Source organism: Setaria viridis, chromosome 2 (genome assembly GCF_005286985.2).
Source record: "Setaria viridis chromosome 2, Setaria_viridis_v4.0, whole genome shotgun sequence".
NCBI classification, from domain to species: Eukaryota; Viridiplantae; Streptophyta; class Magnoliopsida; order Poales; family Poaceae; genus Setaria; species Setaria viridis.
Genome location: NC_048264.2, coordinates 38,709,666 through 38,843,216, shown reverse-complemented (window position 1 = coordinate 38,843,216; position 133,551 = coordinate 38,709,666). Strand labels below are relative to the sequence as shown.

Here is a 133,551-nt window from a genome sequence, read left to right as displayed (position 1 = left end):
ATTTGTCTTCATGGAGCCAAATATGATTCGGTTATACTTTTTCTCAAATAACTTTGTAGTCATGTAGAACTCTTCTATCTCTTCTGTTGCTCCACATTCCTCAGCCAATCTACTCTTTGCAGGAATACATACAAAAATAAGAATGTAATTCACTTGCAAAACAGTACCGTGTTTTCCACCAACCTTCATCTGCAATTATTACTCCATTTGGGGCTCTGCCTAATCCTGATTCACCCAAGGACCATTTGTGAAAAGTATATAGTGTCTTGCATTGTATCTATCTATTTCTGAATTATTTGACTTGATAGTTGAGGTTAGTCCTTTCTTGAAATTTTTTGCTATTTTCTTGTAACCTCTACTAGTCATTGTCCCACCAGGGCAGTTCCCTAGCTGCATTTGTTCAACAACAAGTTCACAAAAAATATACATGTTCTTGTCACTCCAATTTGCCTTCTGAAACTTGTTCTAATACACAAAATGTTCAAGACATCTCAGTTGAAACATCTAACATATCAAGTTAAACATCTAATAGATCAACTCAAGAATCTAACTAGATAACTAAATCATAACACCAGGTCTTCTAATTCAAACATCTAACAGATTTGATAATCAGACATTTCAGATAACTAAACTAACCAAAACAACAGGAAGTTGAACCTGAGCATGCAAAGATACAAAGCAAAGGATTCTTACTGAAGGAAAGGCGTCCTCATCTCCATCATCCAGGTCTTCATCATCCCCTGGGTTCCTGACCGAAGGAAAGGCGTTCGTACCGGCAGAGGATGCTCCACGGAAAAACAACCTCCCACGACCTCCACCTCCCATCCCACTGCCAGAACCCAAAGGCGAGTCACCAACGTGGAGGGGAGGACTTCCAACATGGGGGCCAGAACCCAGGGGATGCAGTGTTAACAGTTTAGCTACGGTGACCACGCGTAGCCATGCTTCTTCCACGGCCGGATCCAGCACCACCACCGCTTGGTCGAGGTGGTTGGAACGCGCCAAACCTACCGCCATCACCACGACCTCTTCCATGCTGCAGGATACCTGAGTACTCTTGGAGGAAGGGGAACCGTCATCCTGGGAGTTGAGATCAAGGTGCTCCATGTGCACCCTCCCAAGCTTGGGGCCGCTAGTGCATACGACAATGCTTGCGATAGGAGTTCCAAGTCGTCGGGGTCGGGGACGACGGCGGAAGGAGGGAAGGCGGGAGCCGCCAAAGAAGATGCTCCCTGCGAGAAGTAGTCACGGTAGCCATTGCCGTGGCCATCCATGGTGGATCCGGCCTCGGCGTGGGGAGGAGCGGTGGCGGTGGCGGCTTAGGGAAACAGAGGGGCAATGGCGGCAGATCCGGGGGGAGGAGCGGGCTCGCGGTGGCGGAGGCGTGAGGAGGAGCGGTGGGGGCGGATCCGGGGGAGGAGCGGGCTCGTGGCGGCGGAGGTGTGAGGAGGAGCGGGGTAGGTGGCGGCGTACAAGAGCGGATCCGTGGGAGGCATGGGCCGGAGCGGGGGCGGTGCCGGCGTAGGGACGTGGTGGGAGCAGATCCGGGGAAGGAGCAGGGGCGTGGCGGTGGATGCATGGGGAAGAGCGGGGACGCCGGTGGGAGCAGTGGGTGCGGCGGCGGTGGGGAATGGAACGGGAAAGGCAGAAACGGATCGGGACGGGTGGGGTGCGGAGGGGTGCGCGGGGGAGGCGGTGAGGTGGTCATGGACAGGTCAAGCAAGGCAAAATCAAACAGGGCCTAGGGGAGAGTCCAGCGATTAACGTGCTGATTCGGCAACTTATGCGGCAGATAATTTGCTGATTTCCGTTTAAATTGCATATATTTCCTACTAAATTGCAATATTGCCAAGGAGTGATTGAGCGATAATCCTGCTTGCAATAATTACTAATAATAACGCATTTAAATGAGTGCCTAGTAACCTTCTCCATTGATGTCTTGATTTTTCCTCTTGATGAAAAGAAATACGATGCTTTTTTTAATAAAAAATAAAAGTTCTCTGTGCATTTGAAACGGTGCAAAGCTTTGAATAATTGTTCCTAGAGTATTTTCTACGTATATGGACCAGTTGATGGGAAGATTCGAATAATTGTTGGAGAAAAAAAGGTCTGCATTATTTCTTAAAAGAAATAGGTAGTATGGTGTAATTCTTTCTACAAACAATCTCTGGATTTAATTTGCTAGGAATTCAAAACATATATGCTGGAAATCTAGAAACAACAAGTGAGCACAGAAATGCGCCTTAACATATAAAGCTGGAAATCTAGAAACAATCAATCAGCGCATGCAGAAATGCGCATTAACATATCAAGCTCGAAAAGAATGTACACGTTTATCATTGTTTATATTTCTCGACAGATCAGAAGTGATCCAACGAATGTTGTAGATTCTACCACGGATCCATAAAAGATACCAGTCCGAATTTTTAAAATTGTATACCATTAACCAATACAACGGATACATGAATATGCATGCCACACGCAAGTGGATTGTTCATACAGTATATCAAGTCACTGCATCTCCTGTGCCCTTCGTTTTGGTGTCTTCCAGCTTAGCGTGAGTGGAAACCGTAGTAGGCTAGAGTGCACACTTCAAGGACTTTCTTTTGTGCAACGGAATGCTTCTTTTCAATTGCTCGTCCAAAAACTGATACGTTTACAAGTTCGAACAGTTAGATTTGCGCGAATTCGTCCAAACATATATGCCTTTCGTTTACGTGTGCGCCTAATTAAGGATGATCGAGCTGGCGATCTACATGTATGGGACAGACAACAGCGCATGGATGGTGCGGTTGCTCCTACGCAACATAGCGATGATGGGTTGGGCTTCAAAAGGACCAAAAAGAAACTGTAGCGATGATGGTTGGGCTCTAGTGATGGTTTATGCATCTGTGACTCATGCCCCGGTTGCTCCTACGCAAACACGTACAGCCGTTCCAACTCATTGAATCGTCAGGTTCTTCAGAAGTCAGAACCGTCGCGCGAAATATCTCCTACTTTTGAGTTCATCTCTGCTTTTTTTAAAAAAAAATTATCTCCTACTCTTTTTAGGGATCTAAACTCCTATTCTATGCTGCATTGCTACGTACCCTTGGTCCATGTTACTACTTTACTCTTTTTAAAGTATTCAGTTTCACGATAAAAATATTCCTGCTTAAACACAAAATATTCTAACTTAAATATAAATATTTCTAAAATATATGTATTTTCTTCATAAATTATAACCTTTTAAAATATATGTATTTTCCTAAAATATATGTTCCTACTTAAATAGAAAATACTCCACCTTGCAAACTAAGTTGATGGTGATTGGGCTCTTGTGACGGAACCTACCCATCAGGTTTGCATCCTCGTACTAACTACAAATTATTTCTATCAACGGGGAGACACATGCACCTCTCAAAGGTAAACACAGGGTCAGGGTGCATGTGCGCGTGTTTATAGGTGTGACTGAGGGGCCGCGTTAACGTGCTACCGATCGTGCAAAAGGCGATTGCGCAACCCACTATCCAGAGCAAATCGCGTGCGTCGAGCATGGAGGTGTGAGCGCCAGGCGCTTTGTCATCACGTGGAGCAATTCATGAGAGAGGAGAGCTGAGGAGCAGTGCAAGACTGGCAGCTGGATAATGTCACAGTGATGTCATCTTATCTACTTCGTTCCGTTTCCTGAGTGATCATGACTCCCTCACTAAGCATCCGTTTTCGAATCCATCTCCACAGTTATGTTTCTTATGATTTTATTTACGAAACAAGGCCTAACTTTTCTTAGGTTCGAAGTATTTTTATTTTCATTATCAAATTATGTATAACGGTATTAGCTATTTATGTAGATATTTTGTATATACAGTAATAACTTATATTCAAATGGCGTAGCACTTTTATGTTGTATTTTCAGAACTACAAGTTGTCTTTTGTTGTAACTTTAAAGCCATCAGGTCCATCTAGCATAACCATAATCTCCCACCACGAAAGTCATTCTACTGGCGAGTATTCATTGATCTCATAATACACATAAATTACACCTATATGTTTTTAAAAAATTATGATATATATATATATGTGCTCCCTTTTTATATAAATAGTCATATTATTGTGTTTAATGAAGCATTTTTCACACGCTTGTGTCAAGTCCCTCCAAGAAACTTAGACCTAAGTTATGAAAGAGCTCTTTGCGCCCATCAACAGGTATTAATATTGCGGGACGGAGCCACGGATGAAGTATTATTTCCGTTGGCCGAACCGGCGTTCTCTGCTCTGGTAGGAGCGCAACGCTCCGAGGTACTCGTCCTCCCCGAAATCAGGCCACATGACGTCCGGGAAGAAGAGCTCCGAGAACGCCGACTGCCACAGCAGGAAGTTGCTCAGCCTCCTCTCGCCGCTTGTCCTGATGACGAGGTCGGGGCAGGAGAGCTCGCCGCCCGCGGCGACGCTGGTGCCTAGCCTCTCGGCGATGAGAGCCTCGTCGATGTCCTCCGGCTGGAGCTGGTTGCGCTGCGCCTCCGCGGCGAGCTCCCGGCACGCCTGCACCATGTCCCTTCGCCCGCTGTAGCCGATCGCCAGCATCAGAACCATCTCCGAGTTGCTTCTCGTGGCCTCGTGGGCTTCACTTGCCGCGCTCAGCAGCGAGGCTGGCCGTCCCGGCGAGTCGCCGATGAGGTGCAGCCGGATCCCCTCCCTGTGCATGTAGAACACAAGTTACTTACAGCCGCCATGGATATGATTTTGGAGGGTAAAAAGTGCGTACCTGGAGAACTCGTCGACGTTGTCACGGATAAACCCTTCGTACAGCCGCATCAAGAAGTCGATCTCTGCCTGCAAATCCCAAGCAAGAATCGTAAGTCGTCAGGCTCTCGACCGATCGGAGGCGAGCTGGCGAAGGCGAGCTAGTCATTGCCGTGCCTTGGGGCGGGTCATGTTCTCGTGGGAGCAGACGAAGACGGTGAGCGCCCGGATGCCCCAGGCCCGGGAGAGCCGCACCGTGCGTTCCACGGCGCGCCGCCCGGCCGCGTGGCCCTCCGACACCGACAGGCCCCGGGCGCGCGCCCATCGCTCGTGCCCGTCGATCACCACCCCTACATGCCGCGGCAGCGACTCCGCCCGCAGCCCGCTCTCCCGGAGGAGGAGGAGCGCCTCAGCCGTGCCCGCGGCGGCGGCGGTGCGCGTTTCCGTGGCCGCCGCCGCGGCCGGCCGAGCGCGGGGTAATGGGATGCGCGCGCGGCGCGAGACGATGGCGGGTGATGGCGCCAGCCGATGCCAGGCGGCGGCGGCGGCGGCGGCGGGTGGAGAGTGTGTGCGCAGCATGGGAGCGTTCATCCTGGGACCCGTTTCTCTTGCTGTCTCTACTCTCGGCGGTCGAGAACGAAATTAAAATGCTCGACTCCTAGGGTGAAGAACGTCGTTGTGGCATGGCGATATATATAGAGAGAGGGCGTACGTGCCTCGTGTTCGTTGCCGACGCGAGCCCAACCATTTTTTGGGACGTGCCCAGATGCTTTTGGCTGTTTGGAACACTTGGGGCTGCCACGTAGAACCATTCTCAACGCAGACGTGAGATGGGGACGATGAAGACGCCTAACCTCCTTTTCTTCCGAGGACACCATCACAGAAGTGGACTCTCACATGCACGCACAGTCACTCTTATAATTGCATTTTTTTTGTCAACACTTAGTCTTCAAACTTTTAATCTTTGATCAACACTCAGTCTGAGATTTATATATCATATCATACAAATATGACATTATGAATTTCATATTTGAAAATTCTTTCAGACAATGTCAATTTAATAGGGAAGAACCTTATATATATAAAGATAGAAGGTACTAATTCTGCCAGTGTATGACATCATGATTTTTAAAACCGTGGTAAATAATTAGTACACGTCCGTGGCTCTGTCCCAAAATTTAGCTATTTTTGTGTTAATTTGTCCCAAATCAAATATTTTTAACTTTGATTATAAAGAGCAAAAAATTCACAAGATTGAAGACGAAACAATTCATGGTGAAACACTGAAACCACAGAGATAGTTACTTGTCAAGTTCAACATGGAATTGTGAGAGATGCTACGAAGATGGACGTGCTAGAAAGTTCCAAAATCTCAATGCTAGAAAGATACCGGAGCCTCGGATGAAAGATACCGGAGCATTAGGGGTGGTTTTCCCAGCAACAAAATGCTAGAAAGTTCCAAAATCTCAATCATGCATGGTATCTGTGGGTGATGGAGGCAAGCATACGAAAAAACGTACATGTCCCTCTAGCGTTCTCATTAGACATGCATGTGGTTTTCGTGCGCGCGGTCGTTAGTGTTCTCATTAGCCATGCATGTCCAAAAGTGCGGTCGTTACTGACGTCCTTATTGATAGTAGGAAGAGAAGGGGACATGCTACCAGAAACTAGGCATGGGCGAGCCTGTGCGTCAGCGTCCATCCTTGGAAGCATGCATGGACGTGAATATGATTCGACTTCAACGACCTCTTGAGAAACCGAACCAGGCTGAGCAACGGCAGCAAGGCGGATCCATCGATCTGACGAGGACATGAGCAGGGGTCTTCATAGAATAAAGAGGAAGTTGAAAGAAAGAGAGGTGAGATGAAGAAGCTGGGTAAACATTCCTTATCTGCCGTTAGAAGAAAAAAAATCTCACATCCTTTGATGCCACTGAAAATTTTGAGTTCATTCTATATGCCTTTTTTTTCCCTTTGCTTCCTTCTATGCAACTTTTGGCTGACTGCCATTGGCTAAGACTGCTCAAAATCCTTTATTCCAACTTCCAGAATTTCTCAGAGAAAAAACTCAGATGAAACCCAACAGATACGCAACCGTATGGATCGGAATGAAACCAAACCAGGACGCAGCCACGGGGGATCCAATACGTAGGTGACCTAGTTTTTGTTCACAAATTATGAGCCCACCAAATGAGATGCCAAGTGGTGGGTCTAATAGATAGTTCATCAATACGATGTAAAAATTATTTTGATCACAAGAAAAATATCACGTGGAAAATAATTTTGGTAAAATTAGAAATTATTCTAGGACTGACGGCGTGCGAATGCCGGAGCGAGGGTCCAAGGAGACCCCCTTTTGAGATTCAACCGGGGGCTGAACACGTTGACCTCCTTGAACGGGTGGTGAGAACAGAGAGATTTTTACCTAGGTTCGAACTTCCCGGAGGATAATAGCCCTACATCCCGCTTATCTATATGTTCTTGCTGCTGTATTGATGGGGAGATTTTAAGGAGGAAGAAGTATATGAGCTCCTTGCTTGGAGCCGAGCTTCCCTTCCTCCACTCAAGGACCCTCCTTATATAGAGAGAGCCCTCCTTTTGCCTAATAAGATAAAAGAGCTACTATTGCTAGTCTTTACTCCTATGTCATAGAGGTAAATTTGGTCTTGTCTTGTCCATGCCTGCATGTTGCATGCCATCATTATCCTAAAGCATCTTGGCCAACGTATGGGTGCATGCATGTTTGCTTTATCAATATTGGCCGGTGGTCTTCATCTCGGGACGGGTACGCCCAATGTCAGGATAAGGTAGATGTGACGACCGGTCCCTAATCTTCCTAGTCAATCGTATCCTAGCCCTTGATCATAGTCATCTGTCTTGTTTTGCCGCGCCTGAGTGCTCAGCCTTCCGCCCGATCATGACCCCTGAGACCCGACCCCTCCCCGCTTCGCTCCGATCCCGACCCCGCCAAACCCAGCTCACCGTCAGATCCTTCTAAGTCCGTCCCAAACGCCGTTCTGTCCGACCAGTGGACCCTTGAGATCTTTTTCCCCAGATCTTCCGCGACAGGCGCACTTGAGTTGCATGCCCGCTTCAGAGTCTCCCCGCCGCGTGGCTCATCTTCTCCGACGCCCGCCGCTCAGTTTTGTCTCTGGCTCGCGACCGAATGAATTCTCGCGCCCCCTTCCCCAATGGCGGCGGAAGCCCCTCTGCAACCTTTCTGCAGCACCTCGCCTCCCGCGCCCATCATCACACCGCCAGATCCCGGCCGCAGAGCCCGATGTCGCCCGTCTTTTCCGTCACTTCGATCTCAATCGCGCCGCCTGGTCTCCGCTACACGACGATTCCTCCATCGCCAACCCCGACCACGGCAGCGACAGCTCCTTTTCCCCGCCCTGCCAGAAGCCGTCCGACAATCTGTTGCTCCGCGCTCGCCCACGCGCCCGCGGCTGCATGTCTTTTCACCTGTGCGCCCTCGATTCTAGCGCCGTTAAGCCGGTCGCTTCTATCAAATCTTCCGCACGGCGACGCCCGCCTCCGCCAAATCTCAACCACCGGCATACCCGCTCCTGCGCCGCCCTGACGCCAGAACCCAATGACCGCTGGCGTCATCCCCGAGTCCTGCACCACCGCCCTCGTCGCTCAATCGCCACCCCGGCAGAGCACTCCATTGCTTCTCCCCGGCCTTCGCGCCGCTCCCCTTCTCTCTCCCGCGCCGCTTCCCTTCCCCGTTCCAGCAGCTATAAAAAGGAATGCACAAGCCCACCGGAGTTCCCTCCGCCATTGTTGCCTTCAACCATTCTCTTGCTCCCTGCTCAAGCTCCTAGCACCACACCCTAAAGTTCTTGAGGAACTCTCCTCTCAGTTCCCTCCGTTTTCTCCAAGCCACCCGGCCGCTTGCTCCTCCGTGCTGTGTAAAAGCTCACTTGTGATCCACAAGAAGCACCGCCGCCGGAGCACTGCCGGTCTTAGCCGTTGTTCAAAGCCTTAGTCCCTCCGCCCAAGTCTGCCTCTTCCCGACCCCAAGCCTTCCTTGTAGGAAGAAGGTAAGCTGTCGACCCCAGTCCGCTTCGCCCGACCCCTCTTATCCGCCCGACCCGGTTCCGTCTTGCCCGACCCTATCTGTTCCGCCGACCCTTATCCGCCTCGCCCGAGGGCTCGGCTGTGATCTTTTTCTTCAACCCGAGGGTGTATGTGTAAAACTTAGGAACCCTTCAGCGCTTGCGTCTGAGGATCCCTAGTATACCACATCCTCTAGTTCAAGGATCAGATCATAAGTTCCTTTCCGACCCTTGCCTCCTGATCTTCACCAGCTCTCTTGAACCTCACCACCCTCCTGCTCTTTGTCGCGAGTTTCTGGGCTCAGGCGAGCAAGTGTTGCTATTGAAATAACCGTCTATGCTAACTCTTGCATTGCATTCGTGTAGAGCTGCGCCTCGCCGACGGCTTCTACGAGCTACACCCGGCGCCAGAAGACGAAGCTGTAGCTGAGCTCCTGCCCGCTGAAGCCGAAGTCGCCCCCGAAGTCGAGCAGTTCTCTTCCTCCTTGCTCGAAGGCAAGCCCCGGTTGCATGAAAACCCTGCGTTGTTTTCCAAACTTGCGCATGCCTTCTGTAACATGCTTGTGCATTTACGTATAGGAGTTGTTTGAAACCCTAGATGCATGACTTAGTTATCCCCATGATCTGAGCACTAGCTGTTGGACCGAGTAGTTGCCTTGCTTAACTAGAGGACGGTAAAAGCCGAGTGATTCCCTGTCACTCGCGAGTTGTAGGAGTTGGATGTCTACCCTTCTGTTACAACTATAAGGACGATGGACGGGGCAGGGTTTTGGTAACTCTTTGGTGGACGGATGGTTGCCCCGTCTGTCTATGAAAACTTGCTAAGGCCCGACAGTGGTGGTGTTCGTGATCAAGTGTTTGAAAGTACTAACCTCATACTTAGTATGGGATGAGGAAGCCTAGTACCGGATTGAACCTGAACGTGAGCGGTCGCCCCATTGTTCTTGGAACGGAGTTTCCCCTGCTGGTTGTCGCACGTGGTGGCAAGCGTGGTCACAGGACGGCAGAGGCCGGGTCTGTGGAACCTTGCACCAAAGGAAATGGGCCCGACACGAGTTAGGGGATTGATGGGGACGGCCGACACAGGAAGCGACCTCCGGGTGCGCGGATGTCGTGAGGTTAGGTTCACCATGCATGGTTAAAGAACTCGAATCGATTCGTCTGCCTCTCACAGTTTGAGATTGCTTGATCGCTATGTCACCCTGAGTAAAAGAGGAATCTGATAATGACATGGTTTTGTTGATATACATACCTTGTTTGGCTCTATGATTACTTAGAATAGGTTGCAAAACCTAGACTGGTTAAAGAACTTAGAATCGGAACTAAAACTTGAAAATAGGGTTTTACCTAGTGCTTTTGGTAAGCAAACCCCTCAGCCAGAAAGCCCTGCATGTCTAGAAGTGTGGAGTAGTTTTACTCCTATCGGTTAAGTCTTGTTGAGCCTAGTAGCTCAGCCTTGTTGTGGCTCCTGTTTTTCAGGTGAAGTTGCTGCCCCTGACCCTTCTCTTGCTGGCGCTTGGCCGCCCCAGCTCCCGCCGGGCTGGACGGTCGAGTGGGATCCCTCCTCGGACGGCGAGGAGAGGGATCAGTGATGTCCCGGCTGGCCTCACCAGGACATCCGACCCCGACGATTGCTTCCGCTAGTGTTTTATCTTCTGTTGTTTTTCGAAAGCTTGTAAAACTCTGATGTTCTTTTCGCAACTAAATCCAGTAGTTAATCTGTTATCTTGGTGGACTTGTTGTACTCTCTGGAACCGCTCACCTTCGTGTGAGTCTGCTAAATCGGTCCTGTTCAAGTGGTTAAATCGGAGGAAAAATCCGACGGCACCTCGTGTTTACTTGGCTTAGGCATGAGCGTCGCATATTAGGCGGCTAAATCATGTCCAACCCAGTAGATCCGACGTGGATCCGCCACAGTAGAGGTGAGAGACTTGCTTTCCTTTCACACAGTCAGTGTGACAGCCAGGGGGTCATTCAATGTCACCCACCTCGTAAACTACCAGGCTCTTCCTTCGTAGCGAAGGCAGCCCACTCACCCCTAGGGTCCTTTCGTGCGACGTCTTCCGGGATCTCCAAGCTCCCGGGACCTAAGAGTTAGGTGGGCCGATTCCGTGGCCCACCCCTCCAAACGTCGTGGCAGTCGAGCATCTCGTCGAACCGTTTGCGCGGGGACCCCGTTCCCTTGGCACCGACAAGGACGGATAAAAATGTTCCGGCTAAGAAATAAAATAATTCCACCAAAAATACAAATTGTCCCGAGAAGAGAAAAGTGTTAGGAAGAAAAAATATTCTAGATAAAATTGAAATTACTATGAAATAAATAAAAATGTATTGATAAAATAAAAAATGTTCCAACGCCCTATTCCTGCACTAAACAAATTGAATTTTTGAAAAATTGAAAATATATTCATGTGTAATCTTGTTTTGTTGCGTTAATTGGGAATAACAATAAGGTGCACTTGTTCGCTTGCAAAATAAGGAAGACTTGGTAGGGCCGTGCAAAACTCTCACGATGCTACACCTTTTTTGCAAAGGAAATGACATTTTATTACATCTCAGAAACAAAGTTACATTTATAAGCAATAATTTGCTCAACATACACTAGACTACACAAATGCTCTTCGTGAGCGCCCTGTCTTCGTATATTCTACCAACCATCCTGTATATTGGGTTTCTTTGATGATGAACCGTAAACGCAATTTGTATCATCTTGCAACTAGAATCATGTTTCCTGATGTTTAGTCTAGATCTTGTGACCTTGTTTCCACAGATTGATAAACCTTGGGGGAATACTCTAAGGGAAAAAGCTACAACTGATCCGTGCACTTGCGGTTCAAACTAGCATGCTAACTGTCGTCTACAATCCTCATGCTATGTTTCTAATGTGCAACTTATAGCATACTCTTCGACTCACTTCCCTATAGTAGAAGTGCAGCACATAAGTATCTCTCCCATATTACCAACAATAATATACAAATATATTCCACATACAACTATATTAGCTTAATTAATTTATATCAATTATTAGAATGGAATTCAATTCCAAGGATTCAAACGGGCCTTACAGACATTATCTCCGGTAAGAATCTTATTCTGGGAGAGGAGCCATAGGGATCTTAAGGGAGCAAGCGGGTAGGGCATAGATGACCGTTTTTACACCTCTAACGTCAACTATCCTATATAGAGATTTGGAGTAATAGAGTATACTCCTGTAGAGTTGAAAGTCCAGATCATCTCATCCGCTTCCTCAGAGAATTCGATGGTGGACGCCAACTAAACTACCTTATCCCATTGCCTAACCAGTTCGGTGACACCCCTGTAGAGTTGAAAGTCCATGTCATCTCATACGCTTCCTCGGAGAATTCGATAGTGGACGCCAACTGAACTACCTTATCCCATTGCCTAACCAGTTCGGTGCCACAAGTCTTTTTACCTTATCCCATTGCCTAACCAGTTCGGTGCCACAAGTCCTTTTATCTTATCCCATTGCCTAACAGTTCGGTGCCACAAGTTCTTCTAAAAATACATTTAAAGTCAAGGCCATCCCAAACTTCTGCTATGGTTTTATTTTCTCATTGACTATCACATAGAGATTCCAAAACTGGATGGCCAAACTTGAAGAGCCTAGCCAATTATCTTCTCAAAAGTAAGCCTGTTCGGCTGGACTTATAAACCGGCTGAAAAGCTGAAACGGCTGATTTGTTGTGAGAGAAAAACACTGTTCGGTGGCTGATAAGTCGGCTGATAATCGGGTTTTCTACTCACTACAATGAACAGTCACCGTTTCATGTTAACGTCGAACTGTAGAGGAGAAGAAAAACAATCCATACCAACTGTAGAAGACAGATGCGGCAGCAGGAAAAGTCACGAGGAGTGGGGAAGTGTACATAGCCCATAGTAATTAAATTTTGAAAATATGATAAAATTGGAACAAATCAATTAATCCACACCCTCGATGAGTTGCCAGAAACAAAATAAGGCACCAATTCCTGCTTGGTTGATTTTTACAATCAGAGAGAGAGCTAGGATGGCTATTCTACCTCTTATACCGATAAATTTGGTTCAGGAAATTCAACGGAAAACGACTCTCACACTTATTCAATGCAGGATTTGGTTAAAAAAAATTCAGAAATGAAGTAGACCGGGGAATGGAGTCGTTGTCCTAAACAATGAAGGAAAATATGCAAAAACACTAAACACGCACGGTGCACGCCCCCGCCTGCCTATTAATGTAACTTGCACCGCGGGGGATATGAAGACTACGAGCCTGCAGTTCGGCATGGACGGTGTTAAGGTTGCAGGGTGTTTCAGGGATAGGACCATCCTCGTCACCGCCTCGACCGGCTTCCTAGGAAAATGTACTGTATATCATCACGTACCATGCATGCTGCAAAGTCGGGAAAACACACAAATATAGCCTGTGATATACATATGCTATAGTTTTTCTTTTTTATATGTATATGCTCCAAAACAATAATATATGATATATGTATACATTGCTATATATATGTTAAAAAAAGATAATTAACACATATGAACGGGATCGACGCACGTGTGCAGTGCTGGTGGAGAAGATACTGCGAGTTGAGCCGGGCGTGAAGAAGCTCTACTTGCTGGTGCGGGCGCCGGATGACGCGGCTGCACACCAGCGTGTGCTCCAACAGGTAAACAGCATATTTACTTCAAAAAAAAAGAGGTAAACAGCATACGATTCGCACGCATATCTTACTTTATTTCTAAATATTTGTCACTCTTAACTTTTAAATGCAACAATTGTGTTTTCTAAAGAATATGTAAATATATATTTTTTTCTGTGGCTTGTTTTATCGTTAAATGTACTTTATGCATGTAGCGCACTATATTTTGAAACTAAGATGGATGATCAAACGTTGAAGTCAAATGTCCATAGTAACAGACAGTTAGAAACTAAGGGAATAGATATGCATTTGCACATATGTGTGTCCCCATCTCTTCAAAATGCCCAGTACTACATCAATTTATTTCTCTCTTTTTTTGCATTGGGGGTGTAAATTAGGTCGTAGGGAAAGAACTTTTCGTCACACTGCAACAAATACACGGGGACGAATTCAGCTCTTTCATCCAAGAGAAAATATCACCTGTAGCCGGGGACATCATACATGAGGACCTTGGGCTCCACAGATCCAAGGTTAAGCAGCTGTCGGAGGAGATTGATATTATCGTCAATGGAGCCGCAATCACCAATTTCTACGAGAGGTGCGCACAGAGAGGAACAGCTTGCATCGGACATTTTTGTGAATTCTGTGCTTACTACATAGTAACACTATCTTGACTCCTTGTTGGATCTATCGGTGTTCAGGTACGACGTTGCTCTGGCATGCAATGCTTTGGGAACCAAGAACGTTTGCCAGTTTGCAAAGCAGTGTGCCCATCTCAGAATGCTCCTTCATGTTTCCACCGGTAAGTTATAAGCAGGCCATCCAAGTAGCTAGCTGCGCTTTTGTATGAAATGTGGTAAGATAAAAAAAACCCAAAAAATGCTACATGCAAAACAGTGCAAAATTATGACTGTGAAATGAAAATGTAGACTATCTTCTGCAGATATATGTATAATTAACTATGGTGAACTTAACTACTTCGGATGCTTAACGTGCTGATCTTAATTTTCTTGAGCAGCTTATGTATTAACCGGTGAACAAGAAGGCCTGCTACCAGAGAAACTGATCCGGATGGGGGAAACACCGAAGCCAGACTGCCATCTGGATATTGAAGCAGAGCTAGAGCTAGTTCATGAGGTCAAAGCAACACTCACGGCGCACTCTGTTACTGAAGATAGCTCACAACAGTTAGAAAAGAAGGCCATGATGGAACTTGGCTTGAAGAGGTACATGTAATATATATAAGACGCATGTATATTACATACATGGTGAAATATCTATTTTCTTATCCACTCATGAATGAATATATATTGGTGACCTGCTAATCAATAAGTTTCTCTCAAAGGGCCAAATATTTTGGTTGGCCCAACGTCTATGTGTTCACCAAGGCTATGGGGGAGATGTTTCTTGGCTCCATGACGGAAGACCTTCCAGTTGTCATAGTACGGCCAAGTATTGTAACCAGCACTTTCGAGGAACCGTTTCCTGGATGGATAGAAGGAACTAGGTATGTCAAAAGTATGAGATGCATTCAACTATAAGAGCTTCATTACAGTCATAGCCGCTAGAATCCATCCATATATGCATGCATGTTTATGGCAGATTATTAGCTAGTTATCAGCAAAAAAACATCACTTGATCTTCAGAAATAGAAGGTTCCATCATTATAAGAAAAAAACGTTATTTGATCTTCAGGGATAAAACTGACCATCACTAATTGTTGAAATCAAATCGATCACCATTACATCATATTTTGGTTGCAGGACATTTGATGTCCTTATTGTTGGCTACGACAGGCAAACTGTTCCATGTTTCATAGCTGATCGCAATGGCACAATTGATGCAGTGAGTACTGTGCGGCACGATACTGTAGAAGAAAACACAAGTATTTTTATGTTGTGCGATTACAAGGGAAAAATGTTGAAATTGATATTTTTTATAGATACCTGGAGACATGGTGGTCAATTCTACCATGGTAGCTATGGCGGCTCACTACGGAGACAAGACTCAAGTAATTTACCATGTGACTTCAGCCAACCAAAATCCACTGCCATGCTACATTCTAGAGGAATCAACATATGCCTACTGTTTCATCAACCCTCGTGTGGGGGATGAAACGAGGACCGTCCAGCATAAAAGGCTACTATTGTTCAATAGATATCCTTATTTCCATGCATATATGGTTCTAGGATACAAAATACCGCTGCAGGTATGCATTTGACATTTGTTTCGATCCCAAGCTATATTTTTGAACAAATACTACCCTCATAGAGATCATGATGTGATGATGTCAAAATATCTTATACGAACAGATGTTGTACCTGGTGAACTTATTACTCGGTGGGTTGTTCTCAGAGCTCCACAATAAGCTCAATCGAGACTACAATTTCTTCATGCTTCTAGCCAAGTTGTATGCCCCGTTTGCCTTCTTCAAGGCATGGTGAGATTTAGGACAAGCACTCTAAAATATTTTTTCTTCTAAATACACGTACAATATAATGTCACGATTCAGTCTTTAGTCATTCTAATATATAAGATGATAAAGTTTGAATGTATGCTTATATAGTCTAATCATATCATATTTCAATGTTAAAAAATGTGCACAATCATATACGTCATGGTTCAACAACGAAAAAGAATGACAATCAATAATACCAACAAATTTATGAGACATAAGTTAAACACTTCCTCTACTGTAGGGGGAAAAAAAGAAAATGTGTCACGTGCATCCTTATGTTACTTGCAATTGTACTGATTAAATTTTGTTCTCCTACATTAATTCTTTGTGAAGCTTTGATGACACAAACCTGAGGAAGTTGTGGAGGACGACAGGCGCAGGCCAGGGTGGTGATGGGTACACGTTTAACTTTGATCCTAACTGCATCAACTGGAGATTGTATTTGTTCAACACCCACATCCCGGCCGTTCTCAAGATTTCCCGCAGGAAGAAAGCTGGCAGAGCATGAAACATATTCATCTCCACCTAAAAAGATTGAATTAAATAAACGATTCACGCATACGTGATGCTGCACTATATGTTTGAAAATATTTATATCTTACTAATTTGCCATGTTTATGCTGTACGGTTGTACCACATGCGCTAGCTGTCTTGTAAGAACTAGTACAAGGAATTTGCCTTGCTTATGCATAGAGCAAAGGAAAGCTACTTCTCCTTAGCTTGAAGAATGACTAGAACACCTGTAATAGACTTCTGCTCTTTATTTTTCCCTTTCTTCCATTTCCTTCTTTTGTATGACTGAACTCTAGATTTGTATCCGCGGTTGTTAGTTTTTTAAATATATATAAACAGTAGGAGAAATACCCCTTCTGTTTCTTAAGAAAAAGAAAGGAAGCAGCGGTCGCTTGAAATGAATGAAGTAATGTTTTCAGCTAAACACTTCCTACAATCCTGGGCCTTTGTCTGCTCTTCATCCATCAGCCCGTCGCCAACAGTGTCTCCGTGTCTGGTCAGGACTGAGTTGCAACTAAACAAAAGTGAAGCAAAGCAGGTGATGATGATCCTAACCTTGGCGCAGTAAGTCCGAGACAGAACCTGATGCTTGCGCATTTCTGGAGGCACCTGTTGACTCAGACAGACATGCGGATCCTGGTCCACCACCTCATCCTTCTTTAACCAAAGAATCCCTTCACGTATTAATCGAAACCTTGTATGATTGTACCTGCCAAGCTGTGGACCAGATGAGATGGGCATTCTCTTGTTTTGTAAACTCTTTGGTTTCATCTTCTGTCCATCTCTTTTCATTGTCCGGCCTCGTCCCTTCATGACAATAATTTTGCAGGACAGTCGTCAATATGACAAATATGATAAAGATTAAGTTCAATTTAACTTAACCTTCGCAAAACACGCTCAAATATTCAACGGGGGTAAAATATCGAACAGCATGAGCAGTTATCCCCAGATTTCTCACAAGCTTTAAAACCATTGTAGATACAGTATCAGCACAAGTAATAACACGATCATACATCATAACTGTTCACTTCTAGGATAACGCCATGATGTGTAGTAGTCATGAAGGAACAGTGGTCAGAAATGTCCACTTATGTATACAGCAGTTCAAGGAGAACCACAGCAGTATTACAAAAATACTGGATCAGTTGTGTACAATATTTTTGTGATGGTGTTTCAGTAAGGAAAATGGAACTCTAGTTTGATGATAATTATATCATCTGGTTCAGTTCCACGATTTGCAATCCTTTTCCAACTTGATACAAGATGCAATTCTCAGTACAATCATAAGATGTAACATCCCGATAATTAAACTAACCACCATGTAAGGTGGATATGAAAACCACAACATCCTTCTCTTCCAACTCTGCATCAAGACCACCACACAGCTCCCAATCGCAGTCATTTATAAGGACAAGAACCCCAGGCCTCCTGCACACATTAAGCAAAGAAAAAACCATGAATACTAATTAGCTGGCTGCGCCTGATCTCAGAAACGAATAAATTTCTGAATCTCTATCTAGTTAGTTTTGAATTAGTTTAATGCTCTAACACTACTGCAGTGACAAAGCATAGACACCTCTATAAGGCCAATAGAAAGTAACCTATATATTTCTACCAAATCATTGGCAAGCCAAAAAAATAATCGAAAAGGCAAAAAATTTTAGGGGCTAAACGTCAAACTTGGTCACAAACAGTCTAGATGTCGCAGCTGCACACTTTCTGGATGTGCCTAGTGTCGCCTTTGGGTAAATCCCAACCACGCTGCTCCTCTAGTCCTCTGGTTTGTGCCTTTGTACGTGCTGTGTTGCCCTATACTACTATACTGGCTACTGCTACTAGGCACTACATTGTGTGCTCTGAGGTCTGAATCAGCAGATGCTTATTGCTTGTGCCTGTGCTTGTGCCTGTGCCTGTGATCTGAATTGAACAACTAGTTGTGCTTGGCAGCTATCTCTAATGCTCTATAGCTCTGTGGGTTGTGGCTTGTGCCAACTTTTGCTGCCATATTATGCAACTGCCAATTGTTTGATGAATTCTGCCTTTAGGAGGTACTCCCTCCATCCCAAATTGTAGGTCATTCATGTTTTTCTAGATATATAGCTTTTGTTATGTACTAGATATAGATCATGTCTAGATACATAGCAAAAACTATGTATCTAGAAAAACCAAAATGACCTACAATTTGAAACGGAGGGAAGTATGCCTCAAATCTCACTTGAAAAGTAAACTATGGAATTTGTTTGTGTGCACATTTAAGTTACAGTAAAAACATCTAGACGGTCTCTAGTCATCGTCTTGACTGACACTCGCCCAGGCTTTATACCTATGTTTGTCATCCTCAGACAGAAGAATGAATATGGTTGGCCAGTTCAAAGGACAGAGTGAAGGCTAGCATCTAGATGAACATCATATAAATGCTACTTTTCAAATTGACTCAATAAGCTTGATTGTGTTTCTTTCTTTTTGCTCAAATACACGGGAGGACTGAGTATTTTGTATTAAAGAAGAAACATATAGATAAGTTATGGAAATGTTGCACCTCTTAGGGCTACCACTCCCAAAATAAGCAACAGGAAAGAAACAACAACAGCTAGTAAAGCCTACATAGCTCAGGGGTGAAAGTGCTCCCAGCCTCCCAGGTACTTTGCAGTTTGCACCAGCTGCTATCCATGATAGAGCTCTTGTTTTACTTTGTAATGGGTAGTGCTTTCAAGATCTAATTCCTGAGCCTAATATCCAGCTGTAGTTGCAGCACTATTAATTGGTGCTGATTTTTTAGGTAGTCGAATTAAACCACGGGTTCAAAATAATTTGGATAAATCGCAGCATCAAAATTTGCAGTCAATTGCACTCCACAGGCTACAGCTTAGCTGGTACGAGCTAGAGTACCATGTGAGCAACATTATTTCCCAAGAATCCGCACTAGTTAGCCATCAGGAAATTGCCATTCATAAGAGAAACGGCAGCAACCCAAGCATACCCAAGAGCTTGGCGCAACACCTGCCTCAGTGCCCTCTGGATATCGTCATACTACACCTACACAAATCGATGAAGAGAGAAACAGGGGCAAAGCAAATACATACACGGAATCGCCCTTGACGAACATCTCCGGGCGCTCCTTGATCAGATTGGCCTTGACCCAAGAGAGCAGACCCTTCATCGCCACCTTGCCTTCGCCATCCATGATCGGGACATCCACCTTGTGCACCTTGGTGGAGTTCTCCAGGAGCAGCTCCAGCCCGCCCCTGCAGCCCCAAAACCAGCTTCACTCATCAGGAAAACCGCGCGCTCGCGCAGAGTAAAGCAGAAAGGCGAGAGGAATCGAGAGGAAAGCGAGAAGTGCTGGAGGAAGGGTTACCCGAATTCGAGAGTGAGATGCATCGCCAGAGCTCCCGAGGGGCTGCGAATTCGTTCCGGGGTTTAGGGTTTCTTAACGGTGGGGTGGCGGAATTGTGGGGAAGTTGCCTGAGGGCCGTCGACGCCGAGGACGAGGGGGGCGCGGCGCGAGCGGAGATTAGAGGAGGTCGCCGGACGCCGGCGCTGCGGGAGAAGACGCGGAGGCAGGCAGCGGTGGGAGGCCGCGGGCCGCAGGAGACGACGGGGGACGGCGCTGGTTCGGGCGGCGAGGCGTGAGGCCGGCGGCGCTGCGACTGCGAAGCCTGTCTGTGCTGTGGCCTGTGGGCTGTGGCCGCAACGCAGTGTGGATGCGGCGGGCTAAGGCTTTAGCGAATTTGGGCTACGTATGGTCAGGTTTGCGGGCCGTGTGTGTTTGTCGTGGGCTGGGCCTCCCATCAAAATCTCACCATTGCTCCGCCCGTTTACGTTTTTGCTGTAGGTTTGCCAAATTTGCACTTTCTTTATAGAAACAAACATCGCGATTTTCTTACAAAAATCAAGAGTTAATTTTTTTTTCAAAAAAAAACACTAAACGCATGAAGAAGCCCAAGAAAAAACGTTGCCGGTTGAATCACCATTGTAATGTGAGCGCACATAACACATTTTGAGCGTTGAGCGGGGTACCCAGTATTCTGCCACTCCGGATCGGTCGATCACGCAGCGCACCTGCACGTACGGCCACTGCAGACCCTGCAACGAAGCGTAACAAGTGCACGGGCACTGCAGAGAGCAGCAGCAGTGTGCTACCACCACACACCGGCTACTGTAAATGTGGCAGTGCCACCTCGTACAAAAGTTTCCGATGCGGATTGCGGGATGCGTGTCTACGTGCCCATATCAGATTCATGATGTATTTACTGCTGTACGAGTACTCGCATCTGTAAGGACTGGAGTTTTATTTTGGGTGCTGTACATAGGAGGTACGAGTAATAACTGGCTTGAAAAGGCAATACGCACTTTGATCTTGAGGGCTATGAGAACCTACTGCGCTGCTGTTTCAGTGACATTTATCTCGCAGGGTCAAATCCGGGCACTTCAACTTATGGGCTTAGAGTGAAGGCCACTGGTTATTCTTCGTCCTAGCATCTCACTTTTCTTGATATATATGGGGAAGAGTAAATCCTATTCAGTAAAGCACACCACTAACTGCGGTAACAAGATGCCAGGACAGTCTCTATCTACAAGCTGCACAACTGTACTGAACTTCCTGCAGTCAGCAGGTACAGGCATGCGGTTATTGGGATGTTCCCAGGCCTTAAAAATCATGATGCAACCCATCAAGAGAACGAATGTACCGATGAAACATAACTTTCTCACCGGCAGAACCACAGCATAGCTCTCAAGGACAACGGCAAATCATAGGCTCATAACTTCATTGTCGTCCATCACCAAGCTAAGAACTACATATTTCGATGATTACCCATCATTCCGAACTACATAAGCAACTCATTTTATTTTCTGATTGAAGGATCAATTCAGTCGTGATAGGATGTTATAATTGCACACTTACAAAAAAAAAACTCATATATCATGACATTCGGATAGTGTTCGGCTCAACGCTCAACATAACCCTAGTAGGACAAAAGAAACTCCATCTACTTCTTAACGAGCAGGGGGCCCACATTATCACCAGTTGCTTTGTTGTGCTTCACATGAGCTCCATCGCACAGTGGGAATGTTCCTGATCTCCAGCACCTTATCACAAAGAAAGCAATCAAGGTCAGAACAGTTTGAAACCGTGAGCAAATACCAATGTGAAATAATAATTATGAAGTTGGAAATCTAAGTGGTTCAAACCATGCAGGACTCTGCAGATGCATATATCTGTACTCTGTAGTATAAAAACTCGATCAATCTTTGTGTAAAAGTTAACATTGTGGCTAAAGTTCTTTGCAAGACATGTAGAATTTCCATTCGCAAAAAAAAGGCATGTAGAATTTCCTGTGTGCGAGCCCCACTGCAAACACAAGAATTTGTTTGGATTGCTTTTCACAAGCAAATATTCTCACTGGCTGACATTTAGAATTGTATATGGTGTCAGTGCAAGTTCCTCTGCTGTTAGGTCATAACTACATCTAGTAGTCAGTAGATTATTCATATGGGTACAGTGGTGCTTGTTTGCAGAGATATTTAACTCCTGCCAAATGATCCATTTTTCAATTTTTTTCAACTCTTTAGTATGCTACTATGAGTATGTGATAGCATTAATTGTGCTCTATCACTTTGTGACACAGCATCTCTGATATTACTATATTAGTACAACAAATTCCACAAAGTTCTGAGGACCATGAATCAGAGCATCAAAAAGCATTACTTGATCACAGGGAATCTACTGCCTTCAGCTTAGTTCTTTCTTGCATGGACACTTCACTATTTATTACTAACAGAGTCCAGTTTAGCAGTACAATTAGTGTCAGATTGAATTAAATATAACAAATTTAGAAGTACAATGGGAAGATGTTTCTTATGTAGTACTTGTTCTGAAAGTAGTTTTCTTTAAGCTCATCTCAAGACTACAGAGAAATGAGTAAGCTGCTATTAGGATCCCTAGCACATTTAGGGTATTCAGAAAGAGTCAAAGTGCAGCGACTTCAAGCACGTGGAACTGAAAATGGTGTCTGAGTTTGCATTAACAAGAAGACCTACTCTTGCTTATTGACTTCTTCTTAGAATTATCATGGAAATACAGTGTTTGAGGATGAGTTGAACAGGCTGCCACGATATGAAGGTTAAACTAGCAATTCTATCAAGTAAAAAGGTAGTGCATTTTAAAGAACAGGATGCAAAATCGCAATGGCGCAACCCCAACGTAAGCAGAAGAAATCCCACAGTGCCATCATAGTGCGGTTAGATCAATCATCCATCTAAAATCATCAGCAAACTAGTACACTACACACGATGCTCTGCTCGTCTCCATCTCGGCATCAAGCAAGCATCGGGCATGCAAGAAAAACGGGAACCCGGTGAGATGCTGTCCGTACCGGCAGTAGGCGGTGAGCGGCTTGGCGAGCTCGCCGGTGAGGACGGTGTCGACGACCTTTTCCTCCTCCTTCCTGATGGTCGGGTTTATCCCGCCGCCCGCGCCCGCCTCTGCCCGCACGGCCACCAGGCCGCGCCGGGGCCTAGGCGCCTGCGCGGAGGGCGGGGCGACGACGGAGAGGCGGCACGCGGCGGCGCAGAACGGGGCCGCCATGGCTATTGGTTCTTGCTGGGCTCGGATTGGTTTGGTGGGGGAGTTGCGGTGGATGGCTTGGGTTCTTGGAGTCGGGGTCTCGGGAAGGTGTGCGTGGCCGCCTGTGGAGGATTTGGGGTGGGTGGCGGGCACGGGCCGCGGTGGCCAGATGGATGGTGCTGCGCCGCCGCGCTGCCCTTTAATTTATCGCTTCTCACGTGTCCTGGTTTTTCTTTGTATTTTGATATTCCCCCCCACGAATTTCACAAGCAAGCGGTGTACTACTAGGCTAGCTTAGTTTGATGGGTAAGGTAACAGCCTAGTTGCTATTCGTGGTGACCATCATGGCCGCCTTCAACACTACCAACCCGATCGTCGAACGTTTCCATCATGCAATCTCTCTATTAAATTTAAATTCAAGAGTGCCCTCAACTGTAGACTTATGAGGATAAGTAATCTCTGTATCAAACTTTTACATGTGGAACGTTTAAAAGTTTGACATGCTTCAACTCTAAGGTTGTGTTTGTTTCAGGTTGTAATTCCTCTGGACATGCGCGGAGCGTCATTGTGGCCATAAAGGGTTTTGAACCCCATTATCTCGTAAAAAAAATTTATGAAGATTTGTGCTGCAGTGCCAGTGCAGTCCGTCTAAGTTCAAGTGACTAGCTAATTCAGCTCATAAGGCATGAAATGGCCAACTAGAAATGGCCAAATGAGTGGTCAATTGAGATATGTTGTTATTTGCTTAGAGAAAATCTGAGATGTTTCACTAGTTTATTGTCCTAATCTCCTAATTTATATATTTGTTCGGATTTGGCAAATTGCCCCCTACATTTTCCTTCACGCTCCGCCTGTGCCTCTAGATAATATAAGTTGAATCGTAGATCATGGATACTATGGTAAAATACCACTATATGATCATTATACAATCACAAATAATATGATGAAATAAACTACCAACAAAGTGGTTTCAAGATGGTCTTCTACCCTACTACCCATAAATTGTAATCCAACTTATATAATTTGGGAGGGAAACAAATTGTTGGTGTCTTTTATAACTATCCAAAATGATCAGCTTTCAATTTTTTCATCTTATATAAGGTTTCCGTGCTAGGTTTCCCCTCTATGTCAATGTTTATTTGACGTGTTTGTTAGGGTTGGAGAAGAAAACTTGTGGTAGGCATCATTGTTATTACAAGTAACTAATACCAGAGTCGTCACCTTTCATACGTTGCCTTCCGCTGCTGTCTCTTACCGTGACAAAGACGATGGGATCTTTTCTGGTTTTCAGGTCGTAAAGGAATGGACAAGACACAAGAGAGTGAGTAACCATGACACGGTGACAGTCAAAATTGAGAATGAAGAAGAGCGCAGCGCTAGGAAACGGGCCGAATGGTTCTGCTGTTGATCCTCGCGTACCGACGCGCGGGTACGGCCACGGCCATAAAAGGCAGCAGGGCCTGCTCTGCCCGGTCGGTGAGACGTGAATGGGCCAGCCACTCTGTTGCTTCATGCACGCAGCAGCCGGCCGGTCGGCCCAACGGCCTTGATGGGCGTGACGTCCACGTGGGCTGGCCGGTCGGCCGCACCCACCCATCACGTCCGTCGTCGTGAGGCAGAGGCGCCAACAACACGGACGCTGTGGTGGGGGACCAAGGGCGCAGGCATGCAGCAAAGGTGGGGAACGAAGAAAGCGTGACCAAAAGGAGGAGGGGGAAAGGGAAAGCGGGGAAGACGGTGGTGGGCCACTGGCGGCGAGTGGGTGGTCGTGGTCACAAGCGAGCGTTCTCCGTTCACTCCGCCGCCTGCGCCACCTGAGTCCTGACTCACTGACCCGTTGGGTGTGCCTGGCAACGAGACGGCCTAGCCAGCCAGCCTGTCTCCGCATCTCTCACCGGCCACCGCCCGCATGTCCCCACTCTCCAGTCACTGCCTCACTGCTGCATGCGCTGCACGCCTGCACCGCACAGCTTTGCCAAAGTATATATGCTTCAAGACCATTGTGGCTCTACGGGACATGGTGCAAGGTGTTCAGTTAAATAGTCAGGAGGATATCATACGGTGGAGATGGACATCTAATGGTGAATATAACTCCAAGTCAGCATATGAAGCACAATTTCAGGGGACTTTCTCAAATCTGCAAGATGGCCACGTCTGGAGGGCTCATGCTGAAGGAAAGCTAAAATTCTTCGCGTGACTGCTTATTCAAAGGAAGATACTCACAGCAGATAAATTGTTGGCGAGAAGTTAGCCTTGCTCGGAAATTTATGCACTATGTGATCAAGCACCTGAAACGGCATTACACATTTATGTACATTGCTACTATGCAAAGGAAATTTGGTATCTTGTCTCCAATTGGGTGGGTTTTTCAGCACTAATCAGTTCAGGCAATGATCCTGATATTCATGAATGTTGGAGAGCAATCTTAGCGACTCTGAATGGAAGGCAAAGAAGATCGGTGGTAGCTATTCTTATGTACACCACATGGCACATTTGGAAGGAAAGAAAGAGAAGGATCTTTGAAAACTCAGTGTTGATGCCTGATCAAGTCTTTGGGCTCATTCAAAATGATGTTCTCATTCGAAGGAAGGCGTGTGGCACTCCTCTACTACGCGAAGAACTTCTTGCTGCCTAATGTTGCGATGTTTTCCATACTTCTTAGCGTTGTATGAGCATAATATTTTAGTATGCAATCGTTATGTAGCTCGTTTCTAGACTTTCTTTCTATCTTAAATGAAAGGCAGTGCTCCTGCCAATGTTTCAAAAAAAAAGACCATGATGTTGTATTCTATTCGCATAAACACTGATCTTTACACCTCCATACTTTTTTTTCAAAATGTAGAGAAATTGGACGTGTATAAGCAGATACTAATCCGAATACGAATCCTCTCATCTGCAATCCTGCAAACAAGGGTCGGATGTGTTGTTATTTGGTAGAACTACTTCTGAGAAGTGATTCAGTGATATAAGTGATTCTCTAGGTTAAATCGTACTCCCTCCATTCCAAATCTAGATATAGTATATGTCTAGGTACATAATAATATCTATAACCTAGAAAAGTCAAAACCACCTATAATTTGGAACGGAGGGAGTAAGTATGAAGTAATAGTAAGCAAGAAGTTTTCAGTTCCCATCTCTAGGCATAAGTCTTGATCACTTCACTTCAATATAAAAATTGAGAACACTAAGTATGGTACCAGACTTTCACACATGTGTCATTTTGCCATGTGCATCAAATCGAGGCAATGGCGAACTCTTCCAGCTCTTTTCGATAAGGTAACTCTAATAGGACTGATTTCTTTTTCCACATTGCCATTTCATTTTTTAATTCACGTTCTTTCTTTTGTCATAATGTTTTTTATGTCCATTTATTCATTTCATAAACTTATTCGCATCCGAAAAGCATGGGGTGTTGTACCATGCTCTTCCTTTCCATCTAACTATTTCCTAATGCTTCCATATAGGGTGAGACGTGTGAAAATAAAAATATCAAGCCTAGTGCATGGGTAAATTAGAACTCAACAAAAGAATCGTAATGTAGTGTACATGTGTGTTCTTTTATGACATCTCCAATGAGGCGATGACCTAGATATATTTGGGTTTTTTAGCCATACACTCATGGCCTTGTGCAAAGCATTGAGAGTATGCTTTGTCCACACATGTTACCAAGCACTAGCCAATCATTGATGGTGCGAAAAAAATGTGACTTATAGAGTTAATTACATTCTTGGCTAGTTATCCATACCTAGACACTTTTCAATATTGACTTTAAATCATCAACCAATGGTCCAAGGAACATATTACTATCTCCACCCAATTGCCAAGAACCTTGGATTGGCAATGATATCATAAAATGCTTTTGCTTCATACATAGCCAAGATAGAAAGGTTGTACATATAAAGAATCACGTTTGTAACAAGATGCTTGACATTCATGCAAGTATGCATATTCACAATATAAGATACATTTATTTGGATATGCATGTATTCTCACCACTTCCATCCCCAATGGACTCTTACAATCTTCTTATCTTTAAATGCGTTGAACAATTGGACAACTGGCATAAAACACTTTAAATGCGTTGGGTTGAGCGGGAAAAAAATATTAGTTGGTTAGGCATTCATCCAAGTAATGGAGTTGGCACCACGATCTTAATGTGATACTCGTGTCGGTTGCCTGAACTATTGGACAACTAGCGCAAAGCACTTACAAAAAAATTGATTAACTTGGAAGAAATGCCAATTTGTTAGGCATGCGTCCAGATTATTATGCATGTGTTCTACACTATGAAAGACGACACTTGTATTGTCATTTGAACCAACAAACAACTAGCATGAAGCACTTAAAAATGTTATGGAGTCGATGATATGTTTCCCGCGTCATGTTAGGTGACACTTGTATGGTCATTTGACTCATCAAACAACTAGTGCAAAGCACTTAAAAAGTTTGGGTTGACGTGGATGAAACATCAGTATGTCATTCTGTTGGGCATACATCCAGATTATCAAAACGATAATATGTGTTTCCACGTTATGTAAGATGACATATGTATAATCATCTGAAACCATCGCAGAACTGGTGTAAAGCAATTAAAAAATTGTATTATAGGGAAGAAACATTGGTTGGTTAGGCATGCATCCAAATTATGATGTAGATGCATGCTATCTCACCTCACCTGCTAAGGTGTTTTATAACGTTTTTGTTTAGGATAGGTGTGGCACGACATACCTCAGCATATTGCTAAGCAAACGACTGCAATTGTAGGTTACTTTTGTAATATTTAGGTTCAGTCCACAGGATACAATTAAATTCCAAAGAAATAACGATGCTATAAGATTTTAATATGCTTCATTATATGTTTAATATAAAAATAATTTTGAACGTAATGATCTTTTTGTGCATGCTAGCAAGCACAATTGAAGACGTGCTAGTATTCATGATCCTCTCTCATTTTTACAAATACGTATATCACCCCTAACAAGTATGGAAGTTAATGTAGAAGGTGGTGCAAAAAATTCCTAGAAAAAATATTCCATTATTAATATCTCCAAAATTTTGGATTGCTAGTACTAAGAATCATACATAATTGTTGTATATAATATCATGTAACTCTTTCAACTGAAAAAAAAAAAGAAAAGAAGTCCACGGAACCATATAAGCCTCCATCCTCACCTCTGGGTCTCAACCAAATAATCTAATCTAATGTGATTGATTGCACTAACAAAAAACACAAAAGAAACCGATGCTCACACACAGCACCTCCAGAAATAGAAAGCATGTCTTTTTAAAACCTTACCGTTCCCATGCCAATGCAGCAATGCACCACCATTCAATGCCCAGAATCCAGCGGCCATAGTCTCACCCAAACCCCCGGGTGCACCTAGCGATTTGGGTTCGAGAGCTTCCCCTCCCCTCCGAACGCCGCACCCGCACCTGATAACACCAGTGCCCCCATCTTTTTTCCCCTTCTGCACGGCCCCGTCCTCCTCCCTCCCACCCCTACCCGCGCCCGTCAAAGCGAGAGCGCCGTATCACCGGCCTTTCCTCCCCCCCTCACCCCTACCCCCACCCCCCCGATCCGCGCCACAAAGATACCTTTCCCCCCGCTCCCTCGCGCCGCCGTTTTGCTGCGACCATGGCGGCGGAGGGGGAGGCCAAGAACCCGTCTGGCGGCGGCGGAGGTGGAGGCGGAGGAGGGGATAACCCCCAGTTAGAGGCGGCGCCGGTGGCGCCGGCGCCCGCTGAGGGGGAGGCTCTGCAGGAGGCCGTAGCGCAAGGGACGGGACAAGAACCGGAGGGGGAGAAGGCGGATCGAGAGGGGGAGAAGGACGACGGCGCGTGCAGAGATCTGGTCCTGGTCGAGGATCCGGAGGCGGTCGCCGTCGAGGATCCGGAGGAAGGTACGGTGGCTATTCCTGCAGAGCTTCTCTCCCGGCTATTGGCCGTAGTACTAGACTACTAGTTGCCGCTGTTGCTGCTAGTGTATCGGCTGTCAGATGCATGGATACAGTAGTGCTAGTTCTTGATGTCTTTCCCTTTACTGAAACAGTTGCCGAGAAACAAAAAGGAAAGAAAATATTCTTTTTGGGTGCTGGTAACTTTACTTGCCAATAAATTGCACAGCAGTTTTGTTTCACCTCGCAAGGCTGAGGTTATTTGTTTAGTGTATCTACACTGTAACTTGTCGTTTATACAGATTTAACAGCGCCTTTTGTTGTTATGTACGAGGGGATTTCAGGGTTTTTTTTCTCTTGCTCTGTTCTGGTTGTATTGATAGTTTTGTTCTGTTGCTGAGAATACATGCAAAACATCATAGTTATTGTTGTGGTGCAAATCTGTTAATTCTCTTAGTTACTTATAAAGGTTAATGGCTTCAGAAAAGGTAGTTTGTTTTATTATAACTCCTTTATTAGGTTTGTTTGACTTGTAGCCATGCTAGACCTTCCTTTCACTTCCTTCGCTGTTATGTTAGCTTTCCCTGATACAATGAAGAGTTTGAAGCTTATTAATGTTATGCAACCTATTGTTTTGTCTGTCTTTTTGTGCTCGCTGTTCGAACTAAGTACTCGAGCATGCATCTATGTATTCAGAGTTTATATCTATTTGCCCTTGAAGTTCTTCTCTGAGCACCTCTGAGAATTTTTATTCATTTGGTTACAGCTGCAGCAATAGCAGCACTTCAGGAAGAAATGAAAGCTCTCGTGGCATCGATCCCTGATGGTGCTGGTGCAGCATTCACAGCAATGCAACTTCAGGAGCTAGAGCAGCAGTCCCGGGTGTATCAGTACATGGCTGCTCGAGTACCTGTGCCTACTCACCTCGTCTTCCCCATATGGAAGAGTGTAACCGGTGCATCCTCTGAAGGCGCCCAGAAGTACCCTACCTGTATGCCTTCTAACCTGTCTCATCATCTGTGTGCTCTTGTGAAAATCTGTTGAATTTTTGGACGACTTCACCAAAGTATTCCTGGTTGAATTAGAGGTAGTGATTAGTGAAGGAACCTGGTTGAATTAGGCTTAAGGCACCTTATTAAATGCATAATGTTGGAGATTCATGTATATGAATTATTTAGGCATCCTAACAGATCTGTATAACTGCATTGAACAGTGATGGGCTTGGCAACACTATGCTTGGACTTTGGGAAGAACCCTGAGCCGGAACCTGGGAGGTGCCGGCGAACAGATGGTAAAAAGTGGCGATGCTGGAGAAGTACTATCCCAAACGAGAAATACTGTGAGCGCCATATGCATCGTGGCCGCAAACGTCCTGTACAGCTTGTTGTCGAAGACAACGAGCCTGATTCTGCATCAGGATCGAAATCCACTCCTGGCAAGGCTACCGAAGGTGCCAAGAAGGCTGATGACAAGACTCCAAGTAGCAAGAAGCTTGCAGTGGCAGCACCTGCTGCAGTGCAGTCTACATAATTGATGCAGCATTAGTAGTCGCAGAAAGAGCATAACAGCGCTGGCAACTAGCGCCCGCTTCTTATTGCATGTAATCCGCAAAAGACTGTAGTGTGGTCTTAGCTATAACCTCACTAAGCAAGCACAGTGTCTTGTGGGAGGAAGCCGCAAGAACTTCCCTTTAGCTGTCACTGAAAATTTCACTCTTAGGTGTATAGTTTGATTTAGCTTTGTCGTGCCTTCGGCCTTCAGGTAGGCGATGCGGCATGATCTGATAAATCCTCCCTGAACTGACAATGTCGCATTGTGACCCAAGAAGCCAATGGAAGAACCTGAGACTGGATACTGTGCTTTTTGATGTTTTACCTTTATTGGCCTGTGCACAATTGTGTGATTTGTCAGTTGTATAACAAGTGGAAGATCCTTAATTTGATGCCCTGTGGAGATTCAGTTACCTCCTGGATGTGCGGTGATTCTGTTCTGTTAATGTGGATTATATTTCAGGTTCCAAAATTGCCCGGTGTTCTTGGATGTGCATGTTTTAATGATATAAATATTCCCTCAATTACAAATTACTATTTATTTTGGTTTTTCTAGATTCATAGCTTTTACCATGCACCTAGATATATGCTATGTCTAGATACGTAGAAAAAATATTACCTAGAAAAAGTCAAAACGAATTGTAATTTGGGAGAGAGAGAGAGAGAGGGTGCGCTAAAGATGCGTGACCTGCACCCAAATTGGGTAAAGAAAGGTTTCAGTTACTTTCTGACATATTTCAAGCTCATAGAAAATTCGCTTGAACACGTGCTTAATTTGGGTTATCGTACGCAATATTAATGGAGCAATGGTGATTTATTTCTGTACCAGGTACTTCTTCCTTTATTGAGATGGTGACGACTGGTTCAAAATCAATTGTCCTTGCATGAATATAAATAGCATTGAATTTGAGGGCAAGTATAAGCTATTGGTTAGAGAGTTCTGCAAGCTAGAAACACACAACAATTGCATTGTCCAAACGTTGCAGGGGCATAACGATGCATCCCTACAGAACACGCGAATCGTGCCTGCGGAAAGCTGTGGATATCGACGCTGCAGGCATCCAACAGTCCACATCTTTGTTATACTTACAAGCAGCTTGAAGGGAAGGAGAAAGTTTCGCTTTAGAATATACATCGCGCAAAGCAATACATTGATGAAGTTGATGGTTCTCTCTACAGAAAACAAAACAAGAAAAAGAACGGAAAACGTAAGTGTTTTCTGGGTCTATTTTCTTTACAATTGCTGCATCACCCTCCCCTCTGATGGTTGTAGTCAGGTAGTCGACGCAGGAAACCAGATTAGTAGCAAGTGTTTATACATAGTACACCTGAACGGAAACTAGTTTCTCGGGTTTGATCCAGAGCACAGGCTCTTGAGCTCAGAATATCTCATCCTCCGCTTGGAGCTTTTGAAGCGCTTTCTTTGCATAGATAGTGATCGCAGCAGTGGAAGCTGCAGCGATTGTGAAGCCGATTCCGTTGTAGATGATCTGATCCACTGACAAGAAGGAGCCTTGGCTAGTTGCCAAAGCCAAGCTTTGAAGAAGTTTTCCACTGCTCGAAAATTGACAGAGGTTAGTTTCTCAAGATTGATAGAGATACAGGAAATATATCTTACAACAGCTCTATTTTTTTGAAGTTTATGCTCAGTTGATCATATCAAAATAGCAAGGAATAGGTTGCACATCATGACTTGTCGATTTAAAAAAGAAACATGCATACCAAAACATATATTATAAACAAGAGCATATCAGGTATAGAACAAGCTAATTGACAAACCAATGAACGACTACGAAAACAATCAATGAACAATTACGAGAAACGGATCACGAAAAAGTAAATCAGATATAACATGATAAAAGTTGCACCTAAAGTGCTAATAGGTGCTACATATTAGTTTAATAACACAAATTCACCACAATGGGCACCACCACACAAAGGCAGAAATACTACATCATCAGAGGAAGAAAGGGCTAGGAGATATGTTATGTACAAACCTGTATATTGCAAGGAAAGTTTCATGTATGGTTCCAGCCATGGAACCAGCTATGTATGGGCAATATTTGACATTCGTAGCCACAGAAGCGTAGTTAAAAACTATATATGGAAATGGAGAAATCCTGAGTAAAGCAACAGCCTTAAATTGATGATGCCAATCTCCTTCACCAGCAAGCCTTACAAAAGCTGCTTTCTTTGGCCACTTTTCCAACCATCTCTGCAGGGCAATTTTCAACCAAAATTTCAAAACCAAGTAATCAGTTTCCTATTCTATTTGGATAAAACGTGAGGGAGAAAAGATGACAGTAAGAGACTCACATGTATCCTACAGTGAAATGCAGAGCCTATAAAATACGGCAATGACATGCCTATGCTCATCCCCGCTGTGATTATCAAAAAGCCATAAAGATATCCAAAAGTCATCCCCGCAAGCCACATGAAGGGTGAAGAAGGTAACAAAATACTTGGGAATAAGGCGATTGCGCCAAAACATATTAGAGCAATAGCTGGTCTGCTGAAAGTTGTTGATTCCCAGTAAAGAATAGGTGCAACAACCTGTCAATGACAACGTGGAAATCAAGGTCAGCGAGAAACTAAGAACATAATTCCAGGGATATCAGGGCATTGAAAGCTACTGAAGTAAGCCAAGTAACCGGTCTATTCAAGTTGACTATAAGGTGGTCACACCCATTTGGTGCAGATAAATAGATGATGCAACCAATTCACTTCCATTCAACACAATGATATTGTTAGTTCTATGGTCTGCTGAACTGGAGATGTTAAGAGTCCAACATTTAGCATAACTGATCAACTTCCTTGGAGAACTCTGTCCCATATAATTTATTTCAAAGGTTGCAAACAAGCAGCGTCCACAAGCACATGACCTCTATTTATGGCTGCTCCTTGCATGTGCTATTGTCCTATTGTACATAAGCATCTGGTCCAACCTGATATTGTAAACCTTTGGAAGGGGTAATAAGGTTTAATTACCAATTGTGGGTAGAGCTGTAAACATAAATTTGATAGCACTTCCAATCCTTCCATAACAAAATGGTGTCACAACTAATAGCATTATAGGACCATTCTGGTCAATTTATGTAGTTGTGAAAGCACAAACAATAAGGGAGCATTAGTTCATATCTTAAAAGCCAATCACAGGCAATCACTAGCATTAGCTGAAAGCTGTGGCTCATTGGTGTATGATTTTTTTTTTGTTTTCCAAGAGTCGTTACACACTAGCACAATTTTAAGTTCACTCCACTCATTAACAATGACATCCTCATCCAAACCAGACATCCCCAAAAATTGGCTTTTGAAGCAATCTATTAATATTCTGTGCCATAATAAATTAAAATCCTTGAACGCACTACAATAAAATAAGCTCGCAAAACATAACTTATATCACCAACTACAACAACCTCAACATCCAGCCAAAAAGATATTGCCAAAAAGTACGTCTAATATATTCCTCCTGAACTTCCAGGCTTTCACAACAGAGTTTGCTTCCAAGCAAGACCTCAATGAAGTGGGTCCAGAGCCCAAATGCCAGGACAAGCTGTAGTTGTTCCAGCCTTCCAGGTACCACTTCCATGTGCCATTGCTTGTTGTAACTATGCTTTTCTTGATCAAAACGAGATCATTTAGTTAAAAGGCTATGGAAGAATTGTAAGTCTGATGTCCCTGACAACTAAGATTAACAGTACCACATCTTTGCAACCAAAAAAAATCAATAACCAATTGGATTGTGAGATTATTCCTACCCATCCACCTTTTAATGAAAGCATATACACTACCGAAGCACCAAGAGTGTAGACCCCACATGTTGGGCCACTAGATATTGTGAAAGGCATTGGCCGTGTCTAAACTTGGCGAATTGGCAAAGCATCTCTCCATCTCCCATATTCCAGCTGGGAATAATGCTAAATTCACACATTGAACACCAACGTCCCCATCCGACCGAATCATCTCCAAAACTGAAATCGCAAGGAAATCTATTGGTAGCTTTCTTCCCACTACCAAAGAACTGGTTATTCTAAGTTCTGCTACACAATGAGATCCTAGAACGCCCAACAACCTCATACTCCAGCTGATAATAGAGGCGAAGGGAAAATTAGTCACATCACCTATTCTTACGAGCTAGCCACGAAAAGAAAGACCGTATCAATACAAATAGAGCAATGAAATTGTTTCTACCACAAACAGAAAATATCAGCAAATATCCAAACATTCCTACACAAATCGCAAACCGCGGCGCAATCGACGACCCGACGGACACAGACCGAGCAGAATTAGAAGAGAAAGTGTGGAAAGATCTCGCGTTTGCGACGAATCTCCGCACGATCCGCGACGGGAGCAATCGAGGCGGCGGCGGAAAGGGGCGGCAGGAGAGAAGGGGGCGAAAGCGCGCACCTTCTTAATGACGAGCGGGCCGAGGAAGACGACCGCAGCAGCTCCGGCCCCCGCAAGGAAGATCCCGAGCACGGCGACCTTTGCCCACCACCGGATCGCGCGCCACCGGAGCACCGTCGGGCACTCCGCCGCCGCGGCCGCCTTGACGGCCGTCGCGGCGTCGGCCTCCCCCTTGACCGCCACCTCCACCTCCTCCGGGATCCTCACGTACTCGCCGTGTCTGCCATTGGCGGACCCCGGCGAACCCATCGACCGTGGGGACGCGATCAGGCTAGCATCCGCGGGGGGACGCGGCCCCGGGCTGTTCGGGTGGGGAACCGCCGGATCGGCAGGGACCCGAGCGGAATTTGGCTCGGGCCGGGCGGGTTCCGGCGAGCTCGGCGTGGTCGGGGATGAGCGGGCCTAGGGTTTGGGTCGGGGAGGCCGGAGGCGTTTATGATACGGAGGTGGAGGAGAGAGGCAACGGCATTGGAGCGGACTCGGGGAGAGAGAGAGCGGGCGCCAGAGGGGAGGAAGGGAATACTAATTTCTGTGAGTTTTTTAATGGCGAGATTTTTTCGGGTGGGAAAGGAGGATGATAACGTGGAAATGTCGTATTTGCCCCTCTAGTTGTTTACTCTATTTGGAGGATGTGGTTTTCCTTATGCATGTACAAATTACAGGAGGTGTACGACAAGAGTGTGTGGGTGAGTAAATTTGGATACTATAATAAATTTGTAATATGTATTTGTAAAAGTAGGTTCCTTGTGTTGCCAAGTTCCATTACAAAAGTATCAAATCTTATGTTGAGTTTTCATGAATGTTATTTATTTACTTATCAGATTCGTGCGTTAACAGTTGGATCCTCCTTAAAGGCTAGTTGGTCCATCAATTCGATAGAGCAAAATAGCTATATCTAAATTTTTACATGAAAACCTATCACAAAAATCACCACATAACTTGATATACCAAATCATGCTCCTTTAAGACTAATCAGTCATGACCGAAGCAAACTGCCAAATCCTAGGTGAAAATTCAGTATAGAAAACCACCTAGAATATCATTGTCTAAGTGATGCTCCCTGTATTATTGCCTTCAAAAGGTACAGTAGTTGATTGAAAAGCTAGGTACCACATAGACGTAATAAAGTTCTATTTTTAGAGGTGTCAGATGCCAAAAAGAAATCTCACTATCGATGTTTGTGGTTTGAGGCCGTGCACGGATCCACGAGCATATCATGTGTGCTTTCTTGGCATACATTGACCATGACGTTTTGCATGCATCGGCGCCTTGCGTACTGTCGTACATACATATATGGACCCACCAGAAGGTTTGGACAGTCTTAAATATGGGGCTGGACATCGAGATGCATCTAACATGAAGACCATGGCGCACGACGGTGAAGTATATATGAAAAGGCATGAACTAGTCAAGAATTAAAAAAGTACTCGTTGTAATAAGAGTAGAATTCTTTTAGTCGTATCCGATTAGTATTCTGTAACCTTGCCCCGACTATATAAGGCGAGGCAGGAACTCCCTCCAAAGCAATTCAATCCAACCAACACACATGACGCAGGGTATTACGTAATCTCGGTCCGAATCTATCTAAATCGTGTGTCTGCGTTTATTCCTTATCTCGACGAGCCCCACTAACCAAAATACTACCTCGGTTACCTCATTCGGTAGATTGTCGGGTCTAAATTCCGACACGTGCCTTGTATAAAAAAATATGGAAAAAAAATCATTACGCCCAAAAATCGGGGGTAGCTGCGAGCACAACGAGGATGAACGTGTAGTAAAGAGCAAGGGCATTTACGTAACTGCTTTGCTGAAACTCAAAACAGCATCATCATCATCGTGTATTAATCCGGACCCGGTGGAGCTCTGCCGGTAAACGTGGCTCTTTTGGGAGGTCGGGGGCGTTTGGGCCACCCGGTCGAGCCCCAACCCAGGGGCCCACGTTCAGTGACAGCGGGGGCGTGGCGTGCGGTGTGGTCTGACCGAGCCCAGCTCAGCTCAGCCGCAGCTCCGCAGCGGGCGGGCGGTCGGCAGCCGAAAGCGACCGCCGACGCGCCTCCACCGGTAGGGGTCCCCCGACGGTCGGAACGGTGGCAGTTGTTTCTTGGAGTTTAGCCCACGCCTCCTGGCGCGCGGGCCCCGCCACGTCAGTGAGTGCCGTTCACGCGTACGGCGCGCGCAGCGAGCCGAGCGAGGTGCGTGCTTCGTCAGTGAGCCTGCTGACTGCTGTGCTGCGCAGGAAGAGGATAGGGTAGGGGAGCATGGTCAAAACTCAAAAGGTGAAGATTCGTCTCGTTTCGCCCGTGCACGCACAAGCAGTGAGAAGTGAAATCCCAAAAAGGAAAAAACTGATTGGCGACCCCCTTTCTTCTTGCTAGACTAGTTGCTTGCTACCTGTGCGGTGAAAGATGTAGTGCTAAGAGTCGGCACGGAAAGAGATGGCACTTGCTCGTATTTTTGTGTATCGAAGAGCAAGGGAGCTGCTATCCAAAAATTTAGCAAGTCGGTAAGAAAGAGTTGCTATCTAACTTTTCATCCTATCCAATTTATCAAACTTCCTCTCACAAATCAAACTTGACAAAGGCTTGTCAAGTCAATTTGCCTTGCCAAAGTATGGATCCCACGCACAGTAATTGCTAGAATGTAGAGTGCAAAATGGAAAGATTGTTGTAGTGCGAAATGGAGAGACTGTTGGAGTGGATGGAGAGTGTATATTTTTAGAGAGGAAGCTAGCTATTGGGATTTGGAGATGAAAAATGGATAGTTTGTTGGAATGAGCAACTCCATATAAAGAGAAATCTTTTTACCAATTTGGATAGAGAGTCAAATGAAAAAGCAAAAATGATAGTCTGTTAGCTGCAAAGCTACTTCCACCCACGAGCACGAAGGGTGAAGATGTAGCGGGTGGTCTTTTGACGAGGATGTTTTGCCTCTGTTTTATATTATATTATAAGACCGTACAAACATAGGGAACCGTGATTGAACGCAAAATACCTGAAATAATTAAGCATTCGTGACTAGGTGGAATATTGAAGTTAGAAAAGGGACACGTTTAATCTGCCGTAGAATTTATTTGTAGTGTAAATCGATATCAAAATTCCATTAAACACAGGCCGTGGATATCCAATAAACTAAGAACCTATTTTTGGACCAAAAATATCTTCATGATGGAATTATTTTGGCATGTAAAAATTCAAAATGTGTCGGATCCAACAATCACTGGTTTTCCCTCCGTTCGGTCGTTTTAACTATTTAGATTCATACGCTTTGTTATGCTCTTAGTAGATATACTCTATGTCTACGTGCATAATAATATCTATATATTTAGAAAAGTCAAAATGACCTATAATTTGGGATGGAGAGAGTAGATAAGCTAATTAAGCAGGAAGCCCGTTAGAAAAAAAAACTGGACACGGACGGAGGACACAGTTTGAACCTCGAAGGAAGCCATGAATGAATCTACATAACCAGTATGTATAAAGGAGGAGAGCGACACCAACTGAACCATATGTCCATATGCGTTGGCTCCCATCAGCACATGATCGCACGGCTTTCTGCTGGATCACCCTGAAACAAATGCTACCCTACTCGTTCCTCTCTGCTCTGTGTCAACTGTCAATGGATATTAACGGCACACTTGCGATAAAGAAAAACAAAGGTAGCATACAGATCGACCACTAGCTTCATCTCGATGATCAATCATGAGGCTCTGGTATATGTCCAGCTCGATCGGCACGTTCACAATGAATGATCGACGGACCCCCAGTTCTACTCGACACAACCATGTGACCTTTCGTGCCCAATGATACGTGGAGCAACAAAAAGAATGCGCTTCTGCTCCAATGATTTGGCTTGCATTATATTGGTTCATACTGGCTTTGGACAGCGCCTAAAGCCCCGTTCGGATCAGAGTGGATTTTCAGAATGCAGAAGCTAGAACCTGGAGCTCCTCCAAACGGGTCAGATTCTAGCTCAGATTTTAGGGTGTGTTTGTAACTGAAACTGTTTGGCTGGTTGTCTAGATTCAGATTTTGAAAAGAGGAGAATACAGTGGAATGGACATATGTACCCTTCAACATGGGATGGTTTTTTTAGTCATAACAAGAAAAAATAAAACGATGAAAAACATTAGTTGTAGTAATAAATTGATGGACCCAATGTTGGAATATATTATTAGTGGTGTCATAATACAGGGTTGTGCATCGGTATTCAAAAAGAGTACACGATCCAAAATAACGAGGAGTGGCAGGTGCTGTTTCTTAGAAAGTAGATAGGGAGTACAATAATTAGGAGCCAGAATCTATGCGAAACCACCCTCTGGCCGTTTCGACCGGGCACAAATGGAGAAACAATTCACACGTGAAACGTTTCGCAAAAACTGCGTTTGGCAGTGTTTCTGCCGTTTCTCATGAGATATTGAATCGATTCTGCTTGCCAAACGCGCCTTTAGAATCTAGATTTTGTATTATGTGAATCCCAAAAACTTCTCAATAGTTGATTTCACCAGATTTTAGAATCTAAGAATCCAAACAAGTTCACCTAAATTTTGCCTAGAATCTAGATTTTGGAAATCCATCTAAAATCCAGATTTTCAGAAGAGGGGGTTACTAGTTTAATCCAGGTATGCCTCGCCTACCCCCGACCTCCCCGCCGCCGCCACCACCGCCGCCCCACCTTCCGCCGGCGCGGCAGCCCCGGCTTGCATCGCCCACGCTCCTCCGCCGCTATACGCGCCTCGCACCACTGAGGCGGCATCGACCCCCACTGCCCGACCTGAGTCACCAGCGACTTCCCCACCACCGCCGCCCAGATCCGGCAGACCTACTGTAGATCCGGTGAGCTTCGTTCCTGATTCGCAGAGCTCCACTCGTCAGGGACATGGCTCCCCTCATTCTTACGCCGAAGCGGTCCGTGGCCGGCGCCCCAACAGCGCGGATCTGCGCCCCCACCAACCGAGCTGCGCTTCCATTACTGCGGAGAGGAATAACTCCTTCCAAACCCGCGCCGCCCTCCGCGCCCCTGCCTCGGGCAGGGTGTGGCCTCAACCCCGTCGCGTCGAAGCCTCGCCGGAGCACAGCTGGCACACAGTACGAGAGAAGTACTGGTGGAGGAAAAAGGAGCAATTGCGGCCACGCCCGGCGCCGCCTCGACATGACAGGCTTTCAAGGAGCTCCAACAGCCAGCGCACCAACTCTGCTTCCACGGCCCTCGCTGCATTCAAGCGGAAGACTGCTGGCCGGTGCTTTGTGTGCCTGGCGAAAGATCACATGGCCAACGCCTGCAGGGACCCAATCCGATGTTTTTCCTGCCTCCGGTCTGGGCACAAGGCTGCAAGGTGCTGAGAGCGACGCCCCCTTCGCAGCTCCACCCACCAACATTGCAGCAATAAGCACCACGTACCTTCTTTCGGGCGGCCTGCTGACGGCCGCGCCAACCAGCCGGCGGCGCCTTCATCAGTACGCGCGTCTGCTCGGCCATCGGTGCCTTCGCCTCCGGCTGGGCGCACGCGGCACCAACAGCCGCCACCCCCCCCACCGAGGCGCACGACGGCTTCCCGAATGGCGCGCATTGGCGACCCCTGTACCCGCCCTGATGAGGACAGCTACCTGGTGCCCACCTCCTTCGACCTTGAGCAGGAGCTTAAGGAATGGGAGGGCACGGCGCTCGTGGTGAAGGCCATGAATGCGCCCCCATCCACCGGCGCCAGGGAAATCGAAGCAGTCGTCCTCGGCGAGCTCTGCTTGCAACGGGGGGCGGTCAGGGTCTCCCGGCACCAGCCGGAACCGTTCCTCATCAAGTTCGAAGACAAGCGCCACGCTAGGGAAGCGGCCGACATGAGCTGCCTCAAGCACCACGGCATTGTCATCAACGTCCGGCCGTGGCGCAGCCTTCAAGCAGCCTTGGGAGCAGCTCTGTTCTATCGGGTGCGACTCTGTCTGGAAGGGGTGCCCATTCATGCATGGAATCCTGAAATCATTGAGCGGATGATTGGTGCGACCTGCTCCCTTGAGTGCATCGACACCAACCTGCTGCACCCCGACGACACGCGCACAGTTGATCTTTGGGCGTGGACGGTCAACCCCTGCAGGATCCCCAAGCGTCTCTGGCTGGTGTTCACAACCAGAGCCAAGAACTCCCAGGTAGACATCCTCCAGACACCGCCAGAGCGTTGGTAGAGGGGGCTTAAGTACTGCGTCCTTATCCATCTTGAGTGGATCTATGACTACACGACGACGTCCGTAGACCCTTACGGGCTTCTGGGGACTGGCGTCCAGGTGGCTGTACCAGAGCCGGAGCGGCGACGCTTGGACTGGCACCATGGGGCGGTGGACGGGGCGGAGGCACCGGTCCCGGCATACCCACCCTTCAACGTTCCGCCGCCGTACCATGAACGGCGGAGGGACCGGGCACCTGCAAAGGTGCCACCGCGTCAGGACAAGGAGGAGGCGCGTGGAGATCGTGCACGTGGACGCAACAGTACCAGCGGCCGACGTGGGAAGCAAGCGTACAACAACGACCACCCCACGTTCGAGGGAGGGGGGCACCGGCGCCACGACGAAGATGGTGACGATGCTGACCGCCGCCGAGAGGGGCAGCGCCGAGGCCACCTCTTTGGCGCCCGCTCTGTGGAGCACGAGCCGGTCTAAAGAGAGCGCGACCGCTCCCCTCGACGACGTACCGGTGGCTACCAGGGAGGTCGATGCCGCGCCACCCCACGGGAGGAGGAGCTTGGTGCTCAGGGCCATTCATCCTGTCCAGTCAGTGAGCGACCCACTGCAGAGGTACTCAAGTTCAAACTTCTCTACCTGTTAAACGCTACAACACCTGCTGCTACAGGGGAGGTTCTTGCCACGTCCACTGACAGCCTCCTGGCCAAGACCCTCCAGCTATCTGAACGTCTTCATGGCGGCCGGAATGGAGCCTGGTCCGAGGGGGATGATGTTTGTGAGGATCCTGGCCGGCAAGAGGGGGGCTGCCCCACACTGGTCCCCCTGCCAACAGTCTTCAACCGCCTCAAACGCGATCTCCGGGTGCCGGCGGTGGCACCTGAACCAGTCTCCATCGACATGGTCGACGAGGCGCTACAACGGATGCAGCTCCAGGTTCTTGACCGTATGGCCGAACAGGTTCCAGGCAACACGCTCGACCGGTTGAACGGGCGGCAGTTGGGGAGCGATTGCAATGCTACCCCGACGGGTGACACGGCGGACGGCGTCGGCACACAGCTGGCTGTGGGCGACGCCCCACAGTCACCCAATGGGGTCCAGTCGTTCTTCTCCGCGCCCTCACCGCCAGTGCTCCAGCCTGCGCATGTGCCGGCCAGAGCGCCCCGGCCGCGACGTGTATACGACATGACGAAGGTACGCCGTAGCGCCCGGCTGGCCAAGAAGCCAGCAATTCCTGCTGAGAAAAGAGCCCAGATCAGCCTCTGCCGCAAGTTGGGTCTCCCTAGGGTGGACATCGAGCCAGTCGAGCAAGTGCTCGCTGAGTACGTCGCCATGTACAATGGGCCGTTGCCGCACCAAGTGTTGGCTGGCCTCACAGCTCTGTTCGGACTCGACGACGACTTTCTGGCTGGCCTGGATGATGCGCTGCTGCAGATGGTGGGGCAGGGAGTAGACGACCTCCATGCGGAGGTGCTGCAAGCGGCTGATGATTGATGCATCGGTGGTCGTCGGTGAATGTGTTTCTGTTCTTGAATGAATTGCTATTATGTATCTGCGTTGCTGACTCTGCTCTGGCGAGTATCAGACTCGGTCGACGCCTGTGTATGGTCGACCACGGAGCATCAGCAAACTTCTATGTGTACTGCTTTAATTCATGTACCTGCTATTGGAACTACTTTTGTCTGTCAACGTTGCTGTGCTTTCTTCAAAATGGCTGATCAGCAAGCTGCTACTTGTGAATTCTGCCTCACACACTGCTATTGCACATCCTGCATGATTGTTACTACTACATGTTTGTCCCTGCGTTGTTTGATATCTCGCCATGACAACACATAGCTTTAACACCATCTGCTGGAACGTTAGGGGTCTAAATGCCGCGGCCCGGTGCATAACTACTAATGAGCTACTGTCGTCTACTCCTTGTCATATGGCCTGTCTTCAGGAAACGAAGTTACGCAATGTCGATGCGCATCTAGCAACCTTTCTGGGAGGTTATCGGTTAGATAGCTATGCTTTCAAACCAGCAGAGGGAACAAGGGGTGGGATTCTTATACTCTGGAACAGCAGTCTAGTTGGCCTCACAAACATTAGTTACAGACGATTCTCGATGACGGCCACAGTCACACTAAATGACTCAGGCCATTCGTTTCTTCTCACAGCCGTCTACGGTCCAGCGCGTGACAACCTTAAGCCAGCTTTTCTAAGGGAGTTGAGGAGATGCAAGCCAGACAACGGGGAACAATGGCTCCTGCTCGGGGATTTTAATTTGATTTATAAAGCACGAGATAAAAATAATAGAAACCTCAACACTACTCGTATGAGACAATTTAGGTCAGCTTTAAATTTTTGCGGGCTAAAGGAGATACATCTACAAAATCGAAAATACACATGGAGTAACGAGAGACGACGGCCGACACTGTGCAGGCTCGACAGAGTCTTCTGTAATGAAGGATAGGACCTCGCTTTTGACCAACATGCCCTGCAAGCACTGTCTACCTCCGTTTCTGACCACTGCCCATTGTTGCTCTCCAACATGTCAGGATCGCGAACACCTCGGCCGTTCAAATTCGAAAATTTCTGGACAAAAATACCCGGCTTCGCCGAAGAGGTGAAAAAGGCGTGGCAGGGACCAACACCATATGCGCAGCCAGTAAGGATCCTATACCACAAGATGGCCACGACGGCACAACACCTGAGAGCTTGGAGCCGGTCGATCATTTCAGAAAACCGACTTAAACTACATATGGCGCTGGATGTAATTAAACAACTTGACATCGCTCAGGAGAGCCGGGCTTTAACGGCGGCTGAATTTCACCTACGCAAAGGACTAAAACGCAGAGTGCTGGGCTATGCGGTTATTGAGAGAGCGCGGAAGAGACAAACATCCAGAATCATTAATTTAAGAGAAGGAGATGCCAACACGAAATTCTTTCACCTAAAGGCTAATGGACATCGTCGACGGAATTACATTGCCCGTCTCAAGGATGGTGCGGGTTGGGTTACATCACATGACGATAAAGCAAGGGTGGCCCAAGCCCACTTTTCAGCTGTCATAGGAGAACCAGGGCCTCGGAGACTAGATTTCAATTGGGCTTCCATCAACCTCCAACGATTTGACCTTTCGCACTTGGACGCACCGTTTACTGAGGATGAGGTGCTCGCAGCCATCAAGCACTCTCCCGTGGATAAAGCGCCAGGGCCTGATGGATACTCAGGCGCCTTCTTCCAAGCATGTTGGCCCATCATCAAAGGAGACATAATGGCCACTCTGCACGCTCTTCACAGCATGCGGAGCCGAAACTTCGAACTGCTCAACACAGCCAACATAGTCCTTGTCCCCAAGAAAACAGGCGCAGATAATGTGACAGATTATAGGCCGATTAGCCTAATACACAGTATTGCAAAGCTCTTCACTAAGATATTAGCCTTGCGGTTAGCCCCTGCTATGACAAACATCATCTCCAAATCACAGAGCGCCTTCATCAAAGGGCGCAGCATCCACGATAACTTTATGTATGTGCGCGGAATGGCTAGATGATTTCACCGTAACAAAGTCCCTATGCTTCTTGTGAAACTCGACATCGCCAAGGCCTTCGATTCCGTCCGTTGGGACTACTTACTATCGCTACTGGAGCACTTGGGATTCCCACCAAGGTGGAGGGAATGGATTACTGCAATATGTGCCACGTCCTCATCACAGGTCCTACTAAACGGCATTCCTGGAGCACCGTTTGCACACGCACGAGGTCTCCGGCAAGGGGACCCACTTTCCCCTCTGCTCTTCATACTTGCTATTGATCCATTACAACGCTTGTTGCAGCTGGCCACGGAGAACAAATTACTGACCAATATCGGCCGAAACCGCCACCGAATACGGACATCCTTATATGCTGATGATGCTGTCCTCTTCGTTCGGCCGGTCAAAGAGGAGATGGCCAACCTCTCAAAGCTACTGGACCTATTTGGCAAAGTGACTGGCTTGAACTCCAATATCCAAAAATCAACAGTTGTGCCAATCAACTGTGACAACCTTGACCTGGATGATATCCTGCAAGACTTCAACGCGCCAAGAGGAAGTTTCCCGATAAAGTACCTCGGCATCCCACTGACAGTACGGCGCCTACGGAATGTCGACTATCGGCCTCTGATTGACAAGGCAGCTTCCAGATTATCAAGCTGGTGGGGTCGAAACTTGACACATGCAGGGCGGCTAACACTAACAAAATCTGTGCTCTCCTCGCAGCCGATCTACCTCCTCACCGTACTCAATGCTCCCAGAGAGGTGATTGAGGAGCTCGACCGAATCCGTAAGCGCTTCTTCTGGGCTGGGGATCAGGCTCTGACTGGCGGAAAGTGTAAGGTGAATTGGCCAACGGTTGGCCGACCACTGGAACTAGGTGGATTAGGAATCCTTGATTTCCACCTCTTCGCAAGAGCACTTAGACTGCGTTGGCTATGGCAGGAGAAAGTGGACCCCAACAAAGCTTGGGTAGGGCTTCCCATCACATGCTCAGACAAGGATAAGCTGTTGTTTGCTGCTTGCACGACCATTCAACTGGGGGACGGCGCCCGCACATCCTTCTGGCACTCTGCTTGGGCACAAGGAAGACGGCCTAAGGACATTGCACCTAAGATTTTTGCTGCTTCCAGGAAAAAGAATAGGAGGCTAAAAGAAGCCATACGACACCACAATTGGGTGAAGGATCTGAATGTGCTTGAGTGCTTAACAGTGGGCCACCTCCAGGAATTTTCGGAGATATGGACTCTTGCTCAAGAAGTTCACTTGCAACAAGACACAGATGATCAGGTAGCATGGAAGCGGTCACCCTCGGGCCTTTACTCGACAGCTTCGGCTTACCATGCTCAATTTATGGGATCCACATCCTGCAATCTCCGACAACTGATCTGGAAACCGTGGGCGCCGCCGAAGTGTAAATTGTTTGCATGGCTAATAATTCGCAACAGAGTATGGACGGCAGACCGACTAGCTACACGAAACTTGCCAAGAAATCAAGTCTGCCCTCTACGTAGGAGTCAGCCTGAGACAGCCCACCACATCCTCGTTGACTGTCAGTATTCTAGACGGATTTGGTCCATGGTGGCCTCCTTGATCTCCTACAATCAAGTCAACCCGAACCAGTGGGCACACACGTCAACTGTCAAGGAGTGGTGGACACACATGGGCGCCATGCCGGGAGTTCCTCGAAAAGGTCTGCGGTCCCTCCTCCTGCTCGTCTGCTGGCAGTTGTGGCTCGAAAGAAACGCTAGAACGTTCCAAAGAACCGAGCGTCATGCCCATGCTCTGCTATCGCAGATTAGGGATGAAGCCTGTACCTGGAAGAGTGCCGGCGCGAAACACATGGCAGCCTTACTGGAGGGGGTATAGCCTTATACGGTATACGTAGTATAGGCGGGCGCTTCGCTGGCGTCGAGTTTTCCTTTATCTTTGTCTTTAAAATAAACATGTAAATCTCTCCTATATTAATAGAAATGGCACAGTCCGTGCCGTTCGGTAAAAAAAAAGATTTTCAGAATCCATAGTCAGATCAGATCCAAACGGTGCCTAATTGCTCACTGATTTGCTGCCCACGCGTGCCGTCATCAAACGTTGAGCATTCAGGGCATGTTGGTCAAGATGGGACGTACTACGAAGCTAACCACATGGTCGGCCGAGACAAAAGAAGAGGATTGGAAGCAAACATTCTCGATCGGCCAGGTGGGATTGGGCACAGTGTTTGGTCAAGTCATCAATGCCGTATTAGTATTCCTCGGAAAAGGAGGAGAAGCCATGCAAATGCATGATAGCAGTATTGAAAACAATATGTCGCAGTGATGAACTGTCTCTCGAAACCCCAGTGGACAAGTGGTGGGTGCTTGCACATGTTTGTGAAATGATGCAAACGGCTGGATTTGATTACTAAAAATACACCTAGAGCTGTTACGATACTACGCGCAAGCGAAAGACTTCATGCACCAATCAATAAATCAATGTTTTTTTTCGAAATGTAAATCAATGGGTTAAAAGAGTGAAATAAAATAAGATCACACTCACATCCTTTTTTTTAAAAAAAAATAAAACATTGTCAGCTTAGAAAACCCAACTCGAACTATTTGATTCGGATAGTACTGTACTAAAATGCTGTGCAGTACTCCCTTTGTGGACAAAGTAATCAGTAAAAAAAGATTAATTTACCTTATAAGGTAAGGTTAAGTTTACAAGAAAGATGGACGAGTTACACTTAAACCAATGCGTAGTCCAGAGAACAAAATTTGATCCATGCATTAGCAGATTATATCATGGCAGGCAGCAGCTCCGGAGCACCGCTATAGCTGCCCACGGCACGGCGCCCTCGCTGATTCCATCACCATTCACCAACGGCACCCGCATCATATTGCGTGGATAAGCAAGCGACAGGGGCAGGCCGTACCCGTGTGCCGTGCCACACACACTGGAAACTGATAGATATGAGCACTAGCATGCGGCGCCTAACAAACAAACAAGTGCTAGTGCTCCTCAGCTACGCTTCAACTTCAAGCTAGCGTGGTTTCTGCGTTGCCATTTTGGCAAAACGATTTTTTTTGCCAACACGCCACCGCCGAAGAAACCGACGGATCGACGCCTGCACGCGTCGTCCCCCTGCCGTGGGTTGGGTGCACGCCGCCGGGGGCGCCCGCGAGACGACGACGGGCACGCGCGCGCGGACGACGTCGCGTGGAAGCAGCTGCTGGCAAACGGAAAGCTCCAGCGGGGCACGGCACGGGCACACCTGACACCTGGGACAGGACAGGCGGACAGCGGCATGCCGCCGTTTGCATGATCGCGCGCGCCCGGCCGAGAGGGTGTCTCGGGGTCTCCGCCAGGCTGTGTGTGCCACGTGTCGTCGTCGACGCTGACTCCGAGCCTGCCCTGCGGCCGCCTGCGCGCCGGACGGCCGTCGACGACGTCGGGGGACGGGGCGCCCCGCGGGATCTGCTAGCAATCATGGACCGAAACGGGAGGGATCACGCGTATTGCGTTGCGCTTGCGCGGCTGGCGACCTCATTGCGTACGGCGATCGCATCCGCCGGATCACGCCGGCAGCGGCGGCAGTGCACGGGGAATGCATGCGCGAGTGGCAGCCGGCGCAGGGGAGGGAGTAGGAGGGCTTGCGCGGGGATGCATGTTCGTTTGTTCCAGGCAATGCTGAATGCTCTGCCTAATCCGTCTCCGAGTTCGGTGCGGATTGCCCAACTGCTGGTGGCGCCGCAGTTCTTTGCTGACAGCGTGTTCGTCCTGGATAACGAGCTGGCTCGGCTCGCTCCAGCTCGTTTAGATAACGAGCTGGCTCGTCTCGGATCGGCTCGTTATCTAAACGAGCAGAAAATGCTGCTCGGCTCGGCTCGTGAAAAGCTCGACCCAGCTCGTTTGGGCTCGCGAGCTGAGGTGGTAGAGAGCACAAGACCGCGGCGGGTTGCGCTCCAAGCGGCGGCGCGAGGGCGAAAGCCTCCAGGCCGGGCAGCAAGCAAACGGTGTGTGAAGCAGAAGCACAGCTGCACAAGCTTAGCCTTTTAGCATCCATGAATCCAGCACCAGAAGCAGTAGCTAAAAGAAATTCTAGCCCGCGAAAAGGTAAAGAAAAGAAAAGGAGTAAATTTGTGAGCGCTGATTGGAACTGAAGCTCGCAACTAAACATCATTCCGATTAGAAAAAAAACGAACAAAGGAAACACATGACGAACAACCAGATCATATTCCCCGTTGCATAAAGCCTCAAGCCTCGGTCACGAGCCAGGGCCACCTCGTCCTCCGAGATCTGGAGCCCTCGCGCATCGAGCAAGCACGGAGAGCAGAAAGGATTTGCGGCTGATTCGTGGACTGGCTACGGCGGCGGAGGGGGAAGGGACGAGCGCGCCGGCGCGTGCAAGATCTCGCGCGGCGGCGCCTCCTCCGCGGCTGCGTGCTGCACGAGAAGGGGAGAGACGAGTGGGTGATGCGGGCTTGACTGCTTGGGGAATGGGGATGGACAAGGTCAGCAGCTGGGCTGCTAGTTCGTGCGTCGCTGGCCTGTTTCCTGTCCTCCGCTCGTTGAGCTCGCGAGTTGCTCGCGAGCCGGCTCGAGCTCGCTCGTTATGTAAACGAGCAAAAATGCCAGCTCGGCTCGTTAGGAAATCGTGACGAGCCGAGCCAGTCACGAGCCGAGCGAGCTACCGAGCCACGAGCATTTTGGCCAGCCCTGCACGATTCGTCCAGCTCCATCGTGGTTGTCTTTGCGCCCAACCAGCGCTAGCCAGCGGGTTCACCCCGTGACCCAGGCCAAGTTACGCTAGCTGATCACCAAACTGTCGTTAGCTAGGCTGTTCGAGACCATAATTAATCCTCAACTATCTGGAACTAGTTTCTCTGAATAAACATATGTTTTCAGATTGCGACCTGATCGCGTGCTACTGAAGAAAATGCTGTGTCATGTGCAGCATAGTCCGAGCGTCCGGCCATGGAATCGGTCGTGCCTCTGGCTCTGTCGCGCGTTTAGTTGCTCAGCTTGTGACTTTTTAATAGAAGCTGCTACAGTTCTCTTGTACTCCAAAAATTCTCTCTACTCTAAGGGGTGTTTGGTCCACAGAGCTAAAGCTCCTGTCATATCGGATGTCTGGACACTAATTAGGAATATTAAACATTGGTTAATTACAAAACTAATTGCACAATCCCTAGACTAAATCGCGAGACGAATCTATTAAACCTAATTACTCATGATTTGACGATGTGGTGCTACAGTAATCATTCACTAATGATGAATTAATTAGGCTTAATAGATTCGTCTCGCAATTTAGCTTAGGGTTCTGCTATTAGTTTTGTAATTAGTTCATATTTAATCATCCTAATATTCGATGTGACAGGCTAAAGTTTAGCGGCCGTCTCAAACACTCCCTAAAATTTTTAGTCCCCTGTCCCCATTTCTTTTGCTCGAGATTTCGGACCTTTTGCTTTTTCCAATGCCGTGAAGCCTTGGATATGCTCACAGTCACAGTCAAGAAAAGCAGCAATTACCGTACCTTCACTCCAGCCTCCCGCCGGCAGCAACAAGATCTCTGTCGCTCACCACTGAGCCCAGTAGTCAGCGACGGACCAAGCCCACCCAGGGGCAACCAGCAACAGCCAGCGCGCGCCGCCACCGACACGCACGCAGCCCCCGTCCCCTCCGCCTCCTCCCGGTTCCCTCGTCGCCGCTGCCGCCGCGTTGGCCGTTGCCTCCTCCGCTCGGCGGCCGCAGGGATGGACTGCTGCCGGCACGTGAACCCGTTCCGCGCCTGCGCGGGGCTGCGCGGGCTGGGCTACCTCATGGTGGCGCTCGTCGCCGCCATCGCCGCCGTATCCTACTACGCGGTCGTCGTCTACGCCTGGGGGCCCATGCTCCTCGCCGGGGGCGTCGCCGCTGCGGGAGCTGCCGCCGTGCTCGCCGCCTTCCACGTACTCGTAAGCGCCGACGCCCTTCCTTGCTCCTTCTCCGCTCCCCTTTTTTATGTTAAGATCTATTTTTAGTGTCCCACCGTGCCGTGACAAATTTGCAGTATGGGGCCTAATTGTAGAAGCCTCTAGAGCCCGAGAGATTTGACAAGATTCGGACGTAACTGTCTGTTTTTAGTAATGCTCTCAAAATGTGCAATCTAGTGCTTTGTAGAAGCCTGCAGGATTAGAATTGATTTCCCTGGTATGTCTCTTCATTGATCACATTGCACGTCCACCACCACGAGTTCATGACTACCTGGGATTATAGGGTTAATTTAAGCTATGCTTGTCAAATGTGCATCTCAGTCATATGCACCGTGGGTACTGGATTTATGATGATATCCACTGTTTAGAGTTTTAGACCTATGCTGTTGTGCAACTGCCAAAACAGATTTGACTTGCGAAGCAGCTCAGTCATTTGTGGGAACAGTTCCGTTAGGCAGAGTGTGGTTGACCGAAGGAATTGAAAGGTTGCTTGGATTGAGCAGGTTGGACACAAAACTAATTACTGGCGTATTCTCTTGGATGTGGCAACTTCTGCTCATCCTCAAGCTGCAACTTTGACTGTTGCCTTTTTATATAAGCATGTTACTAAATAGTTGTGATTTTTTTCATAACAAATCTAAATATACCATTTTCACATAAGTTAGTGGTCTCCAGATGCCTTCTTTTCCATAAGTTAGAGAAGTTCGACAGCATGTTTCTAGATTCCATATTGGAAAAAAATGATTCTTCCAGCGTCTGTGAGATTATTTCATTTTACCAATGGTAGCTTTGAGTTATTATATTTTTGCTTTCCAGATTGGGCTTAAAAATGTGAAATACAGATCATGATTATATTTGATTCTGTCTCGCTTAAACTTCTTCAGGGATCTTGTTTCTTCTGCAGCTTGCAATGATTCTGTGGTGCTATTTGATGGTTGTTTTCACTGATCCTGGTGCTGTACCTGAAAACTGGAGACATGATGTCGAATATAGTGGGGATCCTGGTTCCTCTTCAGAGGAGCAAGGAAGTGCTCCTAGCTATTGCTCTCGTTGTCAAAATGGCAAACCTCCCCGCTGTCATCATTGTTCTGTCTGTAAGTCATGTTTCCTGTTGAATGGCAACTATCATTCAACTTATGTCTCATATTTAGATTAACTTTTTTTGGCACTGTTCAGTTTTTGGGTCCCTGATCTGGATCTTCTTGTTGATGTTCCTTAAGCAAATACTGTCAACTTACTGCAAAATATCTAGTAGCTATAGTGGCATTGAATGTTGACCAGTCCTCGTGTAGTAAATCTACCAGATACAGATGCATAGCCAAGAATCTCTTTGATTTTTTCTGGTTTTATTAGCTTGGCTGAGGATCTGCCATCTTGCTCACCTTTATTTGAAAAAAAAGGTTTATCTAAGTTCTACTGTGTCCATTAAATTTAGGATGAATAAGTTAGATGTCATCTAGTCCTTCACCAGGTTCTTGGACCATGCAGGTAACAGATGTGTGCTTAAAATGGACCATCACTGCATTTGGGTAGTGAACTGTGTTGGAGCAAGGAACTACAAGTATTTTCTCCTTTTCCTGGTACAGCTGAAACACTTCATATGGTATCCCTTTTAGCATAAGCAGAAATTCATTGCTGTCCTATGGTTCGGGTGTCCCCTTAAGCATAAATATAGGTAACCCTACATGTTGCAACGTTTCAAAAAAATCAAGTCTGCAGTATAGATGAAGTTACATAACCTGCAAAAATTCAATCTCAAACGTGTGTTTGTTCATCCCTTTATGCTGACAATTATTTGATTCTTCTGCGCTAAGGAGCCTGTAAATGCTAACCAAGGCCTTTAACATTTTCCCTTCAAGTTCAGCCATTGTACTGGTTTGGTTGTTCTTGCAAACATGTAGTACATACTTGGCATTACTTTTATGGTTTGGTTGTTCTTGCAAATATGTAATGGATACTTTGCAATACTTTTGTGGTTTGGTTATTCTTGCAAGTATGTAATAAATACTTGGCTATACTTCTACTTCCTAGTTGACATGCTGACCTACCAACAACTAATGGTATGCAAGTATGTGATCTCTTTCTACTACTAGATAAGTTTGTTAACCATTAGCAAACAGCCCTAAAAGTCAAGCCCATGCTTGTACTTAGAACAAAATAAAAAAACAGAGAGACATGATTGTGTTCTTTACCCCTCAAACACACATGTTTTTATTTACTCATTACCTCTTCTATAGTGATAGTTCTCTGTTTGTCTGTTTAGATACCTTATTTCTTGCAATGTTTCCTGTTAAGGTTCATTTTTTATCTCATATAGGTGTATACATTTGCTGAGACAGTGCTGGATACCTTGGTACTACTTCCAAACTTTATTGAGTTCTTTCAAGATGAAAGTAGGCGTTCCAGCTCTCCTGGGGATATTGCTATTCTATTTCTTGCTTTTGGTAAAATCTTTTTTCCCCTTGGAAGTGCCAAACTTACCCCAAAGTTGTGCAAGTTACTTAACAGCTAGTCTTAATTGCAGTTCTCAATTTAGCATTTGTGCTGAGCCTCCTCTGTTTCATTGGCATGCACACGTCTCTTGTTACAAGTAATACGACTTCTATAGAGGTAATTCTGTGAACATTAATCCTCGTGCTTTAATGGTCATAGATTGAAGAAATGTCTTGATGAAACAATGAAACATCAAACTTCATCAACCTGATTGCCTGTTAATTTGGAAACTGGCCATGTGTCCATCATGACTTTAAGATTCAAAATGCAGTATTCATCAAAGGAAATTATATAGCACATGGAAAAGGTTTCCAACTGTCCAATCATTTTAATTCAGATTTTGGTTGTTTTCCTCTCCGCAGCTCAGTGATTTCAGCATTACATCCCCGTAGATAAATAGCTTGTTCCCTTGATGGCATTTCAAAAACAATACAATATGATTGCATTGGACCAAACTTGTTCCAGGTCTACGAGCGAAAGAAGTCAGTTTCATGGAAATATGACCTAGGATGGAGAAGAAACTTGGAGCAGGTAAGCTTTACGGCATATTCGTTGTCTGATCTTTATATCATGTAAGTCCTGTACGTAATCCTACAGGTTACTGCAGGTCTTTGGCACCAAAAAGCTGTTCTGGTTCGTTCCCTTGTACTCTGCAGAGGATCTGCACAACATCCCTGCGCTTGGAGGCCTTGAATTCCCCACTCGTTCCGACGCAATTGTCTAGCAGCAGTGTATTCTATGATGACATAGGGCCGTCTCACCTGTAGACTATGGGATTTCTCTACAGAAATCTGTTAATTCTTTTTGTACAGAAACACAGATGTCGATTCTTTTGTATACTAGCTGTAAGAAACAAACAGAGATTCACAATCCTGTCAATTCTTTGTTGATTTAAACAGTTAGTTTTCCCCCTGTAGCAGTTGATGGTTAACAGTTCCCTTTCATTTGAATTTTTTTGGGTGACATGTTACGGTGTTCTATTTTCTCGGTGTGAAATGATCCAAGTTCGACATTTTTAAAGTGTTGAATTTGTTATCCCAAAACGAAGTAACAGACCCCAACAATCTTACACTCACAAATCAAAACTCAAGTCAACAGTCAACACTGTCAGTCTGTCAGCGAACCTCCCAGTCCCAGCAAACCAACGGCTCCCGCCCTCAACGAGGAGGGAAAACCAGGTTCCCGCTCACGAGCACTAGGAACCCCCGCAAAACCGAACGAACCCTAGAGAGAGATCTCACCAGCGCGGGCGAATCGAAGACCCAATCGAGTTGAGGGCGATGGCGGCCTACGATCCCAAGGACGACGTCGACCGCCTCTTCGCCTGCTTCAAATGCGGCGTCTCCCCACCTCGTATGCTCCCCGCTCTCCCAAAATCTTCTGCTATACTATTTTGTCCCCCTCCCTACTTTGCAATGTCTCCCGATTCTCGCTGACGGTGATGCGGCCCGCCTTTCCAATGGCCCCCAGAGTCGGCGTTCAGGGAGAGGCCGCTCCGGCGGGGCAAGAGGTCGCGGGTCTCCCCCGCGGCTGGGACCGCCGGTAGCGGTGGCGGGAGCTCCTCCTATGATCCCACGCCAGACGCCGGCGCGGACAAGGTGAGGAAATCGAGGCATTTCCCTGTTCATGTTTTATATGGACCGAAAGAAAACTGAGGATTTCCGCCGATCCTTGCGCTTCCTAGCATGGCGCGCCGTCGTCGGGGGCGATCAAATTTACAGGCCGCAAGCAGATGTCCCCGATCGTGTTCTACGGTTCCCCGCAAGGCGTACCGGTGAAGAAGCCGCTCAGCCTCCTGAGGCTGCTGCGTGAGATCCGCATTGATCTGAAGAAGCAAACCGACTCGATCCCCAGGTGGGCAATTCAGTACATGCCACATTTGGTGCTCTAGCTGATAGCACATAATGTCCATTCTGGTGATCTGGTCTGAGCTACTGTTTTTTGTCGGTTATACAGGGATGTTGTGTGGGCTACATTTCCTAGGCAAGAGGAGGCGATCAGGTTCTCCAAGGCACACACGCATACCAATGTCTTTAGCTATCAAGATCATAGGACTGGGACAAGAAGGTTCCTTGTGTCTACATACGACGAGTTCTGGAGAAGGTTTTGTCTTTAATAAACTGGATCTCTTGCACACCATTCTTGTTTGTGTGTGCATAACCGCTCTTTTGCAGTTGAATATGGGCCCTTTACTTTGTAGCTAATTATGAAGTTATAGTGCATAACCAGCCATTTATACAGCCTGCACTTAGTCACTGCTCCTTATTGCTGTATCCTTGCAGGTACAATGATATGGATTCCAAGATTCGCCATCACTACGAAGTTATCCAGGAGGTAAGTCATCGTCTGTTGATTCTGTGCCACCTTGCACGGTATCATGCAAATGTGTCTTTCTCACATTGGTTTGATGTTCTATTCCTGTATGGCTGGATCTGATATAGAGAATAAGTAAAAAAAAAGTTGATAAAGCACATAAACTTCATCGACCTTTGTTTATAGTGCATATACTCACTCACTTGGGAAATGATTTCGAATGGATTCTTGAATTACCTTTGTGGAACTCATGTGCTATTGTGCCTTGTGATCTGATTCAGCAGGAACGAGATTATACTGCTCCATTTATTGTCTTTTAACTGTCACGTCCAATCTAACAGCTCGATTGCTTCTACAGGGTTCACCTTGCCACATTTACTTTGATCTTGAGTTTGATACAAGATTGAACAAGAAGAGAGATGCAGATGAAATGGTCGATATATTGGTTGCTGTTATATTTAGTGCCTTACACGATAAATACTCTATTGAAGCACAAGAAGAGTGGATCACAGAGTTAGACTCATCTACTGAAGGTGCCTCAATTACGTTTTGATTGGATCAAATAATCAAATCTGGTTCAATCCCAACAATTTTCCATTAAAATTAAAGCGGAATCCGCCTTCAGGGCATGGCAATTCTAACTTAATGCAGTGATTTATCTCACAGTACTGTTATTTGATTTGCTAGGAAGTCACTATTGTCCCAGTCTTATCTTTTCTTTGCACTTCACTCACATCTTTTCCATCCATGTGGTATTCAGGTTAAAATCAAAGAGTGGGGAAAGTGAATACATCTTCTTCCTCTTCTTCTTGTTTTTTTTTTGGGGGGGGGGGGTGTTGTTAATCACTTTTTACAAAGTGTTTTTTTTATCATTGCCATTTTCAGAGTATTTTACACATTATGCGTTAGTCAATTGTCATGATGACCATACTGCTTAATGATAATCACATGACAACTATTATCATTTTCTCTTTTTAGAGAAGTTTTCACGCCATCTAATCATTCGTATACCCAATACTGCATTCAAAGACAACTCCCATGTTGGTGCATTTGTCTCTGAGGTATTATTCAATCTCGATCTCCATTTTTGTTTGCATCAGAAAGTACGTTAGTTTCTACTATTGCTACTGTTCTACTGGTTATATTGAAGTGCTCAACAGTTTTAAAATTTATTTTTTGAGCAGTATTGTGAATACAGTGTACCAAAACTTAACAGCATGGAAGTCAAAAGTTATTGTGGATTGTGTGTTGTATGATCCATAGACTCTAGAGTAGGATATCCAATAAGAGTTTATGTAAGAACCTTTGGAAGAATTATGACAGTTCACTAGTTCAGCAATAGTGTTTCTGGTTTTCAGATCCACTGTCCACATCAAAATTGCAAGTACTTATCTTTACTTTTTTACTACACTTCGGGACTGACTCTAAGTTTTATTCTTCCCCGCAGGTCTGTTCACAAATTGCAGCTCAGCGTGCAGCCAATCCTAACCTTGATAAACTGTATATTACAAAAGAGAGTAGCTCTACAGGTCCTGTTGATCAGCTCTTTATGGATACTGCCGTTTACTCTCGTAATCGTTGTTTCCGTTTGGCTTTCTCATCAAAATCCGGGAAGAATTCGTTTCTTGTGCCTAGCAGACGCTTCAAATGCAAAGAAATGGTAAGCTCTTGATCACACACTCTATTTTTTGTTACTAAGTGAATATGATTGTCAGCAGAGCTAAATTCAGCCTGTTTGTTGATATTTCACTCTGATTGTTTTGCAATTATGTCGTATAATAATGCTCTAAATGTTTTTCTGAGGCCTTTTGTCTTAATTCTGGAATGCAGAAGACAATTTAGGTATAAGTTTTGACTTCTGTTTCTACTGCTTGAAGGAACGTAAAACCTGCTCAGTAGATGAGTAATATAATAAAATATATAATCTCTGGTTTCCTGTTTCTTTCATATTTTTTTTAAAGTTATTATCTCTGTCATTCCAGCAGTCAGTAGTCATCTATATATGTCATTCTCTTGAAAAGCTTATGTGATTTTGATATCTGTATTGCTATTGCAATCTAATATCATATTCTAATTATTACAGAATGATAAAGATGTCTTTATGGAGTCACTTATTTGCAGATTAGATGATAACTGTGACAAACTTTTGATATGTAAACTGGACTTGGAATGCAAGAAAACGTTGCATTTTGACTCTGAATTCAGCATGCCTCAAGTAAGTATATGCAATTTGGATCAGAGCATTACAGTTTTCGTGCTAGTGTACTTTTCTGAAAATAATCTGAATCTTTTATATTTTCTTACCTTCATATTACAAATCACTTCAGCATTGGCATAAATATTTAGATGCATGTTAAAATTACCATAATTACCTTTATTCTGGTAATGTTGTTAGTTAAAAAAAATTATTTGTACTCTGAAGCCTAGCCAAAGTTGTGTAGGCAGTTCTGTTAAATAAACAGCCGGAGTTAGGGTAATTGAAGAACAACTAAAAAACGGCAACACAGTTGGTTTGGACTGGAAACAGGGTAGTTTTTCTGGCGTTTGAGGTGTGTTTTGTGCAGCTAACTGAGTTGTGGGTTTGACTCCCCGTGGGAGCAAATTTCAGGCTGCACCCCCCCCCCCTCCGCCCGCAGGTCGAGTTTTTTTGTTTAGGAGTTGCAATGAATGGTTACTGTGCTTAGAATATCACTAATCTTGAGTTCAGCACTTGTGCAGTTGTGATTATTCTAGTTTGAAAATTTAAAAATATGGTAGTGCCTACTTGATGGTATGTAGTTGACCTTTTTCCACTTAAGAAAATGGATTATATGCTGATTTTGTACATATATTTTCTGTATTTTGCCATGACCAGATTCATGGAAGGAGCAAGAACTCCATCTCCACTTATCGAAGTGATTTTCCTCAAGAATCTACCTATGGAAAATCTCCTTTTCCAGCTTTAGATGGCTTTATTGAGTCTATCGCTTCTTTTGGAAATGTTTCAGGTTGTTTGCCTTCCTTGTAATTGTCTTTTTATTTGTTCTGATAGTTGTTAATGTGTCTAAATTCTAATGTGTTTATGTATACTTCACAGGATGTTTTGCACTTTTCCCATGTTTTTGTTGCCTTCACCTTTTCCAAATTTTGTAATGGTCATGGATGTTCATGTGCAATCATGTTAAGGAACTTAGTTTTGTATTATATCATTGCAACAGTTGTGATATATTTTTTTCTATTTCTGAAGGCTAGGAATGGTAAGCTCTATAAATCTTGTTCTTGATTTGTTTTTTTTTCAAATATCAGAATTACTGAAATAGAACAACTGATGCATACCACTTTCAAATGCATATCTGGCGGGGACACTGCTGTGCATTCTTGTGATTAACTGTAGTTAGTTGAACACCTCAAATAATTTTGCGGAGTCAGATACCTGAATTCAAATTAGATTCTGACAGATGTATCCATGTCCAAGCGATATCTTGTCCAATATCCTTGCTTTATTTTCTTTTTCATTCTTTTTGCCAAAACTGAACCCGAGTTGGATTTGGAAACCTGTGTGTATCCAAATACACAGACTTCACTAGAGCTGGCTTGAGATCCACTTCTGTCATTGTCTATACTCTATAACCACGGCTCCTCAAACATCAACAATGAAAACTCTGCTTCCTTTGATGAAGGAGTGCATATTTTTGGCGTTTTGAGTAATAAAAATGTTAATCTAATACTCCCTCCGTTCGTTGTTTTGGCTTTTCTAGGTGTATAGATATTATTATGCATCTAGATATAGTGTATGTCTAGATGCATAATAATATCTATGAATCTAGAAAAGCCAAAACAACCTACAATTTGGAACGGAGGGAGTAGTACATTATATTCGACATAATTTATGTTACTACTTTATTTGCATAATCAATAATGATGGCTAATAAATGCTTCATCCTATGATGTGCATGTAATACTATTCTAATATTGGGATAACTGGATATATATTGTAACCTGAAACATTTTTGCATTCATTTCACTGCAGGAAAAATTCGATCCTGGTACTGGTTTTCACAGTATGGTTTGATGATATATAGTATGTTAAGGAGCAGATACTGCGAGAATATTGGAAGAGAGCATAAGAGCAATCATGGTAACAATAACATTTAGAAAGTGGCAATGACAATTTTGCCCTGCAGCATCAGCTGTCTCCAATACTGTTGCTATTTCTTGTTCACGTTAGCTAATCAACAATTATGTCAAATGCACCAGTGATGTACATTGTGGACTTTCAAAGAGCAGCGTACTACCAAAAGTGTTATGATCCTGACTGTCAAGGTAAGTGAGGAGCATCAATGCATTGATTATCAGTTCACAGATTATCCCTATTTTTTTCATAACAGCAATGCTTTGGAGTAGGTTATCGATCACCACTCCGTCCTGTACCCTGGGACGTGATGCCTGAGCTTAGCTCAGTAGCAGAGTCAGCCCAGGCAGAATACCAGGGTGAAGTTGTAGAAATCAACTTCGACGACAGCAGCAGGAACGGGTGCTATCTGTCTGGTGGTAAATCCGTCATGGAGAGTTATGAGGATCCTGATTGGTGGGAAGAAGCAGTGAAATTTGCTGACAGCATCGAGAACATCGAGCGTGCTTCGGACCCTTTTAACTTGGTCAGTAGTCCCCTTGGTTCTCTGCTGTTGCTTTTGCTGAGCTCAGTCTGCCCAATCGTAAAGCATACTGATCCACGTATCTGCAGGAGGATGATGACGATGCTGACTTCTGGATGAAGGCAGAAAGGATTATGGAGCAGATTGAGGGTCAAACAGGATCACAGAGCAATGCATAGGGTTTCCTGCAGTCGCGTTGCCACTGAACACGTCCATGCTGGAACTTGCTTGAGGTGTCACGTGTGGCAGAGTAATTGTTGTGTGAATATGTAGTTTCAGTTTTTGTGGGTGTAGCTGTACCTCAGCGTCGGTGTAATGCAGAACAGAAGACATTCAAATAATATTCTTCTAGCAGAAATTGCAAAAGCAGGTGGAAAATTGCGATGTCGTAGCCTGTCGGCTTCCTGTACTTGAGATGTCGCTGTAGATTTCTTACAAAGTAGATGGGGGTTAGCGAGTGACGGTTATGCTGCGTCAACGGTTGGATCCCGAATCGAACGGCCCAGATCTCACGGCGGGGGCAGATAAACGGCTGTGGGTCTGAATAATCGTGTACTCTAGCGGCGGGCAGCAGGCCTATCTTCCAGCTCGGGAATCCCATCCTCGGCCGGGCCATGGCGCGCCTGCTGCTCTTCCCGTCGCAAGCGTGGGTCGATCCCGGCCGCCTCCTCCTCCGCCCGGCGGCACCCTCTTCGGTCGCCAAGCCTTCCGCGCACTGCCATCACGGAGGTCGCGTCTTCATAGCTCGCGCCGCTGAGCGCGCCTCCGTGACTACTCCCGCCGGAGCTCGCCGCCTCGGGGTCCTCCCCGCTGTCCGCCGCCGTCCTCTTCCTTCCCTCTGCTGGAAGGAGGGCGCTTCTCTTGGTGAGTAAACCCAGCGTGTTGTAGGAGTTCGGAATGAGAGCTCCTTTTGTTTGGAGCTACCAAATCCTTCATATTTTTTTTGATGAAACAGGAGGGGTTTCCCCCTACTGATTATATTTAATTATACGTATTATGAAATTTAAAGTACAGAAAAGATTCCCAAACAAGTTTAGGAAACAAAAAAGGAAACAAAGAAAATCAGGAGAACTAAGCAAGGAGCTCTAGCCATTGGGTCATAGCTTGGACATGAACTGGCTTTGCTCTTAGAATAACTAGAGCAAATTCCTTCTTGAAGAGAGCACGGCATGCCTGAAGTGTGGGATCAATGTGCCTGAAAATGATGTCATTGCACATCATCCAAATACACCAACACATAGTAATGATGATTTCCATGAAGAAAGGGACCCCAAGCTGTACTTTAATCCTTCATCTTTTCAGAGTTTACAGAGCTTGTTCCATTTTTAGATGTATTTTTCTTCTTCCAATCGAAGGCAGTTAGAAGGTTCTGCAGGCTTCATTACAAATGCTTGTCATCTGACAATTTTCAGTTCTGTAACTTTTCACTGTGATGCCTGCTAATTCTAACTACAATGGAATGAACTGCCAAGAACTAAGTAATTTGAGTTCAAAGGGTGCGCTATAAATGTTTAAAAAGTTCTAAATTCGGCCCAAGTAAAAGCTTCCTTTCAAATTTGTATCGGTACTCTTACGCACACGATGGATGTGTCTTCTGTTGCTCCTATAATAACTAGAAGAAGCATCTTCATTAACTAGAAGAACCATTTTACACCAACATGTCTTGGCTTCAAATCCAATCTTATTTGTGGTTTTTTCTTTGTTGCTAAGGAAGGCATATCACCAACGAGAGGAGTCATTTTAGCTTCAGAAATAGAAGGTAAGTCTGTTCTACCAAATCTCTGTGCTTGTACGAATTTTCTTCCCAGAAAAAGAAAACCCACTTATTGTCCTTTTATTATAAGCACTTCAGTATTTTGAAACTATATATTAACTGTTTGCTGTTTAAGTGAGAACAATCTCGCTTGGTAGTATGATTGTAAACGTGAGCAAATTAGGTTAGTAATGTGATCATACGATTTCTGTCCTTTTGATAATAGTAGTATAGTAAAGAACCTCATGAGCAAATGACAATAGATAAGAACACACACTGGTCAGCTAATATCTCAGAAAGGGAAAAAAGGTAATTTTACAAATGATGCTAATTCAGCTGATGTAAATCTGATATTGCCCAAATATAGGAACCTAGCTAGTATAATCCTCTCTGGCCGGAGAGGGGGATCTCTTAAGCAGAGTATTCCGAGTCTAGGGCTAGCGGAAGCGTTGAAGAGCCTTTGCAGCCGATTATTTACTGAAATTTAAATGGCAAAACCTCTGAATGTCATTTAACATATTTTGTAAACTGTATTGAATTGTATAAGGTGCTATAAACTTTGGGTGTTTCAAGCTAGGAATCACTTCTCTGCATTTTTTTAACTGACATATGCTGTTTTATGTGCCTTCAAATACCAGAAGCTTTCTGTCTCTCTTCAGACAAGGATAATAGAAGCAGCAGGAATTTGCTTCTGCAATTCGGTGCACTTCCATGTTGCACTATGGTATGGTTGAGTACTGCACAATCAGCACAGTCCAGTGTGGGAACAAAATTAAATATGGTGTATGAGGTCGGTGAGCTGTTTGAGCTGGGAATTCAGCTGTCGTATCTTCTCATACTACTTGGCCTGCTTGGAGCTGGTACATTTTTTGTTATTCGTCAGGTTCTCGTTCGCAGAGAGCTTGATCTTTCTGCCAAAGAGCTGCAAGTAAGTCTCTCAAACATTTGTTTTTGGTTACATTACAATGTAGAGCTAACTCATTACAAATGCTACAGAAACAACTGCAATTCTGAAGTGTAAAAATTTGTTTTCATACTGATACTGCATAAATATTGACAATATCAATTGGGACACAACACCGTATTTTCCTTATGTACTGTTATCAGAATCATAAACCTGATTACTCGATCCATTCTCTTTTGTTTAGCACACTTTATAAAAATGGTGGGAGTATCTCGCTTAGGAAGGAGGGCAGTTGCCCATTGCATAGGATAAAAATGTTATTATTTAGAAAATAGAGCTGATCTTTTGCACAAACCATGGTTACAATCCTGATATCATGCTAAGAAAAGGTCATTATCTGTGCTGATAGAGGTGTCTTGTTGTGGAATGTGGATGGTGCTTAAAACATAATAGAATTGCCAAACAGTTTTCGTATGCTATTCTAATTTCATGTTTACATCCTATCGCAATCTCTCATGTGATTTACTAAAACGCACCAACCTAATTACTAGGAACAAGTGAGAAGTGGTGATGCAAGCGCTACTGAGTATTTTGAGCTTGGAGCAGTTATGCTACGGAGAAAATTTTATCCAGCCGCTATCAAATATCTGCAGCAAGCAATTGACAAATGGGATAGAGATGAGCAAGATCTTGCACAGGTTAGTTGTCCTCAACTACTAGGTAATATTTCTACATTTTGGAATCTTGCTAATGGCAAGCTTATCCTGATGCGTTCTGGTAGAAATTATAACAGGTTTTATTGATTTCTTGATACCTTATTTTGACATGTTGATTTGTTCACTATAAGCTATAGAATGGCCCTCTTATGGTACCCAATAACCGGTGTTCTGTAGTAGTCAGTTTATTTTCTTGTTGCCTGCTAGAAAGGATAAGGTAGGAAATATTTAATTTACAGGCTGATAATACCAAAACACATGTACTGTGGTCGATCGTAAGTAATTATTTATACAAAATATTTAGTTCTTTCAGACACATATTGACACTTCCTGTGGTCAGGTGTACAACGCCCTGGGGGTCAGTTACAAGCGAGATAACAAACTGGACATGGCAATCAAGCAGTTTGAGAAGGCCGTGGAGCTCCAGCCAGGCTATGTGACGGCTTGGAATAACCTAGGCGACGCGTATGAGCTGAAGAAAGACCTGAAGTCGGCCCTCAAGGCCTTTGAGGAGGTCCTCCTCTTTGATCCCAACAACAAGGTTGCAAGGCCGCGCGTGGATGACCTCCGGCAACGCGCCAACATGTACAAGGGCGTGCCTATAAAATCTGAAAAGCGATAGCTATATCCCATGGCAGAATAGCACTTGTTCAATTTTTGAACGGTAGCATTTGTAAACATGATGAGGAGTTGTAGTAGCATTGGAATGGCCCCTGAAAATAGGCGGATGTAATATGTTTCTCTTGCTGGACCAAAAGATGCAGAATGTAGTGTTCTTTTCAGTATCTCGGGCAGTTGGGCCGGCGTATTCCATATTGTTTATGTATTTAATAATATTCATACCTATATTTTGAGCCAATTCTGCAAAGCTACACTTATGCATGAATAATTATAGCAAAATTAAATCGAATAAGTAGACATGTTTCTTTACACATTTAGCACAGAATTCACACAATTTGCACATATTGTTCGAAAATCACACTTTGGTTGATGTCTACTTATTCGATTTAGTTTTGCTACAGCATAGCTCCGCGGGTAAGGTTCCTTGCTCATTAGGGTTTAAGTTCTCGACTCGGCACCGGTTCCCGTGCCTGCTAACAGCGGTGACTTTGTCAATTTCGAGATCTGCCGGCTCAATCTCTTGGAGATGCCCATACGGATGTTGCATGTGTATTCACAATGGTGAGTTGCATGTGTATTCAAAGGGTGAGTGTGCATGCGTGTACGTGAGTGTCCGCGTTTGTACTGTATTTTCAAAAAAAATTAGGATAATATATCACCATGACGCAGACGCAGATTCATAGAATTTGAATTTGCTCCTGCTGCTTCCTTGTTGATATATATGGGCGTTATATATATAATGTTTTTTTAACAAAATACGCTATGTACAAATACATGTCTGCCTCTCTACAATGTATATACAAAAACGTACTACAAAGTTTAGTGATATGATGAATATGATGAAAGTTCGTGCATGTGGTGCACTACAGAAGTGTACATGTACTAAGCGACGTATATAGCCGTTGTCCACTCTAGATCTGTGTTTTTTTCCCTTTGAAACTGTTGACACTATCCATACGGCGATTCCCGGCCCCACAACGTGTGGTGCGCGGCGCGCCCAAAATCCGCTCCCCCGGCGCTCCACCACATCGCCCACCCCCGCCGTGGCTGTCGCGCGCCCGCGTCCCTCCCCTCCGCCGCGCACTGCCTTCCCCTCCCACACAAAGCCGCCGCCGAGCCAGGCCACCCACCTGCTGCCTCCTCTCCTCCGCCCACCACGTGATCTGAGGCTCTGAGCGCGCAGCTGCTCGCTCCCATGGCCACCACCTGCCGCTTCGCCGCGCCGCTCGGCCTCGCACCGCTGCCCCGCGGCCGCGCCCCCGCCGGCGCCGTCGTGTCCTTCCCCCAATGCGGTGAGAACACTGAACACGAACACCTTCGTCGCGTCCCGCCGCTCGATCGCTGAATCCCGCTCTTATCTTGGTTGTTATTACGAGCTGGTGACTGGGCAGCTAACAGCTTGCTTGTTAACTTGCCCAGCAGGTTCCAAGATCTCGAGAGGTGTCGCCGTCAGAGCGACGTCCGGCGGCGAGGGCGCCACGGAGGAGGTGCCGGAGATCGTCAAGGCTGCGCAGGACGCGGTCAGAATCCCTACGCCTTCCATATCTGTTTCCTTTTTGCCTCGTCCTTATCTTAAATTTGATTACCCCGCGAGTCTCTCTGCTGCCGCCGATTTGCTGCGCAATGTGCGTTACCGTGAGCGTTGTTTCTAGGCAGTGGGACAAAGTTGAGGACAAGTACGCCGTGGCCACCATCGGCGTCGCCGCCATCGTCGCGCTCTGGACGGCAGCGGGGGCTCTCAAGGTACAGGACGCTCTATTAACGTCAGGAGCTATAACTTGTTACCTTGTTCGTTCCTCGCCTAAGTTCACCCTCTCTCTGCTTGCTCATTCAGGCCATCGACAAGCTTCCTCTCCTTCCTGGTATCCTTGAGATTGTTGGAATTGGCTATACTGGGGTAAGTTTTGAAGCATTTCTAGTTGCATAGATTCTGTCGTGTGTTACTGATCCATGAACTCCTCTGATGAACACATGGAATGTGTTGCTGCAGTGGTTCACATACCGCAACCTCATCTTCCAGCCAGACAGGTGAGACACACCGTTCTTTCAATCCTTTTTTTACGCTACAACTTGGTCATGTAATCCTTATCTTTCTTCTTCTACCAAGATCACATTGTTCCTTTCTTTTTTCTGAAACGCAAAAATTATCACAGGTAGAAAGTAAACCGTGGGATGATTAGATTTCTTTTAATTTGTGACCTATTAAATAGCTTATCTGCTGAACTCGTACACTTTTCAATAATGTAAGATATGTCCTGATTGGAGCAAATATGGTGTTTGAGGACTCAGCCAATGTGGACACGGGTTTACATTATGCCATGACACAAAAGATGCACGATTTTTGTCTGAGTTTACTAAAAAGAAGATATCTCTTCAGGAATGTTGTTATGAAGATATGATCCTGCACAAGTTGCTTCTAAACTTTTATCTAACCAATTAACTTGTTTATGCAAAGACAGATAGCTCTCCTGTGCATTTAGAAAGAGAAGAACAACATTATTGATACTATGTTTGCATATATAAAGGAGGAACTAGCTATAGTTTGGTAGATTTTCGTATCCTTATCTAACTCCGTGCGTTGATGATGCATTGCAGGGAAGCTCTGATCAGCAAAATCAAGAGTACCTACAAAGAAATCACCGGGAGCAGCAACTGATTCAAGCATCATTCACAATATGAGTCTGTAGAATTGCATCTATAAGCACTGAGCTGCCATGCAAGTGAAAGTGCTAACATCTGTGTCCGGAGCCCCAATTGTTTTTGGTCCTCTGACCTAAGTCAGGGACAAACCTCTGCTGATGAGCTAGTCGTTTGCTTATTTCGTGTAATATTTACGACACATTTCCAGTTCCTTTCCAGACCAATGCGTACTATGGAGCACAATATGGGATTGACATGCGATCGGCTCTTTGCTCTTTAAACAGTCACGGAGTTATGATTCGTTTGGCTGAGTGTTTTATCTTCTCAATAAAAAGTATTCTTTTTCCAGGCAGAAAATAAGACCAGAAATTGAACTTGAGCTGAAGACTAGTGTGAGGATATGCTTCCTTGTTTTAGGTAAGCCTCAACAAATTCAAAAGATGGTTCGCAAAAAAAAAAAATATCAAAAGATGTACCCTAAGTAAAACGCCACTATCAAATGATGAGTTGCTTTACCTGTTCACCGTATGATCTATATCTTCTCCTAATCTCCTTCTCTGTCAGTATCTGCTGGTTCTTTTGTGCTCCGAGAACCGAGCAGCCTGTGGATTAGGTTGAATCAAGTGGCAGAGTAAAGCCATGATGGTGGTTGCTGAAGATATTTGGTAGTCCCCCATCCCCCGGCCCGTTGCTATTACTCCTGTCAGTATTCTTTCATACGACATCAAGAAAAATGACGGAGCAGTGAGCTATCAATCCGTTTTATTTGTTCCTTCAATAACATCCGTCGCCTTCAACGGGATACACCCAACAATCTGATCAATCCTCAACCTCATGATGGACCTGTCAGCACTTGTTTCCGGCAAAATGACTGTCATAATGTGCCAATCCAGATCACCACATCACGGCATTTTGCGCCTTCCTTTAATTTTATTTTCCCCTCAACTCTAGGAAATCGATTGGAGTGGCAGCAGTTGATGCCCTGAGTTACGACGAAGTCCATTCATGTTGCAGCAGCAATCAACTTCACGCGCGCGAGGTACAAAGCCCGGGACTAAATGGGCCAAGCTTCTCGGTTGGCAGAGAAACACACAATGGGCCCGTGTCACACGATCCGTTAAGAAGAGCCCATAAGGCCAACACGTGTGATGAGATAGATGGTGAGAGAGAGAGAGAGATAGCACGGGAGGAGGCCCAAAGCCCAAAAGGTGAGGGCGTGGAAAGGGAAAGTCCACCAGGGGTCCACCCGCGCACGTCGGTCAGTCGTCACAACCCGAAACCGATCACACGGATCATCAACACTCCGGCACGGCGTTATATTTGCAAAGAGCCCCCTCCAAATCCCGCACCGACCGACCAAGCCCCCAACCCGCACGAGACGAGAGCGGCGTCCGCGTCCGCGTCGCGTGACGTCTTCGCCCTCGCCTTCTTCCTTCCTCCTCTTCCCCGCTCCCTCCCCCGCCTCCCCGACCTCGCCGAAACCCTAGCCCAACTCCCCGCCGCCGGAGAGAGAGAGGAAGGAGCGGGGGGCGTCAGGAAGGGGTGCGCCGATGGGGAAGAAGAAGAAGCGCGTGGAGAAGGTCTTCTGCTACTACTGCGACCGCGAGTTCGACGACGAGAAGATCCTCGTCCAGCACCAGAAGGCCAAGCACTTCAAGTGCCACGTCTGCCACAAGAAGCTCTCCACCGCCTCCGGCATGGCCATACACGTCCTCCAGGTCCACAAGGAGTCCGTCACCAAGTGAGAACGCCCTCCCCTCTCTCTGTCCCGCTCCTCCCCCTCCCCTCCTCGATCTGTGCACTCCTCGATCCGGCGCGGCTGCCTGGATTGGGGGCTTGCCTCCTGATTGCCGCTTGATATGATCTGTTGCTGTACCCTTGCTATTGGCGGCGTAGTTGATGGATTTGATTGCACGTGCGCTGCCTGATTGGCGCAACAGTTGAGGGTTGAATTTTGGAAAACATGCTCATGTCCGTGCATCCAGAATTTTCTAGCATTTCGAAATTAAATCATTGTCGACTGGCCCTTTTATTATTATGGCCTGAGACTTGCTCAGGAAACTAGAGTGCGATTCTGGATTACAAGCTTGTGTTGGGAGCTGTTACGAGCATAGGCAGTTAATTTGGTGCTTTGCTTGTTTTATTGGGTAAAATGTCATACTTGGTATTTACAAGCATGTTAGCCTTGATATCCTCACAGTTCCTCGAGTTTTTAGCCTTATTCGTTATTCACAACAGTGCAGTTTTTGCACTGTCAACAACTTCAACCTGTTACTTATGGATATGTCGAACCATTTTCTGCTGCAGGGTTCCTAATGCGAAGCCTGATAGGGAGTCCACAGACATTGAGATCTTTGGAATGCAAGGAATCCCTGCACATGTATTGGCTGCTCACTACGGAGAAGGTATGGTGGTTTCTCTACTGTAATATGTCTCACTACGTTTTCTGGATGACTGGGGAATGCTGGAAATTGTGATGAATCTGGAAGGGCACTATCTCTGTTGGTTCTTATTTTTAATAGTAGCAGTTGCTTTGTCGTCTTCTCGCTAGGAAAGCACTAGATATCGTAGGTTTCTTGAATACTCCTTTTTTCGTCTTCTCTCTAGGAAAGCACTAGATATCATAGGTTTATTGAATACTCTTAACAGCATCCAAGGCTCACACAGAGGAAATAAATGAAATTATGCCTTCACAGGAAATAAATTGACTCTTAAGAGCTGAACTTGTTAGTTCACATTTTTTTTTTCTTCCAGAAAGAGCGTTTCCATTTCCCCCCTTTACCTGACACCTGTTTCGCATGCAGAGGAAGATCCTTCAGCGAAGGTAGCCAAAGTAGAAGTGCCGCAGGTAAGGCCTGTTATTATGCCAAATTCGCTAGGCATGGCATTTCCTCCACGGCCAACTTATGGTGTAGCACCTCCAATGTACGTTCTCTACTTCCTCCTGTCTACTTGTAACAATTTAATATTTGTGTTCCTCATTCCATATGTAATCATTATAAGCACTCGCTTCGGAAATTTTCTAAACCTTTCACATTGCTGGCAGCTATAATCCTGCACTGAATCCTTTGATGGCCCGACCTCCAATTTGGCCTACTCCACCAGCACAAGCTTGGTATCCACAACAAGTAGCATACCCACAACAACCAGCAGTTTCAGTTGCTCCAGTAGTTGCTGGGCTGCCGCCACAACAGCCACTATTTCCTATTCAGAATGTGCCTACTCCTATGACATCAGCACCTGCTAATGTACTTCAGTCATCGTTTCCTATGGCTCCTCCAGGAGTACCTTCACCTGTTGCACCTCAGGTCTCCCAGCCTTTGTTTCCTGTTAACACTTCCACTGTCAATGGAGCTGCAAGTTCCCCATTTGTAGCATCTGTTGCACCTGGAACCATCCCAGCAAGCTCTCCTGCAGCAGTTGGATATGGTGTCAATAGCCAAGGTACATTGATCTTAAAACCCTTCTTTATGTCAATGTTGTTCAATGTGCTTTATCTTCATTTCTTGTGGGCTAATATGGTTGACTTCAGCACGTGCATTGTTGAATTTGTGAAGAAGGAATCAAAGACTCACATAGACAGTTAACTGTTATTGTCACATCTTAAAATGCCTTGATTTTTGTTATCCTGAAAGAAAAACTAGTTCGACAGGAAATGTTCTGTTTATTGCCCTTGTTATTTTTATAACTTCAGTAGTGTGGGTCTTCAGGTGAATGATGCCCGTATTTCTGGTACGTGTTTTTTACTCATGGTGCAAGATATGCTCTCAATGAACTTACATGTGCTTCCATGTGTTCAAGGCACTGGAGGTCTAGCTGTTGGATCTTCACCCGCAGTATCCAATAACAAAGCATCCGGTACCCAGCCAGCTGCAAATGAGGTCTATCTGGTGTGGGATGATGAAGCAATGTCAATGGTATGCTTCTACTCGTTATTTCTTGTTCTTTTAGGTTACTTGTAATTTTGGTGCATTATAGCGATATATATGACTTGAAATGTTAAAAACCTTAAGTGTTTGTTGACTTATGTAGGAGGAAAGAAGGTTGTCATTGCCCAAGTATCAGGTGCATGATGAAACTAGCCAGGTAAGTTGTGTTTTTTATGTGTAAACTATTATTTTAGTTTCTCAAAGAAAAAGGGGTGACCTCTCTGCACTGAGTCATAGGTATATTATATTTTGACGCCTCCAACCAATTCTAGTGTATGCATGGTAATTGTATCATTTTTGGTGCTGTTCTCATATAGGCAGTTTATTGTAGGGTAGTAGTAGGATAAAGTTTAATATTAGGCTACATGCTTTCAAGGTTTTTCAGCTGTCATGAACTTGGGCTTTGGGGGTGGTCCCAATTTGCCTGGAACAATAGTATTAAACTTGGACTTTATAAGCACTCGCTTGGGCAATGGAACAATAGATTTTGTGTTAAGCTGGTGGTGGCTTACTGGCTTACCTCAATTTGTTGCATTTAGTGACATTATAAGCCATACATGTTGCGTCATATGCTTGTATGTAAGGAGTGAGTGAACATCTTGGAAGGTTTCCTGACTTCCTCTACTCTTGACTTGTTGGTTATACACGGATACAAACTTGTCCTTATGTTTTCCTTATTTGGCAATACAAACATTTCTTTCATGGATACAATTGCAACTTTCATTTTCACTTATTTTTTTCTTGCACATGAAAACTTAAATAGTATTAAACTTTACTCACAAGGGCATCTTATTCGTGAATGTTCTGTGGGGGATATGAAAGTCTCATCCGGTCATAGCATATGTGAATCTGAGATGATTCGTGTTCTGTGCTACCTTTTTACATTTTTTACAAAGCACCCGCTGTGTTCATTTCATTGATCACCTATATGCTGCTGATTTCGCGCACATGAGGAGTTCCAAGTAGGTATATACATCGTTCTTTAAATAGTAAGTTTTCTATAATCTGACAAATCTCGTGGTGCTATGCTAATGACCTGAGGGTTATCGACCAAGCCCTGGACGGTTGGCAAATATGTATGTATTTAATTTCAATTGAAGCATTATTTTTATTCATTGCCAATTCACTGCATGCAAATATGGGTTTGTAGCAAAAACTAGGTGCCTGAGGTTCTGCCAATACGGTAGCATTTATTGTAGCTTAATTTTGGTCGAGAATGTGACAAGAGTTTTGCTCCAGGTCAGCTTTCATTTGGCCAGTGAGCCTGAGATGATGCTTGAATCTTTGTTTCTGAGGCATCTACCATATCTAACACCAAGTTTTTTGTTTCACGATTTGTATGAACAGATGAACTCAGTCGATGCAGCAATTGACCGAAGAATATCAGAAAGTCGGCTAGCAGGACGCATGGCCCTATGAAGAAGCTGGGCCTTGCTTGGTAGATGGTACTTGCAGTTGAGCGATGGTACTTACAGCAGCGGTCCTCCTGTTCATTTAGTTAGTCAATGGAGTTACTTGCAGCTAAAGAATGCGCTGCTTCTGACATGTCGGGGAGTGTCGAGCTTTTGCTCTTGTATCTTTCCAGCTGTGCCGAGGAAATGAAGTGTTAGTCTTTAGAAGTTATTTGGTCTGTTTTTTATTTTACCTCACCGGAAATATGTTGATGATGACTTGCGGCAAGTTCTGCCTGATTGTAGCGTAAATGATATGCTCCTGATGGTTTTCGTTGTTTGGAAAGCAAACAGAAAATTGTTGCCTATTTGAATAATTTGTTCCTAGAATATCATGGATGATGCAATCTTGGAATTTCTTTCCACTGCCTTGTTACCCTTCCTCCTAACTTTTTAACCTGGTGGAACTGATTGATGTGGCATCTCTTTTGAGTGTCATGTGCAACTGGTTCTTTAATGGTTCCAGGTGTGCTACAAGGATGTTGCAAGTTACATACATCCTAGAATCTCACAAAATGTGCGCATGACTATACGTCAAGTAGGAGCAGTGCCCAGTTTGGAGTGGGGCCTATCTTGAGTGAGCCACAAGCAAATGAAAAGGGAGGGCGAGACCTTCCATTCTGCATTTCTCTGGGCACGAAGCAAGCATCTGTGCCAAGATTGCCAAAGGAGAAAAGCCCGACCGGCAGGCAGGCGAATCCAAAACCTCAAAATCACCAACGAATCCCAATCATTTCCATGCCCGCTTCACTCGTACACACTACACAGCGACGCTTTTACCCAGCTCCCCTCAGAATCCTGGCAGAAAAGCTCACACATGGCTCGGTCTCGGCAGACTCTTTCACTGCCCTCTTCAGCCTTGCTTCACTCGTCTCGAGCTCAGCTTTAGGCGCCTTTTGTCGTCGTGGCATGGCCACCGCTATAACAACCCTGGACCTACGGCTCGCACGGTCGCCATACGTCCTTCCGCCATGGAGGAGAGCCCCATGTACGCCATGGAGAAGAGCAGGGGGTACCTGCGCCCGTTGCGTCTTCTCTTCGTCTTGTTCATCGCGTTCGCCTTCGTCGCACGGTGCGGTACGTATGATGTATCCATCTTCTTCGTGACTTCTTCCATGCTAAGTAACCTTCTCTTCAGATTGCATTTGGGTTTTGTGTACGAGAATTTTGGATCATCGTTGAAGCAACCAAGCACCTAAGCATCATTGTTCATTGTTCCAGTACTCTGACATTACTGTCAAAAGATTCATTTATTCTACTACTAGTATCATTCCTTTCAGTGAGCTGCTGCCGTTGCTTCCTTGCTCGCTGCATACGTTTCCTTACCAATTCGTTCCACTGACTCTTTGGTGAAAACAAGTATGAATTACTAACAGTAGCCTGTCAATTTGATTGGACAGGAGGAGCAAGAATGCTGAGACCAGAGGAGCTGCTGCGTCACCACCACTCTTCCTCTGACCCCTACTACAGCACGCCGGTGATGCCTCCCTACGGCGACGTGTTCGGCGGCACACCCAACCCTCCTCCCCCTCCCGGCTCTCCCAACTGCGGCCTCACTCCGGACGCGCCGCCGCCGCCGCTGCCGATCACCGTCCCGGCGCCAGCTTTCGTCTACTCGTCCCCGCCGCCGCCGGAGCCGGACTACTACTACCCTCCACCGCCGTACATCATCCCAAGCCCACCGCCAACGGAAGATACGCCGCCGCTCCCGCCCATCGTTTACCCAAGCCCACCTGAAGTCACGCCCAACCCACCAGAGGTCGCGCCGTATCCCAGCCCACCAGAGGTCGCGCCCAGCCCGCCAGAGATCGCGCCGTACCCGAGCCCGCCGCCAGAGGTCGCGCCGTACCCGAGCCCTAGCCCACCGGAAATTGCCCCAAGCCCACCAGAAGGCACGCCCATCATTTACCCAAGCCCACCAGAAGTCACGCCCAGCCCACCAGAAGTCACGCCCAGCCCACCAGAAGTCACGCCCAGCCCACCAGAAGTCACGCCCAGCCCACCAGAGATCGCACCGTATCCCAGCCCAAGCCCACCAGAAATCTCGCCGAGCCCACCGGAAATCGTCCCAAGCCCACCGGAAATCGTCCCAAGCCCACCTAGTTACGAACCGACTCCGCCGAGCATTGTGCCGAGCCCGCCGGAGTACGCGCCGGAGCCACCCACCTACGAACCAAGCCCGCCGGAGTACGCGCCGGAGCCACCCACCTACGTCCCGAGCCCACCGGCGTACTACGCGCCGGAGCCGCCGGAACTCGTGCCGAGCCCGCCGGAGTACGCACCAGAGCCGCCGACGTACGAGCCGAGCCCGCCAATCTACGCGCCGTATCCGCCCGGGATCATCCCGAGCCCGCCGGAGTACGCGCCGGAACCACCTGGGTCCGTCCCGAGCCCGCCGGAGTTCGCGCCAGAACCGCCGGGGTCCGCCCCGAGCCCGCCGGAGTTCGCGCCGGAACCACCGGGGTCCGTCCCGAGCCCGCCGATCTACGCGCCGTACCCTCCGGGCATCGTGCCGGGCCCGCCGGAGAACGCACCGGAGCCGCCGGGGGCCGTCCCCTCCCCGGGGGGCGGCGGCTTCCTGCCGCCGGTGGTGTTCCCGCCCCCGTTCGCGACGCCGTCGCCGGGGACGGTGGGTTCGGAGTGGTGTGTGGCGAAGCCGTCGGTGCCGGGCCCCATCGTGCAGCAGGCCATGGACTACGCGTGCGGCTCGGGGGCGGACTGCGACTCCATCCAGCCGTCGGGACCCTGCTTCCGGCCGGACACCATGCTGTCGCACGCCTCCTTCGCCTTCAACAGCTACTGGCAGCGCACCAAGGCCAGCGGCGCCACCTGCGACTTCGGCGGCACCGCCATGCTCATCACCAAGGACCCAAGTAAGCAGTCTCCTCCATATTTCAGTAGCAGAAACCAACAACGCACAAACTTTTCAGAATCCAGCAACAATTTCTTCAGCTCACTGTGTGTTATCTAACTGTGTATGCTTTCCTTTTCTTTTTCAGGCTACGATGGCTGCCATTACATTTTGATGTGATTTGGAAGCTGGACTGCTAAGTAGCAATTTCTGAAGATTAGATGAACTGGAGGTACATGCTGTTCTGATGTTTGCGAGGGCACTTGCAGTGGATCACTGATTTTGTATAGGTTAAAAGACTCTATCCATCCTATTTAGACAGTCTTCTAACTCCTTTTCCCCTCTTTTTGGAACTTCTTATTGTTTTGTATTATTCTGAATAAAGCATGTAATTTCATAGTGGTAAATAAGTCTCTGATGAAGGCACAGCTAAATTCATGAGTTGTGCAATGGGAAATGTTTTATTGCATCATCCAACAGTCTTAACAGCTTGCTGACTTTTTTTTAATCTGAGGCACAGTGCACATGACAAATGCATTTATCATGTTTTATTGATACCTCGATTTGTAGGCCACTATAGTCCCTTGCACATGGGAAACCTGAAAAGCCCTGATTCAGGCTGGGGCTTCATTAGCAGAAGCGAATGCCTGCAGAACATAAACTGGATCGCCAACCTTGATGATCTTTCCTTTGCCCTTTCCTGATAGAGATTCCTTGCAGACTAAATTCTGACCAAAGTACACCTGGAAACATCGATTAAAAGGTTCAGTCCTCAGTGATCTTGAGGATGTTGAAGTAAAACCTAGCCAAGGCCACAGACAACTCCCTAACAACCTGAACAGATAAAATGAGCTGTATCTGCATGAGACAATTACCTGCCGTGTATTTTTGTGGCTTGGACGTAGCACTTCGTCGGACCGAAATGTCAGTAGAGTTTCAGTTGGTTCAGCGCCATGTATTCCATTGTCTTGATTAATGTTTGGCACCTGAATTAGTCAACACAGTAACTAAGCATCCGAGATTTTTGTATATATTGTCCCGCTGAAGTAAAAGGTGCCATCATAGTATCAGTCTACCAAAGCATCCAATTTGTCAGTTTCTATGTAACATGAAAACCATCACTATATTACTTAAAGTTCACAAATAAACATTACTAACCATACTACAGCCTACAGCTAGGATAAACTGAGTGACATAGAATTATTATTATAAGATTATCATACAATTATGTAGTTCAACATTAGACCATAAAGCCAAGCTTGTCGGGCCTAAGTTTCAAAAAAAAAGCTTGTCGGGCCACAGATTTTTTTTTCATGAGTTATCGTGTTCCTTTCCAGACATAAACTGCATAATCAACTTCAAAGCCAGGAGAATAATTAGTGACAGCATCTTACCTTGCAACGGTTGCACAACTTCACACCTTCAAATGTTAGGTTGTTTATCTTTATGGTTTTCCACAGGTCCTCTGAGTATGGGTGGCATCCATCCACTAAAATACTGCCCAAAAAAAATCAGCTTACTAAGAAGGTGAGTAAGCAATTAGTAACCAACTAGCTATCAACCGCAACAGGATAACCCAACAAATAAATCTCTTCAGGAAACAAAATTACAAGTAAACATGCGGGATGCTCACTTTGGTCTGAAGCGGTTCATTGGTACAGGTTCTTTAAGAATCTCATTTAGTGCATCCAGTGAGCCCTGCAACACAATTAAAGAGGCATTATGGGCTGCAAGTTTTGTGTTTGGCAACATTCCTACAGGGCATTTATCTAGAAACTGAATAGAAGTATGGACTGTACCTGAGAGGCTATCAGAAACGGGAAGCAATCTGAAAACATGATCTTGTAACCTGGGGAATAATCTTGAAAACACGATCTAGTTTCTGATGCTGTCAAAAATGCAGCAGAATAAGCTTTGTCCATAAGTACCAGTAGAGAAGATCCTCTAACTGAGCAAACTCACTACTCCATTGAAATGTTAAGGTTGGTACCTTCTTTGAAGCGCACTAGTTGACTTGGCTTCTCAAAGTAAGTGGAGAACCATTCGGCTGCTTCAGCTCCTTCGTCATACGCAGAGCCAGACCACTCCCACACAGAGACATCATCAATTGTTGCGCATTCTGCAGCAAGAGGGATCTTCAAAGGGTCCATTCCGGGTGCTGTGATAACTGCGAGATTTGGAGAAGTGTGAATAAAAGCTGTGCCTTTTATTTAGGATTCTCCTTTGAAGCTGAATATGGAAATCTGACGGCAAATAGTGCACATCTGAGACTGAACATGCCATGTCCGGATGAACATTTGGCAAACATATAGCAGAGCGAGAACATTTTTTGGGTACATAATCGATAGCAATTGTAGATTAATCAGCATGGATTAAGTGTACAATTAGTTCCATCACGGCTACAAAATCAGTAGGTAGTAACAGGTACCAGCAGTTGGGGCATTGCAGTTGCAGTGCTATTGTATTCTACATGGGGGACAGAAACGGGTCCAAAGAATACCCACCCATGTGGTCGTCGGCCGTGGGGTGCCAGCCCTCGGCGAAGGCCTCCGGCGGCATGTCCACCTGGACGAGCGCGAGCTTGGGCTCCACCCGCTGGGTGTAGGCTCGCCCCTTGGCGTTCACCACCACCCACTGCCGATCCCACAGGAACCCTGCGTGGCCGCCACCAGATTACAGAGCGCCTGGATGGAGAGCTAGCAGAGCGCAGAGGCAGCATACATACCAGTGGAGGCGATGGGGGCCTGGGGCACGGCGATGCCCCGGCAGGACTTGATGGGGTATATGAGGATGGACTTCACCGTCGCCGCCGGCTCCCCGCCCCCGCCGCCGATGAGGGAGGAGAGGAAGGAGGCGGCCTTCTCCATGGCCATGGGCTTATCGCCGCCTCGGTATGCTGGGCGATGGCACGTGGTGCTCGTGGACTGTACTGGCTGGCAGTGAAGTGACGGGAGCTGAAATGGGGAGCCCTGCCTACACAAGGGGAGATTCTTGGCTGGCTGGGGTGCCGTCTCGTGCTGCGCCTCTCTGTCTGCGGGCAGCACGATGGGCATGGCGGCATTTGTTTTAATTGACTCTCGCCTTGATAAAAAGATTACTTTTAAAAAAATGGTAAGATAAACTATCCCGATCGAGACGGGTTTAGCAATTAAGTAAGGCTGGGTAATCGAAAGAGAATCCTCCAGTGTGGTCATGAACACTGGTGATGACATGATGTAGTCATGTAGATGATTCCCGGTAGCGTAGACTCCGCCGCCCCGCCCCTTGTAACCGGCGGAGTTGACATTCAACGTCGCTCTCACCGTGACGCGCCACCGCGGCGGCGTCCACACATCCGGTGACCACCCACGATATCGGAGCTCTTTTGTCTTTTCCTCTTCTCTTTTTTCCCACTTCAGGCGTGAATCAGAGACAAAAACAAACCACTACGAGCCCAGAAAAATGGGGAAAAGAAAAACCCCACTAACACCATGGATTTTCATGCCATTGAACTCTTGCATGCCTGCCATTCAACGAATTTTCTCTTTTCCGAAACAGTTTCGGGGAGGGGCGAAGTCCGACCTACTTCATTGATCGAAAGGGGTGCTGGAGTACCGGGGGGGGGGGGGGGGGGGGGGGGGGGGGGGGGGGGTCAGTGTCTGACGGAGTTGTACAAACCAGAGAGAGAGAAGGGAAACAAGGAGCGGGGCAAGATTAGGCAACCCGCTGCCTGAAGTAGACAATCCAACGGCAGCACGGCGCCGAGATGGCCATTGTAGAGCAGCCAAGCTAAAAATTTGACCCGCGTAGGGAGGCGTTTATGTCGCCATTGAACTATTGGGAGAAAACAGGGGAGAGCAAAACCCGCCGGGCCAAGAGCACTGATTCGTACGCAATGCACACAAAAACTCAATGACAAATGCCTTGCTACTTCTTGGGCACTTGTAGTTCTAGAAGCTTGGGAGCGCCACGTTTACGCATCCTCACCATCTGGTCATGCTGCCGTTCGAGTTGGAAAAAGAAAGGGGAAATGTAAGCAAGTGATGATGATGAGACCTTGGAGACATGATGCGCAAAAAAAAAAAAATGGGGAGTGCTTTTGACATGCTGAAACATAGGGATGAAACGCTGACATTTGTGCCTATACATTTTCTACCAGGTTCCAGGTTTGCTTGGATACACTCTGCACGGTGTAAAACAGCAACTCGTCAGTCTTCACATATCTGTGTCTCCAACAGATGTTCTTCAGTTCACAAAAGTTCACCTCCCATGCAAATTAGCTGGTAAAACAGCAATATTTCTACCTTTTATGGTTCTTATGAACCTGGGCCAATTGATAGTTTATGTACAGGAATAGACAGAATTTACATGTATGGTCGTCATGTACTCATGTACAGCTGAATTTCTGAACCAAGCTGAAAAACACAATGAGGTTTGACCAAACAATTGAGGCCGGGGCGTCACTGCAGATGATGTTGCATTGCATGCTGGAACCTGTAGCTGGCAAAATGGATCATCTTCAGGCTGCTGCTGACCAAATGGATCATCTTCGAAGCAAAGATTGTTTCAGCTGAACCTACACGAGTTGCTTGTTACAAATACAGGTGACGGCCGGCGAGGATGAGGAGGTCCGCGCTGAGCAAGTTGGGGACGGAAGCCGTGGCGACCTGAATAAACTGGAGGACGAAGTCTGCGAACTCGAGCCAATGCACTGGGAACGAGAGCCGCGCCGGCGAGCCTCACCTGTCGCCAAGCAGCATCACCACGCGAACAAAAAGCCCGACCGCCGCAGAGCATCTCAAGATAAATGGATTAGAACGGGCGCGGCGGGGTACATCCGGTGGGGAATTGTATAAGGGAGAACTGGAGGCCACTCGGGGCGACGAGGCAGCCGTCGCCGTCGCCGGAGACGAAGGGGGCGAACGCGCGGAGGGATTCTGGCCGTAAAAGAGGGGAGTTTTGTAAAAATGTTCGGATCACATTTTACAAATACCCCCTACATCGGATCGCGACTATTAATCGCGATCCAAATTAGGGGGTTTTGTGAAAAGGTTTCGGACCATATTTGATATATACCCCCTAAATCGGATCGCAACTATTAATCGCGATCCAAATCAGGGGGTTTAATGCAAATATTTGGGGTGGTAAAATGTGAGCTCCGATCCGACTCGCCGAGCGTCACCATGGCGGCGCGATATCGCCATGGCCGGGACCGGTCAGCGACCTCGAGCCAGAATCTGATGGCATGAAGGCTGGAGACGAAGGAGATGGAGGAGCAGACCGCCGTGCCGCCGCCAGCTCTTGTGGGGCGGGGCGGGGGCGAGAGGGGCGGCCATCCTGGGCCCCCGAAGCTACAGGGCCCCCAGGTACAACGTATGCAGTACTGCTGTATAGGCGTATATGCTATGCTGTGTGCTTGTGTTGCTGCGCCCGAAGCTACATGGCCTGTCGCCGAGTGCAGCAGAGAGAGTAGATGAGCACCAGGACGCCAGGCGCCAACGCAAGCAGCTAGCGCCTAGCAGCAAAGCAAGCGACAGGCCAGCAACTGGAGCCGGAGGAGGTAGCATTTTTCAATTTGCTCTAAGCCCCTAATTAACCCTCCGGCTCAGCTCAAGATAATCTTACTATTACTAATTGGAGGCTCCTTTTGAAGCCTCCAGGTGAAGCCACCTAGCATTCCTATGTGGACACTCTAGAAAAAGAGAGAAATCCTAGAAATTCTCACAAAAAAGCAAAACATCCAACCATCAATCGATAGATTCAAATCATCATAGCCATTGGATCTATTATATTTTCTAAAAAATTACCCACATATGCCATTATGAAAATAGCCTAAAGTAACCCCCTAAATCTATATATAAATTACCCACCTCTGCCATTATATAAAATAAACTAAAGTAACCCCCTAATCTTCATCAAAATTACCCACTTATGCCATTATAAATAATATTTAAAATAACCCCCTAATTTGCAACTGAATTGCCTACCACTATTACTTAAAAAATTTAAACCCCTTAAATTTGCATCTATATTACCCACACATGGCATTATTAAAAATAACATGAGGTAACTCTACGTTTGAATCAAATAACCTTAATTAAAAATATACAGCAATATATGATTCTAAATCGTCTATATCTTGCACTATTGGTATACGATATAATAATTAAGGTCTATACATATGATGTGTGTCACCATTTATAAGGATATAAAGTGATGAGAATATAGATTTCTATGCTAAAATTGTATCTCAAACTTAAGATTCATTAAACAAATTCAAGCGCATATCTGCGATGCAAAGTGAAAAGTTAAAGATTATAAATGTGGATGAAAATATTATAGAGTAATTGCTAACTAAAATCTATCACAATTGGATGAAGATATTAAGTATATATCTACATAAGCATTGTGTGTTTGAATATTTAACCAATGAGAGCAAGCTTATGGTAATAGTTTTTTAGCAATGTAGTCTCATTTTTTTTTCCATTGGAGGCTTCGCATTAGTTCCCACGAGACAAGCTAGAAAAAAGAGACAAATTCTCATAAAAATTAAAAACGTCAAACACCAATCCTGTAAAATCTAATAATCATAGCCATTGATCTATTATATTTTTTAAAAAGTTACCCACCACTATTATTGCGAAAAATATTCAAAAATGAGCTCTAAACCTATATTTCAATTACCGAGCTCAGCTATTATAAAAAATAATCTAAAATAACCCCATAACCTTCGTCCAATTTACTAATACACATCATTATAAAGCATAACTTAAAATATCATTCTAAAATTTTATCTATGTTATCCACGTATGTCGTTATTAAAAATAATCTAAAGTAAACACCTAAATCTTAATCTAATTATCTTCATGTGCATCGTACATGTTAAAAAGTAAATTAATATATGATTTTAAATTACGTATTTATGTCATTGTTAATATAAAAATACTAAGTTAAAGTATATACACATAATGAGTGCTACCATTTAGACCATTTATACATGTATGTGAGGAATCGATGAAAAATATTGATTTGTATGCTAAACATAATGTATGGAGGATTGGAGGTGTGATACAAAATGGAAAAAATATGAATATGGATGAAAAAGTGCATTGGGTAATTATTAATTAACAATCAATCACAACTGGATAAAGATAGATACATATCTATATAAGTATTATGTTGAAGTATTGAAAAATAAGAGAGTAGTAGGTAAACAATTTTGATTATTAGCTAGGAGTTTAATTTCTAAATAATTTTAAATACAATAGCTTCTAAAAAATATTAGCCCGTGCGGGAGCACGGGTTGATGGACTAGTTAGGCTAATTGGTATTTCATTTTTTATTTGTGGATGACGATCGACATTGCATGTTCATTGCAAAAGGTAACTGATAATATATTGATTGGAGTATTGGACACTGGCAAGGGATGGATGTCATTTGGATTTGAGACTTCAACCAAAAGAGGAAACAAGCAGATGAGTCATTAACAAATATTGTAATAGTAGTATGAGTTCTTCCAGAAAGATTCATTTGCTACAAAACTTAGTCTTATGAACCATTTTTTACTTTTATTATTGAAAGGTCCAGGCTTTTAGTCTCGCCCGGCCCCCTGAAATATCAGGACCAGCCCTGGCCGCCGCCCGCCGGCCACGATGAACCTCCGCGCTGCAAGATAAGACGCTATCCACCGCTACACAGAGATTTTTCTCCTCTTCTTTCACTAGACAAATTTGAAGGTTCATGGGAAGCACTTTTATCAGCTTCTCAAGATGATTGCGACTTGACAGCGAAAGGTGGGGTGACAACTATCTTCCTAATCACATTGGTTAGCCAGCAAGAAGCCATAGAACAGTCATTGCCATGCTTTTTAAACTGAGGCACCTGGATCTCGTGCATTGCTGACTCCATAAAAGGTTTAAATCTTCTGAATGGATTCAACAGAGTATCTGAATTTTCTTTGGGCAAAAAGCATGTCTGAACTTTTGTCAGATAGGCTTTGCTCGCGAACGACATACAGGTACATCACCATGATCCCGTGTTGGGCATACAGTAAGTGGTGTTTTGCACAGGCAACATAGAAGAAGTGGCTGTTACGTACTTCATCAGATGAAGAGAATGGCCGCATAACATAACCGGATCGCCAACCTTGACTGCATTTTGCCCAAAGTACACCTATAAAAAAATAAAAAATCGACAAAAAACAATGGATTTTCAACTATTATCGCCATTATGAAATAATCTATTTCATGAACATGCTGGAGTAACAAACGCCACAAGATAAGATGCAAGAGACAATCACCTGCTGTTTATTTTTGTGGCTTGTGAGCAGCACTTCACGGGAGTGATATGCCTGCAGAGTTTCAGTTGGTTCAGTATTGAACACTTAGGAAATCGGAGACGCAACAATCGGAAAACCCAAAACAGGGGAAAGCAAAACCCAATGACAAGTGCCTTATCAAAAATCAATCCTCCTATACAACTTGCAGAAGCTTTGGGAGCACCATGTTTCGCATCCAAACCATCTGGTCATCCTGTTGTTCATGTCGTAAAAAGGAAATGCAAGCAACTGAAACTTGCAGGACATTGCAAAAAAAAGGGAGAGCTTTTGACATGCTAAAAATTAGGGATTAAACTCTGGCATTCGTGTCTATACATTTTCTATTAGGTTTCAGGTTTGCTTGGATACACTGTGCAGCGTACACATGCGCACAAGAAAAGTCTTACTGCGTACATGATCACCCTCAGCATTTGTAAGCCACGATGACTGGAGCTGTATTTTCATTTTTCAGCTGCTTACAGCCTACAGCTCTTCAGCATGTCTATGTCTCTAACAAATGTTCTTCAGTTTAGAAAAGTTCAGCTCCCATACAAAATAGCCAGTAAAATAGCAGTCACATCTCTACCCTCCTTTTCTCCTTGGAACTTAGCCGGTTGATTGATTTATGTACAAGAATGACCAGAACATACATAGATGGTTGTCATGTAAACAATTGAGCTTACCATCTACGCATCAGTACAGGTGACCTTGCATTCAGATTGCTGGAAGATGTTGATAAATAAATGGTTCATCTTCAAGCTGTTGTTGAGTAAATGGATCATCCTGGAAGCAAAGATTATCTCAGTTGAACTCAAACAAGTTGCCTGTTATGAATACAGGTGATGCCCAGGAGGAGGTCAGCGCCCCGCAAGACGGGGGCGGAGGCCGCTGCCACCAGAATGAGCTGGAGGAGGTAGTCTGTGAACTCGAACCAATGCACTGGGAACGAGCGCCGCGCCGGCGACCCTCGTCACCGCCGCTGAGCATCTCAAGAGAGAAAAAAAGTAAAGAAATGGACTAGGAGGGGCGCGGCGGGGATATCCTATGGGGAATTGGGTAGGGGAGGACCGGAGGAAACTCGGGGCAACGAGGCGGCCATCGCCGTCGCCGGAGCAGAAGGGGAGAACGCGCGGCGGGTTTCCGGTCGCAAAAGAGGGACCGTTTTGCAAAAAACATAGCGTCATATTTTACATATACCCCTAAATTAGAGTTTTTTATTTTAACCCTTTTTAATCTAAAATTTTAGAAATAGCTTAGTTCAAACTAAAATTCCAGGAAGTAGCCCTTTTGGTCGCGGCCTCTTGCCGTACTGTGATCACACTTGCACCCACATGATGCATCATGGGAACCTCGTTTCAGGGACAGCAGGAGTATAAGTCACGCCCTAGTTTAATCAGGTACTAGGCTTCCTCATCCCATACTAGAAATGAGATTAGTACTTTCAAACACTTGATCACGAACGCCGACCTTAGTCCATTTCATGTAGACAGACGGGGCAAACCACCAAGTATCGAACATAAGCCCGATCCTGTCCATCGTCCTTATAGTTGCAACATAAGTAAAGCACTCAATTCCTATAACTCGCGAGTGACAAGAAATCACTCGACTTTTACCGAGACCTATTAAGCATTGCAGCTACTCGACCTTAGCAACTAGTATTCAGATCAAGGTACTAAGTTCATGCATCTACGGTTACAACTAACTCCTACAAACGTAAATGCACAATCATAAGCATCAATAACTTGCATAAATTTAAAATAGGGAATTCATGCACTGGAGCTTGCTTTTAGGAAAAGTTAGCGGTTCCTCGGGGTCTTGATCTAGTTCGGGCTCGACTTCCAAGTGATGAAGCTCCGCAACAGGTTCTTCCTCCGGCGTAGGGTGGAGCTCGTAGGTTCCGTCGGCGAGATTAGCTTCTACCCGACATGCACATGCAAGAGTTCAGTTTTATTCATGCGTGTACACAGACGATGCAAGGCATGGCTTACTGGTAGAAAGATGTTGCATGTAGGCTACATTCACCTAAATAAGATCTTACTTTCTTTACTTCATAAAGTAAGGTGGTCAGTTTAATTTTGAGGTTGACTTTGATGGTAATTATGTACATATATAGATTCTCACAACATAGAGTTGCACAAAGAAGGTGGGAGGTCGTTCAAGTGCATTTGGAGAGTTATTTACTTCGGAATGTTTTTTTATCTCTTCCAAAGTTACTTATTTAGCTTATTAGGATTTATATTTCTTTTTATTCCTTTAAGTCGATTACTTAGCCAAAAATGGTTCCACAAGAAAATAGCAACAAAAGGTACTAAGAAAATTACAGCACCTTAATTAAGTCATTAATAAGTTACTGTAAAATTTTGGGAGCCATTGGATTACCAAAAAAGAATTAAATGCATATTATTACCAAAGGTAGCATGCACTTAACTATTTTTATCTCAAAACTTACAGTGATTCTGAGGGTGAAATTTTACTAGTAGGTTGAAGGTGTGTTACAGAGGCTTTGGTGAATTTTCATAATTTTTGGAGAAGGATAACTATTTCCCCTATTTATCTCATATTTAAACATGCTTTACAAGGAAGATGGGTTTCTTCCTAATTCTGACCACAACCCATATTTTTCCTGTAAGCTACCTCTCAAAACTGAGTTACTCCAAGTGGTTTCATATTTTTCTTAGCTCTGGATTAAAACTTATGAAAAAGGAAGATTTAACCCTAGATTTCAAATATAAGGTTAAAACAGTAACTTTAAGTTCTATTCTAGGGCACTAGGTACTTTTTTGAGCTTCTACTCATTGAAACATTCACCACAGTTGGATTTATCTTTTTATCATTTTTCTTCTATTTACTATGATTTAAAAGGCCTAAGCAAGGAATAAAACCATTGGATATTATTGACAAAAAAGGCCTAAGCAAGGAATAAAACCATTGGATATTATTTACAATAGTAACATGGACAAAATTATTTTTTTAAGAAACTAGACAGAACAAGGATTCCAACAAAAGTGGTTTGGCATTTTTGTGATTTTTCTATGATTTACTGGGCATTTACAAAGTTTAAACCTTTTCTGCCGATTTAAAACAAATAACCGAGGCAAACTTGCACTCTACCCCTCACGTCTACGGTTTATTTGCGTAGAGGTCCCTGGGTTTTGCACCTATGCCCCTGGAAAGATTGGGGGAAGACGCAATGTCGTCCCTAGGGGTGCGCACGGCGGCGGCGGTGAAATCCCCGACGATTCGTCGGCGGGGATCGGGCAACAAGTGGCTGGGGAGGCGCAGGGGCTCACCTGAGCTCGACTTGGCGGAGTTGGGGCGACGGAGATGGCCGACGAGGGTCGAAACGCGGTGGCGACGACTGGGCTTGGCGGGTGGCGGTGCGGGTAGCGTTCCGGCACACCAGCAACGTCGGGAGGGCAACGAGCGACTCGGGGTCGTGCGCGGAGGGGTGGCGGAGCGAGTGGAGAGGTCGTTGAAGCTCGGGGCGGCGCGGAGGTGGGAGCTCCACGGGAGCCTTAGCGGCGGCGCAGTGGAAAAATAGGGGCGCGGCGTACAGGAGATGGCGAAGGGTGGCTGTGCCGGCGTGCTTGACCCTTTTATAGGGGAGAGGTGGAGTAGAGGGTCGAGGAGGGGCTCCGGGCGCGGGAGGATAAGGCCGGGGAGAGCGGGTGCACGGGCGAGGCGACCATTGGCCGGAGGCGCTATTGGCCCTGGAAGCGTATCTCGCCATGATTGGCCACAGGCGATACGCATCGTGGGCATCCGATTTGTCGGGCGGGTGAGGCGGAGCGCCAAGGCTCTGGTTGGGTGAGCGGGCGGAGGCGTGGGATGACGGCGGCGTGGCGGCTTTTCCGGCGAGCGGGCAAAGCTTCGGTTGGCGGGCGTGGATGCGCGGCAGGGGCAAGGGATGTGCTCGGCCGGCGATAGGGTAGCGGGGAGCTTCGTCGGGTCTTGTCGCGGCGCTGGTTGGGTGTCGGGGCTCATGTCCTGTCGCTCCCCCGCCAGGGATAGGGCGCCAGTGAGCTGCCGGTGGACGGCGGCCACGCGGTGGGCGGTGCGCGGGCGAACATGCCCCGAGCGCGCTAGCGTCGAGGCAAGCCGGGTAGCAAACAAGACCGACTTTGGGGGCCCTCCATTCGAAATTTTCAAACCAAACGTTCGAATATCCCTTAAGCAAACTTGTAGTCCTATGCTTGGAGTTCAAACTTTACTAAAGGTGTTTGTCCAGATTTTGAAAGGATTTGGAGATAACTCGAGCCAAAGTTTGCCAAAAACTAGAGATTTCGGACTTAGGCATTTCAACCGATTTGGTGAAATTTCAGGAGTTTGGCTGTCTTTGACTCGACTTTTGAGCAGCTTCTGAGTTGAATTAGACCAAGGTGCTATTGAAGCGATTGTTCTTTGGTCTTAGGACTTCAAATTTTATTTAGAGATTTTCTTGAGTTTAGTTCAAAAACTTGGAGGAACACACTTGCCAAGAGGTGCACTCTGGACGGTTTCCAGACTTGGAGCTAGAATGCCCAGAGGGCTGAGTTGATTGTTTTACCCAACTTTGACCAAGTTTTTGAGTAGGTTCGGTTTCGATTTGGACCTGGGTCAGTGTAACAAAGTTGGAACACACTCAAGGGGATACAACTTTAATTAAAGGTCTAACTTGAGGTTAGATATGAAATTGTGAGATAACAGGTTGCAAAGTTGTTGGAAAACTTGAATTCCAGGACTTAGGTTGTTTGTAGGGTTTTATTATACTCCTGGTTTGATTCTTGTTTTTGACCTTCTCCCACTCCGAATTCGCTAAAGTGTTATTAACAAAATTTGTTTGAAATTAAAAGTTTTACAACTCTTATTTGGGCAAAATTTCAAGTTTGTACATAAAAACTCAAGTTTTATATTTAACTCCAAAAGGAGCCTTTTAGGGTCAAAAAGGACATTTTACCTCTTTTACTTAGTGACTAATGACTTGTTTAAGTTTAATTTCACCTAATTAAGGCAGAGTTGTTACACCAAGGCGTGGCACCAGTGTGCGGGGGAGGTGGCGGCAGCGGGCTAGAGGCCGCGCGCGGGGGAGGCGGCGGCGGAGGTCGACACGGATCGAGCCGAGGCGCCAGTGCACGGGGGAGGCAGCGGCGGAGGCCAACGCGGATTGAGCCGAGGCGCTGCTTGTGTGCTTCGTGTTGGTGGGGGGCGACGGAGCGGTACGAGCAGAGGGCGACCGTGGGGGCTTGGCGGCGGTGGCGGGCGCGGCCGGTGAGTGACCAGCCGACGACACGCGGGAGCCGGAGGCGGAGGCCGCACGGGCGCATGGCGCGGAGGCGGGCGCTACCGACGGCGGGGCGGGGCGGGCCAGCACGGGCGGCGGTGCAGAGGGGCGGCGCGGGCGAAGTGGATGGTGCCGGTGCTTTTTTTTTTTGGAAAACTCTTTTATCCCGGTTGGGAATACCAACCAGGATAAAGGAGGCTTTAGTCCCGAGTGAGCGACCCGGAACTAAAGACCCCCTTTTTGTCTCGATTGGTTTATCCCAGATGGATTTTCGAGAGATTTGCTCCTTACCAACCGAGATTAAAGGTGGATTTTCCACCAGTGTCGCAGGAGTTGCTTGTTATAAATACAGCAGATGCCCGACGAGGATGAGGAGGTTCGTGCCACGCAAGACGGGGACGAAGACCGCAGGGACCAAAATGAGCAGGATTAGGAAGTCTATGAACTCAAAAACTAGGCACCGGGAACAAGTGTCGCGCCGGCGGCCCTCACCCGTCAGCTGTTGATGAGCAGCAATCCCGACCACCGCTGAGAATCTCACGAGAAACAGACTAGCAGGGGCGCGAGGGGGGGATATGCGATGGGGAATCGGGGAGGGGAGAACTGGAGATCATGCGGGGCGACGAGGCGGCCGTTGCCGTCGCCGGAGCAGAAGGGGAGAACACGGGGAGGGGTTCCGGTCGCAAAAGAGGGATCATATTGTGAAACACATTTTACATTTAACCTCCTAAATTGGATCGCAACTATTAATCGCGATCCAAATTAGGGAGATTTATAAAACTATTCGTACAATATTTTATAAATATACCTCTAAAATGATGGATCGTGATTATTGGTCGCAAGCCAAATCAGGAGGTTTAATGAAAATATTGGGGTCACCCAACGAATACTGTAAAATGTCAGCTCAGACGCACGGAGCGTCGCCACGGCGGCGCGATCTCGCCATGGGATCTCCCCGGACAGCTCGTTGCCGGCGAGCTCGAGACGCTGCAGCTGCTAGAGCCTCTCGAGCCCCGCCGGCACCGTGCCGTTGAGCTGGTTGTTGTGCGCGCGCACGCGGATAAGCGACGAGCACGTGGAGGCCCGCCGGGATCGGGCCTGCGAAGACATTGTTGAACAGGATCAGCTTCGTCAGGTTGCCGCTGTCGCAGAGACCGGCGGTCACCGGCCCAGACATCGTGTTCGTTGACACGTCCAGCCACTGCAGCGGCTGCGCGCTGCCGAGCGACGGCGGCAACGGGCCGGTGAGGGAGTTGTTCCACAGCTCCAACACCTCCAGCTTGGGGAGCTCGCCGATGCTCGCCGGGATGCCGCCCTTGAGCCTGTTGCGCATGAGGTCGAGCAGCTGCAGGTTAGCGACCTGCCACAGCTCCGCCGGGATGGTGCCGGCGAAGTTATGTTGCTGACGTCGAGCTCTTTGAGGAGCGTCGGGATGGACACGAGCGCCTGCGGCCGCTCGTGCTCGAACGCATTGCTCTGCAGGACGATCGAGGTGAGGCCGAGGATGTCGTCGGGGATGGTGCTGCTCAGGTTCATGCCGGCGAGGTTGAGGCTGGTGACCACGCCCCGGGCATTGCACCGCACGCCATCCCAGGTACAATGTGACGAACCCGACGCCAAATTCCAGCCGCCGCCAAGGGGTCGACGAGCGACGTCTTGATGGCAATCAACGCGGTGGCCTCGTCGCCTGCGGCATTGGATTGGAAACCGCATGGGAGTAATTCTTGGGATTGGAATGTATGCATCATTACCAGATTAGACTAGTACTACTAATAGTCTATAATGAACCTCTGCGCCGCAAGCTCAGACGCTATCATGCCTTTCAAACCGACGCACTGTGGATCTCGTGCATTGCTAACTCCATAAAAAAAAGGTTTTAAATGGCTTAAAAAAAGGTTTTAAATCCTTTGAATGGGTTCAACAGAGTATCTGAATTTCTTTGGGCAACCAGCATGCCTGAACTTTTGTCAGACATGCTTCACTATGATCCGTGTTGGTATATACAGGTACAGCTAGTGGTATTATGCACACGCAACAAAGGAGGAGTGGCTGTTACGTAGCCCTGATTCAGTCACTCAAGCTGGCACTTCATCAGACGAACGGAATGACCGCATGACATAAACTGGATCGCCAACCTTGATGATCCTTCCTTCCCTGTTTGCTGACAGAGATTCCTTGCAGACTGCATTTTGCCCAAAGTACACCTACAGAAATCGATTAAAAAAACCATGAATTTTCACCGATTTAGGCCATTATGAATCTATTTCAAGAGCATGTTGGAGTAGCAAATGCTGCAGATAAGATGCAAGCGACAATCACCTGCCGTTTATTTTTGTGGCTTGGAAGCAGCACTTCACCAGACCGATATTTCTGCAAAGTTTCAGTTGGTTCGGTAGGGCTAGGTATTCCAGTGTCTTGATTAATTGTAGGCACCTGAATCAACCAGCACAAAGGGAATAAAATGGTGCACATCATAGTACCGAATTTACTTGTTTCTATGTTCCTGGAAATTATAGGCACCACAAATTATGTTAATTTTATAAATATTACCTTACAAGAGCAGAACTAAGTCAATTAACTATTATCAGTTATCAATTTATTTCCATTATCACATAACTCAACAGAAGATCTAAACATGCAGGAGAGAAAACTTTTGACGTCACACCTAGGACCATAGCCTTGTCGCTGATTTTACAATGCAAAGAAAAAAGAAATGAAAGAAAATTAGGATATCATCCAGATTAATAATTGAGTAAAATATCTGATGCTACAATAATCTTGTGGAGACACTGAATTTCCTATTATCAGTTACCATGTTCCCTTTCACATAGGCATTTCATAATTAACTTTGCAGCTAGAGTACTTTGACCTTGCTCACACATAATTCATTCCACCACTCTGATCTAATAGTGCCATGGTATTCCAGGGAAGCTTGAGGTAAAACCGCTTATACAGCCTCCATTTCAATCAATGCAATATATGCAGGTGGGTCTGTTAAAGAAAAAGGTATTTTTACCTTGCAACGGCCGCATAACTTCACACCTCGAAACGTTAGCTTGTTTATCTTTATTGTTTTCCACAGATCCTCTGCGTATGGGTGGCATCCCTCCACTAAAATACTGTCAAAGAAATTACCTTTCGTAAGAATTAAAGCAACAAATGATTTAAAAAATTGATAGCGAATGCTCCATTAAGCAACTGTCATAGTTATCAGCCACATCAATTATCCTCAAATGAGCCATTCAGCAAATACAAGCACACAATGGGCGCAGCTCACTTTGGTCTGAAGCGGTTAATTGGTATGGGCTCTTCAAGTATCTCATTTAGTGCATCCAGTGATCCCTAAAAATAAACGTGCATTGTCAGGTAAAGCAACATTTGCAGATATTATTATCCTGAAACTACGGGATAGGATGAAGAACAACACCTGAGAGGTTATCAGAAAAGGGTAGCCATCAGAAAACATGGTTTTGTAACCTCGTGCGTAGTCGGGGTCAGTCAGTCTAGTTTCCGACTCTGTTACAAAATGAGAAAAAAAAATCAAATTCTCAGTAAGTAGCATATAAAGATCTTATTTAGCAAAAAATTCAAGGCAAATGGAAAGGCCTGCAGGAAACAACGGTTTGGACCTTCTTTAAAGCGCACGAGTCGAGTTGGGTTCCCAAAGAAATTGGAAAACCATTCAGCTGCTTCAGCACCTTCATCATAAGCGGAGCCAGACCACTCCCACACAGAGACATCATAGATTGTGGCGCATTCTGAAGCAAGAGGGATCTTCAATGGTTCCATTCCTGGTGCTCTGATAACTGCAGCATGTAGTCGGTTGGGTTGAATAAAAATGGCAATGGCAACTTTAGGATTAATTGTTCTCCTATGGAAAATGAATATAAAACGACAAACGCCTGTTGACCAACAACCAATCAGCATCAGCTGGAAGCAAGAGGAATGCTTGAAATGGTCCAAGGGTAACATGACAGATCACAAGTAAAACTAGCCGTAGTTTCAGTTCTCATTTAGTGCACATATGTTTCAATTTCTGGCAGTAAAGGTTGTACAATTAGTAACGCTGTGCAGGAAATGTGCAATGACATTCCACTGCAGCAAATCAACAGGCACCTGTTACTGTACCGGTAGCTGTTGTCCTATGGAGGTTTCACGGAGAGAATCAGTTATATGTTGGCAGGCTCAGGCTCATGCACACTCCTGGGCATCGCTTCTATGCAGGCAAAGGAGCGAACACCTACCATGTGGCCGCCGGCAACACGCCAGAAAACACAGAATGCAAAACGGCGACGGCGCCTGGCGAGGCAGCAAACGAGCGAGACGAAGGCGACGTTGGAGGTGAGACGTGCGTAGCGGCGCCGGGGTTGCGAGGCGATGAGGAGCCGGCCGTGCGGTGGCTCAAGCGCGGCGGGCGGGGGCGGTCGGTGTGGAAACAAGGACAGAGAAGGATTGCCACCCCCACGGACCACCCCACCCTGTAACCGTCGCTGCGCCACCGCCGTCCGGAGGCAAGCGCGGGGCACGCCGAGCGGGGGCCGGAAACATTCCCATTATTTTAATACCCCCTCATTTGGATCGTGATTATTCGTTGCGATCCGAATATTTTCAATTTACACCCTATAATTTACAAATAACCCCTAAATTGGATCGCGACTAATAGTCGCGATCCGATTATTTTTCAATTAACCCCCTGTATATTTTCAGATACCCCCCTGGTCGCGACCCGCTCCTCCTCCGCCCGTCCGCCGCCGCCGTCGAGGACGGCGGAATCGCGAATCCCCGCCTCGGCCACCAGCCCCCAATCTCTCAACCCGCAGGAACACTGAAGGGCAGTAACACCATACCCATGTGGTCGTCGGGCGTGGGGAGCCAGTCCTCGGCGAAGGCCTCCGGCGGCAGCTCCACCTGGATGAGCGCGAGCTTGGGCTCCACCCTCTGGGTAATGCCTCGCCCTTTGGAGTTCACCAGCATCCACTGCCGATCCCACCGGAACCCTGCCCGCCAAGATCAATGCGAGTGAGAGAAAGCACGCGTGTGTTTTGCAGTGAGTCAAGGAAGAGAGTGTGATGGATGAGCAGGTAGCAGAGTCGAGATACCGGTGGCGGTGATGGGGGCCTGGGGCACGGAGATGCCCCTGCAGGACTTGATTGGGTACACGAAGATGGACGTCACCGTGGCCGCCGGCCCCCCGGCGCCGCCGAGGAGCGAGGAGAGGAATGAGGCAGCGGCCTGCGCCATTGGGTCGGCTGGGGCCGAGCAGAGTACTGCAGGGTCTGCAATCTGCAGGTGAACTGGTGAAGCGGAAGCGCTACAGAGCAAATCTGCGTCCAGCCAAGTGAACGATGGCTTGTGAGTTGTGACCATGGAAAAAGATACCGGTGCGGCGGTGTCTGTCTCATCCGATTCTTTGAAATGGAATGTGTGGTGGCTGACATGTAGCAAGCATATTTACTTATTCATCCTTCCTTCTCTCTTTTCACTAGTGTATAGTATATATTTTTTGTTGTTCCGATCCGGGCACCAGCTGCCACCTGGCATCTCATCTGTTGACATCGCTGGGTCCTGCGTCTGCGTGTCAAACGGCTCCTGGATCATCAGCGGCAACGGCGAGCAGCTCGAGATCAAAGCACCTCAGCGAGAGGCCCAGGCTGGTGCACGGCGCGTTCCGGATCTCCTGGGAGACGGCGCGGCGGTCAATAGCCTCCCTCTGCGAGGTGGATGTCGTCGGGATGGCGCGGTTCGCCGCCGACGGCGAGGTGCAGTGCGTGGTCGTGGACCTGTGCTAGCCGCGACTGGACCGCGCGTTGTGGTGAACATGCGCGTGCTCGCGTCTGGAGGTGCTGGACCAACCCTGCGGACGCGCTGGACCTCCCGCTGCCCGATGCCCAGCGGAACGGAAGCGTCTCGATCGTGTTCCAGGCGTCGCGGCGCGGAAACGATGGAACGTACTGCAACGCGGACCTGGCGTCGCGGCAAGGCGGTGCGAGCGCCGCCGAGATCGCCGCGGTGCGTTACGAGGGGCTGGCATGAGGCGGTGCGCGGCGACCGGGGCGACCCACGCGGGCTTTGACGAGCGAGCAGCGTTGAAACCGGGCTCTGCTCTTCGCGATAGCAGATCTGACCTGCTCGAGTCCGATCCGACGGTCGCGAGGAGCCCAGGGCGTGGACGGTATTTCATTTACCGTCCACCCCTGGGGTCTCGGCTCCCCGGCGCGCTCGCCTCGCTCTCGCTGGCGATCCCACCGGGCTCGTTGGCGACAGAACACAGTTTCGTGGCCTTCGCCGCTAGCTTCTCGACAATTTCTTCGGGCGTTCTGCTGCACAGGATCTCGGGTGTGCTCGCCGGCGTGCTGTCCCATGGACGTCCAGACGGCCATGTCCTGCCTTGTCATGTATCTAAACACGATCATCTGAATGCATGCCATTTTAATTTGGTCTTGGTTGGATTCGGACCCCAGCGTCCCCAGCTGGCATCTCATCGCCTCATCGGCGTGCTCCCTCGTCGGGGACTTGCGCCGACAGGCCGAGCGCCACATGATGAATTGATGACATGGCTGGGTCCTGCGTGCCAGTGAGAGGAACATAAGCAGGAGGTCCGCGAGACCGTCGACGTCGAGCCACCGCTGACGCGCCCGGATCTCTTCGCATCCTTGGTACGCTTCGGCGTCGACTCGTCGCGCGGCGTTGCTACTGTGCGCGCTTCCTGGCGTCCGCAAGACCATGCGTCCATGCTCACCGAGTGACCAAGGCCATGGCCATCGCACACCCCGCGCTCTGCGGCGGCGGTGTTCACCCGTGTCAATGGCGCCTAGCCCGTCGACGAGCAACTCGGTGAGGGGCTCACCATGGTGCGCGTCTGCGCGACGTGCTCCGGCTCGCCTAGGATACGGTAAGGCGGTTGGCTGCCGGGGACGCGCAGCAGATCCGGCTCGCGTTCCAGGCGTGCGCTGCGACATAACAAATCGCGACGTCGACACGGCACGAGACACATGGGACAAACCCATCGATATCGCCGCGGCGTGGTCCGACGACCTCCGAGGCGCCTGGCGTGCGGGCGTCGCGGCGCGGTCGCCGACCGGTGCGTGGGCGACTTGCTCGGACTTGGACGAGCAAGGAATGGTGGGAAGAGGTCCTTTTTGCGATTGCGCTCATCGATCTCGGACGGTAGAACCTAGGGGTGGACGGTATTTCATTTACCGTCCACCCCTGGGTACTCCGCCGCCCGCCTGGCCGCCACCGTCGAGCTCGTGTCTGCGGACGAGCTGGAGCCAGCGCTGCTGCAGGCCTGCAGCCGGGGCGGCTGGACCTCAGGCGCGCATGGTTTTGCATTCCGGCTTCCCGCCGCCCGATGCCCGGCGGAAGCGTCTCGTGTTTCCGAGCGTGCGCGGCGCGGAAACGATGGACGTGACGCGGCGCGGCGAGACGGAACGAACACCGCCGAGATCGCCCGGTGCGTCCGCATGAGGCTCCTTTTCTTTTCGAGAGGCGATCTCAACCGCTCGAGTCCGATCCGACGGCCTCGAGGGACCCACCCCTGGGGTCCTCCCGTCTCGGGCGTTCTCCTCGGCTCCTCGCTGGCGACCTCACCGGGCTCGTCGGCGACAAAACACACCTTCGCGGTTAGCTTCTCGCCTTCTCGACACGTTTTTCGGGCGTTCTGCTGCACAGGATCTAGGATGCGCTCGCCAGCGTGCTGTCTCGTGGACGTTGGCTCGGCCGCGCTCCGCCTTGTCATCGCGGCGGGGACGGGCTCGACGGCGGCGCCGCGGACAACTTGCGCGCGCGCGGTCATGGCAACGAGCCGCGGGGATACGACGGACCGCGTGTCCGAGTTCCCCTGCTGCCGGGAGGCGGCAAAAGCGGCTCGTGCCCCAGGCGTACGTGGCGAGGATGTGCCGAGTCGCCGGCGGCTGCAGGACGCCCTGCACCCCGCGCAGGCATAGCCCGCTGCGCTTGCGGCGGGGTCACTGGCTTACTGCAGCCTACGCACGCCAGTAGTCTTCCGTGGCCGCCGGCGAGGGGCGAGGAGAGGAATGAGGCGGCGGTCTTCGACACTGGGTCGGATGGGGCAGCGGGTCGCAGCAGAGCAGAGTACTGCAGGTGAAGCGGCACAGGGCAAATCTGAGCCCAGTGAATGATGGCTGATTGCGAGTTTGTGACCATGGTCCATGGAAGATACCGGTGTGTCTGTCTCATCCGATCCTTGGAACGTGTGGTGGCCTACATGTACGGCACCAAAGCATATTTGTTTATTTATTAGATTTATTCACTCTCCCTTCTCTCATTTCACTATATTTTTTTTAAATTTGAAAGGAGTCTTTTTCACTAGACAATTTCAGGTCAAAGTGTCAAACTACTGGAGAACTGACATCAGATTACAGGTCAATAGCCAGTATCTGTGACTGCTGACTGTACATTACCGTTGAATTTTGGGTGCAATTATTGCATACACAGCTACGAACCGAAGTTCCAAAAGAAGAAATCGCCGATCAGCGTAGCACGAGTGGACTGGAAGCGCGGTCATCGTCGTGCAGGCCCGAGGTAGGGTTCCTCCTTGCTGCAAGCACAACCAAGCAGGAGCAATCAGCGCAGAAACTAAACACGAACAGAGAGCAGCTTGAATCTCTGATCGATCGAGCAACGTCTTTGTGTCGAGACTGAGAGCAAGCAAGGTAGCTGCTGCCTCGGTAAGACGGTAACTCACATTGGGACAAGGAGCCAGAGCAGCGCGAGGACCAGCGCCAGGCCGAGGCACGCCGCGCCGCCGGCCAGGTACGCGCGGCCGAGGAAGGTGCTCTTGCCGCCCAGCACGCCGGCGGTCGACAGCACCACCGCCTTCCTCCCGCCGAAGCTGTAGGTGTTGTAGTTGTTCATCACCGTCACTTGTATCAGATCGCCGGCACGGAGGTCCACCTCGATCCTCCCGTACAGCTTCCGGAACTTCGGCATCGCCGCCGTCCGCATCCACACCATCAGATCCTCCTGCTCGCTCAGCTGCTCGTATAGAATACAAATCACCGAAGCAGGTAAGATATGCAACCAAAGCTTCCAGGAACGAGAATTCCAGGACAAACTTACAGGTGTTCTTGGATCAAGCGTCCCGCCGCCGATGAGTCCCCCGCTCTGAAAGTTCCTGGGATACACATGCTTGCCGAACAGGCGATTCCTGTCACTCCTCCACGAGATGCCACGCTTGTCCACCTCCAGCGTCTCGTTGCCGCGGGCAAAGCTGTAGGTGTCGTTGAACAGGCTCCACGCCACGAGCCCGCAGGGGACGATGGGGCCTCCGTCCGCGGTGGCTTCAGGCTTGCAGAGTCTTGAGTCTGCAGATGCCATCTTGGGGTCGCTCAGCTGCCTGATGCTACGGCTCCTCGCGTACCTGTGAAGAGAGCAGTAGTTTAGCTTCTGCGGGGAATTCGTCAGTAGAAGTGATGAGCCGCGTTTGTTTACCGTCTGTGGTTCTGGTAGAACCTGTCGAGTTGATAGTATATGTAAATCGGCTTCTTCATATCCCTAGGGACCTGCAAGGAGAAGAATATATAGCCTAATCTTATGAAAACTTTCAGTGTCAATGGAAAGCAGGAGGAGGACTTCGTCTTTCTACTTCCATTTAACAAATGATGAATTAGATTTACCTTGAGAACTCTTGTGCAGGACTTATCCTCTGAAGGGTTTTGGATATAAGCAACTGGATTGTTGCGCATGTTTTCCGGCACGCATGCAGTCTCATATCGATTTGCCAATTCAACAACCTATTTCAAGGCAGAAAGTCACTCCAAACTTGAATTTCAAGACCTGGGTCTCTACTCTCTACTACAGATCTAAATGATGCGCATCACAGTGCAAACATACCTTATTTGAGGTCGCGATGCAACCAAGACCTATCAGAATAAAAATTATGCCCACAGGCGCAATCATAGCAATAGTCTGATCACCCACAGCAAGTTACAGATAGTCATCAGATATCGATTTCATAAGCCATATTCGTGTTGTGATAGAACCAAGTAATGAAATAAGAATAAGAAATCGAACTCACAACGGGAAGAGTAAGTACAGGTTTGCATGCTGGAAGCTCCTGCTGAGTAAATTGATTATCTTCAACATCAATAGAAAAGATAGCAATAAGTACTTATCCAAAGTTTAAATTACAAGGTAACACCAAAGCATCCCATTAAATATACTACTTTAGGCTGCTTCTAGCTTCATTTAGCAAAAGGAAGGATCATTTGTGAACATAAAAAATTGCAAAAGCAATCACAGATATGATATAGAATTCTAGATTCACAGTCAATGCTAAGGAGAACAATTCAGGCTGGAGACAGAAATATAAAATTTTGCTTCTTTATCTGATGAAACTTACACTGAGGCTTGTTGCGCTTCTTCGTGGTGTCTGCCGGACCATCCTGGGTGGGGCTTGGTCCAGCTGCATTACTATTCACTGGTGGCATTGTCGTCCCTGGTGAAGAAAATGTCCCAATGAACCAGTCCTGCAAGCTTGAAGAACTTATTTTAGACAGGCAAATGGTGATGTAGTAGTTCCAGAAAAGCTTCACCACGAGAGTACAAAAGGAGGGAAAGCGTCAAGCAGGTTTAGGAATAGAGATGAAGCAAGGAACTACAAAAAGACGGAGAGACAACCTGTCCTTCAGAGCGTCTGGGAAACAATAAAGGTAAGGATCGTGTATGCATGATGTGATGTTGGCAGTCCTCAGCAGCACAGCAGAGCAACATTGGCCCAGTTCCTGCAGTCTTCTGCTTGGAGATGCTCCTGGATCCTTCTATACACAGCTTCCAGAAGGTCAGGAGCGCCACATTTTGCATCCACAAGCTCAGGTCATTCTGTTTACTCAGCTTTCAAAAGGCAGAAACCGAAAAGCAGGTAACCGAAATTTGCAAGACATGCACAAAATTTTTTGACATGCTGAAAACTAGAGCTGTGTCTCTTTTTTTTTTTGACAGACTATGAGATATAGGATAGCCCAGTCCAGTGACAAGTTAAACTACACTTACAAGTTTGTTTGGATCATGCCTTCCACCACCAATCAAAGCCCCATTCTAAAAGTTCTTTACATAAACACGCTTGCCAAGTGTGCTCTTTCACTCTTCCATGCTTATTCACCCTCAGAATTTTATTGCAATGGCCCATGAGTGAAGCTGTGTTTGCCATGGAACAGGCTCCAAGCTATGATTCCACAGGGGGCAATGGAGCTTCTATGTGCGGTAGCTTCAGTATTGCAATATATTCCCTTGTACAGTTGACCTTCTTTAGGATTTCTCTATGCTGATCTCTACAACTCCTCACATACCTGCGTTCCGAATGTATGATCAGAATATTTAACTTCTGTGGAAAATGGTATATGAAATACCAGACACATGTCTACCTTTTATGGTTTTGGTATGACTACTCAATTTGACAACGATATATACGTGGATTGGTTTCCCCATATCCTCAGGGACCTACAGCTAAAGCAATAATCTTGTGAAAACTTCCACTGTCAATTGGTTGCAGAAGTGATTCCCTTATTACTCTCAGACGACAAGTTTTTCTTATTTTGACCTTGACAATCTTTGCGCATTTCTTATTGTGGATATCGGATTTATTTTGTTTGCGCAGCATGTTTTATTTCCCGGTAGTGATCAACTACTTCAGCAACCTAATTAGAAGGCATCCAGTTATTCTATTTAAAGAACAAAAGGCCTGAAGTACTGAACCGCCCAACGAGACTGAAAATTAAGCTCACAAACACAAGTACAGGAATATCCTCCTGATTCCTCAAAGTTATAGATGTACTCATACATTGATGTCCGAACATACTCGGGCGGGAGGGTAGAAAAATTTAAAACAACGAAGATTGAGCGGAAAAACATTGAACTCACAATGCGTGCTGAAAGGTGTTGCTGAGTAAATGGATGATCTTCAAAGCAAGCATGAAAATTCAGATGACGCCCGGCGACGAGGAGGATGATCTTCGAAGCAGCCAGGACGGGGATGGGAGGCCGCCGACAAGAGAATGGCGAGGAGGCCGTCCGTGGCCTGAGGCCTCGCACTTCGATCCTCATCATGGAACATGAGCCGCGCCGGTTACCCCCGCCCTGCCGCTGGGCAGCATCGCCATGCCTAAACACCGCGGCTAAGCATCTCTGGAGTGAGGGTCGCGGCAGGGGAGATCCGGCAGGGAAGCGGGAAGGGGAAAGCGAATAGAGGCGACAGGCGAGGAGCGGAAGCATTAGCCTCAACGAGGCGGCCACCGCCGTCGCCGCCTTGCCGGAGCCAGTGGGGAGAGGATAAGCAGGGTCAAAGCGAAAATAGGGACTATTTTGGAAAAATAACAGGGTCCTTTGTGTAAATTTTGGAATAATCGCGATCCAATTTAGGGGTTTTTCTATAAAATACTGGATCGCGATTATTGATCGCGATCCAATTCAGGGGGGTTTATGTAAAATACTGGATCACACGTTGTTCCCGAAGTGCCGGCCCGTGAGCTCCGCTTGCCGCGCATATCCACGACGGCGGCGCGACCTCAATCTGGCCGGCCATGGCGGTTCCTGCGAACCACCCTGATCCCGCTTCGGTGAACCCATGCACTGCCTACCAGATCACTCGTATCCCCACCCCGATCGATACTCCCGCACTCGACTGATGCTAAGAACTTCAATGTTGAAGAGGGGAGGGAGATGGATGTCGGATGAGGAGGAGTGACCGCGGCGGCGACTGCCATGGAGCCATGGCCATGGACCTTCATGCCACGAGTTCCAAGCGCTGTGAAAGCAATGCAGTGGTTACTGTCCTCTATTTTCACTTGATAATTTCAGGTTAAACCTGTGTCACTGACGCCAGATTCTAGTCTCTAGCAGTAAGATGGCATGAACATCCTCGTATGTTTGATTTGAACCGACTCATCAGCAATTCGTGATTATTCGGATGCCATGAAAGGTTTCAAGATCTGGGTTCGTTGCATGCACACAACACAGTTTCTGAATTTCTGAACTCTGGACAGACAACCACACACAATTTCTGAATGTCTGAACTCTAGAAATATACATAGCTGTTGCTATCAACAATTATTCATCTACTTGGTAGTCCCTTGCACACACAGTATGACGAGAAACATGAAGCAGTTGCTACATAAAAGATAGACTCAGGCTGGTGCTTCATCAGTAGAAGAGAATGACTGCAGAACATAAACCGGGTCACCGACCTTGATGATCCTTCCTTTGCCATTTGCTGACAGGGATTCCTTGCAGACTAGATTTTGCCCAAAGTACACCTACAACGATTCATAAATGGTTAGTCTTCAATGAATTTGGCCACCATTACGAACCTACACCCTGAGCATCCTGGAGTAGCAACGCCACAGATAAGATGCCATAATGGTCTGACGATGAACAAAGAGAAGACAGTTTGCAAGAGATAATTAGTTACCTGCCGTTTTTTTGTGTGTCTTGGACGCAGCACTTCACCGGACCGAAATGTCCGCAGAGTTTCATTTGGTTCGATGCCAGGAGTTCCAGTTTCTTGGTCAACGGTAGGAACCTGAATCAGTCAACGCAGAAGCTGAGATTTCAAAGGAAAGGGTGCACACCTTAGTATCAAATTTATTGGTTTCCATGTTCCCTAAAAAAAGTATGGCCATCACAAATTATGCTGCAATCTCACGGAATCACCTCATAATACTATCATCCATTCAAACTAACAATTATCAGTTTTCCCACTGATAAATTATCAGTAGGCAACTTGATTTGTCGCTATGCAGGAAATAAGGATTTTTTTCCAACCCCAAATCATATAATTGCCACTCATCTCAATAAAAGGTCAATTTTAAGTGAAAACAGTATTCTGTTCAAAATTCATAACATTAGATATGCCAGGTTAACATCTTGAGCTACATCAATTATGGTACTAGTATGATTTAGAAAGCCAAGTGCCACATATCAGGAGCGCAAAGCAAAATGAGAAAAAAAAAACATGTCTGCATGTTTTATCGCTTAGAGATCAAAGAGTGTTACAAATGGATCTGATTGGAGTGCTAAAGATAACAGGGGAGTCAATAACAACAATATCAGTATTTTTACCTTGCAACAGTCGCGCAACCTGACACCCATGAATGTTAGCTTGTTGATCTTCACTGTTTTCCACAGATCCTCTGAGTATGGATGGCATCCATCCACTAAAAGACTGTCAAAAGATATCAGCTAGCTTAGTATCAATTATAATTTGTAAACGATAGGTTAGAAATTCACTAGGTAACCTTATTATAGTAGTTATCAATCACAACAAATAACCCAAGAAAGAAGTTGACAAAGTACAAACTAGCATGCGACTCTGCTTTCTCACTTTGCTCTGAAGCGGTTCATTCGCACAGGCTCCTTAAGAATCTCATTTAGTGCATCCAATGATCCCTGCAATGCAATGATCGAATTACTGTAGCGACGTTTGCAGAGAGCTAGCATTTGTCTGGAAACAACTGAAAAATCTGAACACTTCCCCTCCAAAAAAAAAAACAAAAAACAAAAAAGTCTGAACACTACCTGGGAGGCTATCAGAATTGGGAAGGCATCAGAGAACATCACTTTGTAGCCTTGAGCATAGTCCGGATCGGTCGGTCTAGTCTCCGATACTGTGAGAGAAAACAGCAAGACAAGCATCCTCTGTACTAAGTGACAGAGACAGAATGTCCGAGCAACAGAAATGCAAAGGCCTATAACACCAGGTATTGAATTAAGAGAACGCAGGTTTGAATCGATTTCAAAACCTTCTTTGAAGCGCACTAGCCGGCTGGGCTTTCCAAGGTAAGAGGAGAACCACTCGGCTGCCTCGGCTCCTTCGTCGTACGCAGAGCCAGACCATTCCCACACGGCGACGCCATCGATCGTGGCGTGCTCGGCGGCAAGAGGGATCTTCAGAGGGTCCATTCCGGGTGCTCTGATAACTGTGAAATTGAAGTGCTCGGATTCGAGTTTATAAAAGTGATATGTTTAGACTCTGCAGGAGTGTCCCCTGCAGGAAAATGAACAGACGGAATAAGTATACGATACCCATGTGGGAGTGGCTGGCTGGATGCCAGTCCTCGGCGGCGAAGGCCTCCGGCGGCATGTCGGCCTCGACGAGCGCGAGGCTGGGCTCCACCCTCTGCGTCACTGCACGGCCCTTGGTGTTCACCACCATCCACTGCCGATCCCACCTGAACCCTGCGCGCCAGGATCAGTAGCGTGTGTTAGCACCAGAGCTGGGACTTGGCCGTGCCGTGCTGGCACGGCCCAACCCTCTCGCGCCTCGTGCCGCATCGTATCCTAGGCACGTTAGGCACGTCGTGCTGTGCCGGCATGGCACGACAAACCTTCTTACTAGTCCAAACACGGTCCGTGGTACACTAGCCCATTTTAGTGCCATGCCAGCCCAAGCACAGCCCTTCGCAATATATGTGTTTGTTTTTTTGTTGGTGCTCATTTTCTTGCCCATATTTTTCTCTCATTTGTAAATAATAATTCCGAGGAAACAAATCATATTATATAAATGTTGTAGGTGAATGTTGTAACTACGAGAACGCAACATTAGTACGTTATGAATGACCATGATTCCATAATGATTCCATAAGGTAGATTTTGTGGTTTCGTTTCATGGTACTCGTTATGTTAGGCTATATGACACATAGAACGAATGATGCAAGGATGATGTAACTCGCATGTGTGCTAATGGGCTATTTTTTGTGCCGTCCTGACCCCAGCACGGTACAAGATACGTACCGTGCTGTGCCACCCGTCATACTGAGATCCTAGGCACGGCACGACCCTCGCATTCGTGTCATGCCGGCACAGTCCAAAATTTATCGTGCCGTGCTGTGCTTTGAATCATGCTAAAATATCGTGCTTCGGGCAATCCGCAAATAGCACGGCAAGTCCCAGCTCTAGTTAGCACTGAGCAGAGCTCGTGGCAATGGAGATCGACCAGGGCCAGAACGAGTAAAGTATAGTACCGGTAGCGGTGATAGCGGCCTGGGGCACGGAGACGCCCCTGCAGGACTTGACGGGGTACACGGTGATGGACCGCACCGTGGCCGCCGGCTCCGGCGACCCGCCGCCGCCAAGGAGGGAGGGGAGGAAGGATGCTGCCTTCTCCATGGCCATGGGCTTGTTTGCAGGCAGAGGAGACGAAGATGCGAGGAGCTAGCACACAATGGGTGTGAGATATATACACACACACTGCCAGTCAGACAGTGGAGCATTCAGCAATAAGCCGGCGGCGATGCTGCAAGAGAATACAAAGATTGTTGGTTGGTCGTTCGGTGCCTACGTGGCGTGTCATCGCGTAGCTAGCTGGTTGTTTGGGCGGCACGCATAGCAATTGCCCGGTGGCGGCCAAGGCCAACACTTTTCACTCTTAAAACCGAGTCCGGTGTCACGTTCGGCGTCATCCCTGACGAGACGAATTGTGATAGAATAGAAGGATACAAACGGTTGGTAATTTAAGTGGACCAGTCGAACTGTCCTACTGACCAAAGCACGTGCGGAAGCAACAATCCAACCAAAGGCTTCCGGTTCTGTATTCTTATATGGGGGCAAAATGAAAAACTCGACGAACCGAAGCAAAATAATGCAAGTGCAAATAGCTTCCAGCCTCTGTCACTGACGTCCTTCACCGTGACCCCATCCCAACCTCCCAAGTTTAGTTAAGTTGACGACGCGGTCGCTGGCGGCTCCCTCTTCCGGAGATAACATCACGACGCCATTTCTTGATGCAGTAGCGTTAACCTTAACTGCTAGCCGTGTCACCACTCACCAGCAGGCTGGCACATTCCAAGGTTCATTACCAGTTTTATTACCACCGGACCCATAGCCTCTCTGTACAGCGGAAGGAGGAGACGTGTGTTTAGTTTTGGGATCAAGTGGAATGGGTTGGGTTTAACTCATCTCATGTTTGGATGAGAGGGATGGGTTCATTCCAGTCTTTTGTTTGGTTGGAGGTGTTGTGAGGGATGGGATGGATGCCATTTTAACACCGTTAGCAACGGATCCTACCTGTTAGCTGCAGGGTCCACATGTCATCCTTATCCACCTTATTTTCTTCCTCTGGCCACCCTCCCTCTCCTCCGCGCCGCTGCTCCCTCTGCCCCCGCGCTCTCCCTCACGCCGCCACCCCTCTGCACACGCGGCCGCCGCTCCTCCCTCCCCCGCACCGTCGCTCCCTCTCCCCACGCCGCCGCTCCTCCCTCTCCCTCGCACCGGCCGCCGCTCCCTCCTCCCGCGCCGGCCACCGCCCCTCTCGCTCCTCCCCCATGCCAACCGCCGCCCCTCTACCCGCGCCGCTCCCTCCCCGTGCCGGCCGCCGCTCCCTCCCCGCGTCGGCCTCCTCCTCGTGCTCCTCTGCGCCTCCCTCTCCTCACGCGTGAAACGGACGCCAACGACGTGCATGCGGGTCCAAAACGACGGATGCATTCAACCCGCATATAGGAGGAATATTCCCTCCTGGGTCCGACCCAACCCAGATACATTTTCAACCAAACGCGGGTCGATGAGAGTCGAACTCGTTCCAACCCAATTCGACCTTCAAACCAAACACACCCTATATATCCTCCCAGCAATCACATCTTGTAACCACTAACCAGCAAGATGAACATTGAACGATCATCGCCATATTTTGGAGACACCGGGATACTGCATTACTGCTTGGTGCATTTTGTATCTCCTCAGTCTGAATTCTGTATAAGCAGCCAACTGCCCAACCAACATGTCTGAATTTACGGGAACCAAACCATTTTCACGCACGGCAATGGCATGCAAATGCAGCGCTGCAATCTGTCGGATGTACAGTATATACACACACGACGCAGCTCTATCGCTGTTCGTTCGATCCTAGCAAGAAAATCACCAACCGAACCCAAGCCTGAAAAAGAAACGGCTTCAATATAATCTGAACACGATCTTCTCCATCTAGGCACGCGTGGTCATCGTGCAGGCCGGGTCAGAGGGTACCGCAGCGCAAGATGCTCCTCTCTCCTGCAACCAACAAAACCCATCTACATCATCCCCAAATGCAGCTACGAATTTTGCAGAGGCTTAAGTAGGCCACTTACAGTGGGAAGACGAGGCAGAGCAGCGTCAGGAGCGCCGCCAGCGCGAGGCAGGCGAGGCCGACGACCACGTACCCGCGGCCGAGGAACCCGTTCTTGCCCCCCAGCACGCCGGCGGTCGACAGCACCAGCGCCTTCTTCCCGCCGAAGCTGTACGTGTTGTAGTTGTTCTGCAGCGTCACCGTGATCAGCTCGTCGACGTGGAGGTCCACCTCGATCCTCCCGTACAGCTTCCGGAACGTTGGCAGCGCCGCGGTTCGCATCCAGACGATCAGATCTTCCTGCCTGCTCAGCTGTTCAAGTTGTTTGTATATAAATGCGAAGTAGGTAACTAGAACTCACAAGATATGAATCAAGATTTTTCAAATACTGGCAGTTAGACCTCCAAACTCATAAAAAAACTAATAAGCAGATCTTTACTGGCAAACCAAAACAAGAGAGTTGCCCCGTGTTCCACTAACAAGTTCCACAAGACTTACAGGTATTCTTGGATCGAGCGTCCCACCACCAATCAGAGTGCCATTCTGGAAATTCCTCGGAAACACTCGCTTCCCAAAAATGTCCCCCCTTTCGCTCCTCCACGAAATGCCTCGCTTGTTAACCATCAGCACCTCATTGCCACGAGTGAAGCTGTACGTGTCGTTGAACAAGCTCCAAGCTACGAGCCCGCAGGGGACAACTGGGTTTCCATGGTGAGTAGCTTCAGGTTTGCAATACTGTGTGGTGTTGACCTCCTCAGGACTTCTCAGCTGCTTATCGTTACGGCTCGTCACATACCTGTGCTTCCCAATACGTTTTTCTTCAGTATAATACTTATTGCTTCCACGGAAAATCGTCAGCTAAAATGGCAGACACGTTTTTACCTTCGATGGTTCTGGTAAAACTTGTCGAGTTGATAATATATGTAGATTGGCTGCTTCATATCCTTAGGAACCTACACAAAAGAGCAGTCTCCCATCCAATGAAAATTTCCTCCAACTGAGAACAGACAAAGTTTTTACTTTCAGATGATAACCGTTTACCTTGAGAATCCTTCTGCAGGTCTTATCTATAGAAGGATTCTGGATATAAGCAACTTTGTTGTCAAGCATGTATCCTGGTACGCATGAAGTTTCATATTGATAGACCACTTCAACAACCTATTTGAAAGCAGAAAGTTACACCAAACTTGGATTTTCAGAATCGGGTTCAGAACACAGATTATATGTCCATCACAGCTCAAACTTACCCTATTTGATGCTGCAATGCAACCAAGGCCAATTGGGATAAAGATTATGCCCACAAACAAAAGTACAGGAATAACCTGATCGCCAAGAGTTAGTTAGAGATAGTCATCACATATTGTATTTCCAAGCCAAATTCATGTTGAGAAAGAACTAAAAATCAGGACAGTTGAACTTACTGTCTTAGGCGCAAGTATAGGCTTGCAAGCTGGAAGCTGCTGCTGAGTAAACGGATGATCTTCAAAATCAACAGAATAGGCAGCAATAAGTATTTATTTCAAATTTAAACCACAAAGATAACACCACTAAATAAATTACTCTAGGCTACTTCTAGCTTTATGAATCATGATCCTCCAATCTTGGAAAGGTAGTTTTCCAGTTTGCAGAACATCAAGTCATATTTCATGATAATCTGTAACAAAACAAGGTAGGAACCTACAGCCTGTTCATGGGAGCAAACACCCCAGTCCTCAAATGCAATAAATTCAGGCTAGAGATAAAGAAAAACAGAATTTTTGCTTCTTTATCTGAGGAGAGATTACACTGAGGCCTGTTGCGCTTCTTCATGGTGGCTGCCGAATAATCCTGGCTAGAGCTTGGTCCAGCTGCATCACTGTTTGCCAGCACCATTGCTGCCTGTGGCGAAGCTAGCGCCTCAATGAAGACTCTAGCCCTGCAAGCTGGAAGACCTTAATGCCCCCAAAGTGAGTGATAGAAACAAATGGTGATGTAGTGATTTCAGAAAGCTTCAGCAGGAGACTACGAAAAGGAGGCAAGGCATTAATCAGGATTAGGAGTAGAGACGAAGCAAGGAACTGAAAGGATAGAGAGACAACCTGTCCTTGAGAGCCTCTGGGAAACCAGAAAGGTAAGGATCACCTAACCCAACCATCCACGTCACTTTCCTCATGCTTCAGAAGACTTTGGTGGTTTGCCCAGGATATTATTGGCTTCAGAAGACTTTGGTGCTTCAGAAGACTTCAACCAATGGAAATCAATGCAGGGATTTCATAAGTATCACAGCCAGCGAAACAGCCAAGGAAATGTCACAGTGCAAGAAGTTTCATGGAGATTTCTCAGGTACAAGAAAGTTTCATTGATATTGCTATTTCTGATGTCAGTTAAGAAACTTTAGCTTATTTAATGAGGCCCACATGACAGCTCCAATTTCCTTATAGTTTTGACAGAATGGAACAAAAGAGGGTACAAACTTTACAGAACCATAGACTGGACACCAAGGAAGGAAGGTACAATATGCAAAATATCAACCAGGTTCATAATAATATCCAATGCCAGAATTCCATCTCCATCCAAGCTTTACCCAGAAAAAAAAATAGTGCCTACTTCAACTCCAATAGAACTGACCAATTTTGAGCCCAAAAAAAGATTCTGAGTGCAATTTTTAGTACAAATTGTTGTAGTACATACATCTGCAGAAAAGCAATGTTGAGCAGTCAAAGACGCAATTGACACATTGAATATGGACATGTCATCCTCACAGTATGCTAGTGCAGTGGAGCTCCTGGTGAACTTCCTGTCTTGTCCTTTCTATACCTAACTATCTCAACACCTAAATAGTCAACAATTCCTTGTACAGCGACATGAGGTTTCTTAACTTCAACCCGGACAGCAGATATTTGTGGGAACTTGAGCAATGTGGCACTTGCAATCTGGTGAGCCACTGACTCCAAAAGATTCTGAGATGGACCTTCAACCACATTCTTGGCAATTCTGCGGAGCATGGACACAGATCAGGACTTTGATAACATGAATGTATAAGTCAGGAAAGAGAATATGACAATAAAATAAAAAAGTCTCAGTTCATTGATCATACATACACGAACGCAGTTACCTGTAAATATCCGTGTAACTGACTGTATCAGATATGCTGTCAGTTTCACCAGCAGTGCTCAGATCCATCCAAGCATCAACATCTACAACAAACTTTTGGCCCAGAGTCTTCTCCTCCTGTTTCACTCCATGGAATCCATGAAACTGCAAACCTCTAAGCACAAGCTTATCCTTCCCAATCAACTCCCTTTCAGCCATAAGAGGACCTAGAACACAGAACAAATTCAGTTAGTCGGCACACGAAAGACCGCGCTTTCAAGTCTTCAGACCTTTTTGTGTAAGCTGTCTCAGTGACCGAAAATGAAAAAGTTGACAGAGGAAGTCAGCAGAACCAAAAAAAGCTCTGCTCTTCCTAACCTGCAGCGCCTCTTGTCGGTTGGCTGTGTTGGGAGCTGAAGGACGCCCTGTGAACCAAAGTAAAATGGGGATGCCGCTGCTTGACAGCAAGGAAGGAAGGGGCAGCGGCTACTCCTGAATTTGCCCACTTGGTGGGCAGATGTGCAATCTGACGAGCCCACAAGGTAGTGAGCATAACAACAGTTGGAATCCAGGAACACCCCACCTGCCTGCTGTGCTGAGAGCCTGAGACAGAGAAACAGAGTCGTTAGGCAGCAATCACAAGTAATGTCCCCATAACCTCTTCATAAACTTGAACGAAACCAATCTACTCGCCACACGATCCGCACCTAAATTTGAAACGCAAAAGGATTGATTCGCACGAAGAAAGGGTCACAGAATGCAGGAACTGAAGCAGAACGGGCAGGCAGCGAACAAGGGGAGAATCTCAAGGCGCCGCCACACCCTGCCGGCGGGAGGTGAAGGGCGAAGAGTACCTGAGAGGCTGGGGAGGACCGGAGGAGCCCCTGAGAATCCGAGACGGGGCGCATCACCCCGGAGCGAATCGAGGAATCTCTTCCGCCGTCCTCCTGGGCCGAGCTAGAAGGAGACGGCGGCGGCGAAAGACGACGCGAGGAAACGAACAAAGCGCCAGCGTCCAAAACATTCCTTTCGTTCGTCCTCGTCACCGTACGTACGTTCTGCGAGCATTTCGCTGATTTCATTCAAGTACTTGGCATATTTGCAGTGAGTTTTTTTTCCGTGCGCGCGTGATTTATAGATGCAGTAAACGCACGCAAAAGATGTAGCCTGCAGCAGTCGTTTTGTATCAGTTGCTGCTGCCTGTCAAGCTGTCATTACCCTCCGATTCCTTCTTAAAAGCTGATTGCGGTTCTTCTTTCATTTGGTACTGCATTACCCTCCGATTCCTTCTTAAAAGCTGATTGCGGTTCTTCTTTCATTTGGTACTGCTCCCTCCGTTTCGAATTGTAAATTTATTTTGATTTCTTTTTTCAAATTGTAGGTTCGTTTGATTTTTTTGGCTGCATAAATTTTGCTATGAAACCTAAATATAGTATATATCTAGATGCATACAAACATCTATATATCTAAATACATACAAACATCTATAAATTAAAAAAAAGTTAAAATGATCTACAATTTGAAACGGAGGGAATACTTTTTAACATCTGATTACGCCCGAACGAGTGTAAACAGCTGCTTCGTTCATGATCTGGATGGAGGCAAATTAAACAATCCCCTGTATACGTGAAGTTAGGGGGTGTTTGTTTCTTTAGTCCCTCCTAAAATTTCTGTCACATCGAATGTTTAGATACTAATTAGAAGTATTAAATATAGACTAATTACAAAACCAATTGCACAGATGAAGACTAATTTGCGAGACGAATCTATTAAGCCTAATTAGTTCATGATTTGACAATGTGATGCTACAGTAAACATGCGCTAATGATAGATTAATTAGGCTTAATAGATTCGTATCGTGAATTAGCCTCCATCTGTGTAATTAGTTTTATAATTAGCTCATATTTAGTCCTCCTAATTAGCCTCCGAATATTTGATGTGACATAAATTTTAGGAGTCCTACCGATCAAACACCCCCTTACTTGTATATATTGTCGCAATATGTTGTGTATGCCCAAAGCTGCACTACAAGCAGTTTATGTCAATCAAAGCTTCACCAACTGCGACCTTCAATCAGGATGTATATAGGAACCAGGCCACAACTCTGTATTAAAATGAATGACAACAGCTTTGCATAAAACATTGGCGGGTTTTATTGAACAGCAACTGGAAGCAGGCTACCTGCCCGAGTCACAAATAAAATCAGCAGGCTACAAAATTATGGCCATCTAAACTACAAACAGACTCTACAAACCTCTGGTCACAACTCACAAGGGCACATGTTGTACATTCATGATTCTCACAGTATCATCCTTCGTGTCAGTGCTACAGAAAACCGAGAACGTCTTCCCACAGAAGAACTTTCAGCGCTAGAATTTAAGGATTTGAATCAACTACATCTGTGCTTAACCAGACTTAAGCCAGCCAGAGGGCCTTTCCTGATTTTGTCAGCACGAGGCAGGCTTTTATTGTTTCTTGCTGTTGTCAAATTAAACTCAGCAGGACTTTCCAGTTCCCACCAACAGGGACAGCAGGATTGAATTAGAAGTGAGCATGATCCTCTCTGGAATGAACTTGGATGTAAGAATGTTGAAACATGAGCCCCTTCACAAAGCAGAAACCCCGCGCTATTTCTCAATTTGTTGTGTGGAGACCAAGCACATGGCATGGGAGGCTCCTATTGCAACAGATATGACATGAGGAGGACCCAAATCTTCATCACCATCTCTGAGGAAATTCACCTTGACAGGGAGTGGCTGAACTTCTGGTAGACCAGGGACGCCTAACTGGCAGTCTCTTGCATTTCCCCACATGTACAAGTCACCTTTCTCTGCCCAGAGAAACAGAAGTAAGCTCAGGTGGGTTGCTTAGAGTGAGGAAATGTGATCACCTGCATTTAGCTAATAGGAAGTATTGATGTAGAACTACAATAAAGCAAAGCAACCCAAGATCCAGAAACTAGATCAACCCCATGCCACAAAGAAGTGACCTTTACACTGCAATATGTCAGGGAATCAGAATAGAATTGAGCAATCCGTACTCTAGTTAATGTAAATGCACTAGGACTTCTTTAACTTAAAAAGATTAAAAGATAGCATAGATCGTCATGGAAGAGATTTAATCTGTCGTATATGAATTACAGGGTGAGTATTTGACTTAACAAATTAAAAGATAACACAAACAGTCTTGAGCGACATTTTATCTGTTAAAATAACAGTCGCATATGTATGAATAGGGTGTGTTACCTATATACAGGCATAGTTTCTCCAACATCATAATGTTTTTTTATCTCTAGGATCATATTCAAAATACAGAATATAATTCAGTTTAAATGTAACCATATGGTGGTATATCCTTTTTCATTTCCTGCCGATCATCAGTGAGACATATATTAGCTTTTTCTAGACCAAGGTTCTCTTTTGCAGAATACTTTTACATTTTAGTCAACTAAATAAAGGTAAGTGAGACCAAGAACATGTCAAGCGTAATTGGTAGAGCAATGGGGTAGTGTACAACTAAGAGGAAAGTTGTCTAGATTTCACCTGATATAGCAGCAGAGGTCGATCCTCCGCAGGCTATATAGACAATTCGCTCCTCAGATAAAGCTTTGATGGATAGTGGGACCCTATGGTTTTGGAGGGTTGGATGTCCAAGTTGTCCATGCCCACCATGCCCCCAAGAGAGAACTTCACCTTCATCTGTAAACAGTTTAACAGTGGTGAGACATCTTTCAGATAATACTATGGTGCAACAGCAGGTGTACCGTAAGGTGCTTGCTACAACTGCAGGTTGGAGATTAATAGTTAATACAAATGAAACAAATATCTCCTTATAAATACTGCGGATTTATATTGGTGCCTGTAAGTTCTAAGAAGAGTTCATGACAGACTTTGCAGGTTCTAATAACTCACCAGTCAAAGCTAAAGAATGATATCCACCACATGCTACTTGGATTACACGGATATTTTTCAGACTAGGGACAAGCTGTGGTTTCCAATCACTTGAATTGCTTCCTCTTCCCAGTTCGAAGTTCGAATTTGCTGGAAATGATACACAAGATGTGATTATTCAGCATATCAGTAAATTGACAACATGCATAAGGAAAATTGAAGCTGATAGAAGTAATTAATGAGAGGTGCAACCAGAACTCAGATATAATCAATTCTCCTACAGTAGAAATCCAAAACGAAGGGATGCATTCATTTCCCATCTAACTTAAAAGAATAGAAGAAAAAGGTGCAGATTCTAGCATCATGACAATTGGAGAAGGAATGGATGCACATCGATTCAGAAATGTCTTGTCAATGCTGATATTACCTTTGCTAATTTAATGGGTCAATTTACTAGGGTGACCAACTAAAAACAGCTTCACTGCTCTTCAGAGACGGTACCAAAGACCCAAGTCATCTAGATTGTCTGATAATGGAATGAAGGGTCTGGATATGCTAACAAACACTGGCTATTTACCGGCTACCGCTAAACCATCCAGAAAAAAACGACTATCAGTAATGTGTATGACAGTATGAATTATTGGATTATGTTTAGTCACAGCCTAACCTCCCCAACTCCATAATTGTCCATCTGAAGTCAGCGCCATTGTGAAGAAGCCACCACAAGCTACAGCAGCAACTGGAACAGGCAATGCATTCACCTTGGAAGGAACACTGAGGGAGCCAGCTTCACCTGGGCCACCTCCACTCCCAAGCCCCAACCTTCCATCGCCTTCATCACGACCCCAAGTGTAAAGTTCACCTGTTAGCAAAGTGCAATGATCGGAGATAAGGAGTTTCAATCGCACCAAAAGGCCAGAATGGCATGACTACTGATATTACTACCATCTGATTGCAAAGGATGGTATCAGATCCAAAACTATAGTTTAGCATTGAGAGTGAATCAGACTGACCTGAGTCGGTGATTGCTGCAGTATGCGCTCCACTTGTAGCAATGTGCGTTATGTTCCCATCCCAAGGCCCTTTCACTTGCCTAGGCAAAAGCTCCCTATGGTACACGTAGTGCCCCAGAGCTCCAAATCCACCATAACCCCTGCAGACTACAGTAAACTGAGTGATGCAGCAGCCACATCCATCAAAATGCAATGCATTCTTCGCACGATTTGTTCATGGAGTAATAAAAGGCTACTAATTTAACATCTAATTACATAACATATAAATGCTAAACTTTTCAAGAGCAGTTTCCAAATCAGCAATGTGGCAGTTTCCTCACCAGGTGAAGACGTCACCGGAGGCGGTCAGCGCCGCGGAGTGGATGCCGCCGAGCGCCAGGAGGCGGAGCTCCCGGAGGTTGGGGTTGTGGCGGGGGACGAAGGCGGATGACTCGTCACCGAGGCCGAGGCGGCCGCCGTCGCCCTTGCCCCATACCCATGCGCCTCCTTCGACGAGGAGCGCGGAGTGGAAGAGCCCGCAGGAGATCCCCACCTCCACGCCAGACGTCTCCCCAGCAGAGGGGAGGCGTCCGGGGGTGGGCGCAAGTCGCGGGTCTGAGTCGGGGAGAAGGAGGTGGGCAACGGGGGACGGGTAGAGGCGGCGCTCCTCCTTCCCGCCGCCGAGCTGGCCGGACGCGCCACGGCCCCACGAGAGGAGGGAGAATGGGGTGGTTCCGCTAGAGTAGAGGGTTGGGGTGGCGTTGGAGGCGGACGATGTGGAGAAGCGGCGGCGGCGGGGGAGGAGGCGGCGGAACATTGCCGGCGGCGGCGGCGCGTTTGTTTGGCCTGCGAGGGACGAAGCGGAGGACACGACAACTAGTACGAAATCGGGTTTACGGGTTGGAACCCGTTATGTCCAAGTGCCCGTTTAAAACTAGCAGGTTAACGGGCTCGGCCAACCTCCCCTTTGCCACCGCACCAAGGGAGGTCGGCGAGAGGCCGAGAGCAGCTGGCAGCCGCGGAAGCCATGGCGAACAAGGCGACGGCGGCGACCTCCTGGCGGTGGCGACTTCTGCTGCTGCTCCTCGTCACCGTGGCTGCCCTATGCTGGATTCCCCCGGCCATCGCTGCTGCTGCAGCGGCGGCGGCCGCATCGACGGCCAATGGAGCGCGGAGGTCGCTGCTCGGCTTCGTGGAGGCGCAAGGGAACGCCTCCTACCAGTGCACGCCCTCGGGGCCCTGCATCCCATGCCAGTACTCTGAGAAGGTTGGGCGATTCTCTCTTCTTATGTGACAAAAGGATCGCATTCTATTGGGATTTCGCGTGGGGAAAAAAGATCGATCTTGTTAGGTGACGCAAGAAGATCGTGTTAGGTTTCCTCATTCCAATAGGACTTGGGAATTGCTTGATTTCTTCTTGCTCTGTTTTTTATGTAGCTTATGTGATTCGCGTTCCTGGATTAGAGTTGTAGAAGTTTGTCATTAAAAAAGTTCAGATCTTGCTTAATGCTAACTGAAAAAGATGAGCATATTTGCTGCAAATGTGTATTTGAGTGGGTACTTCGATGTGGTTCACCTAGTAAATTTGTTTCCAGGCGGTGGTTAAGATCAAGTCGTAGTTTGGAGTTCGGACACAATTTAATTGCAGTATCTCGCCCTATTCAGATTCGTTGTTTAAATATGGTTGGTATTGAGGTAGCATCCATGAAGATGAACCAAAAAAAAGGTAGCATGGAGGAGTAGGGCTTTAATTAGCTAGTGATGTTTAGTTATTCTCATTAGTCACTTGATAATTTACACAATGGCAATTAGGTTGTGTGGTTCACGGATTTATTTGACTTGTTAATGTACAACTTTGCTTTAGGGTGGATGGGTGTATTTCTTTGATTTGCCAATCACAGTGTATGGTGCCTGTATATCCTGATTTTTCTGGTTTATGCTACAACATGTATGTCAAAATGTGTGATATTGTACTTAGTGTTTGTTCGAAAAAGAAGGGGGATATTGTGGATTGAGTGGAATGGAGATCATTTGTACCAAGTAGGGTACGTTTTAAGTTGCTCGAAAGGTTTCTTTGTGCCCCATCTTTTTATTGAAGATAACACTGCAGTGTGCATCTTGATGCCATATAAGTTGTGCATTGAAGTGCAAAGTTCTCCTCCATTGGAATTTGGAATTGAAGGCTGAACCTATATAGCTAGAAGCTTTTATGCTGCCCCTTTCTTGACATAGATAACAAACTTTTTCAACTTCAATAGGACTAGATGAATGCTTCTACTCCCTCATTTAAATGATTTCGTTTGTTTTATTGCCAAAATAATTTTCTTGTGAAAGTTATTTGTTTTACAGAAAAAGGTATTACAGCTTGAGCCAAGGTTATGACACATAAATTTCACTTTATCTTTATTGGTTAGAATTTATAACCATCAATTCTCATTGCCACCCATATACTCCCTCCAACTTAGTAATTTTATCGTACAAACAGTGGCTCTTTGTTTCAAGTTTCAACATTGCTTTGTACTGAAAATATATGACCTTAATAATGGTCCCATAACATATACAAACCTAGATTCCTTTGGGCTTGTAGTTTGGCTGATTTTTCGTACTATGAGTTTCGAAAAATGGCAGCCTACTCTTACATCAGTATTTTTTTATGATGGACCATGATTTGCTCAGAATGGAGATGAATTTTCTAGGGTTAGTAAGCATTACCAATGTGAAGGCTTATGCATATATCCATATGAGCATACTAGGAATTATGATAAACATATGTGCAATGTGGCAGGCAGACAGGATTGCTTTCTCCACTAGAAAAAACAACAGATAATTTGGCATCTAAGCATTTAGATGATTCCTGCTGCTGCTGCTTTTTTGTATTGACTTAATTAAGTTGACATTTAAGCATTTAGCAGATATCAAGCCTGGGTTCGGACTTCAGAATTGCAGTTTACAACCATTTGTGCCAACCTCCTTGCTTGCTTTTTTTCCCATTGTATTGGCCTGACAATAACACATCATTCTTTTTAGAATGATGAAAAGTACAGCTGCAGCGAAACTGGCTATCGCCTGCCCTTGAAATGTGTACAAGCGCAAAATGTTACAAAAGAAGGAAACAAGGGCAAGCAGAGGAAGATATTGGATGATGCATCCACATCAGGCGGCACAAAATCCACATCAGGCAGCACAAAATCCACATCCGGTGGCCCTAAGTATTATATTACTTACAGGAGTTGTGTGCCATTGGAGGGTGAAGAGAAGTTATCTGTTCTCGGTTTTGAGGTATTAATCGCAAAACTTCTCTTTTATTAGTACAGAGATTGTAGGACTGTCTGTCATGGATTCTTTATATAGTCTAGTGTAACTTTTCTGCTAATGCTAATACCACATAGAACAAAGAACGGATAGTGAGAAAAAAACTGCGAAAAAAAATCTTACGAAATTGAGAAACAGTTCTGCATATATCATTATATTTGCAAAACTGGGCTCTGAATCCCACCCTTAAATAAGAATGCGCACACCGGCCTTTTCTTCTCAGTTTGCGATAGTAGATATCTAGAGCTTTATGTTTCGACCATGCAGTTTGATATGGATTCCAAATGCTTGCGAAATTGAAGGATCCCGGTACACAACAGCCTGTGTAGTTGTGTACCCTAAAAATGCAACGCATGTGTTGTAGTACCTTTCTAGCACACGCTTGCTCCTTCGACACAAAAATTTCAGATCTTATTGATGGCTTGTTTTCTTTTCATTCTTCATTTGTCTATAAGGAACCAATAAAAAATTCCATTTGTTTCTTAGCATGAATCACAAAGTCATGTTCTTGCAGGTAATAATGGCCGGGATGTTGCTAGTAAGCGGCCCATTTGTATATTACCGGAAACGGCGTACAAATATTATGCAGGGGGCTGCAAGAATCCCAACAAGTCCTCCTAGGTTCTAGTACAGATGATAACTGATTGGAAGCTTAAGTTGTTTTGGTGTACCTTTCTTATGTTTTTTCCCTGCCATTATATTACTGTATTTACACGTGTAATTCTGGAAGAGGCAAAGTGCTTGTTAGGTCTCACAGGAGTAGAAACCACAGTGGCTAGTCTCATTGTGCCTTGCTTTCTTGAGTCAATTCTCGTGTATTATATATACAAATTTATAATTTTGTTACCCCGAAGAAGTTGCCCTAACCAAGGAACAACTTTGTTGCTGTTAATCAATTGTGTGACTTGTCTCAGCCTCAACGCAAACGTGTATGTTATCCTGACAATTATGGGTTGGTTGGACTTGCGAAACTGCAATTTTCTGGGATGACATCGTGCACTGATCTTTATTAATTGTACGATAAATCTTGTCCTTTTGCCGTGGAAGCATTTCGTAAGCGCATATTGCCACTTTATTCTTCTTGTGCGTTCAGACCTATGTTATTCATGTTTAATAGAGATTCATATCCTAACAATTCTGAAAGTTGTAGAAGCTTGATGTCAGAAATGTTAAATGTGGTAGGTGCAGTTGATGAGCTTATTTCATATTTCAAACCACGGAACTTACCAAATATCAAAGATATCTTGATGTCATTTTAGTTCATGCATTTTTAACAAGGGTATAATCAGATTTTCAAACAAGGGCATAATGTCCTTATTTTGTAGTTCATGCATTTCAAACCAGAACATAATCAGACAATCTGCGCAGTAGTTGTTTCCTTCAAAAATTCTCAAATGGTAAGTGTTATACTGTAATTAGCTAAATCACCAGGGTCCCTTGTGCAAAACGCCGTCCACAGCACCCTTCCCCATCGAGCCGTCCGCACGAGTCACTGCTCTGCACGGTCAGGCTCACACCCGCACCTCAACCCCCCGATCTGATTGTATCCGAGCAGGAGCAGCGCCGGCGGCGACGATGGGCGGCGACCATGGCGGCGGGCACGGGGGCGGCGACTTCCGCCAGAAGGTCTGGAGCATGACGGGCGGGCCCTACTGCCGCCCCGTCCACTGGCGCCGCAACACCGCCATCGCCATGTTCGGCGTCTTCCTCGTCTGCATCCCCATCGCCATGAAATCCGCGGAGCTCGAGGTATGCGTGCGCAACCCCCGCCGCCCAGGCTCTAACTCCGCGGCTTCTCCCCTTCCGTGGTGTACATGATCTTAAGGATTTGAGCTAACCCTTAGTCTATCCTAGATATTAGATCTGTGGCGGACGAATATTTGTGGATTTCGTGAGACGTCTCCTTGTTGGAACTAGGAACTGCTTACCCATTCTGTATAGCACATAACCTAGAATGTGGATGTGATAGCCAGTTCGTTAATAGGTACTTTTGCTCTTCATTAGCTGTAAAATCGGAATTTGTGAGTGCTAATGCTTGTATGCCGGTGGAAGTGCCCTTGAATCCATTTAGTATATTGCCGTGGAATGCAGTTTCAGAATATGATGTCACTTCATTGAACGTTGGAGTGGGCTGGCTAGAATGCTGGTTTTTTAAAGAAAAACTGGCTATTTTCTGGCTGTACTGAAACGGTTTGATGTGAAATTTTGATGAATGTGCTTGTTTCCATTGGGACAACTTGCTGACACTCGCATGTTAGCCAGGCATGCACTACTTGTGCACACAGATGCTAATGGATCAATCGGTACCTTGATGCTAATGGTCTCCAATGGCTGTATGCTCTCTAGTTAGCTAAGGTGTAAGGAGTATATAGGCTAATGAGGGGAGTGAGATGCTACAATTTGAGGTTACCAGCTGCCACTTGTGTGCCTAAGCAGTTGGGCTGCTATTTTAATGCCACATTCACTTGTCAGGGAAAACATAATAGAGAGGCAGAATGTAAGCAATTTGTAGAATGTGGGGCTAACCATCCTGCACAGCGAGTGTTTCTTGTAATTTGTCTAAGCTCATGGCTGAACCTCTTTCACTTATCTCTATTGGGTGCCTTTCTGCTGCACACCCAGCGCCTGTGCTTTTAGAACACTGAAAAGAATTAATAGAGTATTGACCTTATCATGTAAACATCATTACAAGTCAATCAATTGATGTATATGTTTTGAGAAAAAGCATCCACCAGGAAGTTAAATGGAGCATTTGTACTTTCTAGTACGCCCAAAAGGATTTTTGGGTGCTTATGATAGGCATGGGGGCAGCTGTCCTTCCACATGTAGGTAATCTAGTACAAGCAGAGTACATAATTTACTTATTTTTAGAAAGATTTGTAGCGATGTATGATACGTTCATTACGTCTTATGGTATCTTTCACAGAGAATGGAAATAACCAATGCAGGAATGTGCATTTTCTGTTCTAAAGCAAATGATATACTGAAATAAATTATGGAGCATTGTTATTGTTATACATGTTGAATGCTTCGCCCATGTCTTGATTGACATATTCTGTACCTGTGAGAGCATGTGTTATGTGGTATGATAAACTGAGCTGAGTCGCTTCTCTGAAAAATGTGCTGCATTTGGGCAAATTCTTGTTGACAGCTGTCAAGTATGAAACAAATTTACAGGGTACCTGTTATAAGATATTTTTCTATGCTCATTAAAATGTTTTATTTTTCAATTTAAAAAGGTGTATTATTTTCAGTTCTTAGAACAATATAAAATGTTCCAATTATTACTTTTATGTAAAGCAGTAACACAAATGCATGCCAAAAATGAATATCTGCATGATTGAAATGATATACCTATGTAATACAATCAGGAACTGCTGTTTGTGTAATATGGTTGGGGTTCCAGAGTTGGCCCTGTCACTAAGAGGCATGCATACTGATTTAATGTGCCAATCGTTTTGTTTTAAAATAGATTGTGGAAATATCAGTGCTAACAAATGTAATACTTCTATGCAGCAACGCCCGCATCACCCAGTCCGACCAATCCCATCGCAACTGTGGTGCAAAAACTTTGGCAAGAAGGAGTACTGAAGGACCTTCTCCAACTAGCATGGAATGAGGGTACCTTTGCTTTTGCCTTCTTTTTGTCAAAACTTGTGCTCAGCGATAACGCTGGATGAAGTGTTATGGGCATATTCTGGAATGCTTCATGTAATGTCTTTTGACACTTTTTTTCTCTCAATCATGTTATATGAGGAGTGCCTGTTGAACTCAAATAAACTGGTGATTCATAAGCCTCTGATGAATTTACTTGAGGGGTTTTATGCTGTGATGTAGACATGGCATTTTACCTTTGCCCCACTTAATGTTGAAGGTTCCTTCTTGTATATGTGATGGACTGATAGTGATGCTATGCCTTCATCAGTTCGTTTCAGAGTTGAATCTACTTGGGATCTGATTTGATACGGTTGGGAACATGAAACACTTTTTTCCCCGCTTGACGTATGGCCTGAACTCTACTCTGGTGGTTTTCGAGCATAACATGGTCTCAGCTCAGGAAGAATTGTATTAGTCTAAGTCAGGTTTGGATCATCTTGCCCGGAATTTAGAACTTGTGATGCTTAATTTAGCAATGCCTACTAAAGATGCTGCGCTCCTCATGTCTATCTGGTGTCTAGCTAGATTCTATTCTAATAGTGCCACTAGGCAGATATACTTAAAAACTTAAACCGCTCAGCAATTTCGGTATATATCACTTCATTTGTATATACATTTCCGTCCGTTTTTAGATATTAGTTGAATGGATACAATGATTAACCTGGACAAATTGTTTCATTTTTTGCGAGGAATGGAGCAACCAAATGTTGCTTTAGTTTATTTGTTTGGCGTGGGATGGTAAGAAATCACAGGACCCGTTGCATACTCGCAGCGACGGGAAGGCAACAAAGAATCATCTTTTCTTTGGGCATCATCGATCGTTGCAATGACAGAGAAGTTGCATCACTAGATCATGTTCAGGACGGTGATGTCGCACCGGATGTAAAAAGCAATCGTCTTTAGGTACTCTGACTCGTTCAGCTCTTCCCTCGCCATCAAATATTCAAATCCAGGAAGACCCAGCAATTGTTTGTAAGTCCTCGGGCTTGCTCATCGGCAATATCGTGCGGATGGCTTCGCCACTGCGCGCGCCGAACTAGGTATTATTCGGCGTGGACGTTGATTCGTGGATTCGCCGGCGTGCGGTCGCCGTTGGAGTAGCACCAGATGCGCCACGTCCAGGAGTGACCACCTCGCCGGTCGCCGCCCGTTTGGCCTGAGAGTAGCCCCTGAACCTGAGGACGGATTTTTTTGACGCAGACGGGGGGATTCCAACACTTTACCAGCGGATTGGAAGGGAAGTTTATGATTTGTGTTTGCTATAAAATATGGGACTATATTTTAAAACATTCTGTTGGTCCAGCCGGTTAAAAGAAATGAACCATCGAACAAAGGATTTAAGCGGTTCGCATCATAACTATACTCGCGCGTGATCACCTGCTTCATCCTCATTAAGCATTCTAATTCACTTCCCTACAGGAGAAATGACATAACACTTAGTTTATTTTCTCTTCCCAAATCATTTATGAGGAATAACATTCTAATTCATTTCAACAACTTTTTAGGTTAGACCCAATTACCCAAAATATTTATAACTTGCAGCCCTACGGGAGACGACTCTGGTAGAGCCACCACTGCCACCATCAAAATGGTCCTGCAGTCCTATGCATGTTGTTATCCATTTTTGCAATCTCGGGCGAGCGGTGACGCATGGGTGCAGGCAAGCGGCAACCATGAGCGGCCCCTGATAAGAGGATTAGGCTCGATCTATATTTCAATAGGTAGGATAAATTCGATTGGTGGAGACTCGACATCAATCTAGCTCTAATCAAGAGCGAATTGCTACACCGTAGCTCCCTTAATTATATCAACCATGCAAAGTACAATTGACTGTCATCAAAAAGACTAATTTTTACAAGTGAATGAAAAACATGAATAACTTAATTTGAATATTGTAGATAATACGAAGCACCTGATTTGTGAGGAAATGGGCTAAAGTCCACAACCTATTACATGGCTATGTGGACCTCTTCCAAGGTGGTGCAGCACCGTCTTTTCTGTTCCATCTGTTAGGCCAGGTGGAGGTCGACCTACTGATTTGGACATGTTATCACAAAATGGACCGAAAAGGATGATTAAATTACACTTTCTTCATGCAGACAGTAAGACTATTAGGCGTTGCACTTTCTTCATGCAGACAACGCCTAATAGTCTTACTGTCTACATAAGAAAGTGTATTTAATCATCCTTTTTGGTCTATTTTTTTTTATCATGTCAAGGTATAGCTGTATCTTTCTGAATTCTTAGCAGACCTCTGGATTTGCAATAATATCAATACAAATCTCAGGGTCAATTATAAATTCTTCAGCCATTGGACGTAGCATATATATGCCTTTCTTTTTAAAACGAGAAGCATATGTCTTTCCCTGTTTACTTTGAGATTTCAAATGCATCCAACATGAACATGGCTTCAAAGCCGTCCCACTAGTAGTGTTAACCAGCACCTCAACCTAGCTTATCTAAAATTCTCCCTAAATTCCTGCAGCTAGCAACACTCAGGAAATTCACCTAGTTGTTTTTAAATGAAAAGGCGTCTCCTCGTACGATCCCGGAAAAGAGCCGTGGTTTAGGTTATGTTTGGGCGATGCTCGTGGGAATAATGTTTCACTGGCTATAGCTTACTGCGTTCAGTACGATCGATCCGTGGTTCAGTACGTTCAGTGCATGGGCATATACATGGTCGTCCGCTCGTCCCGTCAATGGATGCGCTTGGAATCAGTTCTTTACATTTTTACGAAGGAACAGTTCTTTGCATTTCATTAGTATACATGTGAACCTCTTCCAAGGTGGTGCAGCACCGTCTCTTCTGCTCCGTCTGTTAGGCCAGGTGGAGTTCGACCTACTGATTTTACTTGACTTGGACATGTTATTAAAAAATAGATCGAAAAGGATGATTAAATTACACTTTCTAAGACTATTAGGCGTTGTATTTTCTTCATGCAGACAACGTCTAATAGTCTTACCGTCTACATAAGAAAGTATATTTAATCATCTTTTTTTTATCATGTCAAGGTATAGCTGTATCTTTCTAAATTCTTAGCAGAGCAGGCTCTGGATTGCAATAATATCAATACAGATCTCAGGGTCAATTATAAATTCTTCTGCCATTGGACGTCTCCAGTGAAAGAGCAGCATATATATGCCTTTCTTTTTAAAACGAGAAGCATATGCCTTTCCCTGTTTACTTTGAGATTTCAAATGCATCCAACGTGAACATGGCTTCAAAGCCGTCCCACTAGTAATGTTGGCCAACACCTCAGCCTAGCTTATCTAAAATTGTCCCTAAATTCCTGCAGCAATACTCAGGAAATTCACCTAGTTGTTTTTAAATGAAAAGGCGTCTCCTTGTACGATCCCGGAAAAGAGCCGTGGTTTAGGTTATGTTTGGGCGATGCTCGTGGGAATAATGTTTCACAGTGTATACTAATGAAATGCAAAGAACTTTTCCTTCGTAAAAATGTAAAGAACTGATTCCAAGCGCATCCATTGACGGGACGAGCGGACGACCATGTATATGCCCATGCACTGAACCACGGATCGATCGTACTGAACGCAGTAAGCTATAGCCAGTGATCAATGGCCAGCGTAGCCCCCGTCGAGGAAGCCCCGCCGCCACCAGTTGCTCCCTCAAGAGCAGCAGCAAATGCCCTGCCGGTGGGCACACTGGATCCGCAGCTGTTCATGGCCGCTTGCTGCGGCGACAACAATCTGCTCAAGGAACTGCTGAGGCTGGACGAGGGGCGAGTCGTCGTGCAAGTCGAGCCTCCGCTTGCTCCCTCCTCTGGCGCAGCAGCCTCGGGGTCGTTGCATCATCAGCTCCTCCAGCTCGATGCGGTGACCGGCAACGAGGGGGACTCCCTACTCCATGTCGTCGCTGCCCGCGGCAGCGGCGACGGCGGCCGCCGGTTCCTCGACTGCGCCAAGACGATCTACCGCGGCAACAACGGCCTCCTGGCCGCACGCAACAACAAGGGCGACACGCCCCTGCACTGCGCCGCCGCCGCCGGGAGCGCCGGCATGGTCTCCTGCCTCGTTGCTCTCAAGACCGCCGAGGCCGAGGTGGCCGGCGGCGACATGACAGCTGTGAAGGAGTTCCTGAGGACAAGGAACAACTGCGGGGAGACCGCCCTGCACCAAGCGGTCCGCGCTGCCAGCAAAGCCTGCATAGACAAGCTGCTGCTGGTTGATCCAAGTTTGGCGACCACCGTTCCACTTGAGGGCGAGGAGGGCGCTTCCCCATTTTACCTGGCGTTTTCATTAGGTGACGTGGATATTGCACGCCATCTATTCGACGAAAATAACGGCCAGCTTTCCTACTCTGGACCGGACGGACAAAATGTGTTGCATGCGGCTGTTTCTCGTGGTCAAGGTAAGTAATTAAAAATGATAATATTACTAGCTTAGCTATTCTTTCTTAGCTATCTTGGGTCCCAAAATATAGTTGAGCTAGTTCAGGTTTTTTTCCTATGAAAAACTATCTCTAGTTTGACCAAGTTTATAGGAAAAAACTATTCACATATACAAAACCAAATAAGTATACCATGAAAATATATTCCACAACTGATTTGATGGCACTAATTGGGTGTCATAAATCTTGATATATTTTTATACAAATTTAGTCAAACCTAAACCTAAGGTGGTTTGAGTTTGTTCAAAATTAAATATATCTAGATTTTGAGAGGAAGACCTCTCCGTACTGGTAATTAAGAGTGAGATAGATTATCCCAATTAAATACTGCAACCGCATGTACGGCAGCGCTGCCTACGCTTTTGGAGTGGCTCAAGGACCTGACGGTGGACGTGCAACAAGGCAGCGTGCCTCTTGTCTCGCATCTGGCACAGCAGAGGGACAAGCAGACGGGGAGCACTCCTCTTCACTTGGCTGCGTCGCTGGAGGGTTGGCCATGCGTGGGGATTCTTTCAAAGTGGTTCCCAAACGTTTGGCCGCGGCCAAAACCAGCGGTCGCGCTACTGCTAGATGCCAACACATGTGCAGCGGCGTATCAACCGGACGCTGAAGGATTGTACCCTATACATGTCGCTGCCTTGGCTGACAGCCTCGATGCAGTCAGGGTCATTCTGGAGAGGTGTCCGGACTGCGCCACCCTGCGAGACGCCAGGGGAAGGACTTTCCTCCATGTCGCCGTTGAGGCGGAAGCGTACAGAGTCGTTGAATATGCCTGCCGCCGGATGCACAAGGAGCTTCCACCCGTTATTCTGAACATGCAGGATAACAACGGGGACACTGCGGTGCACCGAGCTGTCCATGTTGGGAATCTGCCGGTTTTTAACTGCCTAATCCGGAATCGGCGTGTGCATCTGAATATGCCAAACAAGGATGCGTTGACGCCTTATGATCTCTCATGGGTTAGAATCCCGTCGTCGTTCTATTATGATATGGCAAGTAACAAGCTACTCTCTCTTATTTTTACTATCTGTTACACAAATTCAGATACTAGCTCGATCATATATCTAACAATAATATTAATTTGCCCATTCTTGCATGCAGAATCCAAGGGGTCTCATACAGTTATCACTACAATTCGTGGGAGCTCCATGCGGTGGAAGTCGCCCCGACCTCTTATCCCTAAATCACAACCCGAAAATAGACAACGACAGGCTCTCGGCGCATCTAACGAATGCCGCGCACATGCTGGGCCTTGTGTCGGTGCTTGTTGCTGCCGTGACATTTGCATCAGCTTTCACCTTGCCCGGAGGTTACTACCAAACCGGCTCGGACAAGGCCGGCGCGCCATTGCTTGCTGGGAGCTACGCCTTCGATGCGTTCATCCTCTCCGATACGCTGGCGTTCATCTGCTCGTGTATGGCTACCTTCAGCCTCATCTTCGTTGGGGTGCCTGCGATGGACATCTCTCTACGCTACTGGTACTTCCAGCTTTCCGCCCTCTTGCTGCGCAGCAGCGGAAGAAGCTTGGTGGTCGCCTTCGCGCTGGGGCTGTACCTGGTGCTGGCTCCGATTGCTCGCGCGACTGCCACCGCGGTCTGTGTGATTATCTTTACGTGTTCACTCTATGGGAATTCGGAAGCCTGGCAGATGCTTCGTGTTGCGGATGCGGCCCGTGAGAGATTGGGAACTCGGATGCACGTCGCATGGACTCTTGGGCTCACGTTCTATAACGTCTTTGGCATTGTGTTTCTAAACTTCTGGTCCTTCGTAATAATCTTCGGCCTCCCAGCAGCAATTCGGAAGGTGGTGCATGCAAAGTAGTAGTTCGGACAAGCTAGATTCGTTTGAGTCATGACGAGACGAAGAAAAAAAGCAAGTGGAAAATTAAACATTTGCCTATCTATCTTATTATACACACACCAAGAATGATGTACCAATACTACTAGAGGATCCACTTCTAGCACCGGTCGTTTGAGTCATGACAAGACGAAGAAAAAAAGCAAGTGGGAAAATTAAACATTTGCCTATCTATCTTATTATATACACACCACTTCTAGCACTGGTCGGTAACCCCCTTTAGTACCGGACGCCCAACCGGTATCGCTAGGTCGGTACTAAATGCCACGCCATTTAGTACCGGTCAGCCCAACCGGTACTAAATGCGCCATTTAGTACCAGTTGGTAACACTAATCGGTACTAAACTGCAAGCCATGTCGCGCTATTGAGGACGGCAGTTCAGTACTAACCGGTACTAAGTTTATTCCTTTTCTTTTTTTATTTACCCTTTTGTTTTAATTCGTATTCGTATTCAACAGAGCTTTTACTAATAATATTAGGTTAATATATCGACCCATTCAAATCATTAACACTCAATAGTCCGTACATCAATACTTAAGGTTTTAGAGAGAACAAGTTCAAATCCATGCCACATAGCTTAAGTATCCAATCGTAAAGCCTAGAACTTCATCAATATAAGCTAGAGCATGAGTTAGTACACTCTCTAGTACTTCATAAGGACGGTCACATGCACTATCATAAATCTCAAAGAATGGAGACGGCGTCAGCTGAAATGACATGTAGAAAGTGAGATGAGCATGGAGCTTGAAATCTCCAGTGTGTATCGGGTTTCCATCGGTGTAACTATAATTCAGCACATCCAAGACTTGAGCAAGAATAGCATGAAAGCTCATTGCTATCAAGGTTTGACCAAAGACACCCTAAAAGAAGAGAATAACGTGATGAAATTTAAAAGATGTAACATAATTAAAGATAAAAGGATGATTAAATTTGTTCCATACCATGTCATGTTGATTCAGCTGATAAAACCTCTCAGTAGTCCTAGTCACATTGCTTTCTCCGTCCTTGAGCGCCTTTATTCGAAAATATGAGAAGTCTGGCACAAAGTACCCATCATCCTTAAGCTATTGTAGGCAGGCCTCCACAACGGTCCTTTCAAAAGTTACCCTACTTGGTGCTAATTGACCCCATGCGGCAATTGAAACCATCGGAATGGGCTGTCCTTGTACTCTCATCCAGTTGGCCAGTGTTTCTCGAACAGGTACTTGAAAAGATATATTTACTCTTTTAAAATTTTATGGACCAACTATCTCAGATTGCACTAAAGGAGAAGTACCACCTAGAGTTTCCACGACAACTTTCAGCCATTTAATATTGTCGATAAGCTACATTATATGTAAGTAAATTTAGTTCATGTGTAGTAAAAAACTCAATTACAATAAGGAAAGAATATTACTATTTAGGGAATTGTTTCTCTGCTTGGATCGCATTTTGGCAAGTTAGTGACACGATTAGGGAAGTGAATTCCTGGAGGACGAGCCAATGGTGGCTCCTCGAAAATGTAGTGTCCACGGCTGCCACTGCCACGGCGGCCACCTCCATACCCGCCACCACCACGACGAGAAGAGTTTTCACTTACCATAGTTAGTCCAAACTGTCCAAATAAAATTGTGATAAGATAATTCGCTACAATTTTTCTTAACTAGTCAACTTTGCCACCAATAATACATTGTCATATACGCACATCATATATATTGAAATAAATCTAGACCATCATTTCATAGCCATCCACAATTCTATCACAATGCTACCCATGAATATCTACATGTCCTCTAAGAGATATAGCCTTATGCCATAATTGTATCAAAAAAATAATTACTTAGCATCCAATACAAATTGGTATCTAATTCAAACAAAATCATAGCTATTTTAATCCAATACGGGTAGTAAAATCATTTTAATGCATCAACATTAAAATTATCAAAAAAATAAAACCTATTCGGGAGAGCGCGCAGGGGAGGCGAGGCGGCGTGTGAGGGAGGCGGGGGAGGGAGAGGCGCGGTGACGGGGACGACAACTGGGTATGGGGTGGCGGTGGTCGGAGATGGGGACGAGGATGGGTTGACGGCAACGACAACAGGGGCGACGGGCGATGGAGCCGGGGATGGGGCAACGGTGATGGAGACGGGGATGGGGATAGGACGGGGCGGGGGTGATGGCAATGGAGATGGGGATGGGGACGGGACCGGCATGGCGGCGATGGGAGACGGCGATGGCGACGGGGACGGGGCGACGACGGTGGGTGAGGGCGACAGGGCTGGGGCTGGTGTAGCGCAGAGGGAGGAACTGCTAATTTTTGGAAGCTGCTAAGTGTTTGGAGAATATGAAATATTTATAGCAGGGACACTTTAGAACCGGTGCTAGCATTTGTCCGGTACAAAATTCCTCCATTTAGTACCGGCCAGGGCTCCCGACCGGTACTAAAGTTGCTAAATGGCGGGATTTGAAATTAGGGGCATTTAGTACCGGTTCCAGCCTTTGCCCGGTACTAAATTCCTTCATTTAGTATCAGGCATACTTCCGATCGGTACTAAAGTTGCCAAATTGACAGGAGCTGAAACTATTCGCCTCCAGCAGTTTTCTTTCCCGTGCACACTGTCTTAATTCTAATAAAATATTTCAATCATTACGACAAGGTTGTCACATGTATATATGTATATATGTATATATATATATGTATATATGTATATGTGAAATAGTAGAGATAAAAATTCATCACAAATATTAACCAGAGTACATTACATATAAAATTCATCATACATATTAAAGTAAATGAAATACTTAGAACCTAGGATCGTCCACATCGTGACCATTAATCATCGCAACATACAAACTACGATTTATATCGATAATGTCAATTCCTAAGAACCTATCAACATAATCTACCATATATATAGATGAGATATTATTTAGAACATAGGATCGTCCACATCACGCGACCGTTAATTTGAGAGACAAAAGATAAACCAATCCTAAAATAATGGTACAGCATGAAATATACAAGTCGAGTCCACCTACTCTCGCTGAATATCATAAAGAAATCTTGAAATAATTATCCAAACATCTTTTGGAGTAAGTGCCATATTTTCATAATAGAAGTACGGTGGCCCAATAGTGTAAAGGACCTGTTCACTAAGCATGGCCTATTTTAGCAATCCAAAACCAAACATAAGTCAATGAGTCAAGGTCAGTGAACAAATCTCTGCCTGAACCGGCTATTGGCCACCATACTTCTATTATGAAAATCTGGCTTAAAAGGTGTTTGAAAAACTATTTCAAAATTCTTTTATGATGTTCAGCCAGAGTCTGTAGACTCGAAGTTATTCTGTTCTCTGGTATTGGAGGAGCAAAGGTGTTACATCTATTGCCGGTCCATCTGCATCATATTACGTAAAAAATGGATATAGAGCTTCATATTAGATAAAGAACTTGATCAATATTAGATAGGGGAAAGATAGAATAAATGTGCTTATAATATTTAGTCCTTACTCTAAAAAACTCTCCATTCTCCTCGTTCTAAAATATCAACAAGTACTCCATTTGTAACATAAAAATCATTTTAAAAACTCTCCATTCTCCTCATTCTAAAAGAACAACACGCTAGTACTCCATTTGTAACATAAAGCTCATTTAAAAAACTCCTCATTCACCTCGTTCTAAAAAACTCTCCATTCTCCTCGTTTCAAAAGATTAACAAGTACTCTATTAGTAACATAAAACTCATTCTAAAAAACTCTCCATTCTCCTCACTCTAATAAAAAAACTCTCCATTCTCCTCAATTAGCTCATTCAAAAAAACCTAGAATACTATGACCAGAGGAGGGATAATAAAGTTGCTAACCGGTCTAGTGAAGAAGCTGGTCGAGTGAAGAAAAACGAAATCCGAGCAAATGGTTGAGCTTGCTCGGGGGGGAAGCTAAGGAAGCAACTCATTTATATATAGAGCAAATGGTTGACATTAGTACCGGCTGGTAGCTTCAACCAGTAGGAAGTGAAACCATTTAGTACCGGTTGAAGCTACAAGCTAGTACTAAATGTCATTCTCACCATGTAGCACCGACTGAAGCCACCAGCCGGTACTAAATGGCTTCACGAGGAATCTAGATGTCGGCCATGCAGTCCACGTGCTGCCATTTAGTACCAACTAAACTGGTACTTCAGGAGCTCCGGTGGCACTGTGCGTGACGACCGGTTGTGCGTTAGTACCGGATGAAAAAGTATCCGGTACTGACGTGTTGGATGAATGCTCAGTTTTCCAATAGTGTTCATTACCATTCTACCTCACCAGGGCACAATAACCTGTCTTTGTGTGCGCTATGTTTGTTTTCCTCCTTTCAAAACAACAGTATGTATCGTCCATCGATGTGTTGTTACAATGAGTCATTTGTTTCCTCGATCGTATTGGCCATCGTGAATGCAGATAGTATACGTCACTGCTCTGCTCAGAGTCCATCTGATCTTACATCGTTTTCATGAGTTACTAGCTAGTACTCGTATCATCCTGTACCATGCTAACGCCAAGATTATATTTGGTAATGCAAATTGAACAACCGAAAGGCTGTACATATGGTGCAGTTAGCTATCGCAGAAGGTTACAGATCCGCAATTATCATCTGAAGAAGTATATATGTGGGTCTATATATGTGGGTCGCATATCAGCTTAGTTATTTGGGTTGTTTGTGAACTTAGAGGGTGTTTGTTTCCTAGGGGATAAATTTTAGCCTCTGTCACATCGGATGTTTGAATACTAATTAGAAGTATTAAATATAGGCTAATTACAAAACTAATTGCACAGGTGGAGGCTAATTCGCGAGATGAATCTATTAAGCCTAATTAATCCATTATTTGACAATGTGGTGCTATAGTAACCATTTGCTAATGATAGATTAATTAGGCTTAATAGATTCATCTCGTGAATTAGCCTAGGGTTTCTGCAATTAGTTTTATAATTAGCTCATGTTTAGTCCTCCTAATTAGCATCCGAACATTCGATGTGACAAGGGCTAAACTTAGCCTAAGGATCCAAACACGCCCTTAAGTTGCATTTTAGATGAGAGTGAAGAAGAGACCGCATACATGCATAACAGCCAAAAATGATAACATCACACATGTGCATGAAAATCCAAAACAAAAAAGTTATAAATCCTAAACCGAGCATCCAAATTAAATTTCGATTCCACCATTGCATTTGTTATAACAAGATCTTCAAAATAAGATCACACTCGACTATATTTGGATAATATTTTAAAAATCACTTTTTTAAATATAAGATAATTTTTTACCACTACGAACACATGCTTCGACACTAGAAACAAAAGATTAAACATGATGAACAAATAATAATATACTGCGAACAAAAGGTTGAACGTTATGAACAAATAAGTTGACATCATCGAACAACTTATTATGCAAAATGAACAAATTACTCTCGGAGAAGAACAAATATGTACATATGACAGACAATACTCTTGAAAAGTGAACAGATTATTCTTTGAAGGCGAACAAATTATCTCTTGAGGACGCACAAACTATGTACATTGACAAATAAGTTAGTATGTAAAATTAATAAATCAATTTGTATCACCAACTAATCGATCAAGGACTAAATTATATACATTCGAAATAAATTATACAAACTGATGGAGCAAAATAATAATATATATCGAACAAATTATATGAACTCATTGAACAAAATATCTGTCTATACCTCAAACAAATTGCAGGACCACACGGAACAAGTATTATACAAAATGAACAAAAATATCAAACAACGCAAACAAATAAGTCTGCATCTGGAACATATGTCTCGACATGCGAGTCAATATGGCTCGACATGCGAATCAATAATTATATATACGTTAATCATATTATGTTCTGCCAAAAAATATTTCGATCAGCACGAACACACAAAAATGTATTTAAGGAAAACAATAGAACATATAGTCTTTGACGAATAATTCAATCATCATGTACAAGTATCTACTTGGAAAAAATTATTAAAAAATAAA

At 46.1% G+C, this 133,551-nt stretch overlaps 21 protein-coding genes across 33 annotated transcripts; 11 read left to right on the top strand and 10 right to left on the bottom strand.

Annotated features, from left to right (window-relative positions):
- Positions 1–3,947: 3,947 nt before the first annotated feature.
- LOC117845916 (uncharacterized) lies at positions 3,948–6,755 on the bottom strand. Its single transcript, XM_072291978.1, is given in 2 exon segments — positions 3,948–4,675; positions 4,745–6,755. Coding segments are annotated over 2 exon segments (1,023 nt in total). The 5' UTR covers positions 5,314–6,755; the 3' UTR covers positions 3,948–4,221.
- A 6,306-nt stretch (positions 6,756–13,061) lies between these two features.
- On the top strand, positions 13,062–16,814 carry LOC117842292 (fatty acyl-CoA reductase 3). The gene is made up of 10 exons (XM_034722682.2): positions 13,062–13,140; positions 13,343–13,446; positions 13,818–14,017; positions 14,121–14,221; positions 14,438–14,645; positions 14,765–14,926; positions 15,183–15,264; positions 15,362–15,628; positions 15,732–15,859; positions 16,211–16,814. Exons 1-10 carry the CDS (start codon positions 13,062–13,064, stop codon positions 16,383–16,385), a joined length of 1,506 nt encoding a protein of 501 aa, XP_034578573.1. The 3' UTR covers positions 16,386–16,814.
- A 586-nt stretch (positions 16,815–17,400) lies between these two features.
- On the bottom strand, positions 17,401–20,053 carry LOC117842293 (ubiquitin-related modifier 1 homolog). The gene is made up of 3 exons (XM_034722684.2): positions 19,749–20,053; positions 19,474–19,635; positions 17,401–17,818 (listed from the first exon to the last, which is right to left on the bottom strand). The coding sequence occupies exons 1-3, from the start codon at positions 19,769–19,771 to the stop codon at positions 17,701–17,703; spliced, it is 303 nt and encodes a 100-aa protein (XP_034578575.1). The 5' UTR covers positions 19,772–20,053; the 3' UTR covers positions 17,401–17,700.
- Positions 20,054–21,220: 1,167 nt separating this feature from the next.
- On the bottom strand, positions 21,221–23,137 carry LOC117842421 (CDGSH iron-sulfur domain-containing protein NEET). The gene is made up of 2 exons (XM_034722878.2): positions 22,768–23,137; positions 21,221–21,481 (listed from the first exon to the last, which is right to left on the bottom strand). Exons 1-2 carry the CDS (start codon positions 22,977–22,979, stop codon positions 21,382–21,384), a joined length of 312 nt encoding a protein of 103 aa, XP_034578769.1. The 5' UTR covers positions 22,980–23,137; the 3' UTR covers positions 21,221–21,381.
- A 5,336-nt stretch (positions 23,138–28,473) lies between these two features.
- LOC117843677 (GRF-interacting factor 10) lies at positions 28,474–30,815 on the top strand. The gene is made up of 3 exons (XM_034724343.2): positions 28,474–28,858; positions 29,619–29,843; positions 30,066–30,815. Exons 1-3 carry the CDS (start codon positions 28,594–28,596, stop codon positions 30,380–30,382), a joined length of 807 nt encoding a protein of 268 aa, XP_034580234.1. The 5' UTR covers positions 28,474–28,593; the 3' UTR covers positions 30,383–30,815.
- A 684-nt stretch (positions 30,816–31,499) lies between these two features.
- On the bottom strand, positions 31,500–35,330 carry LOC117843676 (uncharacterized). The gene is made up of 4 exons (XM_034724342.2): positions 34,810–35,330; positions 32,719–32,955; positions 32,400–32,617; positions 31,500–31,956 (listed from the first exon to the last, which is right to left on the bottom strand). The coding sequence occupies exons 1-4, from the start codon at positions 35,056–35,058 to the stop codon at positions 31,782–31,784; spliced, it is 879 nt and encodes a 292-aa protein (XP_034580233.1). The 5' UTR covers positions 35,059–35,330; the 3' UTR covers positions 31,500–31,781.
- Positions 35,331–50,222: 14,892 nt separating this feature from the next.
- LOC117842176 (probable protein S-acyltransferase 12) lies at positions 50,223–53,850 on the top strand. Its single transcript, XM_034722545.2, has 7 exons — positions 50,223–50,423; positions 51,346–51,535; positions 51,930–52,021; positions 52,759–52,885; positions 52,966–53,051; positions 53,400–53,465; positions 53,542–53,850. Exons 1-7 carry the CDS (start codon positions 50,223–50,225, stop codon positions 53,656–53,658), a joined length of 879 nt encoding a protein of 292 aa, XP_034578436.1. The 3' UTR covers positions 53,659–53,850.
- A 107-nt stretch (positions 53,851–53,957) lies between these two features.
- LOC117842172 (uncharacterized) lies at positions 53,958–60,290 on the top strand. The gene is made up of 14 exons (XM_034722540.2): positions 53,958–54,287; positions 54,405–54,532; positions 54,619–54,788; positions 54,891–55,037; positions 55,217–55,268; positions 55,606–55,780; positions 56,226–56,308; positions 56,695–56,907; positions 57,331–57,462; positions 58,102–58,234; positions 59,257–59,364; positions 59,484–59,549; positions 59,631–59,884; positions 59,971–60,290. Exons 1-14 carry the CDS (start codon positions 54,215–54,217, stop codon positions 60,058–60,060), a joined length of 1,824 nt encoding a protein of 607 aa, XP_034578431.1. The 5' UTR covers positions 53,958–54,214; the 3' UTR covers positions 60,061–60,290.
- A 138-nt stretch (positions 60,291–60,428) lies between these two features.
- Positions 60,429–64,113, top strand: LOC117842175 (tetratricopeptide repeat domain-containing protein PYG7, chloroplastic). The gene is made up of 5 exons (XM_034722544.2): positions 60,429–60,745; positions 61,596–61,640; positions 62,273–62,562; positions 63,090–63,236; positions 63,595–64,113. Exons 1-5 carry the CDS (start codon positions 60,496–60,498, stop codon positions 63,874–63,876), a joined length of 1,014 nt encoding a protein of 337 aa, XP_034578435.1. The 5' UTR covers positions 60,429–60,495; the 3' UTR covers positions 63,877–64,113.
- A 794-nt stretch (positions 64,114–64,907) lies between these two features.
- LOC117842177 (protein CURVATURE THYLAKOID 1B, chloroplastic) lies at positions 64,908–66,771 on the top strand. 2 transcript variants are annotated; one of them, XM_034722547.2, is made up of 6 exons: positions 64,908–65,167; positions 65,298–65,395; positions 65,532–65,618; positions 65,710–65,772; positions 65,866–65,903; positions 66,471–66,771. In XM_034722547.2, the coding sequence occupies exons 1-6, from the start codon at positions 65,071–65,073 to the stop codon at positions 66,529–66,531; spliced, it is 444 nt and encodes a 147-aa protein (XP_034578438.1). In that variant the 5' UTR covers positions 64,908–65,070; the 3' UTR covers positions 66,532–66,771. The 2 variants fall into 2 exon arrangements, with proteins under 2 accessions (XP_034578438.1, XP_034578437.1); XM_034722546.2 differs by having other exon boundaries at positions 65,295–65,395.
- A 1,082-nt stretch (positions 66,772–67,853) lies between these two features.
- On the top strand, positions 67,854–72,203 carry LOC117842174 (protein SUPPRESSOR OF FRI 4). 4 transcript variants are annotated; one of them, XR_004637473.2, is made up of 8 exons: positions 67,854–68,256; positions 68,823–68,920; positions 69,320–69,440; positions 69,562–69,959; positions 70,317–70,432; positions 70,548–71,520; positions 71,595–71,683; positions 71,792–72,203. XR_004637473.2 is itself a non-coding variant. In XM_034722542.2 (7 exons), the coding sequence occupies exons 1-7, from the start codon at positions 68,066–68,068 to the stop codon at positions 71,861–71,863; spliced, it is 1,050 nt and encodes a 349-aa protein (XP_034578433.1). In that variant the 5' UTR covers positions 67,854–68,065; the 3' UTR covers positions 71,864–72,203. The 4 variants fall into 4 exon arrangements, 1 of the variants encoding a protein (XP_034578433.1); XR_011897387.1 differs by having other exon boundaries at positions 71,595–72,203; XR_004637472.2 differs by having other exon boundaries at positions 70,548–71,683.
- A 217-nt stretch (positions 72,204–72,420) lies between these two features.
- LOC117844377 (uncharacterized) lies at positions 72,421–75,218 on the top strand. The gene is made up of 3 exons (XM_034725095.2): positions 72,421–72,972; positions 73,296–74,768; positions 74,895–75,218. Exons 1-3 carry the CDS (start codon positions 72,867–72,869, stop codon positions 74,924–74,926), a joined length of 1,611 nt encoding a protein of 536 aa, XP_034580986.2. The 5' UTR covers positions 72,421–72,866; the 3' UTR covers positions 74,927–75,218.
- Positions 75,185–93,674, bottom strand: LOC117842173 (uncharacterized). 3 transcript variants are annotated; one of them, XM_072291540.1, is made up of 8 exons: positions 93,402–93,674; positions 93,150–93,299; positions 91,932–92,108; positions 91,730–91,818; positions 91,580–91,644; positions 91,319–91,421; positions 90,622–90,735; positions 75,185–75,489 (listed from the first exon to the last, which is right to left on the bottom strand). In XM_072291540.1, exons 1-8 carry the CDS (start codon positions 93,667–93,669, stop codon positions 75,361–75,363), a joined length of 1,095 nt encoding a protein of 364 aa, XP_072147641.1. In that variant the 5' UTR covers positions 93,670–93,674; the 3' UTR covers positions 75,185–75,360. The 3 variants fall into 3 exon arrangements, with proteins under 3 accessions (XP_072147641.1, XP_034578432.1, XP_034578512.2); XM_034722541.2 differs by lacking the exons at positions 90,622–90,735; positions 91,319–91,421; positions 91,580–91,644; ... (2 more) ...; positions 93,150–93,299; positions 93,402–93,674 and adding exons at positions 75,622–75,732; positions 76,141–76,243; positions 76,380–76,444; ... (2 more) ...; positions 77,251–77,400; positions 77,472–77,814; XM_034722621.2 differs by lacking the exon at positions 75,185–75,489 and adding an exon at positions 90,166–90,506 and having other exon boundaries at positions 93,402–93,671.
- Positions 93,675–96,404: 2,730 nt separating this feature from the next.
- On the bottom strand, positions 96,405–100,749 carry LOC117842745 (ALA-interacting subunit 5). Of its 4 annotated transcripts, XM_034723252.2 has the most exons (11): positions 100,183–100,742; positions 99,316–99,611; positions 98,944–99,083; positions 98,666–98,792; positions 98,342–98,400; positions 98,158–98,232; positions 97,941–98,057; positions 97,756–97,826; positions 97,384–97,684; positions 97,010–97,299; positions 96,409–96,862 (listed from the first exon to the last, which is right to left on the bottom strand). In XM_034723252.2, exons 3-11 carry the CDS (start codon positions 99,034–99,036, stop codon positions 96,826–96,828), a joined length of 1,170 nt encoding a protein of 389 aa, XP_034579143.1. In that variant the 5' UTR covers positions 99,037–99,083; positions 99,316–99,611; positions 100,183–100,742; the 3' UTR covers positions 96,409–96,825. The 4 variants fall into 4 exon arrangements, with proteins under 4 accessions (XP_072147640.1, XP_034579146.1, XP_034579140.1 ...); XM_034723249.2 differs by having other exon boundaries at positions 96,408–96,862; positions 98,944–99,611; positions 100,183–100,749; XM_072291539.1 differs by lacking the exons at positions 98,944–99,083; positions 99,316–99,611; positions 100,183–100,742 and having other exon boundaries at positions 96,405–96,862; positions 98,342–98,383; positions 98,666–98,930.
- A 509-nt stretch (positions 100,750–101,258) lies between these two features.
- On the bottom strand, positions 101,259–104,628 carry LOC117845467 (uncharacterized). Its single transcript, XM_034726515.2, has 8 exons — positions 104,280–104,628; positions 103,342–103,494; positions 103,059–103,235; positions 102,835–102,923; positions 102,641–102,705; positions 102,379–102,481; positions 101,729–101,839; positions 101,259–101,573 (listed from the first exon to the last, which is right to left on the bottom strand). The coding sequence occupies exons 1-8, from the start codon at positions 104,428–104,430 to the stop codon at positions 101,445–101,447; spliced, it is 978 nt and encodes a 325-aa protein (XP_034582406.1). The 5' UTR covers positions 104,431–104,628; the 3' UTR covers positions 101,259–101,444.
- A 1,411-nt stretch (positions 104,629–106,039) lies between these two features.
- On the bottom strand, positions 106,040–108,587 carry LOC117845418 (ALA-interacting subunit 3). Of its 2 annotated transcripts, none has more exons than XM_034726455.2 (9): positions 108,433–108,587; positions 108,139–108,269; positions 107,776–107,834; positions 107,602–107,676; positions 107,396–107,512; positions 107,237–107,307; positions 106,853–107,150; positions 106,377–106,666; positions 106,040–106,299 (listed from the first exon to the last, which is right to left on the bottom strand). In XM_034726455.2, exons 1-9 carry the CDS (start codon positions 108,504–108,506, stop codon positions 106,248–106,250), a joined length of 1,167 nt encoding a protein of 388 aa, XP_034582346.1. In that variant the 5' UTR covers positions 108,507–108,587; the 3' UTR covers positions 106,040–106,247. The 2 variants fall into 2 exon arrangements, with proteins under 2 accessions (XP_034582346.1, XP_034582347.1); XM_034726456.2 differs by having other exon boundaries at positions 108,139–108,355; positions 108,433–108,552.
- A 264-nt stretch (positions 108,588–108,851) lies between these two features.
- On the bottom strand, positions 108,852–110,510 carry LOC117845419 (dihydroneopterin aldolase 2). 2 transcript variants are annotated; one of them, XM_034726457.2, is made up of 4 exons: positions 110,281–110,510; positions 109,805–110,029; positions 109,449–109,653; positions 108,852–109,327 (listed from the first exon to the last, which is right to left on the bottom strand). In XM_034726457.2, exons 2-4 carry the CDS (start codon positions 109,977–109,979, stop codon positions 109,102–109,104), a joined length of 606 nt encoding a protein of 201 aa, XP_034582348.1. In that variant the 5' UTR covers positions 109,980–110,029; positions 110,281–110,510; the 3' UTR covers positions 108,852–109,101. The 2 variants fall into 2 exon arrangements, with proteins under 2 accessions (XP_034582348.1, XP_034582351.1); XM_034726460.2 differs by lacking the exon at positions 110,281–110,510 and adding an exon at positions 110,134–110,274.
- Positions 110,511–111,555: 1,045 nt separating this feature from the next.
- LOC117845416 (RCC1 domain-containing protein RUG3, mitochondrial) lies at positions 111,556–115,171 on the bottom strand. Of its 2 annotated transcripts, none has more exons than XM_072291538.1 (6): positions 114,650–115,171; positions 114,330–114,469; positions 113,984–114,148; positions 113,338–113,466; positions 112,969–113,124; positions 111,556–112,256 (listed from the first exon to the last, which is right to left on the bottom strand). In XM_072291538.1, the coding sequence occupies exons 1-6, from the start codon at positions 115,123–115,125 to the stop codon at positions 112,054–112,056; spliced, it is 1,269 nt and encodes a 422-aa protein (XP_072147639.1). In that variant the 5' UTR covers positions 115,126–115,171; the 3' UTR covers positions 111,556–112,053. The 2 variants fall into 2 exon arrangements, with proteins under 2 accessions (XP_072147639.1, XP_034582345.1); XM_034726454.2 differs by having other exon boundaries at positions 113,984–114,178; positions 114,650–115,170.
- A 92-nt stretch (positions 115,172–115,263) lies between these two features.
- Positions 115,264–118,540, top strand: LOC117845420 (uncharacterized). The gene is made up of 3 exons (XM_034726461.2): positions 115,264–115,575; positions 117,336–117,587; positions 118,135–118,540. Exons 1-3 carry the CDS (start codon positions 115,336–115,338, stop codon positions 118,246–118,248), a joined length of 606 nt encoding a protein of 201 aa, XP_034582352.1. The 5' UTR covers positions 115,264–115,335; the 3' UTR covers positions 118,249–118,540.
- A 557-nt stretch (positions 118,541–119,097) lies between these two features.
- On the top strand, positions 119,098–121,507 carry LOC117845421 (uncharacterized). Its single transcript, XM_034726462.2, has 2 exons — positions 119,098–119,369; positions 121,137–121,507. Exons 1-2 carry the CDS (start codon positions 119,196–119,198, stop codon positions 121,209–121,211), a joined length of 249 nt encoding a protein of 82 aa, XP_034582353.1. The 5' UTR covers positions 119,098–119,195; the 3' UTR covers positions 121,212–121,507.
- A 3,333-nt stretch (positions 121,508–124,840) lies between these two features.
- On the top strand, positions 124,841–127,744 carry LOC117846065 (uncharacterized). The gene is made up of 3 exons (XM_034727168.2): positions 124,841–125,646; positions 126,034–126,677; positions 126,787–127,744. The coding sequence occupies exons 1-3, from the start codon at positions 124,854–124,856 to the stop codon at positions 127,504–127,506; spliced, it is 2,157 nt and encodes a 718-aa protein (XP_034583059.1). The 5' UTR covers positions 124,841–124,853; the 3' UTR covers positions 127,507–127,744.
- The last annotated feature ends 5,807 nt before the right edge of the window (positions 127,745–133,551 follow it).

Excerpts from the sequence above, each read along its gene's own strand:
- LOC117842293 (XM_034722684.2), bottom strand. The coding sequence starts at position 19,771 with ATGCATCTCACTCTCGAATTCGG. Across the intron at positions 19,636-19,748 it reads CATCTCACTCTCGAATTCGG|GGGCGGGCTGGAGCTGCTCC; the intron begins GTAACCCTTCCT and ends TTGGGGCTGCAG. Across the intron at positions 17,819-19,473 it reads TTCGTCAAGGGCGATTCCGT|GAGGCCTGGGGTTCTTGTCC; the intron begins GTATGTATTTGC and ends TAATGTGTGCAG.
- LOC117845419 (XM_034726457.2), bottom strand. The coding sequence starts at position 109,979 with ATGCTCACTACCTTGTGGGCTCGTCAGATTGCACATCTGCCCACCAAG. Across the intron at positions 109,654-109,804 it reads ACCGACAAGAGGCGCTGCAG|GTCCTCTTATGGCTGAAAGG; the intron begins GTTAGGAAGAGC and ends TCTGTGTTCTAG. Across the intron at positions 109,328-109,448 it reads AGTTACACGGATATTTACAG|AATTGCCAAGAATGTGGTTG; the intron begins GTAACTGCGTTC and ends CATGCTCCGCAG.
- LOC117844377 (XM_034725095.2), top strand. The coding sequence starts at position 72,867 with ATGGAGGAGAGCCCCATGTACGCCATGGAGAAGAGCAGGGGGTACCTG. Across the intron at positions 72,973-73,295 it reads CGCCTTCGTCGCACGGTGCG|GAGGAGCAAGAATGCTGAGA; the intron begins GTACGTATGATG and ends TTGATTGGACAG. Across the intron at positions 74,769-74,894 it reads GCTCATCACCAAGGACCCAA|GCTACGATGGCTGCCATTAC; the intron begins GTAAGCAGTCTC and ends TTTCTTTTTCAG.
- LOC117842745 (XM_034723249.2), bottom strand. The coding sequence starts at position 99,126 with ATGCAAAATGTGGCGCTCCTGACCTTCTGGAAGCTGTGTATAGAAGGA. Across the intron at positions 98,058-98,157 it reads GCATCGCGACCTCAAATAAG|GTTGTTGAATTGGCAAATCG; the intron begins GTATGTTTGCAC and ends GCCTTGAAATAG. Across the intron at positions 97,300-97,383 it reads CGCTTGATCCAAGAACACCT|CTGAGCGAGCAGGAGGATCT; the intron begins GTAAGTTTGTCC and ends CTATACGAGCAG.
- LOC117842174 (XM_034722542.2), top strand. The coding sequence starts at position 68,066 with ATGGGGAAGAAGAAGAAGCGCGTGGAGAAGGTCTTCTGCTACTACTGC. Across the intron at positions 68,921-69,319 it reads GGCTGCTCACTACGGAGAAG|AGGAAGATCCTTCAGCGAAG; the intron begins GTATGGTGGTTT and ends TTTCGCATGCAG. Across the intron at positions 70,602-71,791 it reads TGCATGATGAAACTAGCCAG|ATGAACTCAGTCGATGCAGC; the intron begins GTAAGTTGTGTT and ends TTGTATGAACAG.
- LOC117842177 (XM_034722546.2), top strand. The coding sequence starts at position 65,071 with ATGGCCACCACCTGCCGCTTCGCCGCGCCGCTCGGCCTCGCACCGCTG. Across the intron at positions 65,619-65,709 it reads CGGCAGCGGGGGCTCTCAAG|GCCATCGACAAGCTTCCTCT; the intron begins GTACAGGACGCT and ends TTGCTCATTCAG. Across the intron at positions 65,773-65,865 it reads TTGGAATTGGCTATACTGGG|TGGTTCACATACCGCAACCT; the intron begins GTAAGTTTTGAA and ends GTGTTGCTGCAG.
- LOC117845421 (XM_034726462.2), top strand. The coding sequence starts at position 119,196 with ATGGGCGGCGACCATGGCGGCGGGCACGGGGGCGGCGACTTCCGCCAG. Across the intron at positions 119,370-121,136 it reads TGAAATCCGCGGAGCTCGAG|CAACGCCCGCATCACCCAGT; the intron begins GTATGCGTGCGC and ends ACTTCTATGCAG.
- LOC117842172 (XM_034722540.2), top strand. The coding sequence starts at position 54,215 with ATGGCGGCCTACGATCCCAAGGACGACGTCGACCGCCTCTTCGCCTGC. Across the intron at positions 56,309-56,694 it reads TTGGTGCATTTGTCTCTGAG|GTCTGTTCACAAATTGCAGC; the intron begins GTATTATTCAAT and ends TCTTCCCCGCAG. Across the intron at positions 58,235-59,256 it reads TTCTTTTGGAAATGTTTCAG|GAAAAATTCGATCCTGGTAC; the intron begins GTTGTTTGCCTT and ends ATTTCACTGCAG.
- LOC117842176 (XM_034722545.2), top strand. The coding sequence starts at position 50,223 with ATGGACTGCTGCCGGCACGTGAACCCGTTCCGCGCCTGCGCGGGGCTG. Across the intron at positions 52,022-52,758 it reads AGTATTTTCTCCTTTTCCTG|GTGTATACATTTGCTGAGAC; the intron begins GTACAGCTGAAA and ends TATCTCATATAG. Across the intron at positions 52,886-52,965 it reads TATTCTATTTCTTGCTTTTG|TTCTCAATTTAGCATTTGTG; the intron begins GTAAAATCTTTT and ends TCTTAATTGCAG.
- LOC117846065 (XM_034727168.2), top strand. The coding sequence starts at position 124,854 with ATGGCCAGCGTAGCCCCCGTCGAGGAAGCCCCGCCGCCACCAGTTGCT. Across the intron at positions 125,647-126,033 it reads GGCTGTTTCTCGTGGTCAAG|CGCTGCCTACGCTTTTGGAG; the intron begins GTAAGTAATTAA and ends CATGTACGGCAG. Across the intron at positions 126,678-126,786 it reads CGTCGTTCTATTATGATATG|AATCCAAGGGGTCTCATACA; the intron begins GCAAGTAACAAG and ends TCTTGCATGCAG.
- LOC117842292 (XM_034722682.2), top strand. The coding sequence starts at position 13,062 with ATGGACGGTGTTAAGGTTGCAGGGTGTTTCAGGGATAGGACCATCCTC. Across the intron at positions 14,018-14,120 it reads ATCACCAATTTCTACGAGAG|GTACGACGTTGCTCTGGCAT; the intron begins GTGCGCACAGAG and ends ATCGGTGTTCAG. Across the intron at positions 15,265-15,361 it reads GCAATGGCACAATTGATGCA|ATACCTGGAGACATGGTGGT; the intron begins GTGAGTACTGTG and ends TATTTTTTATAG.
- LOC117842421 (XM_034722878.2), bottom strand. The coding sequence starts at position 22,979 with ATGGCGGCCCCGTTCTGCGCCGCCGCGTGCCGCCTCTCCGTCGTCGCC. Across the intron at positions 21,482-22,767 it reads CCGCTCACCGCCTACTGCCG|GTGCTGGAGATCAGGAACAT; the intron begins GTACGGACAGCA and ends CTTTGTGATAAG.
- LOC117842175 (XM_034722544.2), top strand. The coding sequence starts at position 60,496 with ATGGCGCGCCTGCTGCTCTTCCCGTCGCAAGCGTGGGTCGATCCCGGC. Across the intron at positions 62,563-63,089 it reads TTTCTGCCAAAGAGCTGCAA|GAACAAGTGAGAAGTGGTGA; the intron begins GTAAGTCTCTCA and ends CCTAATTACTAG. Across the intron at positions 63,237-63,594 it reads ATGAGCAAGATCTTGCACAG|GTGTACAACGCCCTGGGGGT; the intron begins GTTAGTTGTCCT and ends TCCTGTGGTCAG.
- LOC117845467 (XM_034726515.2), bottom strand. The coding sequence starts at position 104,430 with ATGGCCATGGAGAAGGCAGCATCCTTCCTCCCCTCCCTCCTTGGCGGC. Across the intron at positions 103,236-103,341 it reads AGCCAGCCACTCCCACATGG|TTATCAGAGCACCCGGAATG; the intron begins GTATCGTATACT and ends TCAATTTCACAG. Across the intron at positions 102,924-103,058 it reads GCTAGTGCGCTTCAAAGAAG|TATCGGAGACTAGACCGACC; the intron begins GTTTTGAAATCG and ends TTTCTCTCACAG.
- LOC117843677 (XM_034724343.2), top strand. The coding sequence starts at position 28,594 with ATGGCGGCGGAGGGGGAGGCCAAGAACCCGTCTGGCGGCGGCGGAGGT. Across the intron at positions 28,859-29,618 it reads CGTCGAGGATCCGGAGGAAG|CTGCAGCAATAGCAGCACTT; the intron begins GTACGGTGGCTA and ends ATTTGGTTACAG. Across the intron at positions 29,844-30,065 it reads CGCCCAGAAGTACCCTACCT|TGATGGGCTTGGCAACACTA; the intron begins GTATGCCTTCTA and ends TGCATTGAACAG.
- LOC117842173 (XM_034722541.2), bottom strand. The coding sequence starts at position 77,799 with ATGCCCATCGTGCTGCCCGCAGACAGAGAGGCGCAGCACGAGACGGCA. Across the intron at positions 77,401-77,471 it reads GGCCCCCATCGCCTCCACTG|GGTTCCTGTGGGATCGGCAG; the intron begins GTATGTATGCTG and ends GCGGCCACGCAG. Across the intron at positions 76,635-76,736 it reads ACTAGTGCGCTTCAAAGAAG|CATCAGAAACTAGATCGTGT; the intron begins GTACCAACCTTA and ends CATTTTTGACAG.
- LOC117845420 (XM_034726461.2), top strand. The coding sequence starts at position 115,336 with ATGGCGAACAAGGCGACGGCGGCGACCTCCTGGCGGTGGCGACTTCTG. Across the intron at positions 115,576-117,335 it reads CATGCCAGTACTCTGAGAAG|AATGATGAAAAGTACAGCTG; the intron begins GTTGGGCGATTC and ends CATTCTTTTTAG. Across the intron at positions 117,588-118,134 it reads TATCTGTTCTCGGTTTTGAG|GTAATAATGGCCGGGATGTT; the intron begins GTATTAATCGCA and ends ATGTTCTTGCAG.
- LOC117845418 (XM_034726455.2), bottom strand. The coding sequence starts at position 108,506 with ATGAGGAAAGTGACGTGGATGGTTGGGTTAGGTGATCCTTACCTTTCT. Across the intron at positions 107,513-107,601 it reads GCATTGCAGCATCAAATAGG|GTTGTTGAAGTGGTCTATCA; the intron begins GTAAGTTTGAGC and ends GCTTTCAAATAG. Across the intron at positions 107,151-107,236 it reads TTTTACCAGAACCATCGAAG|GTATGTGACGAGCCGTAACG; the intron begins GTAAAAACGTGT and ends TGGGAAGCACAG.
- LOC117845416 (XM_034726454.2), bottom strand. The coding sequence starts at position 115,125 with ATGTTCCGCCGCCTCCTCCCCCGCCGCCGCCGCTTCTCCACATCGTCC. Across the intron at positions 114,470-114,649 it reads TCCGGTGACGTCTTCACCTG|GGGTTATGGTGGATTTGGAG; the intron begins GTGAGGAAACTG and ends TGTAGTCTGCAG. Across the intron at positions 113,467-113,983 it reads ACAATTATGGAGTTGGGGAG|CAAATTCGAACTTCGAACTG; the intron begins GTTAGGCTGTGA and ends TATCATTTCCAG.
- LOC117843676 (XM_034724342.2), bottom strand. The coding sequence starts at position 35,058 with ATGGGTTCGCCGGGGTCCGCCAATGGCAGACACGGCGAGTACGTGAGG. Across the intron at positions 32,956-34,809 it reads GCCCGCTCGTCATTAAGAAG|GTTGTTGCACCTATTCTTTA; the intron begins GTGCGCGCTTTC and ends TGTCATTGACAG. Across the intron at positions 31,957-32,399 it reads ACTTTCCTTGCAATATACAG|TGGAAAACTTCTTCAAAGCT; the intron begins GTTTGTACATAA and ends ATTTTCGAGCAG.